The sequence below is a fragment of the Lissotriton helveticus genome, chromosome 11 (assembly GCF_964261635.1).
Source record: "Lissotriton helveticus chromosome 11, aLisHel1.1, whole genome shotgun sequence".
In the NCBI taxonomy this organism is placed as follows: Eukaryota; Metazoa; Chordata; class Amphibia; order Caudata; family Salamandridae; genus Lissotriton; species Lissotriton helveticus.
This window is the reverse complement of record NC_136072.1, coordinates 83,166,500-83,310,678: the sequence shown is the minus strand read 5'-3', so window position 1 is coordinate 83,310,678 and position 144,179 is coordinate 83,166,500. Positions and strand designations below refer to the sequence as shown.

The window sequence follows — 144,179 nt, the reverse complement described above, 5'->3', positions numbered from 1 at the left end:
GGTTCCATGGTCATCCTTATGTAAGGGAGATGTGTTGCAACTGAGTTATAGAAGTGGTATCTTCTGTCCACCCCTTTCCCTTTGGCCCCAGTTGGTATTCCCCAAGCGAAGCTGACAGTAGAATTACCTTTGTTCAAATGAATTGGAAATCATGTTTCTTGATGGGGCTTCCCAGAATGTCTGTAGTTCATGTTCTCTGAGATTGGAGCAGAGTTGTGTTTCCCAGTAGGTGTTGTTTTTTGGGTTTAGTTTGGATGTGCCTGGTCTGAGCAGCTTGTATAAGTGTGAGACCTGGTGTCCTATCTTGTTTAAGTTCTCCATGTATCTGAATATTGAGGGCTTGTGTTTGGATAGCATAGCTTTTGTTAAGGCTGTCTTGATGGCCAGGAAGTTGTACAGTTCTACCTCGGGGAGGTTGTGTCTGTTACTCATACTGTTGAAGGTTTGCGGCGATCCCTCCTCTTCCAGCTGAGCTGTGTTAGAGAGACCTACTTTTTTCCATGTGTGCATATCAAGGGTTGTGCCTCTATATTTGATTTTAGGGTTATTCCAGAGTGATTCCCATGGTGAATTTCTGATGCTGACTCCCATAACAAAATTCTGGCTCTAACACCAGGCTTTCTGGACACCTGCCTGACTTGCATCCATAGGCATCAAAGACAACGACAACTGCTGGAACTACGGTGAAGCAGGGGGAGACCGCGCTCACCTCATCTTCCAGTGCAGTAAAGTCACCAGATACTGGAAAAAGGTGCTGAGCTTTATCAGTAAAGCCCTAGGCTGCACGCTACAGCACACTTTTGCCACAACCATCACCGCACACATCACTACCGATCTGGCCACTCGACAAGACAGGTTCCTACTAGACTTCCTCCTGACAACAGCAGTCAAAATCGTACTAGCCAAGTGGAAAGATACCACCAAAGCCTCATTCAAAGGGTGGCTGAACTGGATCACATTCCTAAGGGGGGAGGACATTACTGCATTAAGGCAAACACCCTGGAAAAACCCCGCCCGGGCTATGTGGTCAACTCTTGACAAATATCTCGACACATACAAGCCACCGTAACTCAAACGCACACGGCAGATGAACTGCTAACTACCCACCGCAAGTAGTGTAACCTAACGACAAACAACAGCCACACCCATCTATGTGTTGTCCTTATATGTACCACACGAACGCACGCAATTACCTATATGTTCAATGTTAAGTGTTTTTGACCACTCGTTTGAATAGCGGGGCAGTCTCAAATATAAACCTTGTACCGCCACTGACATGCCCGGTTTAACTGTCTTTATGTTGAGTGTCACAGTGTTCCTTTTATATCTCTGTATTGTGAAGTTACCAATAAAAATATATTATAAAAAAAAAAGAAACTTTGTGGCACTTACCTTCTTGACTGCTGGAAACTTCTTAAATACTTTGGTGGGATAACTGTACCTATTCATCTGGCAAATTTGCAGGTTGCTAAACATTTAGGTCCAGATTTACTAAAAAGTCATGCAATGCAGCCTGCAAGGCAACTTGCTCCGCTGCATTGCATGAATGGAGACATGAGATATGCACCATATCTTCAAAGATATGACATATTTCTGCTGCTTCCTTCCACTGGGTTACTGTGTGCTGCCTAGTGCCAATGTTGGTATCCTGGCATCCTGGTGCAAGGGTGCCTGCGTTACGAGCAGGATCGTTTAGGCACAGCTAGTGACACCTTCCTGCACAAAAACAATCCTTAAAGGCATTTTTCCTTATCTGATTCACAAATAGAAAAAAGGGAGTAACAAGGAGAAATAAACATATTTCTCCTCGTTATATCTGGGTTTGAGAGGCGTAACAGTTTGATGCATTCCCATTACAACTCTTTGCAAATCAAGGAATGCACCAAAATCCTTTGGTTGATGCATGGCAACACCTACACTCCACCAATGGAATGCCTCCCTGCCATAAGGCAACGTAAAGCACTGAAATGCACTGCCTTGCATTACCTTGCATTTACTAAACCACACAGAGTTGCGGAATGTGACTTTGTGTGGCTTAGTAAACCTGACTTCAGGGCTTGTGTTGCCGTGTGTCACCTTGCGTGATGGAAGGGCAACACATGCCCTTAGTAAATCTGGGCCTTAGGATATTTTGATCAGGATGCTAGGCCATGAGGACTGAAGCCCCATGGCTGGAGCATCAAAGAAGCATAGGGCCAGAGATGTCAGCCTAGAAAGATACACTGTACCTCCTTAATAGTGTACCTTTATTCCCCATTTACGGTAATGAAATTTGCAGCATGTGTGCAACATTTTCCAAATGTACTACTTTCATAATATTTGAAACTCACAAAATTGTCTATAATTTGCTGCATTAAAATTTCACACGATTTTATTCCTCTGCTTCCAATAGAACATATCTTTTGAAAACAGAAAATAGCTCAAAGTACACATTTACTTCTTGAAACAGACCCCTTGCAGGCAATTCGTGTGACTTTTGAATATGATGATTGTCCTTAAGTTCATGTTTCATGTGAGATACCACAAAATTTAGTTCAATAAAACGTTGCAATATTTTTGTATCATTTTAATGACATTTTGCAAAATAAAAAAATCCCAATTTTGCACAGACCTAGGAAAACCCTGACAGCCCACAAACCTTTGTGACAACACAAGAATGCTTTCATAAAGAGTACCACTGGTCATAGGGCTCAATGCAAATGTAAAATCGAATGTTTAGCATACAAATTATAAGGTTTTCTATGTGTATAAACTGAAGTCCAGTATATTTTTTAGGTAATACTACATTCTGGACATTCTGGTTGTAGTTTCGTTTGCTGTGTCATGCTGTTCAATGTTTTCCCCCTACTGTATTCTTGCTACCACAGGACATTCAAGAGCCCTAATGGAGTAATCTCTGAGTACAAAAGTATTGGTGAACTTTACATACCTGTGTTAGATGACACTTCCTACTGTGGATACTACACAGTTATTTCTGACAGTCCCAGTACCTCCCAAAAAGGGCGACAAACAGAACACTGCAATATAATACAGGCTGTTTGGATAATAGATGCTCTAGACATTTCTTTCAAGGAATGAGATGGGGATAATGAATGGGACAGGAAGGAACCTCTTTTACAGATGAGAATAGTAAGAATGATTAAAAGAATATTACTGTACATATGTCTAGATCTTCTCATCGACAGTGAATTTCATAAATTGCCCAATTAGAGGCACACTATTTGTGCATGTTCTCAAATTCAGAATACATTTCTGAATGCAAGGCCTCTCTGTGACTATAGTATTGATATCATGATCTGAAAAGCTTGCAAATGTAAGCTCTATGCAGAACTGAATTCTCTTTAATGATGAGTTACAATGAGTTTGATGAGAAGTGCTCGAGAGTTTTGTTCTGCATGTGATGCTTCTTAAAGTGTCTCTGTATGTAATGGTTTTTAAAGTGTTTCCCGGTGAAGGGAAAGCGATTGTTGGCCACGTGTTTCTATAAAGATAGAAGAACTTAAAACCTTTCAGATTTGCATTCGTTCAACGTCTCATCTTAAGTTTTGATAGAAATTAGGCCTTTGGTAGTCAAACTCAGGCACAGGTGCAGGTTTCATTTGTCTATGCAAAGCATCCATGTTTGTAATACTCTGATGGGTGCAGCACTGCTGTTTCTGAAATCTTCCAGAGACTAGCACGAAGGACAGAACTCGAAAAGTACGTTCACATTGCTAATGTTGACTGCTGTTAGCCTTGGCATCTTTTGGTGTGGTCCCCTGTCTTTTTGTCTCTGGCCTGTTTTTATCCAGTGCTGACTTTCGTTTTTGATGGTTTTAGGACTCTGGACACTTTACCACTGCTGACCAGTGCTAAACTTCATGTACTAAGTGGCTAAAATATGAGGGTACTTGGTTTCTCCACGATTGGCATATTTGATTTTACTAATAAGTTCCTAGTACAGTGAATCACATGTGCCCGGGGCCTGTAAATCAAATGTTACTAGAGGACCTGCAGCGCTGATTGTGCCACCCACTCTGTAGCCTTTCAAAACCTGACTCGGGCATACCATTGCAGTGTCTGTGAGTGCCGGTTTAAACTGCCATTCCTACCTGGCCAGTGAGCCCACTCGCCAGGCCCAAATCTTCGCTTTTATTACATATACGTCACCCCCAAGGTAGGCTCAAGGCAGTCGCATGGGCACTGTGCAGTGTATTGAAAAGGTAGGACACATACTGGGGTATTTTACATGTCCTGATAGTGAAAAACTGCTGGATTCGTTTTTTACTACTGCAAAGCCTATCTCTCCCATTAGATAGGATGGGGCCTACCTTGAAAAGTCGTTCAAGTGTAAGTTCCCATTGGGAGCAGATACAAATTTAGAGTTTGATGTCTCTTGACTCACAATTAAAAAATGCATCTTTTAGTAATAGTGGTTTTTACATTGCAGGTCAGAAAATTCCACTTTTAGAAAGTGGTTATTTTCTTACTTAAATCATTCTGTGCCTCTGCCAGTCTCTGCATACACATATGGGTCAGGATGACAGTTGGGCTCCAGTGCATTCACTCTAGACAGTAATACCAAGGGAGGTGAGTTGTACCCCACATATCCTGATGGCCCATCACTAGGCTGATGGGTTTTCCTGAGCTAGAGTGGTGGGAGGAGTTGACACTGACACCTGGATAGGGCTGTGCTTGCCCTCAAACAAAGAAGTCTCCATCCCCCGTAGTGCGTCTGGAGCCAGGGCAAGGAATGGCAGGGTCTTGTGCACTTCAAAGACCTTTCTGAGAAGTCTCCCCACTTCAAAGGCCATTTGGGTATAAGTACTGGACCTATGACGCCATATACTCAGAACACTTCTGGATTGAGGACCTTCTGCCATGTAGAAGAGTTGTGTTGCTGTCAGGAGGGACTGCAGTTTTGCTGTTTGCTTTGCTGTGCTGGCCTGTTGATTCACTTGTTTGCTACTTCTGTTCTGGAAGTTAAAGGACTGGACTTGCTTTCTACATCCTGCTTTCTAAGGTTCTCCAAGGGCATGTTTTTTTGCTTGCCTCATGTACAAAATCCCAGGGCCATCAAAGACTTCGACTGCCAGCACCTGGGCTTCTCTGCTGGGAGCCCCAGTCTTGCTAAGTGGTGCAAAATCCAGTCACTGGGGTGGGGCCCTTGAAGTAAGTTCTGGTGAAACGTATCCACTCCAAGCCTCCTTCAGAGCGAGGTCCCCACTCAATGCAATGACTGCAACTTACAACCGAGGCCTGACTTTTTGCCCCACACCGCCAAAGAACAGCTGCTGCTTGAGTCTCACCATAACGGAAGTCCATGACACATTGCTCCAACTCTTGCGCAGCACCTGCCTCAATGCCGTGGAATCAGCCCAGCATGGCCTGACTTTTGACTCATCATCACTGCATCGTCCCTGAGCTCCGAGTTTATCATTGACACCGCACTACAGTAAGGAACCGAGGTACCTTGCCAGCAAATGATGCATCACCTCCCCTGCACCATGCAACTTCACAGGGCATTATAAGCTCAATGACTCTGCACAGCCTTAAGGAACCGATGCATCACTGTCCACAATGACGCATCACTTCCTCTGCGAAATACACTGTCGCGAGCACCAATGTGCCAATGACTTGCATCGCTGTAAGGAACCGACACATCACCTGCTTTGTCGGCGCCTTGCATCACCTAAGTCATGCATTGCCTTTGATTTTGGTGCACATCTAAGGTACTCTGTCCTGGTGTAGTGCAGCCATTGATTTCTAAGAACTATTACTCTAGTCAACTTTTAAGAAGTGATATTTTGGCTTGTGTATGTTGTCTTTTTGTCGTTTTGGTAATGTTTTAATCAGATAAATATTAGCTATTTCTCCAAATCAATGTGGAGTCCTTTTGTGGTGTTTTCACTGTGATACTGTGTGTAAAGATACTTTACATGTTTCCTCTGGGGAGAAGCCTGATTGCTCTATGCCAAGCTACTGAGGGGGTGAGCAGGGTTATACCAAGGGTGTGACCTCCTTACCCTGACTAGAGCGAGGGTCCCTACTTGGACAGTGTGTCTACCACTGTCCACTGAAGACCCCGTTTCTAACAACCACCATATTGAAAGTGAAAGTGATTGGCATACATGTCAGTTTGTTGATTGTTTCTGCTAGATTGGGGTAAAAGCAGAACATATGCAATCTCACTGTGTTCACCTTGGAGATCGTGTGCACTTGTTTTCAAAGTACTGTAGCAGGAAACATGGGTTTTCTTTGAAATGGTACAATATTCATCTAATTGATTGCTTGGTCCAAGTCCAACTGCAAGTATGTATTAATCTTTTTAATTCAATTCAATTTCATGTTTTTTTGTTCAATCAATCAGGGGTTTGTTGAAGCCCGACTACTCACCCATCAGGGTCTCAAGGCGCTAGGGGAGGGGGTGGGGGGAGCAGGTTTCATTCCATCAGGAGGGGGTCTGTCGAAGAGCCTGGTTTTGAGGTTTTTTTCTGAAGATGGGGAGTGATGTTGTCTGTCTGAGGTGGAGCAGAAGGGGGTTCCATGCTTTGGCTGTGAGGAATGAGAAGGAGCGGCCTCCCGATCTGGTATTTCTGGTGTGGGGAACTAGCGCGTAGGAGAGCTGGGCTGCTCGTAGGGTCCTTTGGGGTGCTTGGAATATGAGTCAGCTGTTCAGGTATGCTGGTCCGGTGCCTGGAGGGCCGTGTGTGTTTGGGTGAGTATCTTGAAAGTGATTCTCGCCTAGACGGGGAGCCAGTGGAGTGTGCGCAGGTGCTGGGAGATGTGGCAGTGTTTTGGCAGGTTGAGGACTAGTCTTGCGGCGGCGTTCTGGATGTTCTGTAGCTTGCGGATGAGGTTTTTGTTTATTCTGGCGTAGAGTGCGTTGCTGAAGTCGAGTCTGCTGGTGACCAGGGCATGAGTCAGTTTTTCGGTGTTCGAGGGGGAGCCATTTGAAGGTCTTATGGACAGGCCAAGGGTGTGGAAGCAGGAAGATGAGACAGAGTTGAATTGGTGGTCCATTTTGAGCTCGTAGTCCAGGATGATTCCCAGGTTGCGTGCATGGTTGTGGGGGATAGTGGGTTTCCGAGGGCGGGGGCCACCAGGTGTCGCTCCAGGCATCAGAGTTTGGGCCCATGATGAGTACTTCAGTTTTGTTGGTGTTTAGTTGTAGGCAGCTGTTTTTAATCCAATTGGCGACAGCTTCCATGCCTTCTCGAAAGTTGTGTCTGGCGGTGTTGGGCTCGTTGGATTGGGTGTCGTCTGCGTATTACACAATGTTGAGTCCGTAAGTTCTGACGATGGGGACGAGTGGAGCCATGTAGATGTTGAAAAGCGTCAGGCTGAGGGAGGAGCCCTGGGGGACTCTGCAGGTGGTACGTGTAGGGTCCGAGACGAAAGGGAGGAGTCTAACCCACTGCGTCCTGCCGGAAAGGAAGGAGCGGATCCATTCGAGGGCCTTGTCCTGGATTCCTGCATCGTAGAGTCTGCGTATTAGGGTGTGATGGGAGACTGTGTCAAATGCCGCTTAGAGGTCAAGTAGGATGAGGGCTACTGTCTCTCCTTTGTCCAGTAGGGTGCGGATGTCGTCTGTTGTGGCGAGGAGTGCGTTTTAAAAAAAATGTCATTCTTTCTGTAAGTATATAGGGGATGCAAGAGGTCTTTAGTCATAGTATGAGTAGGTGAACACCACTTCAGTTGTAGTTGGCCTGGTTTACTTTCTACTTCCAGGACGTTGGATGCTGTTTAGTACCCAGTACCTTGCTCCGCCCACCATCCTCATGATGAATTATGTCTGGCCGGGCAAGAAGAATGTCTGCAGCATAGGCGTTGATTCAGCAAAATACCAGAAGACTTTATTACTTAAAAGGTTTTCCTCAAAATGATCTTTAGCCAAAACGGTACTCCATGCTGATGATATTTTTGTTCTTACTGGTGTTTATTGTAGGGAATGGCCAAAGTATGACAGACTTACTAAGACGCACACAGACTTTTTAGGATGTAAGGTGAACCTGGCTAGTGGGCCAGTAAAAAGCTAAATTCAAAGCAGCGGGCAGGCCAGATACAGTTGAAGTAAATAGGTATTAGAAGACTGTCATGATTTAAAGACTGGGGAGCAGATTTAATTCGGAGTAATTACCATTGCTATGATGTAGTACTTTGCTTCTGCATGGGGAGGGTACTTAATCAGCCATATTTAGAGATGCTTGCTGCCCCTGAGGATATCTCTTGCATTTCCATGAACTGCAGTCACATTGGTTCCTGGAAACACATTGTAAATCAACATGACAGAGTCATACGCCAAACGTACTATTTTTTTTCCAAACCCCTCCCCCCATGTTTCAATGGCAGTGATGGGTAGTGACAACTTGCCATGTGTCCACCCATTCTAAATAGGGCAGATGACATGTGGCCAAAACTCTGACAGCTCTTACTCTGTCGAGCTGTCGGAGGTGTGTGTAGGCGGTAGGGACAGAGTTGTGAGGGAGTACCCTTTCTGCCAACATATAATTCAGGCCCTTACTTACGATAAATAATTGAATACATTAATAAACATTACGTTGCCTTAACTAAGTAATGAAAATAGAGTTTTTGTAATCAGAGTTTGTATAATAAAAAGGTTTCTGTGCCTAAAATCTAGAATCTTGTTCAGGCACTGCTGCTTTATGTTCACAAACTTTTTTTGCCTCCAATAAACTCAGTTTTGTTAGGTTTTATCCTAAGCTACCAATAATGCCTTGTAAAGCTTGGTGCCATATTAAATTGAGATGAACATAGGGTGCTGCCTAAAGGGAAACATTGTGAATGGGCAGCAGTGCCATGTAGATTGATGCTATATGTTCACCGTTTTTTTCTAACCACATATAACAGAAACTACATACATGGTATGATGTCCCCATAAGATTTAAACCATTAATCTTTTTGGTTTGCAATTCCCACTGTTGTTTAACATGCAAGCTTATGTCACTAGATATTAAAATGGATTAACTTTCTAGGATATGGACTCAACCCCTTTCCCCGCTTGTGACTAGCTAGAAGTTAGCTATATATGCTGAGTGTGGAATAAACCTGAATTGTCTGGAGCAGATTTATCAAGGGGTTATGTCGCCTTTGCATCACATAACATGGTGCAAAAGCTGCGCAACCCCCAAGATGCGTTTTATCAAGCCACACAAGGCCCCCTGCATGGCCCTGAGTGGCTTGAACAATCAGGAGTAACTCAACACAGCACAAATTGCTGTGTTGCATTACTCTCACCTAAGAAGGCATTCCATGGGCCCTGTGTGGGTGTTCCCATGCAACACATATGGATTTAGATGCAGTCACAGATTTACAATTACTGGTAGAGCTGGGAATGTGCCAACATGCTACTCCTTACCAGGTGAGGCATAACAGGAGAAATATCTTAATTTCTCCTTGTTACTTCCCCCCCAAAAAAAAAACAATCCATCTTGCAAGCTGGTACCCTTGCACCATGGTGCAAGGGAGCCTGCCTTGGTGCTAGGCAGCCCATTTTGAACCAGTGCTGAGAAAAGGCAGGAAGGCGGGGCATTCCTGTCATTTCCCTGTAAGACAGTGCAGCAAAGAGACTGCTGTGCTGCATTACTTTTTGAAAATTCAGCCCTTCTATGTTTTAATTTACATGAATCTTAAATTATCAAGGCTACACATTGCCAAAACAAATTACATGAATAAAGTTATTCTGCTAGAAACAAGTGAGTTTCTTTATTTCCCTTGATTACTTCTTGTTGTTGTCATAATATCAGACATTTTGTTCACATTACAGCCAAGTGTTTTACCCTGTAACGTAGGGAAGACCAGGAGCTTTTTCAGGGCTTACAGCAAAATCTTACCTGATGAGAAGGTCAATGTCTTTCAGGCTGGTTCTGGGATGGCTTATCATTTGATTAGCAGTTCTCTGTACTACGAATGATTGTAACACTGTTATTTATTGGCAAGGAGAGCCATCTGGTAAAGTGCGGACTTTAGAAGGTGCAGTAAGTCATATTGTGGTGTGTCTTGATGCTCACATAATTCTTCTATTTATGTGGCAATGTGTGTTGCTCATGTTGATTGTAGTGAACTCAGGGGAGTATCATATGTACAACTTGTCTTATCGGAGCTGTTATTGCAGGCAGGATAATTGTGGGATGGGAGGCTTCAAAATGTTGAGAAACTCCTACACTGAACACTTGAAAGGTAATGGGAGGAATGCGTGCACTAGGTCCAACCACTGGCATTTGCTTGGGGTAGCATTCCAACCCATAGTTCCTTTTCCCACTATGCCAACTCAGCTTGGACCCAGCCATTTGAAAATCAGTATTGACCCTGCTCCAAAAACAACAATCCACACCAAACTTCTTGTGTTCTTGTTCAGGCTGGGCTCAGATGGCATTGTTGGCAAAAGAGTGATGGGTTGGAATGCTACTCCGAGCAAGGTTTTATGTCATTACACGCAGTTTTTACAACGCAAGTCATTGCAACGACTTGCGTTGGGGGGCGCTGGATAGTGGAATAGTTTAATTTTCTATTCCAACTCCAGTCCCCGTGAATAGTATTGAAGGTGTTGGATAGAAAATTAAACTATTCCCTATCCTACAGCACCCTCCAGCGCAAGTTGTTGTAACGACTTTCGTTGTAGACACTGTGTGGTAACGGTACGGCGTGGTAATAGTTTTGTGGTAAAGGATGTTCCCCCCCCGAGCAATTGCGAGTAGTTAGATTATTGAAAGAATTCACCCCATCACCTGCTCGGCGTTTGACAAAAATCCTGGACTAGTCAAAGTTTCCCTAAGCTTCCATGATAGTCAACTCACACCCTCTCTGGATTTTCCCCTTAACCAAACCTATTAGTGTCCAGAAGTCTTCTGAGTCCTTGCTTAGCTGCACTTTGCTCCACCTTTCATACCAGATCTCCAACCACCAGACGCCCACTATGGGACTAAAGATTTTGTGTGGGGCACAAATTGTGTCTGAACAACTTGTCTGAGATCCACCTGTTCAAATTTGGGTCTTGAATTTCAGGATTGCTGGTCTTTTGGGACACTTTAATCAGAGTACTCATCCATGATATCTGGGCGTGTCTCTCAAGACGCAACGTCAAAGCAGCAGAGAGCCAGACTTATTACAAAATGTTAGATGCACTCTGTTTTGTCTTGCTCCTTAATTACAGCTAGTGTTAGAAGATACAAGTCTGACAATTATCAAAGCTTTGTGAGAGAACGCAAACACACAAAACCTAGAGCTTAGTGAATAAAAATAATGAACACAGGTGCAGTAAATTTCTCAAATCCTAGTTGACCTACCACTCTCCAATTTTTTTATGTGTATCCGCTTTAACAGCCTTATTTATTTATATTTGACTATAGTTCAGTTTACCTTTCACATATTAACCCTGAAAGCACATCTAGGGGCAGAGTTGCTAAGATTTTACATTGGATTACATCAATTTTGTGGTGCAGCACTACTCAAAATCATATTTGATTTTTACTAAGCAATGTAAAGCCACTTTGTAGGACTTGGTGTGGTTTAGTAAATACAAAGTAGCACAAGTCAGTGCATAGCACTGCCTTGAAGTACCTTGGGTTAGGAAGATGCTCCATGGACGGGGAATTGGAGTTTCCATGCATCCACCCACGGATTTTGGCACATTCCCAGATTTCTTAAAGCTAGGAAACTCTGGAATTCCTTCAACTGTTAGGCCCTTTCCAGTGAGGTGTAATGAGTAGAAATATCTTTTTTTTTTTTCTCTGTATTTCCTCTTTTCATGTGTGCTGCATTCTGCAGCATACATAGAAAGTGGAAAATGCCTTTAAGGATTGGTTTTGCGCAGGAAGGTGTCACTTCCTGCACAAAACCAGTGATTAATTTGAGCCACCATGGGCACCTATTTGTCAACACCAGCACGTTTGACAGCTGCTACATGGTGGCACTAGTTGTGTGAATTAGAGATCTTCAGAACAACAATTGTTTTATTAATTCAAAATACATTAAAAGCAACTAATACCTGCCACCCAAGCCATTCATGTAACTTTAAGGGCTTCGAACAGTCTGAATTGTCACACTTGTAGCAGTGTGATGAGTAGTAGTTGTGTAGGTACTGTGATGACAGCGCTGACAGGGGCAATGGGTGGTGCAAGGTGCGGTGGCCTCCTGATGAGGTCCCTGTCACGTCTTTTTTTATTGCAAAATAAGCACTGACAGAAACAATCCTGCCCGTAATTCAGGCACCCTTGCTCTTTGGTGCAAGGGTGCCTTTGCTGATGCTAGACATCGCACACACACACACAGAGCACCAGCACAAAGAGAGAGCAGAATGCTCCATATCTTTGTAAATATAGAGAATTTCTACTCACTCCATTGTATGCAATGCAGCACATCAGCTTTGCATGCTGCCCTGCATTGCGCGAACGTTTAGTAAATATGCCCCTTTGTTTATTGTGTGTTATTTATTGTATTATGCTTTATCTATCTGAGTTTCCAATCCTACTGTCTCCTACAATAAGTCTTGACTTCTAAACACTGCCTCTCAGGTAGCAATAAGATATAACAAGGTTATTCATTTGCATGACATTTTTTAGCGACCTTTGACCACCAGAGAATAACAGTGCTTCCTAGAGATATTGCACTTAAACTCCAGAACAAAAAGCATTGCATACAAAACTGTATTATAGTGATTGTCACAGAAATGAATTCTCTTCAAATGTTCCTTAGAGAATAAGGTTGCAAAGAAATGTTGAGGAACGTGGGGGGGGGGGGTGGTGAGGGGGGGCTAACTAATTTTCACCACTCCAATGAATTTCTGCCAAAGTTAGAGGTACGTTGCTGGACTAGTGAAAAGTCATTTTATTCAGAAGGTACAAGAACAATCTTTACAACATGGTCATATACTTATTTCAAATGTTAAAATTTGTATTTGTATTGTGCATTTATAGAGCGCGGCTATCGCTCCGAAAGGAGTATCCTGGCGCTAGAAAACAGTGAGTGATACAATTACAGGAGCTAGATAGTAGCCATTCCAAACTCGTTGGATAGGTTGAAAATCCAGGTCTTTTTGTTTCCTGAACAGGTTTTCCTGATCCAGGCATTTCAAGTCCTTGGGCATTACATTCCAAACTTTAGAGGACAGAAAGGATAGGGTCTTTCCCCCCTTAGTTTTGTAGTGAAACCTGGGAAGACTAATCACGTTACCACCTGATGATCTCAACAACCTAGAGGGAGTGTAGCGAGAGTATCGCCTAATGAGATACCTCGGGCCTGTGTTGTTAAATGCACGAAAGGCAATCACAAGAATTTTAAACAGGATCCTCTTGTGCAGTGGTAACCAATGTAAAGTCTTGAGAGCCGCCGATGCTGAGGATTTCCTCTGTAATTTTAATACCAATCTGGCCGCAGCATGTTGCACACTCTGGAGTTTTTTTAGCGTGGCCTTTTTAACCACGGCCATTAGGCCATTACAGTAATCGAGGCGGTAGAGTATTCAAATTCAACTAAGAGCACAATGTTATTCAATGGTGGGCTCTAAGTGTGTTTGAATCAAGTGTTATGTGTTTCATTAGGGGAATGTCCGGAACACCGCAGGCAGGGCCACGCGTGCGGGATCATCGCAAGTGTAACCACGCTTGCCTGAACAATGCATCTGCCTTAACCATGCATATACCATTTCTTTAGTCTGCAAATTAGAATCTTATAGTGTTTGCATGTAGAAAAGGTGATCTTATTCTGCATTCTTGTTCCACCAAGTGCTAAATGATTAGCCTGCTGTTTCTACAAAAATAACAGCACTTGAACCCTTTCAAATTTACATTCATCCAAAGTGAAATTCATATGTTATGATAACAACACCACCTATGGTAACTTAACTCAGGCAGAGCTGCTGGTTCCAGGCGTGTACCGAAAATGGTCATGACGTCTCCACTCACACGGAACCTCTGGTGAGTGCAACGCTCGTGTTTGTGAAGTCTTCAAGAGACCACTAAAAGTAGAGAGAAAAAGGAGTATGACTCTGCAGTTAGATAGGGAATACTGACCATCATCTTGATAATGAATGTAATTGGTATGCTTCATAGTGCTTTTATTGTGGTTGTGAGTCTCTCTGTCTGGGCTAAAGGCAGGAGCCTGAAAACTTGCAATCTCATCCTATCTGCTTTAGGGATTTCATGTGCTGCTTTTCAAATTTCTACAGTAGGGAAGAGGTGTGTTTTACTATTATTGCTGGATGGCCAGGTTGGGTATTGCTTGATTGCAGTTCTACGTTTCTCTGTTTCTTCTACTGTGTGAAGATTGTGGACTTCAAGCACTATCTATTCCTCTGGTTTAAGCTCAGGATCTCTAAGTTGATGCCATGGCTACTCCTAGGCTCCATGCTGGGATCCTTGGTCTTCACTCTGCCAAAATATTGGAATTTATACAGAGAATCCCCTCAGGACTAATAATGTTGCAGTTGACTCTATTCTCAGGAATGATCAACCTAAAATGAAACAATCTTACTTTATTATTGAAAGCGTGATTGACTACTGCTGCCCGCTTCTCATGGGCATCGGGTCCATTGCCCTCATACTCATATCTCTCTGCAGACACACCCGAAGGATGAAATTGAATTCATCAGCCTTCAATTCACCGCAGCTGGAGGCTCATTGGAGAGCCGTGAAAATGGTGAGGGCACTGCTTCTCTTGTACATCTTGCTTTTACCAGCAATGAGTCTCCCTCTATTGACAACTACACCTTGGGCGCACTATACTTCTTGGATTATCATGGCCTCCTCTGTATCAGCACAATCCATCATCTTCATTATGGGAAACACCAATCTGAAACAAGCACTCTGGAAGGTTCTTAAATATTGGAAAAAATGAAGAGTTGGACCACCAAAGGCACTCACTGAAGACACCTGTGCCATTAGGTTAGTAGATGTTCTTGATTTCCATCACAGGATAGTACTCCCCCTTCTGCATTAAATATGTATCCACTGTTTGTAAATGATTTGTATAGGGACTTGTGTAATGGGTGTGCTTTAAAGAATGTTCTTAGGTTAGCCACTTTTCTAGGCCTAACTTTAATTTTTCTTAAGTTCCGTTTCTCCTTTGCTTGCTCTCAAGTTAATTAGAATTTAAGTGTGTGTAGAAAGTTTCCTTTTGCCCTACTGCACATGCAGGAATTTCGACCTCGTTATTTTAGATTTAAGAAGATACATGGGAGGAGAGGAATGTCTTTGAAGAACTTGAACATAGAGAAGGGAGGACACCTTTTGTGCCTGGTGAAACCTGGGAACCAAGGTCGTTAGAGAGAGCTCAAATTATTCGGAGCTTGTGGAAAGTAACTCAAAGAACGTGTTCACAGAATAGCTTTCCATGTGACCTGTAAGGGGTGAAACTTTGTTTTCTTGTGTTAGGCACAGGGACAGATTTGCAGGACTGCTTTGGACTGAGGAAAGGGAGCATCTTAGAACGAGCTCCGTAGCTTTACGCTACTTAACCCATTTAACATGAGTGTACTTCTTAGGAAGTCAACACGTGCTAACACCTTTGAGGGGAATTTAACTGGGAATCTAGGTAGGGATGTCACTCTAGAAGTAGAGTAGGGACAGAATATTCGTTATTTCCTGAAATACAAATGAAAAAGGATTTGGACACAGCGTCTATACTCAGTTGTGTTCTGATATTGGAATTAATTGTTCTGTGTCTATTGTGCCGAATGAACTATATTCGTAAGCTTTGCCTCATCCAAATTAAGTGGTGCTAACACCTGTTATATTCAGGAGATAGAAGCGCTTTATAGAGTGATATTTAAAAAGCAAATTATCAATGTAAACCTTAATGATATTCCTCTTATTTTCAGATCTCCTGCAAATTATAGCAAAGTAATTGGTATCTATGTTCTCAGATGAAGCTGACTAAAAACAAAAGCTAGCACAAACAATCTTAGTGAAGCACATTTAATATAAAGATATCTGTCTCAATCAATAGGTTTATATTTAATATATTCCATTTAACTTACACTTTCAAAGGGTCCCTTTGTAATTTTACGTCTTAATATGGTAATCATGGGATGTATTCTGAATGGGAAACAACCTTTACAACGCAACTTTTACAACGGACTACCATTACAACAAATCTTTTATAACGCAACATCCATTACATCGCATGCCATTACAACGCAACCATTACAACGCATGTCATTACAACGCATACCATTACAACGCATAGTACCCTTACACTATCCAACACCTACCCTACTGTTGCACCCCCTGGAGTTAGAATAGTAATTTTTACCCCTACACTATCCAACACTTACCCTACTGTTGCACCCCACTGGAGTTAGAATAGTAATTTTTACCCCTACACTATCCAACACTTACCCTACTGTTGCATCCCCCTGGAGATAGAAAAGTAATTTGTACCCCTAAACTATCCAATACTTACCATACATGCAATGTAATGTTATGCGTTGTAATGGTATGCGTTGTAAAGGTAGTATGCGTTGTAATGGAATGCGTTGTAAAGGTAGTTTTAAAAAATTTGTTGTAATGGCATGCGTTGTAATGGAATGCGTTGTAATAGATGTTGCATTGTAAAAAATGCGTTGTAAAGGTATGCGTTGTAAAAGTATGCATTGTAACGTCATACATCCATTCTGAATGCCATGCATATGTTAATACTTATTTCAAACTGCATTTGAGCAAACAATACTCATAAGATTTTGTGAAGTGTTACAGTTGCAGCAAGTGTTGCTAATTTCATGTAATATTCATGATCACTTTTTGCTTTATCACACTTTCGTTCAAGTTGTTGCAAGTGTGAATGAGTCAACAACCTCATAGTTTTTGGATATGTATGTGTTCGTTGACCAAGAATATTAAACCTTACTCTGATCTCATAATTAGTGACGTGAGCTCTAGCTAGAGACAGCTTCACCTAGCTCTCACAGACAGTACTGTACATAACGTCACATAGAGTGGGTCTAGGGACAGCTCCTTCATCATGATTGGAAGGATATCTTGTCTGTCTCAATCCCCTGCTCTTTATTGAACGGCTTTCCCCTATATTCTATTGTTTATCACACCCCAAGAACATTTCTTCTGTATCCTTGCTTTCCATTGGTTGAGTTTGAGCCTTCCACGGCTAACACCTTGGAACAGTTTTTTTCTTTGTATTTGTTATTGTGTTCCTGCTTCTTCCTTTTCAATCACACATTCACGCTACTTCTTTGGTTTGTCTAACCCCTCCCTGTCTCAGGCGCTTCCCACCCTCATGCCTTGTTTAGTCCTTCCTACCTTTATTTGCTTCTCTGAGCACGCGCTTACTGTCTTTCACTCACTCCAGGCCCCCCAAACCCCAAGTATTTTCCCACCCCATGCATGTAACCTTGTTATCGTCTCTGGCATCGACAGAAATTAACAGCGCATTGAGACCCTCATGGGTAATTTGCCGCGCTTTACAACATTTTGATTGATTGACTGGCTTTGCTAAAAAATTATTATTGAAAACTGGCATGGTAAAATGCAAAAGTGGTCAGAGTGCTGAGTAAGTTGAGAGTCCCATAAAAATGTCTGTGTTTTACTTCCAGATCTGTTATTTGAAACTATGCAGTGACTATTGGTGATTTATGCATTCAATCTCAATCAATACTTTAGGCAGAAAAGACATGCTTTTGTGTGAGCAACCTCTGCAAATTGTAAATATTGTTATCATGTCAGCAAACTGTTTAAAAAAAAGACAAATGTAGCTTTTGAGTTTTGTTCATACCTTTTTCTTATACAATTGGTGCACTGCCAGTGGTGGCTCCTCCGCTGAGGCGCAGGAGCATCACCCCACTGCTCTCTGAGCAGCGGAAAAAATAAAAATAAAATGATATCACAATGTTATTATAACTTTATTTTTAGTACGGGCTACGGGGCCAGGTTAGGGCAGGTGGGACAGGAGTAACAGGGAGGGGGAGTGGTCTATGCACCATAAGAGCGTATGGCAGTTTGCTGTCCAATGCAGCATTAGCAGTGAATGAGTGTTATAGGACTACTAAGAGTTCTTTCTCTGCCTCCCCTCCACAGTGGCCTCTGGTAGGAAGTGTAGTCTCCTCTCTCCTAGGCAAGAAACATGCAAGGAAATGGTTTGGTGTCCAGCGTAATGGAAGCATTCAACCTACCTTCTGGCACATAGTTTACAGTTTTTGAAGCACACACATCCTTGTTTTAAATCAAAGTCTGATACATTTAAATAACATGAAAACAATAGTAAGGGCTTTGTTTCTTCTTTAATGATTCAAAGTCTTCCACTCCCTTTAGCCAACGCGTTTCGTCGTATCAGGGTAAACACCCTTTGACTTCCTCAGGGCTGGAAGTAATACAAATACCGTAGTTGTAATACAATAATAATACATGTTCTCTTAATATTCAATGCAAGCCCAAACATTACCCTGTGCAAAACGGGCTAATCAAAACAAGATTTGTGTGTGTTAATCTACATCCTATAGACCAGACGCCAATTCTGTGTCCTATACTTACTATTATTCGAACATATACTCTTTGTCATTGTTTGATTTAGAACAAGGACGCGTGTGCTTCAAAAAGTGTAAACTGTTTACTTCAATCTATGATTAATGTTTGGGGAATTGGGGTGTATTTCCTCTTTGAATGCACCGTAAGACACATATATTTGCTCTTAACGTACATGATCTATGATAAAATATAGAAAGACAAAATATCGACCTACAAAAATATCGGAGCACTAATATCGATGTCAACAATATCGATATCCTATCTACAAAAAGGTAAGTACAAAAACTTCGAAAAAAAATATTGATGTCAAAAATATCGTTTTTTTTTAAATATCGTTTTTTTAAATAAAAAAATATGTAAAATTAATACAAAAATACTTACAAATATAATAAACATAGTACAGCATATATTATATTATTTAAAATTCATAAGTAATATACATAATCTAATAAAAAATAATTAAACATATACATATATTATATAATATATATACTTAATAATCAGTTGTAATATTTATTGTAATAACTTATAAGTAATTAAAAATATTATATATTACAAATTCATCTATACACATAAAATAATAACATGAATAAAACATAAATAAATATGCAAAACAAACCAATTTCTTTTTATTTTTAATATTTTTTAAATTAATTATATACTACATTAACTAAAACAATACAAAAAATATTAAATAACAGAGAGAATAAAATACTATTCCAACTCCCAAAAAAACAACAGTAGGGAAAGTGTTGGATAGCGTAGGGGTAAATATTACTATTCCAACTTCAGTTAGTGGAACAGAAGGGAAAGTGTTGGATAGCGTAGGGGTAAAAATTACTATTCCAACTCCAGAGAGGGCAACAGTAGGGAAAGTGTTGGATAGCGTAGGGGAAAAATTACTATTCCCACTTACAGGGAGTGCAACAGTAGGGAAAGTGTTGGATAGCTTAGGGGTAAAAATTACTATTCCCACTCCAGAGAGTGCAACAGTAGGGAAGGTGTTGGATAGCGTAGGGGTAAAAATTACTATTCCCACTCCAGAGAGTGCAACAGTAGGGAAAGTGTTGGATAGCGTAGGGGTAAAAATTACTATTCCCACTCCAGAGAGTGCAACAGTACGGAAAGTGTTGGATAGCGTAGGGGTAAAAATTACTATTCCAACTCCAGAGAGTGCAACAGTAGGGAAAGTGTTGGATAGCGTAGGGGTAAAAACTTACTATTCCCACTCCAAAGAGTGCAACAGTAGGGAAAGTGTTGGATAGCGTAGGGGTAGAAATTACTATTCCCACTCCAGAGAGTGCAACTGTGGGGAAAGTGTTGGATAGCATAGGGGTAAAAATTAATATTCCAACTCCAGAGAGTGCAACAGTAGGGAAAGTATTGGATAGCGTAGAAGGTGAAAATAACATACTTATAAATAAATTGATAATTTAAAATAATACAAAAATTAATTATTAAATAAATATAAACTATTTACAAATACCAATACATAATTACTAAAAACATAATTAGCAATAAATGATTAAGTAAAAATGAATTAATAATAAATACCAATGAATAATAATAAATTACAAATTAATAATTAATTAACAATAATTTAATTTACAAAACAATGAATTAAAATAAATTATTACTTAATTACATTTAAATTACTTCCCACCCTTTTCCCCTATAAACCCATAACCTGCTACAAAACATAATCATCAAATAATCAATTATTTAAAATTATTTATAAATTAATTTAAATTAATTATCAATTAATAAAAATTAATTACCAATTAATTAAAATTAATTCATAATTCCTAATAATTAATAATTAATTTACTATAATTAAATTACTTCCCACCCTATTCCACTATAAACCCATAACCCGCTACAGAACATAATTATCAATTAATCATTTAATTAAAATTCATTACCAACTAATACAAATGAATTACCAATGAATTAAATTAATTTATAATTCCTAATAATTAGTAATTAATTTATTATAATTAAACTACTTCCCACCCTATTCCCCTATAAACCCATAACCCGCTACAGAACATAATTATTAATTAATCAATTAATTAAAATTAATTACCAATTAAAAAAATTAATTACCAATTAATTAAAATTTATTTATCATTCCTAATAATTAATAATTAATTTACTATAATTAAATGACTTCCCACCCAATTCCCCTATAAACCCAGAACCTGCTATGGTACTAAAATACAAAATGTACTTGAATTACATAAATAAAAAATAAATACATAATAAATACCTAATAATATACATAAAAATCATACAAAAATCATTATTAGTAACACCGAAATTAGTAACATCGATATTAGTAACATAGATATTACTAACATCGATATTAGTAACATAGATATTACTAACATCGATATTAAACATATCGATATAACTTACCTTCTATATTATGTTCCTTCGATATTTAAACATCGACATTATTGTATGTCGATATTTAAAACTCGATATTTTGTCTGACTACCGTTGAGAATACTATTTTAGCGCCTGGCTAGCCTTTTCACCCATTTCAGTGATACCTCCTGGCACATTGCTGGTGAGGAAGATCAATCATGGATAGACCTTTCCCTAAATTGTTGCATGAGAGCTTGTAATGGCTGCACCATCTATGATTTCATTAGGCTCCCGACCTTTCGCAGAAACACCTATCAGAGCCATATTTATTTATTTGTTTACATTTGTAATGCGCACAGCTACCCAACAAAGGGTTTCCCGGCGCGGCAGATCCCAATAGCAATGCGGTTACAGAAAACTAGATGTTAAAGAGCCATGTTTTTAGGGCTTTTCTGAATTTGATGTAATTCGACTCAGACCGCAATGTATGTGGCATTGAGTTCCAGAGAGAAGGTCCTAGGAATGAGAAGGACTTGCCACCCATGCGTGACAGCCTGGTCCTTGGAATTTCAAAATGATTTGCCGTGGAAGACCGAAGAGATCTGGAAGGACGATAGGGGCGCACCAGGTTTTGCAGATATTTAGGAGCGGTGTTGGTGAAAACCCTGTGCATAAAACATAGAGATTTGAATTTAACTCGGTTTTCAATTTTACAGAGTAGTCTGGCTGCTGCATTTTGCACTGATTGCAACCTGCGGACAGTAGCTTTATTCGCCCCCAGGTACAAAACGTTGCCATAATCTAGCCTACATGTTATTAGGGCATTGACAACTGTTTTCTTGGTGTTTTCAGGCAGCATCCAACAGATCTTTTTTAGCCATTTTAATATGGCAAAGCAGGTGGCTGAAGTCTTTACCGCTTGCTGATGTAAACTGAGTGAGTCGTCAATAATGACGCCCAGGTTGCGAGCATGAGTAACCGGGGTAGGGGGGGTGCCCATTTCAGTTGGCCAATGTTGGGGTCCCCAAAGTTCTTTATTTTTGCCCAACACGATTAACTCGGTTTTTTCGCCGTTAAGTTTTAGGAAGTTTTTTTGCATCCAGTCGGCGATTTTACAGAGTCCGAGTTGTAGGGTGGAGGAATTGTCAGAATCTGCAGCTGATAAAGAAAAAAGCAGCTGGGAATCATCAGCGTAAGAAAACATTAAAAGCCCTGTTTCCTCCACTATTTTGGCCAGGGGGCTCATATACACGTTGAAAAGCAACGGGCTAAGGATAGAGCCCTGTGGAACTCCGTGTTTGAATGTCATGGTATCGGAGCAGGCAGTTTGTGAGAAGACCTGGAACGTGCGGTTTTCCAATAATGATCTAATCCAGTTGAGAGCTGCCCCACGGATGCCCAGGGAGTGGAGTGTTTGGGCGAGGACCGCATGCGACACGGTGTCGAATGCCGCGCTGAGGTCGAGCAGCACAAGTGCCACTGTTTCGCCCTTGTCCACCATGCGGCGGATATTTTCGGTTACCCCCAGCAAGGTAGTTTCTGTGGGAAAGCCTGCACGAAATCCCGACTGGTGGGTTGGTAATAGGTCATGAGTGGTGATGAAATCAGTGAGGCAACGATGTACATGTTTCTCCAATATTTTTGCAAAGGTGGGCAGCAAGGATATTGGGCGGAAGTTAGCTGGCAAATTGGGGTCTGCGCCAGCTTTCTTCAGGAGCGGATGAATCATTGCATGCTTCCATTCACTGGGTACAAATTGTTCCAGTAACGAAGCATTGAGGAGATCAGTGATGGTAACCAAGACGTTGCTGTTAAGTTGCTTTAAGACTGAGCATGGCAATGGGTCCTTAGGCGAGCCAGATTTAATAGTTTTTAGCAGCCTTTGAACCATATCAGGGTTCAGCAAGGGCCAACTATCAAGTGTGACAGAAGATGCATTAACCGGAGTAGAGCAATCCGGAATGCCTGGGGTATTACCCGAGGTAGGTAATGCACATTGTGGGGTAGCTTCAGTGGTTAACTTATATTTATTAGAAGCTTGATTAATGTCTTGATGAATTTGGTCGACTTTATTGATGAAGAAGGCAGCTAGTAGGTCACATTGAGTTTTATTAAGTTCAGGTGGAAGTTGAGACGTATTAGAGCCAGCCAGCTCTTTTACTAGCTTAAAAAGTGTTTTGGAGTGGTCTAAGGCATTTGTGATTTTTGTGCAGATGAATTCTGCTTTAGCCTTGCTACACTGCTTTTGATACGCTGTTAACGGAATTTTGTATTTTTCCTTGATTACAGGTGAGTAACTCCTCCTCCATTGACGTTCAAGATTTTTACATCTAGTTTTTTCATTTTGTAAAATATCGTTGAACCAGGGCGCAGGAGAGCGGTGGGTATTAGGTTTAAGCTTTGTTTTGGGCAGGGTGGAGTCAATGGCTGCAAGAAGCCAGTTTTGTACTGTGGAGGAAAGCTGTTGAACAGAGGTCTTAGTGCAAGGCCTATGTTCTTCCAGGAGGGTATTGAGACTGTCAATGTCAAGTTGTTTCCACTTTCTTATAAACTGGGTGGGTAGGGGAGTAATATCTTTATTTATTGGGTCAACCTGAAGGGCAAATTTAACCAAATAGTGGTCGGACCAGGGCAGAAGCTGGGCAGAATGCGTCACAATATTATTAAGATTGGAAAAGATGGGATCCAGCAGGTGTCCAGCTCGATGTGTAGGCCCTGAGTTCTTTAAGGTTAGATTGAGAGCTGCTAAGTCATTTATGAAGTATTTAGCTAAAGAGCATTCCTCATCCTCTAGATGCAAGTTTATGTCGCCTAAGATTGTGAAATTGGCAGTTCTCATGGCTAACGGTCCGATAAGTGCAGACATATTTGTCACCCATTTGGACGCTGCCCCCGGAGGCCGATACACAAGGACTTCGGCTAAAGTGAAATAAGGGGCTAGCGTAAGTTTAAATGTCGCCGCTTGGCAGCCATCACATAGAAGAGGTTTAAATTCGCAATTAAAAATCTTTTTGAAGATGATGGCAATTCCTCCGCCAGGTATCTTTTCCCTGTCAAGTCTAGTGATAGCGTAGGAGTCCGGAAGTGCCATAGCTATGTCTGGACCCGAACTTTCTTTGAGCCAGGTTTCAGTAATAAACAATGCATTGGGTGCTTCATCTAAGAGTAGGTTACAAATTTCTAGTTTATGCATTGGTAAAGAGCGACAGTTGAGGCTAATAAAGGAAAAGGATTTTGTCTTTGATTTTGAGGAGTTCTTGAGGGAATCAGACAGCGTAGATTTGATCCCTACAGGGTCAATGTGTAATTGACAGGTTTGACAGGAATCCTTCTCCCACCCCAATTTTAACAACCTGCAGGAGGGTTTTGTTGCCGGTTGTAGAGCCTTCAAATCGACAGATGTATATTTGATGTAGGGGGATTCTATTGAATGTATTGCTACATCGGCTATAGGTACCTGTTGTAGGTTGGGGACTGAACCATATGGTGGTGCCATAGCCCTGAGACACGTCCGAGGCGCGGACGGGCGCAGACGGGCTGACTCTGGCGTGACTCAGGCGCTGAGGAGGCGCTTCTGCAAACGCGACCGCTAGCGCGGAGATAGACCGTTTCCTTAAATACCGGACACTAGAGCGCTCTCACCGCTCTCGCCCCCTCACTCAAGATGGCCGCCGTAAATGCTGTTGTCACTAGCCCTCGATCTACAGCCCTAAAATCGGCTGGGAATGTCAGGAACAAAGCGAAAATAGTGGCAAGTGAGTGCCAAGTATGCCAGGTATGCTGTATGCAAACAGTATGAAAATTCGAGCCATATCAACAATATATTTTTTTAGTTACATTCCTGGGACAATCATATGAATTTGGAAATTACCCAACAGTTTGAGAGCGACATTCACCCTTGTTTCTACAAGGTAACCCACATCATTCAGGTCTGCAGCCACGATTGCCTGGTGAGGATCTATCAGTTATGCATAATAAATGGAGAAATGTAAGATCAGAACATATTGCAACCAATGCGAATATTAATGCCCTTTTTTCCCATAGATTGGATTTCACCCTTCGTATGTTTGCTGACCCTAATTCTTCGCCTAATACTGTTATAGACTATCATGAGAAGTGGTTTGGGGTTTTGAAAAATTAAATCTTCACTAACACCTCCTCAAAAAGGAGTAAATCCCTGCCCACTAACACAGCATGGTATAATAAGGCTTGTAGGGCAGCCAAGTGTCTCTTAATCAAAGCCCTTAAAAGCAGCTCTCTGTATGTAACCCAGATCGCAGGATACAATTATAAAACTGCCCAAAAGAAGGCTAGGGCATGTTGGTATACTTCCATCTGGGAAGATATTTTAGCAGCTCTGGTAATCAGGTAGCCTTTTGGCACTTGATCAGTCACGGTGTAAAATCAAATATAACGAGACCAGAGAATAATACCCTCCACCAGGATTAGGTTAACCACTTCTAAACTCTTTACAACAATAATATTATCAGCCCTGCTACTCTCTTTGACTTGGAACCTAAAGAACAAGGTAATTGATCTTCTAGTGACTAATCCCTCACCCAGCAGGAGCTAGATAATGGTGTAGGTTCCTTCTTTCCAATAGCCAACACCAAGCATGTCATCTGTTTACAGACGACGGAAAGGCTCCTGGGCCAGATAATATCCCTGTGGAGCTTTTCAAATCAGAACTTGCTATCTGGGTCCCTCACTTAATTCAGGTCGCCATTACCATTATGACTGGTGCCCAAATCCCTGCTACCAGGAAAGGAGCAGAAATAATTTGAATATTCAAGGCAGGCCTATAATCCGACCCTGCAATTTACCACACAATAAGCCAGAGGTCTTCAAACTTTTGTAGGTTGAGCCCCCCAGCTGAATTTTTTAAGATGTTGGGCCCCCCTACCACCTGACAGAAATTTCTTGAATCTGGTACACTACATAATCGACTGCCACGTGCATATCACGGGCCATATTCGGCAAATAATGTTTAACACAATAAGAGTGCTTAGTAAACTGCAGGTTTGTGAATGGGTATGGTGAAATGACAGAGGCTTATTACACAGCTCAAAACATAATTTTCCAATAGAAAATACGCGCGCATTCTTTTTACTAGGATGCTTTGTTTTACACATGACCTAGATTAATAATAACACCACCAACATAAATGTGTGGACCCATTTTGATCTAAAATTGCATGAAACAAAAACATTTCTCTGCAAATAGTTATAGACTCTCTCACATCAATCACATTAAAAAGAAATTAAACAAAACAGTATTTACAAGAATCTGTTTAGGAATTATTCCATGCCATCAGGGCAAAAACAGAGCTGCCTCTATTAAGGGAACCAATGAAAGGCTGGATTGCAGTGCATGTAAATATGTCCTTTTGTAATTTAGGACGAAAACCTTGATGGGGCACGACATGCCCATACTTGTGTACAGGGGCGCAACAAGACCCGAACTTCGGGGGGGGGCTAACACTCCCATCCAGGGCTGGCCCTAGCACTGGTTGCACATAGTGAAACAGTCTGTTTTGGTGCCCCTCCCCCTATATTCTCCTTCTCCATGAATTTCCACACTACCACGCACCAACAATGCACCCCATCTCTCTATAGCACCTTTCTGGCAAACATTTCATTTTTTTTATAGCGCTACTCATAGTTTACCCACACTCTTTGATCTGCATGGTACACGTTCTTTGTAGTAGGCACATTAAACCTCTGTGCTGTGCGGGTGTCAGAAGTACCCATGTGAGTGCACGTTGAGCGATGCAACAGTGTGGGAGTAGGGTAAGAGGAGTGACTGCAGGGTGAGTGAGGTGACATATGAATTTGGGTGCGGATGTAAGTGCAGAGTGGGACAAATTAATGTATGGTTAGTGATGGTCTTATTTGAAGGAATATGCACATTGAGAAGTAAGGGGGACATGTGAGTGAAGTGTTTCATTGGTGCAGAGTGAGTAGTGTGCTCGTGTGATTGCAGGGTGAGGTACAGGGTGAACAGCACAAGTGCACTGTGAGTGTAGAGTGATCACTGTGGGTTCAGAGTGAGCGTGTGAATGGTGTGAGTGCATGGTGATCAGAGTCAGTGCATTATGATCATTGTGTGTGCATTGTGATCATTGTGAGTGCAGAGTGATCACTGTGAGTGCAGGGTGAGCAGGTGAATGGTGTGAGTGCATGGTGATCAGTGTGAGTGCATTGTGATCGCTGTGAGTGCAGGGTGAATGGTGTGAGTGCGTGGTGATCGCTGTGAGTGCATTGTGATCGCTGTGAGTGCAGGGTGAATGGTGTGAATGCATGGTGATCCGTGTGAGTGCAGGGTGAGAGGGTGAATGGTGTGAGTGCATGGTGATCAGTGTGAGTGCACTGTCATCACAGTGAGTGCAGGGTGAACATGAAAGTGAAAAGCGAGAATGAGGAGTGAGTTGTCTGAATGCAGGGTGCATTCCCAGACACTTGAAGTAACTCAGCAGGTTATTGACGGCAGCATAGGGTTTCAGATATGTTAAACTATTGCTATTATGGCATTAACCAGGGATCAAGGTGGAAGAAATAAATGTGCTGATCTTTCAACAAACTTCCAGTTTTATGGTTAGGGTTGCCAGCTCAATATTTTGATGGCCCAGTTGGTACAAAAATAAATTGTCACCTTAAGCTGTATTGTCAGCACTTGTCTGTGCATACTTTGAACAGCAAATATATATAGTAGCACTTTTAATTGTTTTTTAGGGCTCCCTGAGTGGTCCATGACTGATAATAAAATATAAAATGGAACAAAGACAGAAAAGTCACATTACAAATGTATACATACTTATTTCTTTTTAGGCATATTTGGTGTCAAGACAAGCAATTTGCAGGCTGTTTAAAAAACACATGGATGGCTGGCATTTTTCTTTTGGTAACTTGAAGCCCTGTGGGTGTTGCGGTGCCTGTCTGTGCACATTTAAAAGAAACTTTGCCTGCCTGTGCACATTGAAAAGAAACTTTGTCTCCTTTCTGCAAAGAGCTTCCTCACAGTACGGGGTTAAACTGGTAGATCTGAAATGCTTCAGCTGCTTTGGGAGGCAGGATGTCTCCTTTGCTAAAACTGAAAGCAAGTAAAGACTGTCCTTTCAGCTGCAGTAGGAAGCAAGGAGTCTCCTCTGTTTTGAAATCGAACACAAAGGAACAGGACTGTCTGCTTTCGTTTTTAGCAGAGGAGACCCTGCCTCCCACTGCAGCTGAAGCATCCCAGCTCTACCGATTAACCCCCCTCCTGGGAAGGCTGTTAGTTCTCTACATCACAAAAGCACAAGTCCGTGCCTTATCTATTTCACCTCCCTCCACCTCCCCCTCGAGCCCTCAGTTACCGGAGCTGGACAATAAACAGACTCCATTTGAAGGGGTGAAGACTTGCATGCCTCGGGACAGTAATAGGCTCTGAAAGGAAAGATCTTTGTGTGGAGTGCGCACCCCCCCCTGAGATGGTGTCGCGCCCCCCTGGTGGGGCGCGCCCACAGATTGAAGAACTCTGCAATAAGTCTTATTGACGCTTGTGGTGTATTAGAAGGCCCTAGGAAATAAGGCACAGCACAGGTGTGGTTCTGTTACTGTGGCCGGCTACTGCCTTGACGCTACGCCCAGAGCCCTGGGCTTTTATTAGCACCGCAGCGTGCCGCCCGTGCCCGCGGACGCAGGGTTGGCCCACTGCTTACACGCAGGAGGGGTGTGTGGCTAGAAACCCCCCACAAACAGTACCCGCTTGGGTTGCCCACTGCTGGGCTAAACACTACAACGCTGACCAGAAAATATTCTGTAATCAAATCCTAGACAGTCTTTTAAGGTAGATTGAGGATAAGAAAGTCCTCCCCAGTTTCAGACAGGGTTTTGCTCCAAGATGAGCGCAGTGGACCAAGTCTTAGATTGCAATTTATGAGATGGAAAGTGGTTAATATTGACAGGGGTGGCCTCTGCATGACTTTTGTTGACTTAAAAGCAGCATTTGACATGGTCCTTAAAGTTAGGCTGTGTGCACCCTCAAAGAACTAGGGCTGCCATCTCCCCTTCTGGATGTTATAGTGCATTTCCACACTGACAACTATGCAAAAATCAGATGGGGAGTTAATGGGGAAACTAAGGCCCAGATAAAGGTCGCTAAGGGGGTTGAGCAAGGATGCGTTCTTGTCCCTACCCTTTCCTTCTTTTATATGCAGCTGTGTAAATATCCGTTTAGATTGCAAAAAGGACTCCCCAGTCTAAGGTGGCATAAAAATGGCAGCTCTTTTGTATACGGATGACACCTTTCTAGTTTCTAAAACACTAAAAGAAAGTGAGACCTTAATAGCTAGGTTAAATTGTTTTGCACTTATCATGGTCTAGTTATTAACACCAGCAAAACTAAATTCATGGCTATTTACCTGCGTAGGTGCTTAATGGGGGTTTCAAGGTTGGAGGGTGTAGACCCCGAGAGAGTTTTGGATTTTGGCTACCTGGGAATTTGCCTATCCCGCAGTAATTCTTGGGATCACTGAAAGAATATCGACGGACAGAATATCGACCATCAAAAATATCGTTGAGAAAATATCGACAGTCAAAATATCGAGTTTCTATCTACAAACAGGTAAGTACAAAAATATCGAGTTAAAAATATCGTTTACAAAAATATAGTTGTAAAAAATATCGTATTTACTAAAAACAGTGTTAAATTAAATTAATATTAATAATTAATTACTAAAATATACTTAAAATTACTTAAATTAACTTATAATAATTAAATAATTAATGAAAGTTAAATAAATATTTTTTTATTTCATATTTATTAAACATATATATATAGTAATAAAATATAATAAAATAATACCCAAAAACTGAAAACTGAAAACTGACCCTAAAAATACCCCTTTACCCAAAAACTGAAAACTGACCCTGAACCCTAAAAATACCCCTTCACCCAAAAACTGAAAACTGACCCTGAACCCTAAAAATACCCCTTTACCCAAAAACTGAAAACTGACCCTGAACCCTAAAAATACCCCTTTGCCCAAAAACTGAAAACTGACCCTGAACCCTAAAAATGCCCCTTTGCCCAAAAACTGAAAACTGACCCTGAACCCTAAAATACCCCTTTACCCAAAAACCCAAAACTGACCCTGAACCCTAAAAATACCCCTTTACCCAAAAACCCCAAACTGACCCTGAACCCTAAAAATAAAAACGATATTACTTCACTTACCTTAAAAACGATATTACTTCACTTACCTTAAAAACGATATTTTGGCTGTCTATATTCTGTCCTGTCGATATTTTCTCCAAACGATATTTTGGAGTCGATATTATGTCCAAACGATATTTTGGAGTCGATATTATGTCTGTGCACCAATTCTTGGGCTAGCAAGATCACAATGAGCACACTCTTATTAAACCATAGGGTGGCTGCTACCCTGAGATTTGCAAAGAACACGTCCTTCACCCTGTTTCCCCTCTTTCAGAAATCCGGAGAGCCCAAGCAGTGGCGGACCCAATCTATAGGGCAGAACTCTGGGAACACAGCAGCATTGAGGCATTAGGGGTTGCTGAAAATAATTTATTGAGGGCAGTACAATTAGGCTGATTTTGGGTATTCAATCTATCATCCCCAAAGTAACACTTAAACCAATTTTGAATTGGAGGAGGATATGGTCGACCACTAAGCTGGTAACCTACAGGGTATATATGAGCGACATCTTGGATAAGCAAAAGGGAGTAGAGTTGTTACCATGGGTAAAATATATAGAGCAGGCTTTAACCTTCTTGTTCCTAGCTGAATTTTGGTTAATCCAGCCACCATCACATATCTGGATGGTGAGATCTCTCTACTGGGAGAATGAAGAAAGGAAACTGGCTACCTATAGCAAGAATGGCAATGCTCAAAGAATTTTGCATTGGTCACAGAGTCTCCAAGGAAAAGGACTTCTATACCTGAAAGCTAAATTCAAGCAATAAAAACAAATCTGGGCATTTCCCTCCCGGTTTAAACCACTTATCATCATACCACCTTAAAATAAGAAACCCATAGGAAGCACTGTTTTCTCAGAACAAGCTGCCAAGCTCTGGAACACGCCACCAGCCAGCATTCTGTGCACCAAGGAGCATATACACTTCAGAAGACAGTGAAAACATGGCTATTGCCAAGACAACTACACCACCACACATCCCCCAGTAACAGAACCTGGTCAGACAGATGCAACCCCACACTTAGGGCCTGATTTAGATCTTTGCAGACAGGTTACTCCATCACAATGGTGACGGATATCCCGTCCGCCAAAATATAAATCCCCTAGGATATAAAGAGGTTTATATTTCATCATCATTGTGATGGAGTAACCTGCCCACCAAGATGTAAATCAGGCCCTTAATTTTTAGCTTGCAATCCACTATTGGAAACAGCCATACTGTCAAATGACTTTCTTTTGATAAGCAGGTAAGTTAAGGAGGGCCTACTTATGTTTAGAATGTATATTACATAGTTTTATGAGTTCATACAGTACATTTTTGTTCTACACAGTAAAAATAATACTTAATTGGCAGCAGCTAACTGTAAATTACACCTCTTACAATCAATTAAGGCATACATGCTGCAAGGGATGGCCATCCCCAGTACCGTGCACCCAATAAACCAGTCATCACTAAATAAAAAAAACATGCAATAATTGAAGAGAGCTGTCACATACTTTGGGTCAACTGAAAGACTTTAATCTGGTCCATGAATGCAAATCTAAAAAATCTATACATTTTGGCCACTTCTTTATATCTCACAAGGCTTTCATATATCGTATGATAGTAACAATGCACATCCCAGCACATCTCTCCACTTCTTTCTCCCTTCAGTAATGCGAGCTGTGCACTTAGGGGCAAATTTACTATGATTTTGTGTTGGTGGCATGTCCCTTTTGTGTTGCAGCCCTGACGCTATATATTTTTTTGTATTTATTTTCATCAGAAGTCTCCCTTTTTTGACATCTTTCAGGAAAGCCCTCAAGACAGGGTTATTCAATAAATAGTGCTCTTGTTTCAGGACTGTTAGTGCCAAGACACCCCATGGAATTGGTATTCGTGTATACATTTTTATAACATAACATAACGTATATACTAAGTCATGCAAAGCCAGTTTGTGTCGCTTTGTGTGTTTTAGTAAAAACAAAGTAATATAATGCTGTGCATATAACTGCATTGCATTAGGAAGGCATTCCATGGGTGGAACATGGGTGTTCCCAAAAATCCACCAACGGAGTTTGGGCATTCCCCGATTTTCTGGATTAAGCTGTATAATTTTGTTTTTATTCCACATAATTTAGTCAGCAATGCCACATGATTTAGGCCTCCCTTGCAGTACACTTTCAGTGGCTCTCTGTACCACAGAGAGGTTGTCACTATGAACTTCATTTAGCAAGTGACACCCCTGTCTTGCCCCTTGCGGCCCCTGCCACTTCCTTTACGACCCCCAGCCTCAGTGGTGGCAAAATCAGGGCCAGGAACACAGGATCAGCTTTGGTTGGGGCTCAACTTCCTTGATTTACTTTTCTGTCAATTTTAATAACACTAATAGTGAATAACCTCATATTATTCACTATAGGTTTAGTGAAAATGGAACACAATTAGCTGGACTTAGGCCCTCCCTGGCCACTGAGGTAAGTGACAAATATTTTTAAATGTATGTTGTGAGCTTGCTTGTGAATGGGAGTGTGTTTATGTGAGAGACAGTGTGTGCATGTGTGAATGTGTTTGTATGGGTGAGTGTGTGTCTTTATACGTAAGCATGTGAATAAAATGAGAGGTTAAATGGCGTGTGATGTCCTTTCCTCTGACCTTGGCATTTTGGTGAATTAATGTCCATGGTTGTTACAAAGTTCACTTGGCAAAATCCCCTTTACTTTGCAGTCAAAGAAAGAAAATAACTTCTCCACCGTAAAAGGATATGCAGCAATTTGTCAGAAGACATAGCCTGACATTAAACCTGTCGTGGAACACGCAGAAAATGTAATAATATAAAACCAAAATGTGAAGGCATTTTTTTGCACATTCTTCTGTACTACTCCCTGTAGGGATCAAGACCACACAGGTTCAGGTGATTCAAAGAGGTTTCAGCCAGCATGCAGCTCAGCCCATTCAACTGTGACTTCTCTGACTGAATCATAACATTATAAACAGCATCATCAAAGTAACATTCCACTGGTGGTAAATAGCATTGCATTTACTAAAGTCAGGATATACCACTCCCCCACCTCTACTCTGTGCCATCTGCATCTATTATCTGGGTGGGTAAAAAATGATTTTACCCTGGCCCATCTCAAAATTCCAAACCCCCTATATTTATTTGTTATAGGGGGGCTCAGTGGCTGAGATAAGGCAGACACCTGTACAGTACGGGTTATGCATATGAGTGAAGATTGCATTGTTTGCTATGCATTGCTGCCTTTGCATCGTTTAATGAAATATTGAAGTGATGTCTGTGCCAGGCCCCCAATTCCATGTATGTTCTCAGGTGCAATGTTGGAGTGGAGAAGCGTGGCTCAGTGGTTAGAGGCGGCAGACCCGGATGCTGAGATTGGCCGTGGACCAGGGTTCGATTCCCCGCCTCGGCGGGTCTCGGGCTCAAAAAAATTCCACGGACTCGACAATTCTCGCTCCGGTGCCTACTCAACTCACGGGGTCACACTCTGCGACTCTGGGCAATAGCTTGCTTAATCTCCACTACAGCCCCTCGTGGCGGGATGCCTGGCTTTCACCTTGTGGATACCCTGCCGGGGTATCTCACAGGGGAATACCAGGACGGGTTCCCTAAGCAAGCGCCTTGATACCTTCGGGTGATACGTGCGCTATATAAGTCGCAATACATTTACATTTACAATACAATGTTAAAATAGCTTGGAGAGGAGCCTGATCTAATAGGGCTGTGGCACCTGCGCTTGAGGAGGAGGGGAATGGTGAAATATATAAGGAAGATGAGTGAGAAAAAAGAGAGATAGCAGCACAAGAGGGAATTAAAATGAAAACAATAGGTTGGAGGGAAGCCATAGAAGAGAAAGTAAAATAAAGAATGATAAGAAAAGATATGAATTAAAGGAGATGAAAGAGAAAAAGAATAAGGAGATAAGAGGGAGATTGAATTATATGGGAAAGTTGAGCAATTTTATAAGAAAGAAACAGAATGAGATAGAATAAAACAGCTGATGTAACATCCCAAAATAGAAATGACAGAGTAAAAGGGAAAGACACAAATACAAGCAAATGAGAAAAAAAAGAAAGAGAAGGGAATAGAAAGATCAAAGAAATGAAAGCTGTATAAAGGAAAAATATAGAAAGTCTCAGGAAACATGTAAATCGGAAGGAAGCAAAAAGGAAACAGGACAAAGAACATGGTATTCCACATAAAGGAACACCCACGACACCTCTGGTCTCTGTACTTCTAGAACACATTCAACAAAATGTATGCTAGATATCAAATGCGTTCTCTGAAGTCTCCTGCTGGATTAGCTTTACCGGAGAGCTATACTTGTAGGATAGGAGACAAATTGACCAGAGGATGCTATGCCAGGTGGTGGAGGCTTGAGGACAGACTGTGTGGCATAAGTAGCAAATGTGTCATAATCTTGACTGATATAGCATCAGTTAGGAGACTCAGTGCACGTAAAGTTGTCCATATGGGTATCAAACCTAGAGCTGAACTTGGCACAAAAGGTCTGCACAGATTTGTAAACTTTCGCGTACGATGCGCATGGGCCAGCAAAACACTAAAAGAGACTTAGGATCCACTTCGTTGAACAAGAGGCAGGTAAGGAAAATTGGTAAGTGACTCTGTTCAAGATAAGCAGAAACTTGACACACACTCTGGGCTTCTATCAGGGATATGCACTTACACAGTGATGGACTGACATGCTAACATAGTGGGTGTTCAGTTCAGTTCCAAGCACACAATCAGGTATCCGATACAAGCTCATGCACACTGCAAGTCACTCAGACATCCAGTCAAAAGTAGTCTTATTCATATCCCACAAACGCTCACAAAGCATTCCACAACACCGGACCAGCGTACCTCAACGAACGACTCACCTTCTACACCCCGAACTGCCACCTTCGCTCTCGCCACCGTCCCCCACATTTGATGAGCAATCGCCGGCGGCAGATCATTCTCACACCTCGCCGCAAAAACTTGGAACACCCTCCCCATCTGCCTGCGACAGACCCAAGACCTACTGGCCTTCAGGAGACTCCTAAAGACCTGGCTGTTCGAGCAGTAGCAGTACCCCCACTTCCCCCCAGTGCCTTGAGACCCTCACGGGTGAGTAGTGCGCTCTACAAATGGCTTGATTGATTGATTGATTGATATCCACACACACATTGGGGAATGGCATACATACGTAGAGGGTGTTCAATTCAGCCCTGAGCACACAGTAAGCATGTCACTGTGTTCCTCCTGCACAACTAACATTGGAGGCTGTGGCCTAACAGAGGATGTGGCCTAATGGCTAGATCGGTCAATCTCGAAGCTGGGGAACCGGGTTCGAGTCTTGGAAGGGACGCTCAACATTCTGTGAATCTGGGGAAATCACGTAATCTCCCCGTACCTAACAAAATTAATGTGTCCATCTGTAATGCAACTGGTGCTCATGTAAAGGGCGCTGATACCTGCACTATACAAAACTGCCAAAAATAATAGAAAAATAAGGGACACCAGTATACACTTAGACAAAACCCTAGGGGTTAAGGCACAAGGATAAGAACAGCCCCACAATACTTAGGATTTTGAACACACCAATGGAGGGAATGGCATACTTATCTAGTGGGTGTCTAATTCAGGTCCAAAAGCAAAATCATACAGCATTCACTCTATTAACAATCAGATAAAATAATGCTGATTTTGAAAGGTATATTATCACAAGTCAAAAATTACACGTTAATCCTTATTTTAAAGAAAAATCTGTTTTTGAAAAATCCACTGAAAAAAAGCACAGTTAAAAGTGATTCATGGCTCTGACCCAAATTCGTCAAACCAATTAAATTCACCAGTTATTATTCAGGGTGCAAACCATAAATATCACACCTCCCTTGCATTTCAAATGCATCACAGACAACATCGTTGATGACCTCATAACTAACAACATGTATTACATAACTCATGACAACTCTTTTGACCTGACTGTTTGAACCATACCCTGCACCATCCGCTTGAGCTACCCATGACATCACACTTGACATAATTATTCACATCATTAGTGACACCAGTGATGACATCATAAGGGAAATCAGTGATTACATCACTTATGACTTCAACAAAGACATCACTAACATCACTGATTATGTGACTGCTTCCTCTTACAATGTGTTTTGCTATATTTTTTAACGTTTGTTTTTATATTATGTGTTGCATTCAGCTCAGTTCTTAAGGGTGATGCAATATATTTAAATGTGTACACTACAGCTTACTCTGTAACTGTGCCAGCTTTTTTTAATTTATCAAAATATTATTCTGGGTCCAAAAATATAGAAAAGAGAGCGGTTAGAGACCAGTAAATGTTCCTAAACTTCTTGGGTAACTCGTCAACAACTAATGCTCCATTGTTACTGTTGCTGATTTTGACTTTTCTTTATTTCCAAGATAAGTAATGAGGAGGTGGCATATTTTGGCATCAAATTCACAATACTATATGAGACATTGGTTCTGAGTTTATTCCGCAAGGGGAAAGCAGGAAACTGCACTCTTCAAGCAAAAAGTCATCACCCCAATAAGGCTCAAAAGGAGCAACCCGTTGGGGAGCTCCTTAGAGATAAAAGAAATTGAAATAGTGCAGAAGGATTTGCAACAGTATCAGAGATCATGCAGAAAAGATTTGAAATGAGGGGAAATCCACAAATTGACTTCGAGAAGGCTAAAAAGAAAGAAGCAACCATAACTAGGAAGCAATGCTTGTTTACCATGTTACCCAAGGACAGTAAGGGAATGAAATTTGCACTTACAAAATAATATCCAAGCATTTGCAGGTGATGAAGGCAGACCTAGTCATAGGATTGAGCTAGGCCTGCACCCTACTATCACATGCAGCCAGCCAATCCAAACCTTTGAAAGACACTTTGGTTACAAGTTATTTAAGATGATCAATTAATGGTAATTGGTTGAGCCTCAGGAAGGGTTTCTACAGGTTTGTGAAATCTAAAGCCAGTAATAACTGTAAGAGTTATAACTTACCTTGCAGGAGGAGAACTAAGATTTTCTAAGTGCATAACATGTACCATGACTGCTATGTATGTATGCTGAAATGTGTGATTTGTTGTACGCGGGTAGTAAAATTTTCATATGCTCAAGTGTATTCTTGAACATCTAAGAACTATAAGAAAGGCAGATGTCACATACACAGTAGCCAGGCATTTTAAGAAATTATATAATCAAGATCCTGATCTCAGCAATTCTTTGGTTTTTGACAAGATCGTGCACAATGAGAGAGGTGGTAATTGAGAAAAAATATTGAGACTATTGTGGAGCAAGCATACTCTGGAGTTCAACTCAACTTTCCACATGGACACAATAATGATGAAGAACTTACATTTTTTCTGTAAATATCCCCCAACTGATCAATAATAATGTGATTTCCTGACCACAAATGTGATGCAGTGGGGTAAGTGAACATTAGCGTCCTATCCCACAGACCCAAAAATATTCTGTGCCATAATTATATGAGCCGTGTTCGTATTCACAATATTATACGCACACTGATCACTTTACTCACAAAATGTGTATCACGCCTCAAGAGTGCACCAAGTACTTTTTTCACTTGCACTTACTTCGCTGTTTTTATGTCTTTATTAAAACTACGATTTGTCTGCATGGGTTATTTTACAACAGTGGCACAATAGTGCTTTTGTGTTGCACAAGAGGGCCTTTATAATGCATATTATGAAGGTCCTGCCTTTTGTGTTGCATTGAGCCATATGAGTGCCAACTGATCAATTTAGAGGAAGTGGCCCGTATCCATTAAACAGCATCTTGTATTTGATTGCATTAATGATGGTGTATGGTGAGAGAGAGCAGCAACCAGATTTAGCCGCTGTGTAAGAGGTGGGTTAGATGGTCAAATGCTCAGCATTTAGGGGCGAACCCTAAAGTGGACATAACCTGGGCATAACAGAGATCTCTTCAAATACATATTTCTATAAATAGATTCGTCCTCTGCTTCTCTGAACAAAGAGGAACATAAAACCTGTCAGATTTGCATTGATCCAATGCCACACCCTTATGAGAAGAATGATTATTAGTGATGATGTACATTTGGCACTGCCTCAGGTTTCATGAATCCTTTTAAAGTTTCCCTATCCATGACTCTCATAAACTTCCTCTAGTGAGAGCTTCACTGAAGTCTGTGAAGGTGCCAAAGATCAAACAACCAAGGGCAGAAAATGGAGTATTCATTCACTACAGAAATGTTGATAATCTTGTTGACAGTAGGCATGATTGGAGTATTTACCGGTGCATTCATTGTGGCTGTCAATCTGTGGATTGGGCTAAAGACAGACAACTGAACAGTTCTGATCTTATTTGTATTGCTCTTGGGCTCTCCTGCTGTTGCTATCAATTTCTTATGTTAGGAAAAGCTTGTAATACTCTGATAAGCCCGGAAGAAGGTGGCATGGGTAAAGTTGCTCTAATTCTATATCAGATTCAAGTATGGGCTGGCAGCTGCAACTTGTGCCTTCTACTGTGTGAAGATTGTTGACTTCCACCACCACATCTTTTTTTGGTTAAATTAATAATCTCTAAGCTGCTGCCCTGGCTGCTCCTGGGGTCTGTGGTGTGGTCCTTGGTCCTCTGTTTCCCAGTGTTCTGGAGTTTATGTTGAAAATCAGTTACAAATTCAACAAGCACTAAGATCACAACTGGATCAACACTCATGAGTATTGAAGAGAACTTGAAGAGACCATACATTGTTGGTGGTACTGTACTTTGCTTCTGCTTACCACTTCTCTTTGGCATTGCTTCTATTTTTCTTCGTTTCTATCTCTTTATACTTCACACTGATAATATGGGCACTTTGTCTTTGAGAATATTGTAAGTCTAATTTTTAACTGCATGTAACTGTTATAAACTGTTGTTGTCTGATACTGACTCAAGGAAAGAAACCTCAGACTAGATCTGTTTGGGTATCTAGTACTGTAGTATATATTTTTGATCTATCCAAATGGGCATCTAAACTCTAGATTATAATCATATTTCCTTCTTGTTTAGTAACCACTGTGACAGAGTCCTGACGAAGGCCTAGCCGAAACACGTTGTTTGTAAACAAGCCGCCAGTCTCTGTGCATAAAGTTTAACGTGATTTATGGGTTTTAATATACACTTCTTTTGACTAAAGTTGAAAAAAGAGAAAAAAATGATGTGTGTACAAATGAATTGAAATTATGACAATCTCGCTCATTGAAACACAGATTCATGTTAGCATATGAAATGTACCAACTGTCAAAGGGAGAGAATACACATGGTTCATAATTTAGTATTAAGATTGTAAATATATTTATCTTTATCCATACATGATTTAAAAATTAAAAAATTCTAAAAAAATATGTTAGAATGTTAATAAGAAAACAGGAAACTGTTTATACTTATTCTGTATTAGTATGTGTGCTTTCACTGATTGAGTAATTAACGTAGTCTAGAGGTGACATGCCAGCCTAAAGTAAAACACATCGTGCCCGGTGTTTCCACTTTTCCAAGCAGTATTTTCCCTGTCTGGGTTCTTTCATCCTAATTGCAGGGGCCCTGTCCTATTTCCAAAAAATGGCATTGCTTCTATCACACTCATCCTCACATCCATCTTCAGACATACCCGGCAGATGAAATAGAATACATTGAGGTTCAGCAAACGACGGCTCGCAGCTCATTTTGGAGCAGTGGGAATGATGGGCTCCCTTCTTCTGATGGATGTTCTATATTTACTGGCAGAGTGTGTCTCACTCTTAGTGTCTCTCCCTTTAGTGAAGTTAGTTTTCCATATCCTCATGGTCTCCTCTCCACCTGCTCAATCCATCATTTTGATCCTTGGAAACTGGAAACTGAGGCAAGCACTCTGGAAGCTTCTCACACCTTGGAGGAAGCAACAAGCTGATAGAGACAACACATCTCTGAGAGGTTGATTTGATGTCTTGTGGTCGTGAACATATGTAAAAGTGTGCACAAACTAAGAGAGTGTGCGCCAGATTTTTGAAGAAATCACCTCCTTTCACACCAACCTCTGCACGGTGTTTCTATGCAGTACTTTCTGAAACATATGTTTTTCTGATCTTTGTATTTCAGTGTTTAAAGGATTATTCAACTCCTGAAAAGCACTGATACACTTAGTTGTCTTAGTTGCTTGAATGGTACCTTGATTGTAATTGCACTTCAGCTGCTGGTCTGCTTTTTTTCCTTTCAAACATCACCTTGCCTCTTCCTTTTGTGTCCCTGCACTCATGCCCATGATATTGCCTCCCCCTGCTTTTCCAGTTTCCTTTCTCTTTTGCAGTTTTTTATAGCCCAAACTTGATCCAAAGGTATTGGAGCGCTTTACCAGTTACATCACCGACACATTAATTTTTGGTAGGCATGGGGAGATTAAGGGGGAGATTTACAAATATTTTGCGCTGGGTTAGCACCACAAAAGTGACACTAACCAGCAGAAAAACATTTGGGGCTATTTACTTTCTAGCTTAAAACTTGTTTTGTACTGTAGAGTACCCCAAAAGTAGCACAAAGCAGCACGAAGCACTGCATTGCGTTCCTTAACGCTGAGGTAGCGTTACATGGGTGGTACATGGGCATTCTAATGCAACCACCCATGCCTTTTGATGCAAAACCATATTCACAAAGATTTTTATGCATGGTTTTGTGCCAAAAGTTAAAATCCCTTCAAAGGAGGCGCCACAAGGAAAAATGCTTTCATTTCTCCATGCTTTTCCGACTTTGCACATGTGCTGCACTGTGCAGTACACATACAAAGTGGAAAAAGCTTTGCATCGTGTCTAGGCATAGTAGTTTGTACAGGATGGGTACCCTTCCGATACAAACCTATGCTAGACTCATGCACACACCCTAGCGCTATGGCGCTAATTTGCGTGCGTGGTGCGCGGCAGCTGAAATCAATGCCAGTGCAAGGGAAAGGAGAGGAGAGAGACATATGTCTCTAGCTATAGTGCTCTCCTACTCCCTCCTTGTCGTGCAAGGCAGCGCAGACTCGCAGGGGCTGCGCTGCTTTTGGTGCTAAACCATGTCTACAAATCTATGTAAAAATGGGTGTGTGCATGGGAACGCCCATGAGCCACCCATGTAACGCCCCCTCAGCGTTAAGTAATGCAAAACTGTGCTTTGTGCTGCTTTGGACTACTTTGAGGGTGCTCTCTAAAGCAAAACAAATTTTGCGCTTGAAAGTAAATAGCAAAAAAATACATTTTCTGCTGGTTAACGTCACTTCTGTGGTGCTAACCCAGAGCAAAATGTTTGCAAATCTTCCCCAAGTCTTTATTGAAAGCTTTGTATAACATGGGCATTACCCTCAAGAGTATTTTTCATATACAAGAGTGTTCTATTAACAGAATTTATATTTTGACTGGTCAAGCATGGAATACTGTTTTTTCAGATAAGTCTAAGGGTACAGGACAAAGTAAAAGTGTATTTAAAGGTTTGCAACTACAGAGGTCCATTGTAAATTGGCCGCATTTTTTACGCCGCTGCTGCATCACAAAAGTGACGCAAAGGTGAAGCAAAAGCGCTCCTAGGGGCTTCTAAATACGCCCCTGAGTGTGAATGGATGGACTTCGAGTACCGTTTAAAAATATATATACATGCCAGAGAGGGGCTATGGAAAGGTGAGAGGAGCCGTTGGAGAGTGGTAGGGAGGAAGTTTGTGGAGATGGAAGTAAGGTGGGGGTGCCTGTGGCACCGGGCGCCACCAGCCCTAAAGTCATCCCTGCAATCCAGTCACTTGTAAAGTACCTATCACTTCAAGCAAAGGTAATTTCCAGGCAGTGTTTTATTGATGAAGTCAGATCCTTTTGAATGTTTGAAGTATTCATGCCCTTACATTTCAAGGAAAACCTATTTGTAAAATGATGATTCTTGGAACATCAAATTTCACTTTATTTTTCATTCTTCCATTTCTTACTTTTACTTTAAAAACACCTTTGAACAAAATTGACATTGAACATACACAATGCTGCAATTTACAAATGTCTCCTTTAGGTTATTTGTGAATGTAATACATGCAGGAAGCGAGACATCTATAACCTGTCTATCACAAATCCTTTTATAATAAAGACATCAACTTCAAGTTGAAGGTAATTTGCAATTCCTCAGAAAAATGCACAAATTAGCATTTTTCTAAATGAGATGTGGTGCACACACATGCCCTTGGGGCATGTGTGTGCACCTCATGTACACACATGCCAATTTTCGGGGTGCATCAAGGTGTTTTTTGGCCCCCAAGCACCCTTGTAATTACATTCGCAATTTGCGATTACCAATTTGGTAATCGCAAATTGTGAATGGTTTCCGATTCATTCCTATGGGCCTCTAGGCCCATGGAATGAATGGGAAGGCTTTCCCTATTAGCAAATCGCACTTTGTGATTCGCTAATAGGGAATGTGCATGAATCGCAATTTATTTAACGATTCCTACATGCATAAGGAATTGCGATTCCTAAATAGTGATTCCTTAAAAATAGCTATTAAGGAATCGCAATTCCTTATGTTGATCCCTGTGCCCCTAAATCCATTAGTAAAGTATATTGTTTCACTAATGAAACAAAGTGGAGTAAAAAAGAGCCAAATAACAACAATTGGTGTTGGAACAAGTTTTTTGGTAAATGGTATTTTAATTTTCCAGACACTTGGATAATTTTACATAGGTGTTATTTTTTTAATTACACTTTTTGAACTTCTGGTCTCTTTAAGTTAAAGTCACACTTTGCTTCCTTCCACTATAGCTTACAACATGCGCTATTAAAGTCCTCTTCAAGTGACAGGATGGTGGCACAATCTCTCCTTTCTTTCCGCTTTCACCCTTTAATGGTGTAAGTTTCACTTTTTCTTACTTTTAAACTTTGTGGGCCTAATTTATGAGGTATTGCTGTTCTGCCCTATGCCAATGTGAAAGGGCAGGAATGCACTGTACTTATGAATTACGGTGCATTCCTGTCATTTCCCCCTGCGATGGTGCACAATTTGTCTGCCTAGCGCCACATAGGTACAGTTGAACCATGGTGCAAGGGTGCCTCTATTGCAGGGGCACCTTCCTGCACAAAAACAATCCAGAGAGGCGTTTTCCTCTTTCTATGCATGATGCAGAATGCCTGCTCTGGGGAGGCTTGAGGATTTGGCGCAGCCGCAGGTTTGTGTGATTAAGTATATCTGGGGCAAAGTCAAAAATTCATTTGAAGCCACTGCAATGCCATTGGAATGCCTCCTTAACGCACAGTAAGGCAAGGCAGCAATTCGCCCTACTTTGTCTTACTCCATATCTATGAGGCCATGCAAAGCAATGCAGAGTGGATTTGGGCCGCATCATAAATATGATCGAGAGCCATACACCACCGCCGGAGCATCAAAAAAAGAGATGATCCAGCAGCTCAAGCCTCTCAAAATTAATTCCTTTAGGGGCTTATTCACAAGCCCCTCGTGCAGCCAGTGCGCCACTTTTAATACGGGAAAAAAGTGACGCACCAGCGGCGCAAGGGGCTTGTAAATAAGCCCCTTAGTGCATAATGTTTATTGAATAATAAAAATATTCAAAAGGCAGGTTCCCAAGGTGAGACCAATTGGCTTAACCAATTCCTTGTTTTGGTTTGGTCTCAAATGTAGGTGGAGAGTCAAAGGAACCACAAGAGGTAACAGAGAGATGGATCTCAAACATTTATGATCGGTCTCGAGCATCCTTGATGACTCTTCTTAGGGTTTTTAAAACAAAAGTCACTCAGTGCTCTGCCATTTGCATTGCTCTCTTGCCAAAGTATTTTAAAGCCTACTTGAGCCATGCAATTGTTTTGTAAAACAAATGATGTTTTCAAAATGTGACCTTTTAAAGAATAAACAATCATCCCAGTACTTAGGTCATTGAAGTCCTTGCACACAGCTGTATGCAAATTACTCATCTCAGGTTCAGATTCCAGCAGAGCGTACAGAAAGATTATTAATTCAGAGTAGTGTGGTATTGCAAGCAAAAAGTAAACTGAAACTCGGGCCATGCCTACTATTAGTATGTTTTTAGAACATGTGATATTTGCAGGTGTCCTGTAAGTGCATTCAATATTAGAGCATGGGCTGCATTGCTTAATTTGGTACATAGTATCAGGTGACCAGGGTTTAATTTCCCTTATCAGATATTGCCCCAGAGAAAGAGGGAGAAAGGAAGAACAGGGAGAAAGAATGAGAAGTAGAATATATAAAAACCGTGACAAAAGGCAAAAGCAGGGATGAAAAAGACCCTTCAAGAATGAGATAAAGAGACAGGAAGTTTAAGATGGTGGAAGAAAATGTCATAAATGAATCCAGTGTCAAAGTGAGCAAGGGACTCACGTCTGAGCATACCCTGCACCACTTATGGCGGCCAAAAGCGGTACAAAAGGGGGTGGGTGTTTGATTGGTTCTGATGCTCTGCCATCATCACCCCCCTTTTGTACCGCTTTGGCCAGCAAATGACAATATATTCCATAAAAAAATAAAAGGTCTTTTGCTCTAGAACTAATGGCATGAAAACTGCTTTCACATTTTCATTTTTAGCTCATAAGGATTAGGAACTGTAGCAGAATCTATTAGCAGCAGCAGAGAGGCACCATAGGTTCCTTTTGTATGCATGCAGTTAATAAAATACCTTCTGATCACAAAACATAGAAGTTGTGATGAAAATAGGTACATGTGCCAGGCTTTGGGGCATATTATCAAGGGGGGCACTTTTCGCCGGTTTAGTTATTATCAAGCTGTCGCTAACAGCCGTTAGCGACAGCTTGAAGGCGATAGCGAGCGGTTTGTGGCCTGCTTTGCATGTCAGCGATATTTATCGCTAATGACATGCAAAGTGGGCGTACCCAACCCGTTAGCGACTGAAAGCAGTCGATAACGTCGCTATCGCCTATTCACAAGGCTGACGCAGCAATGGAAATATTCCCGCTATCGCCAAAAAGTAACGCCTGCTCTGACCAGTTCTTAGGCATGTTATCCAATGGGAGGTGGATAACATGGCTAAGAGCATTTCGTCGCTAATGCGAGAATATTGCTATATTCTCAGTGATATTCTCGCATTACGCCGCTATCGCTGGATATTTTAGCGCTATGGAAAAAAACGTTGCTAATAGCATGATTTTCCCGCTAAAATATCCGGCGATGGGCAGCGATAAAAATAAAGTCGCTAAGCGCATTTAGCGATAAATTTCGCTAGTTGTTGGTAATATGCCCCTTTGTCCTCTGATTTCAATGCAAATTTCAGAGTAACCCCAGCAAGTCCTCAGTTTTCTCATTACATGGAGGACTCTGCACAGGGGTAACATGTCCAAAGTGGAGGAAATGTGCATGTTCAATTGTCACCATTTAACCCCCATTCCACCATGCATGGGAAATAGTGCAACAAGGATTTCTCCTTTGTGGTTTTACTGACCACAATTCCTAGCCACCTCAGAATAACTAGTTACATATTTGGTTTACAGATTATTTGACAACCCAACAACATAAACCAGTCAGATTTGCATCAGCACACATCAAAATAACTATTATGACAGCAATGACATCATTGGTAAGTTAATCCGGCAGCAGCTGCATGCTTAGGGACTATTTGGAAAGCATTTTTGCTCACAGCCAACACACACATCCTCTAGCGAGAGCAGCACTAGTGTTCGTGAGATCTTCTGGAGATTGTCAAGAAAAAAAGCAGAAAATGGATCCTTTGTATGCAAAAGAAATGATGATTTTCTTATTCATAGTGAATGTGATTGGAATACTTGCCAGTGGGTTCAATGTGACCATTCATGCAATTGCCTGGACTAGGGGCAAGAGCCTGAACAGCTGTGATCTCATCGTAGTGGCTCTGGGGATCTCCAGTACTTGCTTTCAGTGTACCCACATAGCGCACTCTTATGTTTCTTTCAAAATGCTGGATGTTGAAACCATAGCACTCCCTTTTGCAGTCACAAGTCAGCTCCTGACCTGGTCTGGCACTTGCAGTTTCTGGTTCTCCTCCTGCCTCTGTGTATTCTACAGCGTGAAGATTGTGGACTTCAACCACCCCCTCTTCTTCTACTTAAAACCCAGGATCCCCAAGATAGTGCCCTGGCTGCTCTTGGCATCTGTGGTGAGCTCCTTGGTGTTCAGTATTCCCTTATACTGGGAAGTAAACAAGAAATCCCCTCAAAATAGAAATGATACAATCAATAATTCTACTCGTATTCATAGGAAAGTCGTTTTTACTACTTTGTATGAAATTTTACTTAACATTTTTGGCTTCTGCCTGCCTCTTCTGCTTGATATTTCTGCCATTGCACTCATCCTCATATCCCTCGGCAAACATGTCAGTCGTATGAGACGGAATGCCAGAGGATTCAGTCAACCCCGGCTGGAAGCTCACTTTGGAGCAGCCCAAATAGTCGGATCCCTCCTTCTGGTCCATATTCTATTTTTTCTGGCAACGTTCGCCTCCATGTTCGAAATTTCGACTACATTTTGGTTAATTTGCAAGATAATCAATGCCTCCTATATGCCAGCACAATGCATTATTCTGATTCTGAAACATTTCAAACTGAAGCAAGTGCTCTGCAAGTTACTCGGACCCTGGAAATGAGGGATTCAGCTATCGTTGGAAGGCCTCACTGAGGTACCCGATCACATCCTTCTACTTCCAGCATCATCTGCTACAAGACAAACATTGCATTCTCTTTGATTCTCTTGTGTATTTTTTTTTAAAGAGTATCTTTTAATGAGCTGTACTGAAAATGTGTGCCTTATCTTCTCACACATATTTAGAATTGTGTATATTTTAGAAAAAGTTATGACTATAAAGTGTGCTGTTAATTCGATAGTTCATTTTGCTTATTTTATTCTTTCATATAATATTGATAAATTGGCGTATTTTATAATAGAAAATGAACCATGACTGTGGAAAAGTGAGTTTGTAGAACAACCTAGAATAACTATGCCCATATTATTACTTGTAATCCTTTGCATTTCATGCAAAATATAAAATTGATAAAAATACTTATAGCATTTTCCAAATGCATCTTCATTCTTGCCTGTTTTTCTTTCAAAATTGACATTTGGTAACATTGCATTTAGATTCAGATAACTTGCATATGTCATTTTGCGCTCTCGCTTCGATCGTTCCACTGTATGAGTGCATTGAAAATAAGTTATGGTTATATAAGCAATTTTGAATGACATGCAAAGTTCTCCGGGGTTATGGTTTTCATAAAATATCAGGATTGGACTGCAGTTCCTCCAAAATGGTATTTCCACTTCTGTCTCTGCGGGGAGTGGGGACAACTTCACCCATCCCACAGACCATGTGCCAGCTACACCCAGACAGAGAGGGCCTGGGGAGTTCAGCAAGGATTTCTACAGCTCTGATTTGCAACAGCCAGGGGCGTAGCTTCGGGGCAGGGGGGCAGTGCCCGGGGTGTGCCACCCCCCAGATAAATTAATTCTTGGCTTTGTAGTTTGATCCGGGGGGCAGAGTCGGGTCTCCTATGTCTTTGCCGGCTTTTCTCTCTTGCACCAAGAATAAAGACAAAACAGTGGCTAAGCCTGGGCGGAGTTCACAGAGTTCTGCTATGCGGAACTCTGCGAAACACCCAAAAACTCTGCTGCACTTAGCGGAGTTCTGAAAGCGGCAAAGTGCACTTGGACTTGCTTGTTTACGTTCCTTTTCAGTGCCGGGTGTTTGTCAGTGCTTGGAAATCAATGCGAATGGCACCATGCGAAGCGCAGGAGAGTGCAGCTTCTCTTCTGCCACTCAAGTAGATTTTGTACTGAAGCGGGAATTTATTTAACGCAAACAGAAGATTTCTTAACGCAAGCAATCGTGACCACCTGTGACTGCCCCCACTGAGAAATTCGATTGCCTACACTGAGAAATCTCGCCGAGAGGTGAATTTTTCTCACTCGCTAGCTTGACGTTGAGGAGTGGGAACAAGGAAAATCTCACCTGGACGTGGATTTTCCTCAACCGTGCTCCCCAACTTGTTGTTGGGGAGCAGAAGGACAAAAACTGTGCTCCGCGGAGTGCGAAAAACTCAATTGAAGAGGAGTTTACCACCCGGGCTTAACAGTGACCTTGGAAGTAGATAAGGAGAGAGAGAGAGACCAAGATATACATCTGGTGGCTGAATTTCAAAATGCGAAACCAGATAACCTGGAATCAATACGAGTTTCTCTGTTTGTCCAAATTGTATGATTCTAAGCAAACATGTTATTTCACAAAGCTTCCTTTTTCTTTATCATCACGTATTAGAGACCCTTTAAGTGCTTGAGTTTGGATTAACGCAGTACAAGCACATTTTCTGTTTGTTTTTATAGACTATAATGTTGCTCCATCTGTAATAAGAATCTAGTCAATATGTACAGTTTATATGACTACTAACTTGCTTCTTAGTTCACAAATGGTATTTTTGTTTGGGGACGATCCATTAACCTTTCTAAGTTCATGTTGAAAAACTATCACTTTTAATACATGATTTTATATGTAGAGATATCAACTGATGGACTACAGTGAAATCCTTCTGAATGTTAAATAAATACAATATTTTGGAGGGATGGTATCATATTTTTTCATTTTGTTTGTTGCACAATATGCATGCCAAACATTTTCACAGCTTGCTTTGTGCATTGTTTCTTATAGCCAATTCTGGCCCTTTTCATTTGCTGGTGTGCCCACCTCTATTTGCAACATATGCTTAATACATGAGGCCGTCAGTCACATTTGGCAAGTCTCCCATCAAGGCTTCCCATAGTAGAGATGCAGACGAGAGTGTGTACATATAAAATAAGATAAGTGATCCTGGGGCAAGGACTTCATGCTGTTTTATTCTACATGACGGTCAGGTGTGCCATGTCTGTGTCGTTTTTAACGTGTTCTTTTTTTAAACTTACAAGTATATAGTGACTGGTTTACCAAAAAAAATAGTAAATCTGCACAAAGAGTACTTATTTTATAGGTGGAAAGCCACTCATTTTCAGAATTTTACTACATTGGCCGTAGACGTCGAAAATCTGCATCAGGCTCAGGTTCTAGACATAATACTGAACTTAAACACCCAAAAGGTGATGAGACATATCGTTGCAAATAGTCTAACCTTTGGCATTAGTAGCAAGCCCACCCATTATTTTTACCCACTATACCATTTTAGACAGAGACCCCAAATCTCACTGTCTAAGCCCTGACAACGGCACTCATAGCGGGCGATTATGAGGAGTCTTTTGAAAATGAATTACGTTTGTATGTGGCTTTAATCAACCACATCTGTTTTTTAAGTACATTTGTGTGATTTTAGCACAATGTAATACAGAACTACAGTGACCACATGTCCGCTATTTACACAGACCATGAATTTGTGTGTCGCTAATACTGTAAAGCACTGTGTTTGTCTGTAATTTGCATGATGCTATCTGACAGACTTGGAGATGGCTGCATTGCAAGCAGCAGTACACCCCCAATCTGCTGATTGTGGCCTAATAGCTACTTTATAAGACTTATAGGTGATGTAAACCAGCGCAATATGGCGAACAACCTTTACAACGTGGTCGTTAGACCGCGATGCATTTACATTGTGGTCATTACAATGCAAGTCGTTACTACAACGAATAGTATGATTTAATATTCCAACACCTTGCCTACTGTTACGTAGGCTGGAGTTGGAATAGTAAATCATACTATTCCTAAGTTCAGCGCCCTCCAGCGCAAGTTGTTGTAACAACTTGCATTGTAATAACTGCGTTTTAACGTACCGCGATGTCAATCATCGCATTGTAACGTCACATATTCACGGAAAATGTTCATTTTGAATTTACCTGCCAGCGCATAACTTGTTTAGGCTGGAAAGTAGCAGAAATCAACATTTAGTACAGGTTTGCATTACTATGCTGGAGGGGGCATTCCATGCGTGGTACATAGGCAATCCTATGCAACCACCCATGGGTGTTGATGCACAGCCATATTAACTAACAATAGTTTGATAGATGGGTTTTTTCAGACTTTGTATGTGTACTGCACTTGTTGTAGACGAATCTAGGACTCTAGTTAAATATTCCCGATTCATGCCCTTATGTGGTTATATCAAATCATATCCTTATATAGGCATAAGAATCATACCCATATTAAGACATAGCCAATGCAGTCCAAATACGGCAAGGCTACTCACATAGACTCCTAGAAAGCACAACGTGTTCCTAAACAAGCCAAGCCTCCAGCAGCCCGGGAATTCCCCCTGCTTCTGTATTGATTTGTCCTAGAACTCCCGGAGTACTGAAAGAACAGCGAGTTCTTAGTGACGTCTTATGTCCAACCTTACGTCAAACTCGGCACCTTCCAGGTATAAATATACCAGCATCTGCCCTAGCAAAACACACAGTGGTTTGGAGCAGATCGACTATCTACTTGCCCGATGCCCTGCTGTAGCAAGTGCCAAAGGAAGCCGACCCTCCCGCGGACGCACTGAGAGAGACGCTGTCTTTTCTCCTGCCGAGAAATCCAGCTCCAGTGTTTCCCTGTCACCCTTGCGGGTTTCTGGGAGATCGAGTCCTGAGAGAGAGATACAAGACCTCCTTCATTCTATAACCAAGGTATGGAGCTGATTAGACCCTTAGAGAATTCTTGATTTAGATTCTTATCAGAAACTATCTTAAACTCAAACTACATCTCACTTACTCCTTCCCTGTACTAGGCTCAGGTTAGGTACACCGGGGTAGGTGTATCTTAGAAGCACCAGTTGAGTATGTTTAGTCATTATTTTATCATTGTATGTATTTTATCCATTTTAAACACTGTATGGCTTAGAAACCATACTATTCTTTTTACAGTACTATTTTATAATACTCCTTTTACTGTACGCACCGAGAGAGACGCTGTCTTTTCTCCTGCCGAGAAATCCAGCTCCAGTGTTTCCCTGTCACCCTTGCAGGTTGCTGAGAGATCGAGTCCTGAGAGAGAGATACAAGACCTCCTTCATTCTATAACCAACGTACGGAGCTGATTAGACCCTTAGAGAATTCTTGATTTAGATTCTTGGCATAAACTATCTTAAACTCAAACTACATTTCACTTACTCCTTCCCTGGACTAGGCTTAGGTTAGGTACACTGGGGTAGGCGTATCTTAGAAGCACCAGTTGAGTACGTTTAGTCATTATTTTATAATTTTATCATTGTATGTATTTTATCCATTTTATACACCGTATGGCTTAGAAACCATACTATGCTTTTACAGTACTATTTTATAATACTCCTTTTACTGTACACACTTTACTTTATGACAAGTATTGCGATTGTAGCAATTCACTTCTCTTGCATGAGAAAGAAGACTGTTCAATAAATAACCTCTTTTATTGAAAACACCCATCTCTCTGTTTCTCTGCACTTCTGGTGAAACTAAGCATGCACGATTGACTGAGTAAAATAGCTATCTATTGTTTCCGCGACTCTGGAGGTATACTCCTTATTCTTGAGGGAGCAAAGTTGTCATGTTTATGCGGTTATCAGAAACTAATCCCTTCTTGTGAATTCGAGAAAGTTTCTAGTGAGCTCTGAGCTAGCTGGCATTCATAATTAAGTCTAACATATTCAATAGATACCTAGTTGACCTAAGTCCTACGTCTAAACTATCGTTTATGTTATTCCAATGCGCAAAGCCTATTGGGAATATAGGAACTACACTACATGGCGCCCAACGTTTGGTAAGGCGATAATTTAACGCTAGATACTAGAGTAACTCAGTCGTGCTTTTCACACAGACCCCTTTTTCCCGTAAAAACTCCAATAGACGTCTGGAGTGGGTGAAGGGTTAATATCCGCCAAAACTTAGTAGGAGGAGAATCCTATGTATTAGTTTTTGGTTTAGTCAACGTTGAAGGATGCAGTTTTCCAAAATATTGTGCACCTAATCTTTGTTTCCTTGAAACTTGCTCTGTAAACTTTCTGTCAGAAAAATGTCGGAGAGTGACGACGAAAGGGACAGAGCTAGAATAGCAGCTCAAGCAGTCTTAGATGACACAGCCCTCCAAAATGACCCGAAGGCAATAAACATCCCGGTAAATGTAAGAAAGAGTGTAACTTACAAACTTATAAATAATGAAGTATCATCAAGAGGTGGTACGGTCATATTTGTGGTAGAGGCACACGAAGATCGGCAGACAGAGGTATTCTATTCATGGATACATTTTCCAGCAGCAAATGCTGTGACACACAAGTTCCACTACTACAAAGCAGAGGAACCTCCAGCGGAATACGTTCCTTTCGAGGACGTTGAAATTCCACCAACTTACCAAGAGCATCAGCTCTGGCTTAATGGTGCCCTAAAACATCAAAATCACATTACCAGGCTCGGTCCACTAGGTAGACCAGGAGCCACATGGCCGATTCTAGCCAGCTATACACCAGATCCTGACATTGAAGGAATGTCAGGCAGAGAACTTTTAGTTAAGCTAAAACAATTAATTAAAATACATAGACAATTGGTCCAATATGTCATGCGGACTTTAACAGTCCAACCAGCAGTAAAAATTCCATAGCACACCCCTCACCAGGGGAACACAAATAAAATAACACCAGAGACTATACAATCAGTCATTGGCAAATTACCCGCAAAACGGGAACAAATTCCGCTCTTGTTAGCTCAAAAAATTACTCAAATAGAGGCAGTATTTCCTAATACTACACCTCACGAAAAACACAGAATTCTGACAATCTGTCTACCAATGGGGATCGCACCACATATGGAGGACTGTGACACTTGGGGAACAGTCTTTGCTTCAATATACACAAAAACACATGGTGTTCCGTCTATGGCGATTATACCAGACGTACTAAGACAGATTCAAAATGAATACGGTCCAGAGCCTGCTTTAAATCTAGGTATGAAATTACTGAAAGACTTTAAGCAAGTCTCGGCTATACTACTAGCCAACATAAAAGGAGAAGCAGCATCTGTGGTGATCCGCCAAAAATTAAAAGAAACAGAAATTACAGACCAACCTTTTGAACTTGCCAGAATAATTGAAAAGTGCTATGAAGAATTAGGTAGAGATAGTTTGGGTGGGAGACCACTAAAACCACAACTAACTGAAAATCCTGAAAAAAACTTTATTAAGAATAATCTCATTACTCCAAAAAAGAAGTGGGAGGGTAATAAACAAACCACTCCCAGAGAAAAACAGTTTCAGTCCAGAGGAAGGTCTCCCCAACGGAGAAATAGATCTCTAGGACGAGGGGACAGGTCTCCACAACGGGAGTCTTCTGAAAAAAGATACAACCTTAGAAATAGGGACAATTTAAGAAAACCTGACAGATATCAAGATAATGATACACGTCCCTTTCGATCTTTTCAGACTTCCTCACAGAAATCGGAAAGAAGAGGACGGCCAGAACACAAAGAAGAGCACGTCAAGTCCAAAGACAAGGAACCTGCTCATCAAAGTAAAAAGTTACAATTTCCCAAAAAGAAGGTAGTTAGTATTAAAATAAAACATGCCGAGGATTCTGAGGGCACAACTCAAGAACGGAGAATGGGCCCAGACAATGCTAGACAGCGCAGCAGAAGTGACCATAGCTCGCAAGATCCTGATGAATCTTTCGGAGACAGTGGACACGAATGAATACATTCAGGTGGAAACTGCAGACACCAGAGTTAGTGTACCCCATAAATTATATGAAATAACATTACGTATAGAAGGGGACAAAGCTAGGAAAATAAGAGGTCTCTTTTGGGAGAATCTATCTAAAGGCTATGATATCCTTCTAGCAGAGAAAGACTGGCCACCAGAGTTTGTCAGGGAGTGCCCACTTGGTGAAGAAATGATTAAGCCTGCCTTCTCAAAACACATTCCAATTCATAAAAAATACACATATGCTAGAAAATGGGCAGTGGCCCAAGCCCCTGCATTATATAAAAATCATGTAGGATGGGATGAGGATTCTCCTCACCATAAAATTCAGTTAAACAATCAACCTACTGCACAGAGGCATATGGTCTGGGAAGCCCGCCACCCCTTCCACCATCAACCCCAATGGTAGGAGACAGACACTGTTTGAGCTTTTGGAAGGCAGGGGAGCCTCACGACTCCCCGGCCGTATTTATTAAAATATGAAACAAAATTTAAAACTTTAAATAAAACGTTTCATTTATCATGTACAAAATTCAATTTCCATTACACTTGATGAAGACAGGTATTGAGGCTAACCTTAACAAATCTCCAATACAAAGATTTCCTAGCCGAGTCTAACATCATGGCATTGTGCATTGCATACGAATTTTGTACATCCTATCGTTAAGGGCCAACGGCAAGGTCTTAACCGGTGTCAGATCCCTATCACCAAATCCGCCCTCCGTAGTGGCGCCTGTGCTGAGGGCTGTACCCTCGTAGCCAACCGTAACTTCCCTTGCATAGGGGCCCCCTTTTCCACTCGGCGCCATCTTAAGGTCGCCCGAGATCCCGTGCGGGGTAACCGTAAGAAGGACAGCGTAGACTCCCCCCCTTTCCCCGCACTCTCTTCCGCCGCAGCGGCTATCCGGGCCCCCGGGAAATTCCTGGGAGGGGCTTATAGCCGTCTCCCCCTGGGAGGGGCCTATGGCCGTCTCCCCCTGGGCGATCCCATCCGTATTGGGTGCCGCCCCCATGGGAGGGGCCAATGGCCGCCTCCCCCCGGGAGCTCCCGTCTGTACTGGGTAGCGCCCCCATTAGGGACCTTGAAAATTGCTCACCGATCATGACCTTACCGCCCGACCGAAGACTAATAAATACGACAGTTTTTTACAAGATCTATTTACTGGGGAAAATACATCATAAAAACAACACACAGTTAGGTGCATTTCTCCCCTTATCCCCGCCTCTGTTGAGCAGGGGTCCCCCTATCAACACTGTAAAAGAAAACAAGGAGTCACATGAAACTGTTACTACAAATCTACAAAGGAAAAAGAGGCCTATCAACAAGTCGTCCTTTGCGTCAACAAATTCGGATTCAATCTGGACACGACATTCTGTGCTCTACTCCATGTTGATCATTTCTTTGTTTCTTCCCAAACTTCTGCCTCAGGGGCTGGTGGGTGGGTCAAAAATTGCTGCTTGTTCCTTTGAGGGCTCACGAGCGACGAGTGGTGCAGCCTTCAGAGCGCGGGAACAAGAGGACGCCTGCTTGGGTCCTGCGCCTTTTAACCTATTCCAGGTAGGCGGGGCGGCATCCCCCTCCCGCCCGAAGTGCACGGACTTCCGGGCGGGGGAGTTTTAGGACAACCCCCATGCGGCGGGGTCGTGCTCCAGCTACATCACTATGGATATACCAGCCGGGGCACGCCCCCCGCCTGCAACAGGTTTCCCGGGCAGGCGGGGCACCCAGCCATACGTTTGGAGTGACCGAGTGGTCCCCCCTTTCCATATGGTCTGGGATGACCGCCACCCCTTCCACCATCAACCCCAATGGTAGGAGACAGACACTGTTTGAGCTTTTTGAAGGCAGGGGAGCCTCACGACTCCCCCGGCCGTATTTATTAAAATATGAAACAAAATTTAAAACTTTAAATAAAACGTTTCATTTATCATGTACAAAATTCAATTTCCATTACACTTGATGAAGACAGGTATTGAGGCTAACCTTAACAAATCTCTAATACAAAGATTTCCTAGCCGAATCTAACATCATGGCATTGTGCATTGCATAGGAATTTTGTACATCCTATCGTTAAGGGCCAACGGCAAGGTCTTAACCGGTGTCAGATCCCTATCACCAAATCCGCTCTCTCGTAGTGGCGCCTGTGCTGAGGGCTGTACCCTCGTAGCCAACCGTAACTTCCCTTGCATGGGGGCCCCCTTTTCCACTCGGCGCCATCTTAAGGTCGCCCGAGATCCCGCGCGGGGTAACCGTAAGAAGGACAGCGTAGACTCCCCCCTTTCCCCGCACTCTCTTCCGCCGCAGCGGCTATCCGGGCCCCCGGGAAATTCCTGGGAGGGGCTTATAGCCATCTCTCCCTGGGAGGGCCCTATGGCCGTCTCCCCTTGGGCGATCCCATCCGTATTGGGTGCCGCCCCCATGGGAGGGGCCAATGGCCGCCTCCCCCCGGGCGCTCCCGTCTGTACTGGGTAGCGCCCCTACTAGGGACCTTGAAAATTGCTCACCGATCATGACCTTACCGCCACAGGCCAGATAGTCGACCGACGATCTGGCCCCCCCACAACTCCTATAGGTCATATCTCCTCAATCCCACTAGCCAGGCTAGAAGATCCCCTATCAATATGTCATTCCCCACTTTGGACAGGTGTATGCCATCATGAGAATAACAGTGATCCCCCAAGATGCACCCGTGAGGTATACTGTGAAGGTGGGCAGACCGAAACAACTTCTCCATCTTATTGTTGACCATCTTTACCGAATGGTTCAATGCTGTTGTGGATCGCCCCCCCCCCCTCCATACCTTCCTCGGCACCATGTGCGACCAAGCTAGTGTGCACTCTGGGAGGGTCTTCGCCAACCAACTAACTGTTGTCAGTAACTGCTCGATTAAGGCCCGTCTGCCCAATCTCACCAAGTCATTGCCCCCAATGTGCACTATGACTACTGTGCCGCCCTAACAATTCTTTGACAAAACCTTGCAGCTGGGCAATGCCCAAATCGCCCCGTCCATAGAAGGACACCCGAAAACCGTATTCCCCAGATGTGTGAATCGCATCACCTGCCCTGAATACGTCCGCGGCCCGTCTCACGTATGAGTGGCCCACGACCCAGACCACCCGTTGTCCATTCCTCTCTCCAGACGTGGTGGATAGCTGATACTGGGCCAGTCCCAGTTCCCGCCCTTCGTCACAGGCCCGTGAAACTGTAATCCAAACAGAAGAGAAACAACGTGAGTGAACATCCTTAATGAATCACAACATATGCAACCGCACGTACCGTTTAAAACAGTCCGAAGACCATCGCCCCAACTGTTTAACCTTGTCTGCCTGCAGACCTCCGGCCGTTCCTTCTGTAGCGGCCCCAATTCTGATAGAATGAGTCCCAAAATTCCTCGGGTTCAAGCCCGCTTCCGCAATTGTTATTGCTAGCACCTTTTGGAACTGACATTTTGACAATGGGGTGCCATCCATATGCCGCAGCAAGGCCCCACCCCATGTCACCACCCTTTGCTGTAGGTAAGCCTCTACATGTGCCACCGGACAGCAAGGACTACCAGGAGCGCGCTGCAACACTATGCCCCTCCCTTGGGCCTCTTGGTCGGTCTTGGACCTGGCAATCGTGATGAATAGGGAATCCCCCTCACCTGCACATGGTCCCTCCGCAAACCCCCCTCGGTATCCTTCTTATTGGCAGCCACTAGTTCGCCTATTTGCAGGGCACCATAGAATGCCAGCGCAAACGCAGCCCGGAATAGGACAACTTAACTAGGTGAGGAGCATGTCGCCTCTAGCGTAGCCAGCAAGATGGTTAATCTGTCAAACCCTATTGGATGCCTAGTATCCTTCTCGCGCCCCTCTAAGCGCCGCCAGCCGCGCAGCGCCTTCCTGACCATGAAGGAATCTGTGGGGTCCCCGACCCCTCGGAGCTGGGCCATAAACGATACGGCGGCCTTATACCGACTGGCGGTTGCCGCTTACCGGCCTTCCTCATGAAGAGCCACTAAAAATTGGGCGAAGGCGCCCTCCTGACCCCATTTCTGCTCCCACGCGGGACCCAAAAAGGCGCAGTATGCACGGAACGCCCCTTCATAAGCTTTCCTTGTCCTGAGCCCTAGACTGGCTGCCACGAGGTCTTGTAATCCTGCACACCGATTAGCCACAATGCTTCAGGAAATGGCGCTGCCGCTAGCTCCGCTGCCGGTAAACACTCCCTGAATGCCTGCATTTTGAAACGAGAGAGTGCATCCGCCGCATTATTCAGTATACCCGGCACATGTTTTGCCCTGAATTGCACGTTCAGCTTTAAGCACTGTAACACAATTTCTTTCAGCAATCGCAATATCCATTTGCAGCGTGCTGCCTGTTGATTAATGCATTCTACCACAGTCATGTTATCAGACCAAAATATCACCGAGTTATTCCTGAGTTCCTCCGGCCATGCCAGTAATGCTACCCAGATCGGGAACAACTCCAGGAAACCAATGTTACTCGTCAGGCCACTTGACGCCCACCATGCTGGCCACCTCTGGGCCAACCAGCGATTTCCTAGAATGGCGCCAAAGCCTACGCTGCCCGCCGAGTCTGTCCAGAGACCCAGCTCTGCTGATGAGGCTGGTGCCTTGGCCCAGACTACCCGGCCATTGAAGTCCGCCAGGAATTCCAGCCAAATGAGCATGTCCTGGCGAACCTCGGCCGACAGCCTCGTGCGATGGTGGCCTTCCTTGAGGCCCACCATGGCGTGTGCAATGGACCGCGAGAAAGGGTGAGCCATCGGCATCACCCGCAGCACAAAATTCAGCTGTCCAACCGTTTGTTGTAACTGGTGTAGAGTCACTTTACTGCTTTTAAGACATTGCTGCAAGGAGGCCCTTAATTTGGCGACCTTTTCCAATGGCAACCGGAAACAGCCTTCCACAGAGTCTAGTTCGATGCCCAGAAGCTCCAGGGAGGTAGTCGGCCCCACCGTCTTACCTGATGCCAAAGGCACTCCGAAACCCCGCATGAGCAGGCAAAATTCCTGCAATGCCCTTGCACAGTCCCGAGAGCCAGCTGGGCCGAGGAACAGGAAATCATCCAGATAATGCATTACATGTTGATGCCCTGAGGCCCTTGAGAAAGCCCATTCCAAAAAAGAGCTAAACATTTCAAAATATGCACAGGAAATTGAACAACCCATTGGCATGCACATGTCCATGTAATATCTTGCCTGAAAGGAAAACCCCAACAAATGCTGATCCTCGGGATGAACCGGCAGTAGCCTAAATGCAGATTCAATGTCTGATTTTGCTAACAGTGCCCCCGGACCCAGGTCATTCAACATCGCCACTGCGTCATTGAACGATGAATACCTCACACTGCATACGCCCGGATCAATTGCCTCATTTAAGGAAGCCCCTCTTGGTGCAGACAGATTATGTATGAGTCTGAACTCGCCCGGCTCCTTCTTGGGCACAACCCCTAACGGGGAACATACAAAATTGGCCGTCGGTACCTCTTCAAATGGTCCCGCCCCAAGCGAACCTCCTTTGTAATCTTCGCAGCAACCACTGTCAGGTTGTGCGTAACAGATGCTTGGTTCCTGCACCATGGGGAGCCTCGAAAGTCACCCGCCGGGATCCTGAAGCCCGTTGCGAAGCCCTCCCGCAGAATCCCGGTGGACGCTCGGTCAGGGTATATGCTTAGCCAGGGGGTCATTGCCAAAATCGTCACGGGTGACTGGGTAGTCCTCCGTGACCCCGTGTCACTCCTGCTGAGTACCCCCTTTCCCTCCTGAGACATTGCCCTTGGATCGGCAGCTACTTTCGGGGTGGGAGGTATTGCCACAACTTGCGCAGGTATGCTTGAACCTGCATGTTCCCTGCGGCCTATTACATGTACCTTTGTTGAAACCCCAACATACCTTTCGCTTGCCTCCATTCCCACCCGGTCTCGACTGAAAGTCACCCCCGTGGTTTGGCCGAAAGGGATGCGGCTGCTTCTGTGGAACAGCCCTGAAACCATTCGTGCTCGACCCCGTGCCTATCGCCGGGCCTGGCGCGAACTGCCCATGCCAAGATACTGTATCCAAGCAATCCCAAGTCATTGATTCATTAAACTCCTTTGCTTTTCTAAAAGACACATCATACCCTTTCCATGCGTCCCCCCGTACTTCTCATGGTAGCCCACAATCCTGCTCTGGTAGCAATTCAGGGCTCCCAATAGTTCCGGTGTACGCTCATGTATTATTGCCCCAAACACATTGAAGGCCCTGATCCAAGTCGTCACAGTCTCCTCCACCCTGAATTCCGCCATTTTGGCCCTCCATTCGCTTGGGTGTAAGAAATCCTTCTGGGTCTTGGCATACTCAAATTCCCTATTGTCGGTCAACAACGAAAACATATTAATGTATTTGTCGGCCCACACCATTTCCTTTGTGGCCATCGGCACATGTTGTGCCAGGCTTTCCCGCCTTGACGGTATAGCACCCTCCCCCATGATTGGGAGCGATCTCTTACCATCTTCCGCCGGTACTCCGGTCTTGTCTGTCGCTTTATTCCGACTCTCTCCCGCAGCGGGGCTCGTCACCTGTAAGGGGATAGAAGGCAAATTCCCTGCCCCGGAGCTTCGTGCCCATCTGAGCTCCTCGATGATTTGCCTGGCCTCCGCAGCTGGATCTTCCCCAGCCGTGGCCTCCCCCGCTCCCTTTTTTAACCAAGGTAATACCGCTGCCAAGTGCATCGCCAGCTCGGGGGGTATCTGTTCTTTATCTATTAGTGTGATAATCACCGGGATTGGTAATCCCCCTACCATCATGAGAATAACAGTGATCCCCCAAGATGCACCCGTGAGGTATACTGTGAAGGTGGGCAGACCGAAACAACTTCTCCATCTTATTGTTGACCATCTTTACCGAATGGTTCAATGCTGTTGTGGATCGCCCCCCCCCCCTCCATACCTTCCTCGGCACCATGTGCGACCAAGCTAGTGTGCACTCTGGGAGGGTCTTCGCCAACCAACTAACTGTTGTCAGTAACTGCTCGATTAAGGCCCGTCTGCCCAATCTCACCAAGTCATTGCCCCCAATGTGCACTATGACTACTGTGCCGCCCTAACAATTCTTTGACAAAACCTTGCAGCTGGGCAATGCCCAAATCGCCCCGTCCATAGAAGGACACCCGAAAACCGTATTCCCCAGATGTGTGAATCGCATCACCTGCCCTGAATACGTCCGCGGCCCGTCTCACGTATGAGTGGCCCACGACCCAGACCACCCGTTGTCCATTCCTCTCTCCAGACGTGGTGGATAGCTGATACTGGGCCAGTCCCAGTTCCCGCCCTTCGTCACAGGCCCGTGAAACTGTAATCCAAACAGAAGAGAAACAACGTGAGTGAACATCCTTAATGAATCACAACATATGCAACCGCACGTACCGTTTAAAACAGTCCGAAGACCATCGCCCCAACTGTTTAACCTTGTCTGCCTGCAGACCTCCGGCCGTTCCTTCTGTAGCGGCCCCAATTCTGATAGAATGAGTCCCAAAATTCCTCGGGTTCAAGCCCGCTTCCGCAATTGTTATTGCTAGCACCTTTTGGAACTGAAATTTTGACAATGGGGTGCCATCCATATGCCGCAGCAAGGCCCCACCCCATGTCACCACCCTTTGCTGTAGGTAAGCCTCTACGTATGCCACCGGACAGCAAGGACTACCAGGAGCGCGCTGCAACACTATGCCCCTCCCTTGGGCCTCTTGGTCGGTCTTGGACCTGGCAATCGTGATGAATAGGGAATCCCCCTCACCTGCACATGGTCCCTCCGCAAACCCCCCTCGGTATCCTTCTTATTGGCAGCCACTAGTTCGCCTATTTGCAGGGCACCATAGAATGCCAGCGCAAACGCAGCCCGGAATAGGACAACTTAACTAGGTGAGGAGCATGTCGCCTCTAGCGTAGCCAGCAAGATGGTTAATCTGTCAAACCCTATTGGATGCCTAGTATCCTTCTCGCGCCCCTCTAAGCGCCGCCAGCCGCGCAGCGCCTTCCTGACCATGAAGGAATCTGTGGGGTCCCCGACCCCTCGGAGCTGGGCCATAAACGATACGGCGGCCTTATACCGACTGGCGGTTGCCGCTTACCGGCCTTCCTCATGAAGAGCCACTAAAAATTGGGCGAAGGCGCCCTCCTGACCCCATTTCTGCTCCCACGCGGGACCCAAAAAGGCGCAGTATGCACGGAACGCCCCTTCATAAGCTTTCCTTGTCCTGAGCCCTAGACTGGCTGCCACGAGGTCTTGTAATCCTGCACACCGATTAGCCACAATGCTTCAGGAAATGGCGCTGCCGCTAGCTCCGCTGCCGGTAAACACTCCCTGAATGCCTGCATTTTGAAACGAGAGAGTGCATCCGCCGCATTATTCAGTATACCCGGCACGTTTTGCCCTGAATTGCACGTTCAGCTTTAAGCACTGTAACACAATTTCTTTCAGCAATCGCAATATCCATTTGCAGCGTGCTGCCTGTTGATTAATGCATTCTACCACAGTCATGTTATCAGACCAAAATATCACCGAGTTATTCCTGAGTTCCTCCGGCCATGCCAGTAATGCTACCCAGATCGGGAACAACTCCAGGAAACCAATGTTACTCGTCAGGCCACTTGACGCCCACCATGCTGGCCACCTCTGGGCCAACCAGCGATTTCCTAGAATGGCGCCAAAGCCTACGCTGCCCGCCGAGTCTGTCCAGAGACCCAGCTCTGCTGATGAGGCTGGTGCCTTGGCCCAGACTACCCGGCCATTGAAGTCCGCCAGGAATTCCAGCCAAATGAGCATGTCCTGGCGAACCTCGGCCGACAGCCTCGTGCGATGGTGGCCTTCCTTGAGGCCCACCATGGCGTGTGCAATGGACCGCGAGAAAGGGTGAGCCATCGGCATCACCCGCAGCACAAAATTCAGCTGTCCAACCGTTTGTTGTAACTGGTGTAGAGTCACTTTACTGCTTTTAAGACATTGCTGCAAGGAGGCCCTGAATTTGGCAACCTTTTCCAATGGCAACCGGAAACAGCCTTCCACAGAGTCTAGTTCGATGCCCAGAAACTCCAGGGAGGTAGTCGGCCCCACCGTCTTACCTGATGCCAAAGGCACTCCGAAACCCCGCATGAGCAGGCAAAATTCCTGCAATGCCCTTGCACAGTCCCGAGAGCCAGCTGGGCCGAGGAACAGGAAATCATCCAGATAATGCATTACATGTTGATGCCCTGAGGCCCTTGAGAAAGCCCATTCCAAAAAAGAGCTAAACATTTCAAAATATGCACAGGAAATTGAACAACCCATTGGCATGCACATGTCCATGTAATATCTTGCCTGAAAGGAAAACCCCAACAAATGCTGATCCTCGGGATGAACCGGCAGTAGCCTAAATGCAGATTCAATGTCTGATTTTGCTAACAGTGCCCCCGGACCCAGGTCATTCAACATCGCCACTGCGTCATCGAACGATGAATACCTCACACTGCATACGCCCGGATCAATTGCCTCATTTAAAGAAGCCCCTCTTGGTGCAGACAGATTATGTATGAGTCTGAACTCGCCCGGCTCCTTCTTGGGCACAACCCCTAACGGGGAAGATACAAAATTGGCCGTCGGTACCTCTTCAAATGGTCCCGCCCCAAGCGAACCTCCTTTGTAATCTTCGCAGCAACCACTGTCAGGTTGTGCGTAACAGATGCTTGGTTCCTGCACCATGGGGAGCCTCGAAAGTCACCCGCCGGGATCCTGAAGCCCGTTGCGAAGCCCTCCCGCAGAATCCCGGTGGACGCTCGGTCAGGGTATATGCTTAGCCAGGGGGTCATTGCCAAAATCGTCACGGGTGACTGGGTAGTCCTCCGTGACCCCGTGTCACTCCTGCTGAGTACCCCCTTTCCCTCCTGAGACATTGCCATTGGATCGGCAGCTACTTTCGGGGTGGGAGGTATTGCCACAACTTGCGCAGGTATGCTTGAACCTGCATGTTCCCTGCGGCCTATTACATGTACCTTTGTTGAAACCCCAACATACCTTTCGCTTGCCTCCATTCCCACCCGGTCTCGACTGAAAGTCACCCCCGTGGTTTGGCCGAAAGGGCTGCGGCTGCTTCTGTGGAACAGCCCTGAAACCATTCGTGCTCGACCCCGTGCCTATCGCCGGGCCTGGCGCGAACTGCCCATGCCAAGATACAGTATCCAAGCAATCCCAAGTCATTGATTCATTAAACTCCTTTGCTTTTCTAAAAGACACATCATACCCTTTCCATGCGTCCCCCCGTACTTCTCATGGTAGCCCACAATCCTGCTCTGGTAGCAATTCAGGGCTCCCAATAGTTCCGGTGTACGCTCATGTATTATTGCCCCAAACACATTGAAGGCCCTGATCCAAGTCGTCACAGTCTCCTCCACCCTGAATTCCGCCATTTTGGCCCTCCATTCGCTTGGGTGTAAGAAATCCTTCTGGGTCTTGGCATACTCAAATTCCCTATTGTCGGTCAACAACAAAAACATATTAATGTATTTGTCGGCCCACACCATTTCCTTTGTGGCCATCGGCACATGTTGTGCCAGGCTTTCCCGCCTTGACGGTATAGCACCCTCCCCCATGATTGGGAGCGATCTCTTACCATCTTCCGCCGGTACTCCGGTCTTGTCTGTCGCTTTATTCCGACTCTCTCCCGCAGCGGGGCTCGTCACCTGTAAGGGGATAGAAGGCAAATTCCCTGCCCCGGAGCTTCGTGCCCATCTGAGCTCCTCGATGATTTGCCTGGCCTCCGCAGCTGGATCTTCCCCAGCCGTGGCCTCCCCCGCTCCCTTTTTTAACCAAGGTAATACCGCTGCCAAGTGCATCGCCAGCTCGGGGGGTATCTGTTCTTTATCTATTAGTGTGATAATCACCGGGATTGGTAATCCCCCTACCGGGGCGGACACCAGGTCAGCCGCCGGGGTCACAGGGACCGGGGCCTTGCTTGGGATCGCTTTCCCTTTCCTTAACTTACGCTTATTCGCCCCTGGGGTGCCATTCGGCAAACTAGACCCCTCAACCCTCTTACGCTTCCCTGCTGGCCCGCCCTGCGCTTCCACCTTTTTCTGAAGCGCCGCTAAGCTGCGATCCATTCGGTCCATTTTACCAAACTTCCTGTCCATCGCCGATATGCGGGTTACCAGTGTACGAAGCATCCGTTCCATCTCGGAGCTCTTTCCGTTCTTCTTTCCAGGCATATCCGCTGGTCTGCTTCTCCTTGCTCTTTGGACTTTTGAGCACGCCTGGACAACTGAAACAGAAAAGAACAACAATTACCACGTTCAAAAATTGCTGCTTGTTCCTTTGAGGGCTCATGAGTGACGAGTGGTGCAGCCTTCAGAGCGCGGGAACAAGAGGACGCCTGCTTGGGTCCCACGCCTTTTAACCTATTCCAGGCAGGCGGGGCGGCATCCCCCTCCCGCCCGAAGTGCACGGACTTCCGGGCGGGGGAGTTTTAGGACAACCCCCATGCTGCGGGGGCGTGCTCCAGCTACATCACTATGGATATAGCAGCCAGGGCACCCCCCCGCCTGCAACAGGTTTCCCAGGCGGGCGGGGCACCCAGCCATACGTTCGGAGTGACCGAGTGGTCCCCCCTTTCCAGTATCCTGTTAAGCAAGAAGCTAAAAACCAAGTCAGGGAGATCTTAGATCAACTTGAATACCAGGGGGTGATTGAAACATGCACCTGACAAATGAACAATCCTTTGTTTCCTGACTCCAAACCAGACGATTCATATTGTCTATTTTTGGATTAGAGACACCTAAACTCTTGTTGCAAAACATTTGCAGTACAAAACTCACACAGTGCAGCACCAATGAATAACATCGTGCACAAAAAATATAAAACGACATTAGATATTTCAAATGGCTTCTTCTGTCAAAACATTGCACCAGAAAGCAGGTATTTGACCGCTTTTTCCAGTATGGGGGCACAAGGGCAATTTTGTTGTCTCCCCAAGGGATTCAAGAACAGCCCAGGATTATTTTCAGCCAGGGTAACAGAATTACTACAAATGTATGATGATGAGGCATTATCTGATGTCGATGACATCTATCTTACAGACGATGACCTGGAAACACACTTGAAAAGAGTGAACACAATTATACTTGGGTTTGCATCTGAAGGGTACAAATTCAACTTTAAAAAACTCACAAATTACCCACCTCACTGTCCTATTTTTAGGATATGAGTTATCAAGTGAAGGCAAAAGCCTAGCAGACAACTTAGAGAAGTGTGCAGTACTCCAAGCTCCAAAAACGCTGAAAAACTTACAATCAATTCTAGGTTTCCTGAATTTCTGAAGATCTTACATTCTAAACTACGCAGAGAGGGTTAAACCCCTCTACGAATTAATAAAATCTGATTTCAAACCAATTTATTGGACACAGAAACACACAAACATTTTACGATCAATACAAACAGACATGTTAACTAAAACAAAACTGCAAACACGCGCAAACGAACGCAACCTTATAATCCGAGTCATCCCAGGAAGACGCGGATTTACGTAACTGACCTCTAATGAGGGAGAAACGGTACCAATAGCTTATAAATCACACTTGTACACACAAGCTGAAATGAAATTCAGTTCTACTCAAAAAATTCTGACTGCGGTCCAAACTGCTGTAGCAAAAGAAAGAGCCCTAGCCCAAGGGAAGAGCATATCTGTTTTAACAGCAGTATCAGCCCTTGAGGAAGTAACATGACCGAGCATTCCAAATGCTATGGCATTAGATCCAAAATGGATACAATGAGTTAATTCTCTTGCTGCAACAGACGTGATACACGCTTTTGATCCCAAAATGAAAAAACTAGAACATCTAGAATACGAACATGAATGTCCTCTGTCGATCGAAATACTGCCTCTCGAACAGTACACCTGTGTAATCTACACAGGCAGTTCTGCACAACACTATGTTGTGGATAAACAAGTTTACAATGCAGCATGCACGTTTGTTAAAGGTCGCTGGCGCATAGGTAAATTCAGACCAATGGTCACTAAAACTGAATCACTCAAAAACTGTACAGCTCAGCGAGCTGAACTACAAGCTTTAAAGATGGCGCTTGAAAATGCCGATTGCGAATTCCCTACACTAATAGTGGGCGACTCGCATTTCTGCATTCGGTCTTACAATGATTTCATGCAGAACTGGGTTCAAAACTGTTTCAAAAATGCGAAAAGTGTCACAATAAAGCAATAAAAAACTATGGGAACAAGTAGTTCTTTTACAGAAAGAACTACGAAAGACTCACGTGATACATACGCAGAGTCTTCGACATGATGGCGTTCACGTTGCAGGGAATTCATTGGCTAACAAAGCCACAACGGCAGCTGTTCAACCGGCTTCCGTAGCTACAAAAAAGCATTCTAAAAAACAAATAGATGGAGAAACCATGCTGGAAGTAAAAGCCTCATTAAAAGGCGACTATGCGGTATTACCTCTAAAATATCCACTCAATAATACATACATAATTGATGCGACCTCCGTTCCTTTTGCTCGAATCCCTGGAGTGGGGGACAGAGTAATTCCAAACACGAACCGGAGGGCTTACTTGATTCAAGAAGCAGACATGGGAATGGGTCTGAGGCACCAAGAGATCTTGAAATCCCTAATAGAATTGCAATCAAAATACTGGTGGCCGGGGATGAGCATGCATGTTTATAACTTTGCATTAGATTGTCAGGACTGCAACAGAGATCGCAGTTGTGAACCGGACAAGGTACCAGCCCAAACATCTCTATTACACAGCATTAGGCTATCTACACGCAGACGTCCACAGGGAAAGAAGCAATCCCATAAATATTAAGACGAGATTCATTTGGATGAGGCTCCAGCGCTCGGCTGACGCCAGAACTGTTATAAAAGATTTGCGAGTCTTTATCGGCACATACGCAATTGGCATGCTACATTCTGACCAAGGTCCTGCATTTAGCTCTCGAGCTTACAAGGAGGCCATGGCCAGCTTGGGCATTGCATTGCGGTACGCTAGTCCATTCCATCCTGAGGGAAATGCGGTAGTGAAGAGAAAAAAACGTGACATAAAGCAATCTATAACAGCGAGGGTATTAGGTTCGGGTGATGGATGGGTCAAACAAATAATAAGTGTCCAGCGTAGTCATAATAATCTGCCAAGACATTCTCTGGGTGGAATCACTCCGTATGAACTTTTGTTTGGTACAAGAATGATAATTGAAGACCTCGATAGTCAGACTTCAGTGGTGGAACAAAAAACCTTTGATATCAAAGATCGTTTGGCTGTTTTACAGGACTTAAATGAGACAAGAAGAAGTCTAAGTAACACAATGCTAAAGCCAACGGCCACTGAAGAAAAACCACCTGTCCCAGCAAGACCTGTCTGGATTCCAAAGATTGGGGATCTGGTCTGCTCACTTGGCCACTGGATTCAAGATAGCCTGGCTGATGAGGATTATGAATCCGAAACCGGTCCCAGGATGCTTGTTTCCGGTCCAGGGAAGATATGGCTTGGCAGTTCGGGCTGGACTGTTCCCATGAGGCACAGGGTCAGACTGATTTGCATATGGCCATGTCTGAACTGGGGTGGCTGAGTGGGCTAAAGAATGGTGATGGATTAAACCCAGATCAGTTGACTGGGGGTGAGTGTTTGATTTGCTCAAACGCTCCGTCCATAATCCCCTTTTGTATCGCTTTGTTCGCCCTAAGTGTGGCAGGGTATGCTCAGACGTGAGTCCCTTGCTCACTTGGCCACTGGATTCAAGATAGCCTGGCTGATGAGGATTATGAATCCGAAACCGGTCCCAGGATGCTTGTTTCCGGTCCAGGGAAGACATGGCTTGGCAGTTCGGGCTGGACTGTTCCCATGAGGCACAGGGTCAGACTGATTTGCATATGGCCATGTCTGAACTGGGGTGGCTGAGTGGGCTAAAGAATGGTGATGGATTAAACCCAGATCAGTTGACTGGGGGTGAGTGTTTGATTTGCTCAAACGCTCCGTCCATCATCCCCTTTTGTATCGCTTTGTTCGCCCTAAGTGTGGCAGGGTATGCTCAGACGTGAGTCCCTTGCTCACTTGGCCACTGGATTCAAGATAGACTGGCTGATGAGGATTATGAATCCGAAACCGGTCCCATGATGCTTGTTTCCGGTCCAGGGAAGACATGGCTTGCAGTTCGGGCTGGACTGTTCCCATGAGGCACAGGGTCAGACTGATTTGCATATGGCCATGTCTGAACTGGGGTGGCTGAGTGAGCTAAAGAATGGTGATGGATTAAACCCAGATCAGTTGACTGGGGGTGAGTGTTTGATTTGCTCAAACGCTCCGTCCATCATCCCCTTTTGTATCGCTTTGTTCGCCCTAAGTGTGGCAGGGTATGCTCAGACGTGAGTCCCTTGCTCACTTGGCCACTGGATTCAAGATAGCCTGGCTGATGAGGATTATGAATCCGAAACCGGTCCCAGGATGCTTGTTTCCGGTCTAGGGAAGACATGGCTCGGAAGTTCGGGCTGGACTGTTCCCATGAGGCACAGGGTCAGACTGATTTGCATATGGCCATGTCTGAACTGGGGTGGCTGAGTGGGCTAAAGAATGGTGATGGATTAAACCCAGATCAGTTGACTGGGGGTGAGTGTTTGATTTGCTCAAACGCTCCGTCCATAATCCCCTTTTGTATCGCTTTGTTCGCCCTAAGTGTGGCAGGGTATGCTCAGACGTGAGTCCCTTGCTCACTTGGCCACTGGATTCAAGATAGCCTGGCTGATGAGGATTATGAATCCGAAACCGGTCCCAGGATGCTTGTTTCCGGTCCAGGGAAGACATGGCTTGGCAGTTCGGGCTGGACTGTTCCCATGAGGCACAGGGTCAGACTGATTTGCATATGGCCATGTCTGAACTGGGGTGGCTGAGTGGGCTAAAGAATGGTGATGGATTAAACCCAGATCAGTTGACTGGGGGTGAGTGTTTGATTTGCTCAAACGCTCTGTCCATCATCCCCTTTTGTATCGCTTTGTTCGCCCTAAGTGTGGCAGGGTATGCTCAGACGTGAGTCCCTTGCTCACTTGGCCACTGGATTCAAGCTAGCCTGGCTGATGAGGATTATGAATCCAAAACCGGTCCCAGGATGCTTGTTTCCGGTCCAGGGAAGACAAGGCTTGGCAGTTCGGGCTGGACTGTTCCCATGAGGCACTGGGTCAGACTGATTTGCATATGGCTATGTCTGAACTGGGGTGGCTGAGTGGGCTAAAGAATGGTGATGGATTAAACCCAGATCAGTTGACTGGGGGTGAGTGTTTGATTTGCTCAAACGCTCCGTCCATCATCCCCTTTTGTATCGCGCTGGTCAGAGAAAAGATCGCGGTGAAGAAGGAATTTGGGCCTTCTTACAGGAAAGCAGTACCTGTCTCAGCAATCACCAATCTACATGAATGTCCCCTCAGGAATTATTTCTCCACTCATTTACCATTTGTAAGTAGTCACATAAAGTGAACACAGATTAAACAATACATGGGATATATCTCAATTCTTATTTATTCACAACAGGATTTAGTTACGGCAACAACACTACTGCTAACATTTCAAATTCTATTGTGAGCAGTATGTAACATCTTTTGCTTGTTTTGCATGGACAGATGATATACCATACAACATACAATTTCAATACACTATAAAGCTGTATTCAAAATGATACAAAAGTTCGCTTTTAAGCAAATCGATGTTTAGAAGCTTCGATGTTTCGGTCCACTATGCTGAAAACATTCCCCAGGACCATCCTCAGGACGAAAAAGTGTTGCACATTCCTAATACTTCCAGCCCGAAGTATATATTTAATCAACTGGACCTCTATGTCTAAAGAATTCAAAATTCGTGTCCACACTAGTAGAACGTGTTTAAGCCGTATATTTCACTTTATACGAGGCTCTGCGTCTTCACTGTACACTTGAATCAGGAAGCAATTACTGCCTTCTCCGACCAACCGTTGACACTCTCAGCAATCAGCGGAACAAGATCAGTGGTACTACCGCCCCTTGCTGGTAAAAAGAGAACAGAGTTGTATCAATCGACCTGGTAAAACCACAATCATGTGGCCAATATTAAGTAGTAGGCCCAGTGGACTCCCAAGATGTAGCAGAAGACCAAACCTTGCTACAATTCAAGCGGTTCAAACTGAGAGACTAATCACATTTGATAAACCTGCAGTGAATAAAGAAGGACTATGCAACAAAGCCATGGAACTTGTGCCTCTTGAAACCCAAATTGCAACAGTTCATCATGAAACACTTGTCTACAATGATGTAGCCTCCGACTATACTAATATGACAAAAGAAGAAGAAACTACAAAGATTAATAAGAATCCTGAAGCAATTCCAACAATTGACAGAACTGCATCTGGCTACTTCATCAATTTTCTGAAGATCCAAGTGAACATGAAGAAAAGCCAGCAAATAAAACTTTCAAAGAAAAAATAACTGAACTCTTTCATCAACTTGGAGAAACATATCTGATTTCACCATGGATTGAATTGTGGATTGTGTTAGGTGTACTTTTCTTCCTACTCTGGTTCATTTTGGTTTTAAGCTTGGGAAGAATGATTGATGGAAAATACAGTACAATGGACACAGCAAGTCAGAAAATCAACTTGGTTCTAAAGCCTGACAGATCTTCTCACATTGAAAAAAGAGAACTATCATCAGTAAACATCACAGCCATTCCTATACCTGGTGGTGTAGCATGGGACGCTACTGATTACGACATCTATGGCCCGGTTGAACTCTTGAAATATCTACATCAGTTCAAGGTTTCATTAAGTGACTTTGTATCACCTAGCACTTTCTCTGATGATTGGGAACTTTGAAAATCTTAATAATATGATGTCAGATTTAGAAATGTCAGCAAAATTTACAGAACATGATTATTTAGAAGGTTCATCAGATTATGAAGAAATGTATGGCTTTAATCATTATGGGCACCACTATTTGCATAAATCTGCTAATCCTAGAAGTGTTTTTACTTATAATCTATGGGAACATTGTCCAACACCGCCAAAACGCAGCTCGAAAACATTTTATGAGAAATTCCCAAACTTCTCAGGGTTTAATAACACTGATCCAGAAACGTTTTATTTTAAAATTATGAATAAGACAGGAATGAAAAGCATGTTGACGAATACTAAACTGATTTAATCTGCAAAATTTTATGAAAAATTGTCTACATTTGGTTTTGAATTTGGGAAAAACAACAAAAACTGTCTGGGGTACAAAAGACTGGCAGGTACAAGGTTTAGAATCATTATTCAGAGCCTGCATGATCCCAGAACAGATAATGTTCCTGAATGACACCATTTAACAAACAACCTGTCTTGGCCAAGCCAGGATAAAGGACTTAAACACACCGTCTATACCAAAGCCCATACCTGATAGTAATAGCACGACAGATGTGGAGATAGACGTATCCCATATTTTACACCAAAATAGAACTAATCCTGTTTGGAGAAAATGGTTGGTCTGGCCCACAGACACTAATAACTGTCAAGATAGATTCCTGAACAACAAACAGGGGTTCAAACATAACAGGCCAGACCCAAGATATTCCCAGAGACAACATCCAGGGATAATAACAACATACAGTGTAGGAAAACTATGCCTCGAATGGCTACACTACCTGAAATTAAGCAACACTTGACTTTACTTAAAGAAGGTGCTGACTTGCGAGATTTCTTATTTGGACCTCGCAAACAGCGTCAAAAACGTTTCATATACGCCGGTATATATGCTGCTTACAACGAAGCTTGGAAAGTAACGCAAATTGAAACTGCTGAAAAAATACGAGAAATGTATCGTATTAATTTAGGAAAAACACTGTCTGTAGTGGACAATGGGTTAATGACTCTGTCCTCCAGAATTTATTCACCGGACAGCATTGTATCATCTGCTATTGATATAATAGAACATGATATGCTAATGTTACAACATGGCCAGTCCCAATTACGTTCTATTGTACAGTTAGGCTGGATGTTACAAAATTTCCGTTCAGACTACGTGCCATGGCGTCTAATCAACACAACGTCATTGTTTTCTGTCTTTAACATTACAGATAAACAAATCTCTTTGGCACAAAGAGGAGCAGACTATACGGTGCTGAGCATTGAAAAACTAGAAAGATTACCATTGACAGTCTCTGAAAGACCTGTCATTGAATGGATAATACATGGCACCATTACAATTCCGATAACGACTTTTCAGTTTCAATATTGCCAAAAGCACGTACCAGCAGGCCTGTATGAAAGATTGGGTAGAGGGTACATCAAGTCAACCTGGAATTTACCTTACACACATAGATGTTAGAGTGGGGGAAAAAAGATGTATTTCTTAGTGGTAACAACTGTAAAAATTCACTGAGCGGTACACTTCTGTGTCAAGGAATTAACTTGCATGGAGCCTGCGAAGGTTCATCAAATAACCTTTCATGTCACCTGCACGGCACCCCTGCTACACAAATAGAGCCTTTTTTCAGACAACTTTCCAACGGCAGTTACGTTATGTTAAGTGGCCGCAGCTGTTGTGGCATGGTGCCAGGAACGGCCTATCTCGTCAGTGTTACATCCAGGGTCACTTGCTGTATGCAAGTATTGTATCCAAACAGCAAACCAGACAAGGAGGCAACGATATGGCCTTCTCTGAATATCTCTTCTATTCGAATTGATACTTTAAGCAGAATGAAGTCCATTCTTTTACAAACAACTGTGCCTTTAACCTTGTCTAAAGAAACGTATGATCTGCAAGTCGCAATGATATCGGCAGAGATACATGCATTATTATCAACAAATTGCCCCGTGCATTTCGTAGAAATGTTAAGTCAAATCTTAAACATGTCAGATACCAGTGGCATCGCACATGTATTTAAGACAATTTTTTCAGACTGTTAGCACCCTTTGAAGCAGTCCTGAGCATCTTCCCGAACTTCGTGCACTCTGTGTTCGGCGGCCTGCCTCTCATCTTGGGACTCGTAGCAGGAATCTTATTTTTGTTGCTTCTGCTCTGATATGGCAATTCCAGTCACAGACAAAACTCAGGCTACAATGGAAGAAACGCTCCTAGCAATGCGATACCGAGATAGGATTACTAAAGTCCTCGGCTTGGCTCGACTAAGAGATCTGAATACTGCCTGGTTTCTTTCATTCAGACCAATCTCGCAAGATTGCATCCTACCTGTTCTACGATCCCTGCTCTGTGGAGAAGGATGCGTGTTAGACGTCTGTCTCACACTCCCATCAGCAGTACCCATGGATATTGATACTTTGCTTGGTTCGGTAACGGATCATGCAACATGTTGTCCCCAGTGGCTACCTATTTTGATGACGGCATTCGTTGAGACCTCACCATTACGATTAGGTGGCGGTGAGGTACGAGATGAAAGCGGCACACAGGTACAACCTTCTGTGACCATTGCTGATCTAGACACCGATGACGGCAATGCATCTCACATATGCACTATTTCTACTTTTTCGGACATGGTCCAACTTTCACCTACTGTTGTAGACAAATTCTTTGCCAGCCTATCTGAGTTAATGTTCTCTCTTAACAACGAGAATGACTTTTGAAAACACGAGCACACAGCGTTCCCTGAACTCTGAATTCGGCCTTCAGTTTTGATGCACAAAACTTCTGAAAAACTATTGGAACTATTTTTTCCCTGAAAGTGAAATTATTTTTTCCCCGTTCCCAAAATATTTACCTTTTTTGGCACATGATACTCTGCTTAAAGTAGAACTATTCTTAGAGAACAAGATTTCTATTTTTGTAAACTCTAGAGACAATATTTTGACTTAGCGTCTAGCACATGCACTGTCTTGTATAAATATGTGATGAAATGGTCTCGAACCTCTCTTCTGTATTAAGAGCCATTTCATAAATGTAAATTTCGTGATTCATTCAGTCGCCATTTCAATGTACAATATATGCATTATCTGAATGATACCACTGCTTGAAAATTTATGTAAAATGTAAATGTATTTGAGCTTGTAAAGCGCACTGCTACCCGTCCGTAGGTTTCCTGGCGTTGTATAACTCTGGGGAACCCGTCCTGGCCCCTGCTGGGAGTCCCCAAGGTAGAGCCAGGCATCCCCGGAATTGATGGGGCCGTTGTGGATATTAGGCAAGCTAATGCCCAGAGTTGCCGAGTGGAACCCCTGATTAGAGTAAGCACCGAAGCGAGAATTATCGAGTCCGTTGACCCAAGTCCACGACCCTGCCGCGTCGGGAATTGAACCCTGGTCCCGGGCCGACTTCTGCTTCCGGGTCTGCCGCCTCTAACCAGTGAGCCACACTACTCCACTAAAACATACAGTATAATAATCATTTTTCGTGTATATACCATTTCAAATGCATTTTATGTATTTTGGGGTGGGATGGAAAACACATGCATAGATATGTTTAAAATTGCTTAGTATTTAGTAATGATGGACATTATACGTGGAGTGGGTGTTGTAGACGAATCTAGGACTCTAGTTAAATATTCCCGATTCATGCCCTTATGTGGTTATATCAAATCATATCCTTATATAGGCATAATAATCATGCCCATATTAAGACATAGCCAATGCAGTCCAAATACGGCAAGGCTACTCCCATAGACTCCTAGAAAGCACAACGTGTTCTTAAACAAACCAAGCCTCCAGCAGCCCGGGAATTCCCCCTGCTTCTGTATTGATTTGTCCTAGAACTCCCGGAGTCCTGAAAGAACTGCGAGTTCTTAGTGACGTCTTATGTCCAACCTTAAGTCAAACTCGGCACCTTCCAGGTATAAATATACCAGCATCTGCCCTAGCAAAACACACGGTGGTTTGGAGCAGATCGACTATCTACTTGCCCGACGCCCTGCTGTAGCAAGTGCCGAAGGAAGCCGACCCTCCCGCGGACGCATTGAGAGAGACGCTGTCTTTTCTCCTGCCGAGAAATCCAGCTCCAGTGTTTCCCTGTCACCCTTGCGGGTTTCTGGGAGATCGAGTTTTGAGAGAGAGATACAAGACCTCCTTCATTCTATAACCAAGGTACGGAGCTGATTAGACCCTTAGAGAATTCTTGATTTAGATTCTTGGCAGAAACTATCTTAAACTCAAACTACATCTCACTTACTCCTTCCCTGTACTAGGCTTAGGTTAGGTACACCGGGGTAGGCGTATCTTAGAAGCACCAGTTGAGTATGTTTAGTCATTATTTTATCATTGTATGTATTTTATCCCTTTTTAAACACCGTATGGCTTAGAAACCATACTATGCTTTTACAGTACTATTTTATAATACTCCTTTTACTGTACGCACTTTACTTTATGACAAGTATTGCGATTGTAGCAATTCACTTCTCTTGCATGAGAAAGAAGACTGTTCAATAAATAACCTCTTTTATTGAAAACGCCCGTCTCTCTCTGTTTCTCTGCACTTCTGGTGAAACTAAGCATGCACGATTGACTGAGTAAAATAGCTATCTATTGTTTCCGCGACCCTGGAGGTATACTCCTTATTCTTGAGGGAGCAAAGTTGTCATGTTTATGCGGTTGTCAGAAACTAATCCCTTCTTGTGATTTCGAGAAAGTTTCTAGTGACCTCTGAGCTAGCTGGCATTCATAATTAAGTCTAACATATTCAATAGAGACCCAGTCGACCTAAGTCCTACGTCTAAACTATCGTTTATGTTATTCCAATGTGCAGAGTCTATTGGAAATATAGGAACTACACTACACACTGTACAGCACACTACAAAGTGGGAATAGTTTTGAAGTTTGTCTATGCATAGCTTTTTATACTGTGTGTAACTTCTCAGCACACACCATTCTACTAGGGTGTAAAAGAGTATGTGTGGTTCTAGGCAGTCTAATTGTGTGCCCAGACCAAGGAAAGAGCAGTACTGTACCCCCCATACATATCCCTGCACCATGTGGCAGGCGCAGCATGGTACCTGCTTCATAGTGCAAGGATATGTGCAATGTGTTTACTTTGTCCTGCTGTAAAAACACCTCCTGGCACACTATTGGTTGGGGGTTGAATTACCCTTGGATGCTGAGGATCATTGGGGACAAAGAACCCCTCATTTTACCACCAGTGAGTCCCACTCAGCAGCATTGCTGAGAGCTGGTCGGAGGCCCTGCCCCCTTTCTCCACCACTCTGCAAATGCAACTCCTGGCGCAATACTGGTTGGGGGATGAAGTCTCCCTGGATGTTTGGTGCCAAGAAACCCTCCTGTTGCCACTAATAAGTCCAACACAGTGGTGTTATTGAGAGCCCACCAGAGGCCCTGCCCCTTTTACCCACCCACTGTAAAGACCCATATAGCCACTCTCACACCCACTCACAGACCCATAAAGCCGCTCACAAACCCACTCACACAGCTATGCACACACCCACTGACAGACCCATAAAGCCACTCATACACCCACTCACAAAAACCTTACAGCCCCTCACAAACCCACTCACACAATCCACACAGTTACTCAACACCCACTCAGACACCCACATAACCACTCACACATCCAGTCACAGACCAATACAGCAACTCACACACCCATTCGCCAACCTATACAGCTTCTCACATACCCATCCACTCTGAAAGGATAGAGTTTACAGTTAGGAAATAAAATTAAAAAACCTTCCAAATTCACAAATAGAACAAAGGTTACAGGGACATTATACTTAGGAAATTGAATTAAAAAACAACCGATAGTTACTGAAAAAATCCAAAGGTTACAGGGATGTTATAGTTAGGCACAGATTTCACTAGTACAAAACCATTGAAATTCAGCAGTTAAAGTTAACTGAGCTAATTATAACTTATGCCCCGCGATGTACTGCTTATAACCTCACATAATACATTACTCATGACTGTGAATCTTACTGTTGGGTACCTTGTGCTCCAGCGAATCCTCCTACCGGGCATTGCTTCCTGAAGCCTCATACGCCACCCTGCAACATTTTCCTGGGGGGACCGTTCCGCTGGTGGTCATGCGGACGGTCTCGAACTACAGTTCCCAGCATTCCTGTGGGGCGCAGCTGATCGGCATCATCTCCAAGCGCCAGGAGGGGCTTAAAAACACGCCGAGCTCTGATGGCGCAGGTCTGTGAATCTTACTGTTGGCTACCTTGTGCTCCAGCGAATCCTCCTACCAGGCATTGCTTCCTGAAGCCTCATACCCCGCCCTGCAACATTTTCTGGGGGGACCGTTCCGCTGGTGGTGACGCGGATGGTCTCGAACTACAGTTCCCTGCATTCCCAGCATTCCTGTGGGGGGCAGCTGATCAGCATCATCTCCAAATGCCAGGAGGGGTTTAAAATCACGCTGTGCCTCCCGCGGCACGGGACAGGCGCGGGGTGCCCGGGCGCTGCACGGCGAAGCCCGGGCAAAGGGCGGGCCCGTCAGACACCAGATGAGACAGGACAGGGCCATCTCCCTTTCATCTGGTAATCACTGATCATAACTCCTGCAAGGTGAGCTAAGGACAGTTGTTTGTATCCAACAGACTTGTGTGTCACAAAGTGATTATGGGGAAGCGTGTGGGACAACTGGGATTCAGACCTGCCACAACAAGTATTGATAGCATGTTAGAAAGAGCAGTCAGTATTGTTAGCAATGAAATTTAACTGACTGAGTGGCTTTTTTTTCTTGGCCTTGGGACATCATTCCAACCTCTGATCCCGATAAATGAAACCACTAACGTAATTGCGAGTGACCCTGAGAATCCAACTTCTGTTTGTGAGCTATCTAGATGTTCTATTGTCCCTGCATCAGATACTGTTGCAACTACCGCAGCATCTACTGGGTCAAAATGTAAGTGGAAATCAGCAAAGACAGTAAGTTCCAAGAGGAAGCAACCAATTCGCCCCTGTTCTACTCGCACAACACTGAACTCTTGGATTTGTCCACCCTCCAATCTTACAACAGTTGAGGCTCAGGTGCTCAACTTTATACTGTTAGTAATGGCAGTAGCAGTAGCGTAGTGGATATGAGTTATATCATGGATACCATTACTGATCGTGTCAAGCATGCCCTTGATAGCTTTCTTGTTTCTCTGAGGGATAGTTTAACCGCTGTGTCTTCTGTTTTGCCTGTGCCCCAACTCACGATCCCTAATATTGTCCCCCGAATAGATCTTAATGCGCCTGAATCTATTGATGTAGGAAAGTAAACTGTGTTAAACCTGCCTTCTAATAACACTTGCACCCGTCAACAAACCCCAAAAGAGCCAAATAATCGGAATTCAGGCGCTAACGATAACGATTGTGTTATGTGCAACAACGTTCGCTTGTGCTTTGAAATTGGGGGCATTAGAGGGACAAATAGGAATACAATGCGGGATGACATAAACACAACCACTGATGGAAACCCATTAAACACTACATTTTCTACTAGTAATCCCCCTGCTGCCTCACTTACCCCATTGCCGCGGGGCTAATTGCCCCGCGGTGCGGCGGGAGGGGGGCGGCGTGTGGCGCAACAGTGCTGATGACGAGCTCGGCTCGTCATGCAGCACGTTGACACTAAGCTGATGACCAGCTGCCCTGGTCATGGCCCCACCCGCTCAATGGAACGCCCAGCACAGCGGAGTAATTATCCCCACGTGGGCATTCCACGGAGGCCAAGACGAGCTCAGCTTGTCATCAGCACAGCGCCACCGTGCTCCATGACGAGGTGAGCTCGTCATCAGCACCGAAAAGGTTAATAGTAATGGTATAGGTGAAAGACCATGAGATGGTGCTACCGATCCCACTTGTTTGTCATACTCTGGGGGTAATAGGGAGGTGCTAAACCTACCCCCTGAGGTATGTCCCTATGTTGTAGTCTTAGCAGGTGTACCCTCTCTAAGACCTGATCAGACAGAATCATGGGAACAATTACGCTGTAAAAGTGTGGATTGGCTGTCTAAACACAAAAGATTTAGGCCATCTCTGATTAAGAACATCATTATGGTACGCAGAGTGGGATGGCTGGGCATATCCCCAAAATCCATCAAGGGGGACTGTATAGTCATCAATTTCTGCAGGCCGTCTGTGGCAAAAGCCATATTATCGCCACAGATGGAGCGGGCTGACCTCAGCACTAGTATTTGGGCCCTGCCACTGGGTTACTTTTATAAACCTACATTAGAGCATCCCTGCCCTAACACGCTTTATCCCCTCCCAACCCTTAATAGATTTGCACCCTTATCAGGATTGGATTGCCAGGACTGACTGCCTATTTTACAGATAAAGCAAATATTAACTGAGGTAGCAGAACTACTACCCCCCCAAAATTGTTCCCACTCTAGTAAATCTGATATCCTGACCACAAGGAATGTAGATAGGTCACTTAAAATACTGAGCTGGAATGTCGCGGGTTTGGCATCCAAATTAAATTTACCAGACTGGCAGGAGTTAATTAAAAGTCAAGATATTGTAATGCTCCAAGAGCCCTGGGCAACCGGGGAGTTGTTTATGGAGGGGTTTGAATGTTTTAATATTCTATCACCTATCCCGGAATCAGGAAGGCCTGCCGGCGGCCTCTCAACATGGATTAATATCAGGGCTGGTGGTCGTGCTAGAGCTTTGTGTACTAATAGTAATACATTTCAGGCCACTATTTATACACGGGGGACCCCACTTTATTTGATTCATTTTTACAATGATGATTTTAAAACTGCTGTATTATGAACTTTATTTAGTTGTTTAAATTGATTTCAAAATTACTAATTGTTAATTGCGATACCAAACCTATGGGTATATGTCTAGGTGGTGACTTTAATGTTAAAATTCCAAAGGGTATCTACTCAGCCACCCAATCTATTAATATGGGTCTGTTGAGTCAGAGAGGAGACCAGCTAGTGAATCTCCTTAGTTCTAATCATTTTTTTAATGTTATGGAGATCGCAGCCGTGCCCTCTAGGGATGGCAGCATAGAACCGACCTACAGAGGAAGAGGCTCAGCCTCAACCATTGATTATATCTTCCTAAATGCCCCTTTAGAAAATTATGTGTTAAAGGCAGAGGTAATCCCCACAGTCCAGGGGGACCATAATCCGATTAATATGACCCTGACCTTTACGCACAGACCAATTTATGACCTCGCGCATGGTGCCAGTGATTTAACACCTACTACTGACAATCTTCGACTGGTGTGACGTGGTGTTGATAATAGAGTAGTATTTGAAAAGATGGCAAGATCTTAACCTGACTTGATCGACACTTGTCTGACATTCAGAGAGCGCAACCTGGAGGTAGTTGGTGCCTTTTCAGAGCTTTGCACTAGTATTAAATATCTATTTTCTAAGCCCAACAAGAAATTTAATTCAGACCCAGGTTGGTTGAATGATGATTGCACTGCAGCTAATAGAGCCCTTCGGAGGGCACTTGCAAGCAAACCCAGAGATAGCTCCCTAGTCACGTCGCTTAGGACGAGTTACAAGAGAGTTATCACAGCCAGAAAGGAGGAGATTATCAAAGACCACTGGGACAATCTCGTTCGGGCAAATACTCTAAAAAATAGCAAGGCTTTTTGGCAGGCAGTTAAATGAGATCTCTGGGAAGCCAAGAGTCGTCGATTAGCTGTAATGTCTCTAGTGAGTCCTGGGAGGCTCACTTTAGCAAGATCTATGCTGCCCCGGCCCTATGTCTCATCATTGAGGAGAATACTCCAATCACTGGGATCCGGATTGAATTATCTGAAGTTGAGGAGGCAATTACTCAGAGTCTAGGGTGCAAAGCCCCCAGGTCTGATGGACTCCCCATTGATCTTATTAAAAGTTACCCCGACTTTTGGGCGCCATTACTTTTAAATGTTTTTAACAACCTAACTAATTTCCCCACACCCCAAACTTGGTCCTCCAGTATCATAGTACCAATTTTTAAGAAGGGGGACCGGTCGAATCCGAGCTGTTACAGGCCGATCTCCCCGATCGATAATGCTTTGAAAATTTTAGGTAGGGTACTTTATAATAGGATTAAGTCATGGGCTGAAGAAGGCCAGGTTTTACATTCGTGTCAATTGGGGTTTAGGAGCAACTGTGGAACTGTGGAACAATGCCTTAACCTCAATTTGATCATTAGTAAACATAATGTAGTCAAGAAAACACCTGTATACCTGGCATTTATGGATCTCACGTCGGCCTTCGACTTTGTTAATAGATCTCGGCTGTGGTCAACCCTTCTAATTTATGGACTTGAGGAGTCATTGGTATCTTTTTTAGCTTATTTACATAAAGATCTATAAGCAGGGTACGCATCAGCAGGGACAGCGAGGTCTCCAAAGCCATTGAAGATGGCAGGGGGGTCAGGCAGGGTTGTGTCCTGTCCCCCCTCCTATTTCTTTTATATATCAATGATTTAAATAAGTCTCTAGTGACTCTAACCCAGAATGTCCCACTTATTAATGGTAACAAAATCCCTGCATTGTTATATGCTGACGATGCAGTACTGATGCGGCGTACTCCAAAAGCTTTACGAGTCCTGGTTCATGGCTTTGTAGAGTTTATGGCAGCCTTAGACTTATGTACTAATTAAAAAAAATATTTTTTAATGGCGTGTGGGTCTAAAAAGTGTTTTAACTCTTCAATAGTTTTAAACTCAAATCAATTATTAAGCACTCGCACTTTCCCATACCTCGGTATGGTATTCTCATCCAATGGACTGTGGAATGACCATGTGGCCTATTGTAGGAGGAAGTTCACTAATTCTATTAATACCATACTTGGGCTTCCAAAACCAGGGATTGCTGAGGTGGTGCCCTCTACTGTTAAGATCTATAGACTTCAATGTATACCAGTCGCAACCTATGGTGCGGAAGTCTGGGGCACACTACCAGTGGCTGCATCCAGGGTGAAGAGAACAGATTTTGTCGTAAAATCCTGGGTGCACCCATCTCCTCATCCAAGTATGCTACCCATAGTGAACTTAATCTCCCATATATAGAAGATTATGTTAAGGCTTGTGATGTATTCCTATAGGTTCTGTATCGATCCCCCTATTCCTGACCCTGTTCTGGTTAACAAGTTAACTAGCAGCCATCCCATGATGCAGAAACCGTTATCTGATTAAGCCACACCACGGCACAGGAACGCGTTATCTGATTAGGTCATAACGCTTGCCATCTAATTAGGCAAGCAATATTCCTCCAGCCCCTGATAAGGCATACGGAGTTCTCAAAACAAATCAAACCTATGACAACCTGGGAAAAACCCTGCGGCCATTGTTTTGATTTCACCGAGAACTTCAGCAAAAGAATGTGCTAACGACCAGTTCGTATGACATCCTTATTGACGTATCTATGTCCATCCTTACGTCAATCTCGGCACCTTACAGGTATAAATATTACCGATATTGCCTTAAGCAAACACACGCGGTGGTGACGAGATCGGAGAAGCCAGACTTGCCGAAGCCCAACACAGAGCGGACACCGCTGGCGCAGCCCCGCCTTCCTGACGCGCTGAGAACGAGACGCTGCTTTCTCCTGCCGAGAAATCCAGCTCCGGCGCTTCCAAGCAGCCCTTGCAGGCAGCCTGGAATATCGAGACCAAAGACGAGAGATACCATCCCTCAACCATCCTAGATTCAAGGTACAGAACTGAATAACCCCTTACAGAGAATTCTTGAGTCAGTCACTTGGCAAAACAAACTTAACTTAAACTGCTACTTTCTATTCCCGCCCACGTATTAGGCTTAGGTCAGGTACACTGGGGTAGGCGTAGTTAGAAGCACCAGTTGAGTACGATTAGTCAAATGTTTATATGTATGTATCTATTTTATCCATTTTAAACCACCATATGGCTTAGAAACCATATAAATGTTTTTACAGTATTATTTTATACTTCTGCTTTTATTGTATGCACTTTACTTAATCATAAGTATTGCGATAATATCGATCCATTTCTCTTGTACGAGAAAAGAGACTGATCAATAAATAACATCTTTTATTGAACACGCCCGTCTCTTCCTTTTCTCTACTATCTGGTGAAACTAAGAATGCACGTACTGACTGAGTAAAATAAGTTGTCTTTTGTTTTCACACGACTCTAGAGATACACTCTTGATTAGGGGAGAGCAAAGTTGTCATGTTCTATGGTTGTCAGAAACTAAATCCCTTCTTGTCTATCCAGGGAGGTTCAACTCCTCCTTGCCTATTCGAGAAAGTTTCTAGTGAACTCTGAGCTAGCTGGCAAACCCAAAACTTTAAGTCTAATATCGACAATAGAAGACCTAGTTAACGTCTGGTCTAGGCCTATACTATTGGAGGTATTATTCCAATGCGCAGAGCCTATTGGGATAATAGGAACTACACTACATGGCGCCCAAACGTTTGGAAAGGCGATAAAACTAACGCAAGACATTAGAGTAACTCAGTCGTGCTTTTTCACTCAGACCCCTTTTTTCCCATAATACTCCAAAGACGTCTGGAGTGGGTGAAAGGTAATATCCGCCAAACCTCGCAGGAGGAAACTCCTATGTATGGTTCTTGGTTCAATCAACGTTGAAGGATACACTGTTCCAAAATATTGTGCATCTAATCTTTGTTTCCATAAGAAACCTGATCTGCAAACAAACGGTAAAACCTTCCTGTCGGTAAAATGGTAGACAGTGAAGAAGAAAGAGAGACAGCTAGAATAGCAGCTGAACTCGTAGCAGCTGATAATACTATGCAAGATGCAGACCCGGAGATAATACTCATCCCGGTCAATATAAGAAAATCTGTAACTTTAAAACTTATAGAAAATGGACTGACACCTAGAGGTGGCACAGTCATATTCGTAATAGAGGCACACGAATATCGGCAGACAGAGGTGTTCTATTCATGGATACACTTTCCAGCAGCAAACGCTGTAACAAAGCACTTCCACTATTACAAAACAGAGGAACCTCCTAATGAGTACACTCCTTTCGAGGAGGTGGAAGTACCACTTAAATTCCAAGAGCACCTGCTCTTGTTTAATGGCGCCCTAAAACATAATAATCACATCACCAGGCTCGGTCCATTAGGTAGACCAGGAGCAACATGGCCGGTCCTAGCCGGATACACACCACATCCAGACATCGAAGGAATGTCTGCAGCAGATCTTTTAATACAACTAAAACAATTAATAAAAGTACATAGACAATTAGTCCAATATATAATGCGGACTTCAACAATCCAACCAGCAATTAAAATTTAACAGCTGACCCCTCATCAGGGGAACACAAATAAAATTACACCACAGAACATACAGTCCTGCCTAGGTAAAGTACCAGCTAAACGGGAACAAATACCATTCTGGTTAGCACAAAAAATCACCCAAATAGAGGCGGTGTTTCAAGACACCACCCCGTTAGAAAAACACAGGATTCTGACTATCTGTCTTCCAATGGGAATCGCACCACACGTGGAGGACTGTGACACTTGGGGTACAGTCTTTGCTTCCATTTACACAAAAACGCATGGTGTTCCATCCATCTCGGTAATACCAGATGTGCTAAAACAAATTCAAGATGAATACGGTCCAGAACCCGCTTTAACTCTTGGTATGAAATTACTGAAAGACTTCAAGCAGGTCTCTGCTATATTACTAGCCAATATAAAGGGAGAAGCAGCAAACGTGGCGACCCGCCAAAGGTTAAAAGAAACAGATATAGCAGACCAACCAGCTGAAATTGCCAGAATTATAGAAAAATCCTATGAGGAACTAGGTAGAGATAGTTTAGGTGGAATACCAGTAAAACCCCAACTGATTGAAAGTCCTGAAAAAGTTTTTTTTTAAAATAATTTAACAACACAAAAAAAGAGCTGGGATGGAAACAAACAATCCAATCCTAAAGAAAAGAAATTCCAGTCCAGAGGAAGGTCTCCTCGGCGGAGAGAAAGATCTCCGAACCAAGGACGCAGGTCTCCCCAAAGTGAGCCCTCTGGGAAAAAATACAATCTTAGAAATAGGGATAATATAAAGAAGCCTGATAGATATCAAGAAATTGATACACGTCCCTCTCAATCTTTTCAGACTTCCTCGCAGAAATCGGAAAGAAGAGGACGATCAGAACACAGGGAAGAGCACGTCAAGTCCAAAGACAAGGAACCTGGGGCCACATGTATCAAGCTAATTAGCATTCGCAAAGGCCGAAATTCTGCGAATTTCGGCCTTTGCGAATGCTAATTAGACAAATGGTATGTATCAAACATGTTTGATGCAAAATAAGGAATAGCAACATTTGCTATTCCTTATTTTGCGATTGCACTTAAGGAATCGCAAATTTTGCGATTCCTTAAATGCAATGTATCAAACAAAAAATATGCAAAAAATGCCATTAAGTATTCGCAAATTACCACCAACTTCTAGTTGGTGGTAATTTGTGAATTCTTTTCAAAAAGCTTTTTTCTAAAAAACAAAAGGTGCCATATGACGCCCATACATGCCCTTAGGGTATGTATGCGCGCCATATGCCCCCAAATGTCTTTTTCAGGGGTGCAGCAGGGTGTTCTTGAGACACCCCTGCACCCTTGGAAAATTTCCTAATTTGCGATTAGCAAATTGCTAATCGCAAATTGCACTTTCATTCCTATGGGCCTCCTGGCCTATGGAAATGAATGGGTAATTTGCGATTAGCAATTTGCTAATCGCAAATTAGGAATGCTAAGGAATCGCTATTGAAAAGGGATTTTGTACATACATACCGTTTTGCATTTCCTAAATAGCGATTCCTTAAAATTCGCTATTTAGGAAATGCAAAATAGTTTGATGATACATATGGCCCCTGCTCATCTAAATAGGAAATTACAATTTCCAAAAAAGAAGGTAGCCAGTATTTTAGTAATCAACAATGCCGAGAATACTGAGGACACAACTGAAAAACGGAGAATGGGCTCAGACAATGCTAGACAGCGCAGCAGAAGTGAGCATAGCTTGCAAAGTCCTTATGATTCATCTGGAGACAGTGGACACGAATGAATACCTTCAAGTGGAAACTGCAGACACCAGAGTTAGCAAACCTCACAAAATATATGAAATAACTTTACGTATAGAAGGGGATAAGACAAGAAAAATAAGGGGCCTATTTTGGGATAATCTCTCCAAGGGCTATGACATCCTTCTAGCTGAACAAGACTGGCCACCCGAGTTTGTCAGGGAGTGCCCTCATGGCGAAGAAATAATTATGCCTGCCTTCTCAAATCATATTCCAATTCATAAAAAATACACACTTGCTAGGAAGTGGGCAGTAGCTCAAGCTCCTGCTTTATATAAAAATCATGTAGGATGGGATGAGGACTCTGCTCCTCACAAAATCCAGTTAAAATCACAACCTACTGCACAGAGACAGTACCCAATTAAGCAAGAAGCTAAAAAACAGGTAAAAGAGATCCTAGATCAACTTGAATACCAGGGGGTGATTGAAACTTGCACCTCACAAATGAACAACCCTTTGTTTCCTGTCTCCAAACCAGACAACTCATATCGTCTAGTTTTGGATTACAGACACCTTAACTCATGTTGCAAAACTTTTGCAGTACAAAACTCGCATAGTGCAGCACTAATGAATAACATAGTGCGCAAAAAATACAAAACAACATTAGACATCTCTAATGGATTCTTTTGTCAGAATATAGCACCAGAGAGCAGATACTTGTCCGCGTTCTCAATAAATGGCGCTCACAAACAATTCTGTCGGTTACCCCAGGGGTACAAGAACAGCCCAGGATTATTCTCAGCGAGAGTAACAGAGTTACTACAAACATATGATGACGAAGCATTATCTTATGTCGACGACATATACCTAACAGATGATGACTTGGATACTCACTTGAAGAGAGTGAACACCATAATACTTGGGTTCGCTGCAGAGGGTTACAAATTCAACTTTAAAAAATCTAGAATTGCCCATCTAACTGTCCTGTTCTTAGGATATGAATTATCAAGTGAAGGCAAAAGCCTGGCTGACAATTTCCTAGAGAAATGTACTGTACTCCAAGCTCCTAGAACACTAAAAAACCTACAGTCAATTCTAGGCTTCCTAAATTTCGGAAGAACATACATTGCAAATTACGCAGAAAGGGTCAAACCCCTTTATGATCTAATAAAACCAGATTTTAAAAGAACCAATTGGACTCAGATACACACAGAAATTCTGAGATCCTTACAAACAGACATGTTAATTAAAACAAAATTAGAAACACGTGATAACACACGCAATCTTGTGATTCGAGTCATCCCAGGAAGATGCGGATTCACATACCTGACCTCCAATGAGGGAGAAAAGGTACCGATTGCATTCAAAACACACTTGTACACAGAAGCTGAAAAGAAGTTCAGCATTAAAGAAAACATTGTTCATGCAGTTCAAACAGCAATAACTAGAGAAAAAGATAAAGCTGACGGTAGACGTATCACAGTCAGAACAGCAGAATCAGCTTTTGAGGCATTAACAACACCGTGTAATTTACCAACAACAGCATTGAATCCGGAATGGATACAATGGGTGAATTCAATTACAACGGACAGAGTAAAATACTACTTTGATCCAGAACTAAAGGAATTAAAAAATCTAGAATATGAAAGAACATTCCCTCTGCCAATCGACATTCTGCCATTACGACAGTACGCCTGTATAATCTATACAGACGGTCATGCTCAACCTCCAGGGTGGGGAGAACAAGCATATAACCCCACATGTGAAATCACAAAAGAAGTGTGGCACGGAGGGAAACTGAGACCTCTGCTAATAAAAACTCACTCAGTAGAAACTAATTCAGAAGAACAAACTGAAATAATAGCATTGAAAATGGCGCTAGATAATGCAGATCGCGAATTCCCGACACTTATAGTGTCCGATTCATATTACTGCGTCAAATCATATAACAATGATTTGCAGAAATGGATTCAAAACGGTTACAAAGATGACACAGGTGCAACAATACAGCAAAAACTGCTTTGGAAACAAATAGTTCTGTTAAAGAAAGAACTACCAAAGACTCACGTGATACACTCACTGAGTCATCAGCGTGATGGCGTTCACGTTGCAGGGAATTCATTGGCTGAGACAGCCACAGCGGTAGCAACTAAATCGGCTTCCGTAGCTAGAAAAAAGCGTACAGTGAAATAATTGACGGTGAGACAGTGCTGGCGGTGAAAACGTCATCAAAAGGCGACTGCTCAGCGTTACCGATCAATTACCCACTCAAATATACATACATAATCGATGCAAACTCCGTTCCTTTTGCTCGAATCCCTGGAGTGGGGGATAGAGTAATTCCAAACATGGACAGGAGAACTTTGTTAATTGTAGACGCACATATAGGTGAGGGTCTTAGTCATCTCAAACTAAAAGATTCTCTGGAAGAACTACAATCAGTGTACTGGTGGCCAGGCATGAGCCTGCAGCATCACATTTTTGTAAAAAAATGCCCGGGCTGCAACAGAGATCGCAGCGGCGAGAGGGACGGGGTAATACCATGGCGTTTCACTCAATAAGGGCTAAACAATAATCAGTAAAACCAGTGTAAATAATGCGTCCCATTAACAAACAAAGACTAGTTTCCACTTATAATGTAGACCCCAGCACTCGGCTGACGTCGGGACTGTTATACAAAGATTTGCGAGTCTAAATGGCATATACGCTAGGAGCATGCTACGTTTGACCAATGTTTTCACTTAGCCCTCAAGCTTGTGGGGAAGCATGGCCAAATGAGCATAGCGAAGCGGGATTCTTCTCACTTCCTTCCTGAGGGATACAGGATGGTGTAAAGAAAAAACCAAGGCATAAAGCTATCTATAACAGAAAGGATATTAGGTTCGGGAGCTGGGTGGGTCAAACATCTAATAAGTGTCCAACGTAGTCTAAACAACCTGCCAAGAAATTCTCTGAAGGGATTCAGTCCGTACGAATTGTTGTTTGGGACTAGGATGATGGTCTTAGATCTTGACAGTCAGACTTCAGTGGTGAAAGAAAAATGCTTTGATATCAAAGATCGTTTGGCTATTTTGCAGGACTTAAACGAAACAAGAAAAGACCTGAGCAACATAAAGTTGAAACAGCAGCCAACAACCACTGAAGAAACACCACCTGTCCCAGCAAGACCTGTCTGGATTCCAAAAGTCGGGGATCTAGTCAGAGAAAAGATCGCGGTAAAGAATGAATTTGGGCCTTCTTACAGGAAAGCAGTTCCTGTCTTGTCTATCAACGGGACAAGATCAGTTGTACTGCCGCCACTTGCTGGTAAAAAGGAGAACCGAGTTGTATCCAATGACCTGGTAAAACCACAATCATGTGGCCGATAACAAACAGTAGGCCAAGTGGACTCCCGATAAGTAGTAGAACACCAAGGTTTGCTACAAATACAGAGGTCCAAACTAAGAGGCTAATCACATTCAAAACGCCTACAGAACAACAACAAGGATTATGCAACAATGCATTGGAACTCAGACCTCTAAAAACCCAAATAAAAACATTTAGTAGAGACACACCAACCTACAATGAAGTAACAAATGAATATGCTGAAGCTGCAAGAAACAGTAATCCTGAAGCAATTGGAACAATTGACAGAACAGCGTCCGGCTACTTCATAAACTTCGATGATTCCTCTGAAGACCTCAGTGAATCAAAGACACAGCCATCAACAAAAACTTTTAATGATAAAGCTAAGGAACTTTTGAAAGAAACCTATCTGATTTCTCCATGGATTGAATTTTGGGTGGCCTTTGGTGCATTTATCTTCATACTTTGGCTCATCATGATACTATGCTTGGGACGCTTCATTGAGGGAAAATATGCTAAAATGGACACAGCAAGCCAGAAAATCAACTTGATCCTCAAGCCACACACGTCTTCACACGTCGAGAAAAGAGAACTTTCTTCAGTCAACTTCACAGCCAATCCTATACCGGGTGGGGTAGCATGGGACAACACTGACTATGAAATTTATGGTCCGGTTGAAATCCTGAAATATCCACACCAAATCAAGATCTCGTTGAGTGACTTTGTAAAACCAAGCTCATTTGCTGATGATTGGGACTTTGAAAGTATTAATGATATGATGTCTGACCTAGTGATGTCTGCTAAATTTACCAAACATGATTATTTGCAGGGTTCGTCTAATTATGATAGTATGTACTGTTACAACCACTATGGTAACCATTTTTTACATAAATCGGCACAACCTAGAAATGTTTTAAATTATAATCAATGGGAACATTGTGCAACCCCTCCAAAAGGAAGCTCAAGAACCTTTTATGACAAATATTCATACTTTTCAGGGTTCAACACAAGTAATGCTGAAACATTTTATTTCAAATTGTCAAATAAGACAGGAACAAAACCATGCTTACAAACACGAAATTGATATATTCTGACTCGTTTTTTGAACAAATGAATACATTTGGTTTTGATTATTGGGACAAAAATGTTGAAGTAAAAAGTGTTTGGGGTACAAAAGAATGGCAAGTACAAGGTATAGAATCATTGTTTAGAGCCTGCATGATCCCAGAACAAATTATATTTTTGAATGACACTGTTCAACAAACTACCTGTCTTGGCCTAGCCAAAATCAAAGACTTAAATAAACCGTCTATTCCAAAGCCAACTATGAACAGCAATAGCTCTACAGATGAAGAGATACACGTAAACTATATATTAAACCAAAACACAACACATCCTGATTGGAAACAATGGTTGATCTGGCCCACAGATACTAATAACTGTCAAGACAGATTCCTGAACAAAATACAGGGGTTCACATTGACCAGGCCAGACCCTAGATATTCCCAAAGACAACACCCAGGGATCATTACCACCTACAGTGTGGGCAAACTCTGCCTCCAATGGCTACAAACTTCCACACTGACAGAAATTAAGCAACACCTAACTTTACTTACTGATGGTGCTGACTTGCGTGATTTCATTATGGGACCGCGCAAACAGCGTCAAAAACGCTTCATAGCAGCCTCTGTATATGCAGCTTACAACGAGGCCTGGAAGATAACTCAAATTGAGACAGCAGAAAGTATACGGGAAATTGACCGTATTAATTTGGAAAAATCACTTTCTGTAGTGGACAATGGGTTAATGACTCTGTCCTCCAGAATCTTTTCATTGGACAGCATTGTGTCTTCAGCAATCGACATAATATCGCAAGACTTACTGTTGTTACAACACGGTCAGTCTCAATTGCGTTCTATTGTACAGCTTGGCTGGACGTTACAAAATCTGCGTTCAGGCTATGTGCCTTGGCGTTTAATTAACACAACGTCACTATTCAATATCTTTAACCTTACTGATAAACAAATCAGTATGGCACAGAAGGGTGCTGATTATACAATCCTGAGCATTGAGAAACTCGAGAGATTACCATTGACAATGTCAGAACGACCTGTCATTGAATGGATAATACATGGGATAATTAATATTCCAATATCTACTTTCAGGTTTCAATACTGCCAAAAATATATACAGGCTGGCATGTACGAAAAATTGGGAAAAGGGTACATTAAGTCAACATGGAACTTGCCCTATTCACATGCATGTGTCAGTAATAAAGGACAGAAAGTGTTTCTTAGTGGCAATAATTGTGCGATGTCACTAAGCGGTACACTTCTGTGTGATGGAATTAGTTTGCATGGAGCCTGTGAAGGGAACTCAAATAACCTTTCATGTCACCAGCTAGGCGCACCTGCAACAGAGATAGAACCATTCTTTAAAAGACTCTATAACGGGAGTTACATTCTACTTGTGGATCGCAGATGTTGTAGTCTTCTGCCCGGGATTCCTTATCTCATAACTACGACTGCGAAGGTCATGTGCTGTGGACGCTTATTGTTCCCCAGCTCCTTTCCAGACAGGGAGGCAAGGTCATGGCCTAACTTGAAAATTACTTCTATTCGAATTAATACTTTAAGCAGAATGAAAACAGTGCTTCTTCAGACGCCGACCAGGCTCACGTCATCAAAAGAAACGTATGATCTCCTAGTCGCAAGGACGACTGCAGAGATTCACTCATTGCTATCAACTAATTCCCCCATACATTTCGCAGAAATCCTGAATGAAATCTTAAATATTTCTGATACCAGTGGAGTCTCAAATGTATTTAAGACAGTATTTTCGATGGCATTAACACCATTCAAAGCCATACTGGGTATTTTTCCAGACTTCGTCCATTCGATTTTTGGCGGACTTCCCCTCATTTTGGGACTAATTGCAGGAATCCTATTCTTGGTCCTTATATTTCGTTATGGCAAACCATGTCACAGACAAAACACCTGCGACAAGGGAAGAAACAATCCGAGCCATTGGATACCGGGACCGGATATCAAAAGTCCTGGGACTTTCCCGGCTTAGAGACCTAAACATGACTTGGTTTCTTTCATTTCGACCAATTTGGCATCGTTGTCTTTTACCTGTATTAAGGTGCTTGCTGTGCGGAGAAGAATGCGTGTTGGACACCTGTCTGACGCTACAATCAGATGCGCCAATGGATGCAGAAACATTGTTGGGTCCGGTAACAGCTCATGCATTGTGCTGCCCTCAACGGCTGCCAATCCTGATGACGGCATTCGTGGAAACTTCACCACTACGATTGAGGGGTAGTGAAGTTCAAGATGAAAGCAGCATCGATCAGGTACGACCTTCTGTCAGCAATACTAATCAAAACGTCAATGGAGACAATCATGCACACGAATGCATGGTTACATCTTTTCCCGAGTTAGTGGAACTTTCACAGGAAGCTGTTGACAGCTTTTTCGACAGTCTCAATGATATGATGTTCTCACCAGAGCAGAAATAACGACTTTTGAGCAAGCTAGCACACGGCGTTCCAACACTCTGAATTTGGCCTTCAACTTTAATGATAAAGTAGCATGAACAATTTTCCCTCCAGTTCACGGACAGCAATTTTTTCAGCAGCCCCAAAATATTCTTACGATTTTTCGGGACACTTATCTTCTGCTTAAAGTAAGAACTATTCTTAGAGAACTAAATTTCTATTTTTTAGAAACTTTATAGGCATTAGCTGCCCGCTGGTATGTTCATAATTAATTTTATTCTGTGATGAAGTGGTCTCGAACCTTTTTTCTGTATTAAGAGCCATTTCATGTGTAATTCTCATATACGAATTAGTAATAATGTATACATATGCGTGATTACTTTAGCATTATTCTACAGCTTGAGTGCATATAGTACATGTGACTTTTTTTTGTTATTATTACATAATTTCGAAATGCATTATATGTATTTTGGGGTGGTAAGGTATACAAGATACTCTACAGTATGTTTTACTATGCCTAGATTCGTAAATATGGCCATAGTTAGCGTGGAGTGGGTGTGATGTATTCCTATAGGTTCTGTATCGATCCCCCTATTCCTGACCCTGTTCTGGTTAACAAGTTAACTAGCAGCCATCCCATGATGCAGAAACCGTTATCTGATTAAGCCACACCACAGCACAGGAACGCGTTATCTGATTAGGTCATAACGCTTGCCATCTAATTAGGCAAGCAATATTCCTCCAGCCCCTGATAAGGCATACGGAGTTCTCAAAACAAATCAAACCTATGACAACCTGGGAAAAACCCTGCGGCCATTGTTTTGATTTCACCGAGAACTTCAGCAAAAGAATGTGCTAACGACCAGTTCGTATGACATCCTTATTGACGTATCTATGTCCATCCTTACGTCAATCTCGGCACCTTACAGGTATAAATATTACCGATATTGCCTTAAGCAAACACACGCGGTGGTGACGAGATCGGAGCAGCCAGACTTGCCGAAGCCCAACACAGAGCGGACCCCGCTGGCGCAGCCCCGCCTTCCTGACGCGCTGAGAACGAGACGCTGCTTTCTCCTGCCGAGAAATCCAGCTCCGGCGCTTCCAAGCAGCCCTTGCAGGCAGCCTGGAATATCGAGACCAAAGACGAGAGATACCATCCCTCAACCATCCTAGATTCAAGGTACAGAACTGAATAACCCCTTGCAGAGAATTCTTGAGTCAGTCACTTGGCAAAACAAACTTAATTTAAACTGCTACTTTCTATTCCCGCCCACGTATTAGGCTTAGGTCAGGTACACTGGGGTAGGCGTAGTTAGAAGCACCAGTTGAGTACGATTAGTCAAATGTTTATATGTATGTATCTATTTTATCCATTTTAAACCACCATATGGCTTAGAAACCATATAAATGTTTTACAGTATTATTTTATACTTCTGCTTTTATTGTATGCACTTTACTTAATCATAAGTATTGCGATAATATCGATCCATTTCTCTTGTACGAGAAAAGAGACTGATCAATAAATAACATCTTTTATTGAACACGCCCGTCTCTTCCTTTTCTCTACAATCTGGTGAAACTAAGAATGCACGTACTGACTGAGTAAAATAAGTTGTCTTTTGTTTTCACACGACTCTAGAGATACACTCTTGATTAGGGGAGAGCAAAGTTGTCATGTTCTATGGTTGTCAGAAACTAAATCCCTTCTTGTCTATCCAGGGAGGTTCAACTCCTCCTTGCCTATTCGAGAAAGTTTCTAGTGAACTCTGAGCTAGCTGGCAAACCCAAAACTTTAAGTCTAATATCGACAATAGAAGAACTAGTTAACGTCTGGTCTAGGCCTATACTATTGAAGGTATTATTCCAATGCGCAGAGCCTATTGGGATAATAGGAACTACACTACAGGCTCGTCCAACCTTATTTTGGTTGAGAATCTGGAAAAATCCTGCAGCATCGTTGACAAGACAGATAATCCTAGATTGTTTGAAATGTGACATGGGGATGGACATACCATGGTTGGCCGCAGTTCACAAAAGTTTAGCTAGTGTGAACTTGGAACGCGTATTTTTAAATCCTTCAGACCTTAGCTTTATGAGTAGAAAATCCCTTCAAAAGACCCTATATGCATTGTATTAAAAAGTAAGACTAGCTACTGAATGCAAAAAAAACTCAGTGGCCAGATACATGCAAATTGAGAATGCAACCCCGGCGGTACCTAGATATTTGTTCAAAACAAATGACTGCTGGGAAATGGGCTTACTTTTCCGGCTAAGGACTGACACTATGAAATATTTGTTATCATTTCCTGTGGGTTTTACTACCAACCTCTATAGCCTACCCTGTCCCTGTAATAACCAACATAAACAATCAATGCTGCACTTTTTATTTTTTTGTTCTTATTACCTACTTCTCACCAAAAGATTCTTGATTCCTTACTTTAAAGTTCTACATGCTATTGACTATAAGGCAGCCTACGGGATGGTGCTAGCTCTAAACGATGATGATCTAACCTTTCGAGTTGGATCTTTTTTTTAAAGCAGCGGTGCGTACTCATAACTCTATGCACCCCTGCTAAATCATATGCACTTTATCTTATGCCTAAGTTCAATGTCTTTTATTGATTATCTAATTATGAATTACGTACTGTATTACTGGAGACCTATAATAATTTTTTCATGAATGTTTTTTAACCTGTACTTTTATGGATATGTTGTTTTTATCCGAATAAAGGTAATATTGATTGATTGATTGATTGATTACTCATGACATGGTCAGTGGCATCATTGATGACATCTCAAATGACATCACTATATATACAATATATATATATATTGTATTTACATTAAAATATACTTACTTTGTGGTGTAAAGGCATGTGTGGAAAAGGTATATGCGCTGTAAAGATATTTCATTGTAAAGTATTGCATGGCAAATGATGCATGATAAATGCATGCATTGCTCCATCATACATCCGTTGAAAAAGGCTACTTAAGTGATAGCACAGTAAGTGCTGTAGGCCCACTAGAAGCATTCAATTTGTAGGCCCTAGGTAGAAGTATTTTCACTTTACTTGGGACTTATAAATACATTAAATGTGTCAGGTGGGTGTAAGCCAACAGCACCATGTTTTAGTGTGAGAGCACCAGCACTTTAGCACTGGTTGTAAGAATTGATAAAGTGCACAGAGTCCTAAAGTCAATAAAAACAAATTCAGCAAAACAGAAGGGGTGAAGGCAAAAAGTTTGGTGATGATCCTACAGAGAGGTACAGCTCCAACAAATTCTTGTATTGCTTTCTGCACAAACAGGGTACTTTGTGTCCTCTTTTGATATATCGTGGAACATGTTATATTTAACTCCTAGAGGACAGATGTAATAAGATTCAATTTTCAAAAAGTGGTTGCAAAATGTGCTCCTTCTCTTAGTGCTCCCATTCAGATTTTGAGAACAGACCTTATACACAAAGAGGACGGTTTGCAAAATAAGGATTCATAGTGGGCTACAATTCAACCTACCTCAATATTATTGATCAGGTAGGGCAGAAATTGCAACTCATTATGATTGGCCACATTCACAGGGATGGTGGCCCTCAAGGGTCAGCATATGACCATGTCTGTGATTGTATTTAAAAAAACTTGAGTCAGGCACTCACAATTCACCAAACACTGCCCATCCCCGACTTTCCACCAATTACAAACAGGAAACTTTTTTTTTTTTTCCAAATTGCTCATTGATTTTCTATTTTTAGTGCACACAACAGTAAATCACATGCCACAAATCGCAAGGTACTTGGAGATGATACTCAACAAAGCTGTAAACTAAGCCCAATATTTCCTGTATTATTAGATTATTTTAGTATGTTAGTCAGACCCCCTTTTGCCACCATATACCACTTTTTCTACTCAAACATTTACGATGGTGTTTTTTATTTTGTCCTCTTTGTATTGATGTGTGTACATTTCACATCTGCCATTATATTTAAGAACTGTAAAACTCTGTGATATTAAAGTATTTTTTTATTGAGAATGATTAAAAAGTCTGCAATACACAAAGAAACATGTATATCCCTAAAACAATAAATGCAGGAAAATAAGAAAGTACTCCTTAAGATCATTATTTCTCCACTTACTGCATTAATTAAAAATAAGCTACAACACACACTTGGGAGTCTCCGTCACAAGATGAAAAGTAGGCTGATCTTCATGTCTTCCAGATCTGGGAGGCAACAGGACAACATGCACTCCTGATAATAGATGGTCATAGGTATCTTCGAGAAGGTACTCCTATGTTAATTATAAATACAAAGAGAGGGAATAACTATGGATGTAGATGGTTTCATCAGAAAATGCCAATATATTCCATAAAAAAGAAGGTCTTTTTGCTATAGAATTTATGGCATGAAAGCTGCTTTCACATTTTCATGTTGAGCTCATATGGATTAGGAAGCTGTAGCAGAATCTATCATAAGCAGCAGAGAGGTGCAATAGGTTCCTTTTGTATGCAAGCAGTAAATGAAATAGCTTTTTATCTCAAAATGTGGAAGTTGCGATGGAAATAGGTATCTGCGCCAGACTCTGTCCCCTGATTTCAATGTAAATTCCAGAGTAACCCCAACAAGTTCTCAGTTTTCTCATTACATGGAGGATTCTGCACAGAGGAAACATGTCCAAAGTGGAGGAAATGTGAATATTCACTTGTTATCATTTAACCCCCATTCCACCATGCATGGGAAATAGTGCATCAAGGATTTCTCCTTTGTGGTTTTACTGGCCACAATTCCTGCCCACCTCAGAATGACCAGTTACATACTTGGCTTACAGATTATTTAAGAACACAACAACATAAATCAGTCTTATCCTATAAATACTTTATTTCGGCCAAAGGCCATAAAAGATTTCATTGTAAAACATTGATCATAAAATAAAAATTGTTTCAGCCAAATGTTACATGATTTCAATAAAATTGCAATTGCAGTAAACCAGTTTCATTTAGTAAAACCTTTTTAAAATATACATGGAGTAATGTCTAATTATTCATACAGTCCAAGCTAAGTTTCAAGGTAGTAGATATCTTGGTCATTTGTACATCACAATTTTAGCCCCATTCTCTTCCTTATTAGACCCACTATGAATAAATATCTTGATAGCGCAAATATGACGTGTGGTAGGGTACTTGTTGTCAGTACCCTCAGAGCCTCTTGATGTTTTCCGAATCCCAACGAATTACATAGTGGTCGAATCCATTTGCTCCTTGCCCGATCATACGCCGGGCAAACAAACTAAATATGTGCAATGTTTTTGAAGTTGTTTGTAGGCCCTAAAGTGCGTTTAGTGCATAGAGAACAGGCAAGATCCTCCTTCCCCCCCATTTTACAGTATAGCTCTTGATCTGTAATGTGTTATATCTTAACTTTAGATACAGAGTTCTTGCTAGGACCGGTTGTATATGGTCAAGGAAATCCTCACGATTCGAACTTAACTTAATAGAAAGGAATTCACTTGTTAACCTTCCTAATCTTGGGTCAGAGTGGAGTGCCTTCAATATATACCCATACTAATATAATAAAGAGAGAGCCCAAACCTTTGAGGCGGGTAATCTCAGGAACCACAGCACCAATCACAACACCCAATACAGTGTTGGAAAGGGCAGTTGCAGCAGAAGGACATAGGCTATGCAGACGCCCACCATATACATTTAAAAGGTAAAAGAACCATGCCAGCAAAGCAGTCCCTTGTGGGCATGTCTGCATTGTGCTGTGGGCGTGTGCTGGGGGCCCTTCATGTATGTCTCATATCGTGTGCTAATCCCACCCTGCTCCCTTTAAAAATACCCCTGCACCCCATAATCATAACCCACCCTTACTCCATAAAATACCCCAACACCATTAAACACTAACCCATCTTAACCCTATAAATATACCCTTCACTCCAAAACCCAAACCTATCCCTAAACCCCAAAAATACCCCTGTACCCCAAAACCCAAACCTAGCCCTGAACCCTATAACTACCCCTGTACCTCAAAACCCAAACCTACCCCTGAACCCTAAAAATACCCCTGTACCCCAAAACCCAAACCTAGCCCTGAACCCTTAAAATACCCCTGTACCCCAAAACCAAACCTACCCTGAACCCTAAAAATACCCCTACACCCCAAACCCAAACCTAGCCCTGAACCCTAAAAATACCCCTGTACCCCACAACCCAAACCTAGCCCTGAACCCTTAAAATACCCCTGTACCCCAAAACCAAACCTACCCTGAACCCTAAAAATACCCCTACACCCCAAACCCAAACCTAGCCCTGAACCCTAAAAATACCCCTGTACCCCAAAACCCATACCTAGCCCTAAACCCTAAAACTACCCCTGTACCCCATAACCCAAAACTATATCTGAACCCTTAAATTACCCAAACACCCCAAAACATATACCGCAGTACCCCAAAACATATACCCCTATACCCATACTTACCTTAACCAAACATTAAAAAAAAAACATGCTTTTACCATTAATGCATTTACAACGAATTTTGTTGTAAATGTATGCGTGGTAAAAGCATATAAAATGTAATGCCTTGAGTTATAATGGCATTGCGGAGTCATAGTACTTTCGTAAAGTATGCGGAGTGATGGTATGCGGAAAGAAAGTTGCGGAATAATGGGTGTTTATTCTCCCCCGGTAAGTACATTGGTGGCACGGCGGCCGACATCTCCAGCAACATACTCATATTTTTTTCACCACCCATTTGAAAAATGCACAGGTCTCTCTCATTGTTGACCAGCACCGACATACACTTTTAGACAAACCTCCTGCCACAAGTTCTAGAATTTCGAACTTTAGAGCTGGCGAGCTACGTTCGAATTTCGCCATCAGCTCAACATCCTGTGATTCCAGGCAAATCGCTTTGTCTCCCCGTGCCTACCACAAATGAATGTGTTCTTCTGTAGTGTAAATTGTGCTCATGCCATGTTGTCGAGTTCGCGCTATACAATATTCCAAGGAAAAATAAAGTAAGGAAACTCGAGTTCACACACTACTGAACGCGCACTCTTAAGTGCATCAGCAGTGCACTGTGAATCGGAGCGTTTCACAGGCCTGTCACAGATAAGAAATGCTATCGAAACGCAATCCTACAAAAAACAATATACTACTGCAATTCATACCCGGACAACGTCGGGAGAGGCTGCTAGTTGCCAATAAATACGCTTTAGTTTGCCTTTGCAACTTGGCATTAAACTATGTGGTCTAGTCCAGTATGATTCAAACCCTAACTCAATCAGCCATTTCCGGACAAATCTTAACCACGGGAAGGTAAGACATGTATCATTATCCAGTAATTCGCATGCACCTTCTCTATATGCTAATAACTAGCAGCCTGTCCCGACGTTGTCCGGGGATGAAAACTAAAGTGTGTAATGTTGTTACAGATGAAGTATGTCATTATTGTAAGATTTCGCGGTAAACTACATTTTTAGTTTCATTTGAATGAGGATGTAGAATAAATTGATTTTGCACATTCCCGGTGCGAGAGAGAGCAACATATAACTGGCCATGAGTGAAGCACTCTTCTCGTAAGTCGATGCCTATAACTTTATATGTTTGACCTTGCGATTTGTTAATGGTAGAAGCAAAGGCAATGTTAATCGGGACTTGCAAACGTTTACATTGAAATGGTAGATCTGTAGGTATCATGGGAATGCGTGGAATGTGAGCTAACTGGCCTGCAGCAGGGTCAGATAGAATAGTTGCTTTAATGACATAAGGTAAAAGACTTTTAAATTGTAGTCGGGTTTCATTGCATAGATTTGGCGGATGTAGGTTTCGCAATAAGATTAATGGAATGCCAACTTTTATTTGGAGTACATGAGGTGGAAGTCCCGAAGGGTTAAGTGAGTTTAGGAATTCTTGAGGATAATGTACAGCGTCTCCAGTATCTAATACTGTGTCAATGGATTTATATACTTTTGTTTCCCCTGGGATTTGAAGTAGTATGTGTTCATTGATGTGGTTGACACTTGTGTTTCTGGGCGCAACTATAGCTCTTTCACAAATCCATTGGTAGTCTTTGTTTATAATATTGTGAACGTCTGGGTATACATGTTGTATGAGTTCCTGTAAGTTCGAGACAGCCGTCCCTAAATTTTCAATATTAATTTTATCATTTGTGGTGAGTAAATCTCCATTACCAACTTGTAGTAAAAGATCAGCAAAGAGATTATCTACACCTCCTAAATGTGTTCTCCTGTTAGTGCGTAAGGTAAGAGTTATTACGAAGTCCCATAGGTGTGATGCTTTTAAGCATGCTTTTAGTATATCAGCACGTGTTCCTCTTGGTACAACAGGAAGAGTCTGACGGAAGTCACCTGCAAAGACAAAAGTGACCCCACCCATGATTGTAGGACAATTTCTAATGCCTTGTAGAGTTCTGTGTACGGCGTCTATATATGCGCGGTGTGTCATAGTACATTCGTCCCACATATTAAGAGACACTTTTTGAAGCAGGGTGCCTAAGGGTCCGTTTTTGCGTACTGAGCAAGTGGATTCATTTTCAATGGAAACAGTTAAAGGTAGTTTAACGTGGAGTGTGCTGTTTTACCTCCAGTTAGTAAAGTGGCAGCTATTCCAGAAGATGCAACTGCCAGAGCCAATAGTCCTAAAGAGCGTATTTTTGCAAGTATTAGGTTGATTAAGTAAGTTTTCCCAGTCCCTCCTAGTGCGTCTAAGAAGAATATTTTTCCATCTTTTGTTTCCACACTTTCAACAATGGTGTTGTATGCTATTGTTTGATCGGGTACTAAGTTTGGTAAATGTTGTGCAACGTATTGCAGTAGGTTCTCTGTCTAGATTTCAAAATCAGTATGGTTGTACGGTGTATGTATAGTTCTATTTGTTTGCGGCAGTTTGAAATCTTTTAAAGTTTTTTCACTTAGTACATACACCGAGTCTTCAATTAGTATGAGACCCTGGTTAAATATGTCATTACTCATTGGTATTGATTCATCATTTGTTTCTTAACGCCTATTGTGTAGTATATCTTCACACAAATCTTTGTATTGGTCCCATAAAGTAAGAGGATCAGATGGGTTACAAAACAGCAGAATAGTAACAAACAATTCACGTAGTTTAGATGGGGAATGTGAAAGTGCAGCATCACCTAATATATGTTTCCAGTGTTGCTCGTCTACAATGAGTCCAAGTTCTTTACACGCTGCTTGATAGGTAGGCATTAGTTGTCCGCTAACCATTTAAAAGAGTGCTCAAAGCCTGTAGGTCCGCGAACATGTTGTAAAAGAATGCGTAAGTGGAAACACTCCGATTGGTTTGGGTGAATAGTGTACATTCTACCAAGAGCTGAGTCTTTTTTTACACCAGGGTGTCCTAATACTTGCTGTCCACGTTTTCGCCGTTTAAAACTTGATTTTGACCATGTATAGTATTGTGGTACTTCTTGGCATAGCAATGTTTTTGCAAAATTGTCGGTGGCACACAATTGGAAGAAGGCAGTAAGCATTGTGTGCGTTGGGTTCTGTGCTACATGTAGAATGTTCTTGTCATTGAAATAGAATCTTTGACCATTTTCAAGATGCACAGCTAGATGTGTGACAGTGGGATGGCGTTCATGAATGTGAAACTCTAGAATGCGCCACACTGCTTCAGAAGTGCTAATATACCGTCCATTTAGATATGTGTCTATTTCATTGTGTTTGTTTTCAATAGCAGCAGTTGCTTGATCAGAGCCTTTGTTAATATATTTGCAAATATATTTGATGGCTTTAACAGGTTGGCAGTATTCAATATTAATGTGAGCATTGAAAGTGCGACAGAGTAGTGGTGAATATGGAACAACCCACTGATTATTGACAGTGACTTCCTGTCCTCTAACCGTCATTGTGACAGTATTTCCACCATGTTCGGTGTTCCTCCTACGATAAATGGGGTAGCCGTTAACCCCAGTTTCTGTCTCAATAATGAGAGGGCGTGGGTATTTTTTGGTGCAAATCCCATTTTTCATACATGGTGAAAGAATGTTGTGTTCACCACAAGGACCATGTATCATGTTTTTCCTGACAATAAGAAATAGTTTTGGATCCTTAATAAGATCGGGCAGCTCTGCGGAGATAATGAGATCAACGTCATCTGCATTAATTTTTGGTTCAAGCCATAATAGTATGTGTACAGAAGGTAGTCCTCTCTTTTCCCATTCAATAGTAAATACGTAAGCTTTAGCAGATCCAAAGATACCCTGTTGTGTTAACAGTTTCATTAGTATTTTAACTTTTAAATTGAAGACCCATGCAACTATGTCATGTCTATCGCATGGTTTTTGTTTTGGGAACAGTTGATCTTTAATTTCTTGCCAGTCTGGATTGCATGTGAAAGTAATCAATAAATCTGGTCTGCCGTAGTGCCTGACGTATGTCATAGCATCTTGGGTTTTTTCGTGCATGTACCTTGGTGATCCAGTGAAGGTAGCTGGTAAAATAACGTGCTGTCCAATGTCTTGAGCTTGTACGTTGTGATCTTGATTGACAGCATCTTTTAAATTGATGTAGATGTCTGAGCGTAGTTGTTTTTGATTGTGCCTGATAAAGTCGAGTCTTTCTGTGATCATTTTGGCCATCATATCTAAAATGTATTGATTGAAGAGATTGCGGAACCAATGCAAGGTATTGAAAGTTGTATTTCTAACCATAAGAGTATAGGCATAGTACTGCATGCATGGAACAGTTGTGTTTGTTGCAGAGTTTCTTTGTGGTATATTGAGACAATAACCATCTTCACCTTTAGGGAATAGGATGGGGTATTGTAAAGGATCATAGGATCTATGTAATTCAGATACTTTGCGTAATACTCCCTCTCGGGTATGTAATACAATGTCGCGTGGTCCCTTGTCCTTATTGACTAAAAGAACTGCAACTTCATCGGTAGTTGGTGCATTATATCTTCCTGCATGTGTATTTGTTGGCCGTTTATCAGCATGTATAATAATGCGCAAATGTTCCTCTTGTAAATTCATTTCATAGTTGTACTTTAGTGAACGAATGTATGTGTTATGATGGTGCAATGTGTCTTCTAGTAGTTGTATAAGGTCTGTGTTCAAATTTGGCACCATGTGTGAGGGTGTGTCTATTTGTTGCTGTTGAGATAGGAAATATATTTGTAGGAACTGTGGTGCTTTCCCTTCCATTGGCAGCATACTTCCAATCAAGTGGTATAACTGTCCCTGTATTTTAAATGTCGGCATGAAATTTCCTTCCCTAACTTCATTTGCACCAAATGATGTCATTTGGAATAGAGTATTATAACGGCGTGTGTTTGTTAAGAAATCAGTAGAAAGTGTGTGAGTGCCATCCAGTAGTTGTCTAATGAGTGGCGGTGGATCTTCAATGTTGTTAAGAATTACTTTTCCTGATGATCAACAAAGGCCTTTAGGCTCTGCCTTCCATTTAATTGTGTTGCAGTGAGTACAGATATTGTCCATGTGTCCAATTTGTAAATGTGGATTGTTGCTGTAGTCATGAAGTGGGTTGTAGTTGAATGCAGATCTGAGAGTGTGTTGGTGTTGTACTCTATGTTCTTCTTGATGTGATTGCATAGTTTGAGTTGTGAAACTTTGGTGTTTTTGTATGTTGTGTGTCTGCAGTGTTTGATTGGGAATGAATGTGTCAGTGTCGTCTTTGTTGGTGTTGTTAGTGTTGTTAGTGTGTGTGGTATTAGAGGTTGTTGGCTGTGGAATACTGTTATGATGCTGTTGTGAATGTTTTGTATTTATTTTTTTGTGAAAGATAGAAGGTTAATGGTGCATCAATGTTATGTAATGTTTCCTCATTATTTGTCTGTGTCAGTCTTATGCGCTTGTTTGTTTTTGCGCGTTTTTTGTATGTAGTCCGTGAAAGATGTGTTTTCCTCTTCACCATATTGAAATGTATGTGTTTTAAATATTTACAAAAGAGAGAGTAATGTAGTTACGTTGATGTTCACTGTTCCTTTCCCTAATTGTTTTTGCGTAGTAATGTCACAATTGTCACTTTTCCCTCATGTATCTTAACGTCTGCTTTTGTAATCTGTTCATGTGTAATGTGCTCCTTATGTTTCTTGTAACCTGCACACTTGACACTGTTTCCTCCTGGCAGTTTTTGCTACCTCATGTATATTTTTTGTTCACAATTGTCACTTTTCCCTCATGTATCTTAACATCTGCTTTTGTAATCTCTTTACGTGTAATGTGCTCCTTATGTTTATTGTACCCTGCACACTTGTCATGGTTTACTCCTGGCAGTTTTTGGTACCTGATGTATTTTTTTGGTCACAATTGTCACTTTTCCCTCATGTATCGTAAGGTCTGCTTTTGTAATCTGTTCACATGTAATGTGCTTCTTATTTTTCAATTATCCTTGTACTTGTGTTTAGTACCTGTTTGTAAGTTGCACACACCACTTTTCCCTTGTAACACACAGTATGCTACCTCTCACATTTTGTATGCTGTTGATACTTGCACAAGTGCCACCATTGCCTGAGTAACGTTTATTCTTGTGCCTGAGTGTGCCTTTTGTGATGCGCTCTGACGGCCTCGGGTAAGCGCGGCGCTATATAAAGACGCCTTCGGCTTTAATTGAGTGCTATTGAAGTACGAGTCTGCGCTACATAAACACAGCTTTTTTAAATTGCCGCGCTATGTGAAACACGCATATGCTCTTTAAATACGGGTCCGCGCTATGTGAAAATATATGCTCTTTAAATACGGGTCCGCACTATGTGAAAACGGCTTTGGGGAATGTCCGCGCTCTGTAAACACGCATAAATCAATCCTCACGTTTGTCCGTGAACAAATGGAGCCTTGTTTACTTCCTGACCCCTTTATGACGTGTTTGGCTAATGGTTACAGAGTACTTATTTATTTTATCATAAGTCGTGTGTGTGTTTTATTTGCAGTGTTGTGATTGGTGTACAATGTTATTAACCCTGCCCCCTGTGTGACGTCATTATGGAAGGCACTCCCGCTTTTGCCTTCGAGTCTAATTCATTACAATTTAAATATGGGTTCGCGCTACATGAAGACGGCAATTAAAATATGGGTCAGCTCTACATGAAGATGTCTTTCGGTAATTTCCGCGCTACTTTAAAACGCATAATTCAATCCTCAGTAGCGGTTTTTGTCTTAGCAAATGTTTGTTTGAATTGTGTCAAATCCGGTGAAAGCGCATTTCCGCTCTCGTTCTGACTATAATGATTTGTAAATTCGGTGAAAGCGCATTTGCGCTCTAAGAGTGCAATGTAAGGGGCGCTCTATGTGTGCAATGTAAGGAGCGCTCTATGTGTGCAATGTAAGCTTGCCCTCTTTACAGTTGGCATGTCCCTGTGAGCGCCCACATATTTTGTTTGAGATGCCCACAGCCACGTTCTTACACGCGACCATGCCCCCAAGGGACTACTTTTACACTTTGGGTTTTTTTGCTTTTTTAATATATATGGTGTACACATCTATAGCCTATGTCCTTCTGCTATATCTCCCCTTTCAAATGGTGTATTGGGTGTAGTGATTGGTGCATTACTTTTGTAGTTTAGCTGGCTCAAAGGTTTGTGTTCTCTCTTTATAATAGTAGTATAGATTCCGGCGTAGTCCATATCTGTATCCAATAGAGCAGTGGACGTAGGGTTGCAAGATTACCTATTTGCTTCAAATTTAGATTGTGGAACATTGGGACAAGTGCTGTTGATTGGGGTAATCCTAATAATCTCCTTGCAAACTTGTTTTCTCCAGCTGTTAGATGTCGGGTGTCACTTGTGCCCAGGGGCGGCTGGTAACATTTGAAAGTGGTGAGGTGTAAAACAATTGTCGTAATTCACTATGGCGAGCGAGCGAGCTGAAATACCTACGGGGGTGTTCCGTAGGTACTCCCCCGAGAAATGTTTGTAAAAAGAGTGGGTAAATGGAGCATTTTCAAGCAAACCAGAAGGTGTGAAGAACAGCACTGGAATGCTTTCTACCCAGAACTCAGGATCCTTCCCACCTGGCAGTGCCAAAGGAAAAAATGAAAACCTGCCTCTTCAAGGAGGCTTTTCTAGCCCTCTACAAAACTCACAGGATGCCTCGCATCCCAAGCAAGGAAAAAGTCTCTGAAAAAAATGCCGCAGAGGAGCTCTTTGAACTGAGTAAAGAACAAAAGACCTGAGCCTGTCATATTTTGCTCATCCTGTGCGTATGTAGGGGTTTGGTTACACATGAAATACACCTAGACTCAGTATCCAAAACAGCATTACAAAGTTGCCACCAGCTAAAAGTCAGCGCACAAAAATTCAATTAAATACATAAATAAATGAAGTGAGAGAGATCCCGCTTAAGCGCAGCGACTGATGTAAGGATAAGATCATCACTCTGATCATCTGCCCTCAGTACCCCTCTTCCATATAGTCCCTCTGTACCCATCTTCCATCCCACCAGTTTTCAAATCTTGGGATTTAATTTAAGAAATAGGTGCGTTCTGGAAAGGAGAAGATAGTTCTATTGGCTTAATGGAGTCAAACCTAACACCTGATTAAATTAATTACGGATTAAAGGGCAGCAGAAGATTAAAACACGTGAAATGAAGCCATATGTACATTCTAATTGGAGGAATGCAAAAACATAGAAGGGTCTTCGTCTCAGCTCACTTTCTATTCGGTATGTGTCAAACGTGTACTATGTTATCAACAAGTGCACAGCTCTTTTTATTAACTTTATTGTGAGTGTATATTCAGCAAGCTGTGCTGCAGAGCCTTCAGCGAATCAAGCAGATTCAAGTCTATATTTAAAACAGCTGCACGCTGTGTGTACGGGATGGAATAAAGAAGCGATATGTGTAATAAATGGCATGAAATCCATAATATGGCTGCACGTGAGCAACGTACATAGAGTCCTCACTTACTAGGAAAGAGCAGAGAAGATTCACGGAGTAGCATAAAAAACAGGAAACGGCATAGCTGAAAACAGAAGTTTGAAAATGCGCCCCTGGAAATCGAAAGAGTTCTTACTTTCCACTCCTCACAGATCACTCACAACTCACCCAGCAGCAGGACCCTTCCAGGAGTTATGTAACAGTGCACACAGAAGCCTGCCACTAAACCCGAAGGCTACAGGGAAGACAATACATAAAGGCACGGATAGGCGCATTTATCTTAAGCCCAACACGTTTAAAGCGCCCAGCTCCTAGGACTAATTGGGATACAGCACTTTATGGAGACCTTCACTTATGTCTTAACGGCGCTTCTGTGAAACAAGAACTCTTGTCACTTTAAAGCGCCTATGGCTGCACAGATTGTTAATTAAACCATTCCCAGCCAGTCTGGGCTCTTAGCAATTAAAATGTTTAATTAAGCACTGCCTCTTCATTCTGCCGTCTCTCTTGCTGCTGTCTGCCAGGGAGGCATGCCGAAAAGCGCCTCTCCTGCCGAACTCTAAAGGCACAAATCCACAAAAACTTAAACTTCTCTATCTCCAATAACAGACACCCCCAGCCCCCTCTATCTCCAGTAATATACACCCCGCCCGCCTCTCTGTCTCCAGTATCAGAAACCCCTTGCCTCTGCCTCCAGTAACAGACACTTACCGCCTCTCTCTACCTCCAGTAACAGTCTCGAGTAACAGACACCCCGTGCTGAGTTTTTGATCTGAGTGCATATTATAGCCTGTAAGGGCATGGACTGTGAAGGTGTCATGCATGAGTGCCAGTGAGCCTGGGTTCTGACCTCTGCCTGCCTCTCTGTCTTCCCTGACTCTGACTACACACATGTGTGACCAGCAGGCAGAGGCGCTTGGCTCGGCCAAGGGGCCCTCTCGGCCTCTCGGCCCCTCCGAGCGACAAGTTCAGTGCTGCCTGAAGTGGGACTTGTGCGGCGAGAAGTTTTAATTACGGGGCTAGAATTCAGTCGCGGCTCGCGGGGTGGGGGGGTGTTCCGCAGGGTGGGGTGGGGTGGTTGAGGGGTATTAAAATACATTAAAAAAATCCTACCTGAGGTCCTCCTGAGCAGGTCCGCGCTGCCCCGAGTCCATTGGCGCCTACAGCCCCTCTCATCCAATCCTGGCGCTGCCAGCAGCACCAGGATCGGCTTAGGGCACGGCTATTCTTCTGATTATACACAAATCACAAACAACTGTTGACGTGACAAATAAGAGAGGGGTGGCAGCTACATTAACCAATTGCACCACGTGATATAATGACAGCACATTCACGTGAGGCACATACTCAAGGTGAGAATTTTCCCATCAGTTGTCTAACTGTTCCGCCACTTTTACATCATTTGGGTTCTCCTTACCCAGGAGTCAGTGCAATCACAGTCACACAAAACGGAATAGAGGACTGTGAGAGTAAGAAGACCCACCGTTCTTGTCTGGTGAGCGGAAACAGTGTGATAGGACAACTGAAAAAGCAGTGCAAGTGAGTGATTAGTGAGAATATAAAATTAGGTGAGACTGAGTAGAGGAAAGACTTTTAATGTTTTCTCTCAGCTCCCTAACTCTAAAAGCAAAGGTGTAGAAGCAGATTTAACAAAATATCTGCTCAGCGAGTGGTCAACATGTTTCTGCATCTAAGGAAGTACCTATGCATTCATCAGGACCTAGTTGGTGCTACTGCTGTAAAATTAGTGACAAAAGTAAAAAGGAATCATATCACCTGATTGTCAGGTTCAGATGCTCCACCACAATCTACAAAATAAGATCACATCAACAGGAGGGGGAAGTGAAAAGAAACACATAGCATTATAAGTTTTATAAAAACAATACACTCAAAAGTAGTGTTATTGAAGACTTGTCAACACATATTTCATGACATATTCACACTCACCCAATTAGTGTGGGGATCGCGCCTCACCTCACCTGGCTGCAGCTCAGGTAAATGAGGAGCAGCGCTCTGTTTAGAAAAACACATATACACATAAGCATTCACTGTTAATCCCGTCAGGTACGAAAATTACAACACTGACCAGAGTTGCTATCAAAAGTCTCTTATTATGCCACGTGATAGCATAAACAACTCTGGACACTCTGTACACTGACCTTTGTTTCAAGTTACAGATGATCTATGTATTACGTGCGCACAAGACTGTTGATGGTAATCAGTTATTGTGCCACATGCTTGTATCGACAGATTTAAAATCTTTATTCTCTATCCCTGACTTGATGTTACACGCGATCTTTATATCGCGTCCCCTCGAAGAGGCCAGTGATGTTGAGATACTCGCATTAAGGAGTCAAGTACACCCTGCCCGGGCGTCTCGCTAGCACGGGGGTCGGTGCACATGAACGCCGCCTCACACAATGGCTCAGAGGGAGGCTGGGAGATGTTCTATGCGTCACAACCAGATGTACAGACATGACACGATGAGGCACTCTATCTTTGCTCAAATGTGGACGAACTCAGTACGCCGTGAGTATTTAGCTGAATACGGCGAAGCACTCCACATTATCTTCAGTATGGCCCGTATTCGTACGCCACGAAAACAATTAACAACATTCAGTCAAACTTCGCGTGTGAGCTATTCTTCACCCGCAGCATGCCCATTAGGACCCTGAAGGGCTCCTAATGGGCATGTGCGAAGAAGTCAAAACACAACTGCGCATGAGTGGGCACGGTGCGAAAATTCGCCCTCCGTCCCCACTCATGTGCACTTGTGTTGTGCTGCTGCCTGTTGCCCCCCACTGGTCTGGCAATCATGTCAGTCAACATGATACCAGACCGGCCACCCCTTCAGACTCCGACATCATGCTGACTGACATGATTGTCAGTTCACCCTCGGCGTCTTTGAACTTTAGTAAACCGAATCAGTTTACTTAAGTTCAAAGACGCCGAGGGAGCTGCGGGCGGGGAGCTACGCCCCACGCCCCAATGGACGCACCGCGCCTGCTTGTGCCCCATAATTCTGATCCATACAATGCTGCAGCCTGGACTGTACATTTATATATTTCGAGTGCTGGTGTCACAGCTTTGCTTGTAGTTGAGCTGTACTTCTTAAGGATTGCCCCTGACCCTTGGGCTAACCTTAAGGCTGAGTTATTTACTTGCTGGTTCCAGGCAAGTTTTGTGTCTAGTAGTATGCCCAAATAAGTAAAATTGGTGGCATATTCAATTTTCTCATTACTGAGCACGAGATTCTTTTTAAGAGTCTTCTGTGGGTTTATGGCCATGTACTTGATTTTATTTTCATTTTTGTCTAAGCCCTTTTATGTATAGTATCTATTAAAACCATTCAACATATTTTGTAACCCTTCATGGTCTGTGATATCAGGATGGTGTCGTCTTCAAAGAGCAGCGCCGGCACCAATTTCCCGTTTAGACTTGGAGGATTGTTTGCTTGGTCGTGTAGGTGATCCACCACATCATTAATATTAAGTGAGAACAGGGTGGGAGCACGTACACAACTCTGTCTCACTCCTCTCTCTATTGGGATTGGCTTTGTTAGTTCCCCATTCATACCCCAGCGGACTCTAGCATAGTTCCCGTTATATATCCTTTTTATCTGCATAACCAAATGAAGGGGGGCACTTTATTTCTCAAGTGACTCCCATAGTAAGCATCTGAGTACGAGGTCAAACGATGCCCTCAGGTCAACGAATGCCACATAAATGTGCCCCTTTCTGATTTTGACAAATTTCCAGGTAATACGCAGGAGTCTGAAGACTTGATCTACTGCACTAGTACTGGATCTAAACCCTGCCCGATACGAGGACAGTATGCTATTCGTCTCTATCCAGTCATCAAGCCTGTTCAGTACCTGCCTGGCATAATTTTTTTGAAGTATGTCTATCAGGCTAATTGGTGTATAGTTCTCGGTTTCTGGTTGCTGCCCTTTTTGTGGAAGTAGACAATTTCAGCCCCTTTCCACGTTCCTGGTATTGGGGCACCAGCAGATATTGCATTGCTCAGAGATTAACGTATGGGACCCATACTTTTTTATCATGTATGAATAAGTCACCGGGAAGTCTATCAAGTGCCGGTGCTTTTCCCTGTGTAATGGTGTCTATAGCATACTCAGTTTCTTGCAGTTAGAAGACAATCACCTCGCTGTCTCCCTCTATATGTGGAGGCCGTATTTCTCTGTTTGGCGCTGCGATGGGCCTTAAGCTTGAGTAAAAATCAGTGAAGTGGTCGGTCCAAGTCACCGAGTCCACATAAACCAGTCAAATTTACATCTGTGCACAGCAAAATAACTATTATGACAATGATGAAATCATTGGTAAATTAATCCGGGAGCAGCTGCATGCTTAGGGACTCTTTGGAAAGCATACCTGCCCACAACAAACACACACGTCCTCTAGTGAGAGCAGCACTAGGTTTGTGAGATCATCCGGGGATCGTCAAGAAAAAAAGCAGAAAATGGATCCTTTGCTTGAAAAAGAATTACTGATTTTCACATTCATAGTGAATGTGATTGGAATACTTGCCAGTAGGTTCAATGTGACTAATAAAGTAATTGCCTGGACGCGGAGCAAGAGCCTGAACAGCTGTGATCACATCTTAGTGGCTCTGGGGATCTCCAGTACTTGCTTTCAGTGTGCCTATATAGCGTACACTTATATTTCTTTCAAAATGCTGGATGTTGAAACTATAGAATACCCTGTTGTAGTCACATATCAGCTCCTAATCTGGTCTGGGACTTGCAGTTTCTGGTTCACCTCCTGCCTCTATGTCTTCTACAGCGTGAACATTATGGACGTCAACCATCCCTTTTCTTCAACTTAAAATCCAGAATCCCTAAAATGGTGGCTTGGATGCTCTTGGCATCTGTAATGAGCTCATTGGTGCTCAGTGTTTTCTCATACAGGGAAGTATACAAGAAACCCCCTCAAAATAGAAATCATACACTCAATAATTCTATTCTTAGTCACGAGGAAGCCGTTTTTGATACTTCGTATGAAATGTTACTTAATATTTTTGGCTACTGCCTGCCTGTTCGGCTTGATATTTCTTCCATCACACTTAACCTCATATCCCTCGGCAGACACGTCCATCGGATTAAAGAGAATGCCGGGGGATTCAGTCGGTACAAAAGTCAGCACCGGCTGGAGGCTCACTTAGGAGCAGCCAGAATAGTCGGATCCCTCCTTCTGGACTATATCTTATTTTTTCTGGCAACGTTTGCCTTAATGTTTGCAATTTCAACTTTGTTTCCGTTAATTTGCCTGATAATCATTGCCTCCTGTATGCCAACACAATGCATTATTCTGATTCTGAAACATATCAAACTGAAGCAAGAGCTGTGCAAGTTACTCCCACCCTGGAAGTGAGGCATTCATCCACAATGGGAAGGCTTCACTGAGGTACCCAATGACATCCTTCTACTGCCAGCATCACCTGCGACAAGACAAACATTACATTCTCTTTGATTCTCCTATGTATTTTTTTGAATAGCAACTTTTAATGAGCTATAATGAAAGTGTGTGCCTTATCTTTTCATACTTATTTAGAATTGTGCATATTTTTGACCTACTTATGACTATAAAGTAACAGTTGTGTTGTCAATTTGATTTTCTAGTGTATTTTACTTATTTTATTTCGCTTATACAATATTAATTAATTTGTGCTATTGTATCATAGAAAATAAACCAAGACTGTGGAAATTTGAGTTAGTAGAATAACTGATAATAAATAATGACATTTTATAACTTTTAATCACTTGTATTTCTTGCAAAATATAAAATCGAAAAAAATACTTACAGCATTTTGCAAACACATCTTCATTCTTGCCTGTTTTTACTTTCAAAATTGACATTTGGTAATGTTGCTTTTAGATTCAGATAAATTGCATATGTAATTTAGCGCTCTAGCTTCTTTCGTCCCTCTGTATGATGAGTGCATTGAAAATAAAGTTATGGTTGTATAAGCAATTGTGAATTACATGAAAAGATCTCCGGGGTTAAGATTTTCATAGAATATCAGGATTGGACTGCAATGCCTCCAAAAATGGTATTTCCACTTCTGTCACTAACGGGATTAGGGACAACTTCACCCATCCCCTCAGACCATGAGCCAGCTATGCCTAGACTGAGAGGGTCTGGGGAATCCATTGCTGCTGACCCCACTTCAGCACACCTTCCCCCCGCTCTGATTTACAACAGCCAGGAGCATATCTTTGGGGGTGGGGGAGACGGTGGTTTCGGGTGTGCCACCCACAAAATAAATTAATGCTTGGCATAGTAGTTGGGCCGTGGGGGCAGAGTCAGGTCTCCTACGTCTTTGTACGTTTTTCTGGTCGTTTACAAAGAATAAAGACAAAACAGTGACTTTTGATGGTTGTTTCCGCTGTGCCAGCCCCAAATGCATTCTTGGATTGGTTGTTGGTTTTGCTTTTCATTCTCATTTTGCTAAGAGCTTTTAACTTGTTCTTTAGGAAGTGGAATATTACATGTATATAGTGACTGGTTTTCCAAAAAATAGTACATCTGCACACAAAGAAGCATCATTTTAACCCCTTGTATGCTTTTGACGGAACCGTTCCGTCACAAGCTTCGGGTGAGCTGTGCTTGTGACGGAACGGTTCCGTCACGGCCCGCTCGCCGCACCTGCGCGGTGTGAATTTCGCTCCTGCGCTGAGCGTTCTATTGGCTGGGCGGGGCAGTGATGGAACTGTTCCGTCACAAGCACAGCTCACCCGAGGCTCGTGACGGAGCGGTTCCGTCACGAGCATGGGAGCGCCGCGCGGCCGCCCCGCCCCCTTAGCACTGCGGCGGAATAGCTGCCGCAGTGAAGGGGTTAATGGGTGGAAACTCACTACTTTTTGAAGTGTACATTCATTGGCAGTAGAAGTTGGAAAGCTGCACCAATCTCAGGTTTGTAGGCATCCTACTGGAAATCAAACGCCCAAAAGGTGATGGGACAAATGGTGCAAATAGTCTAAACAATGGCATTCGCTTGAAGTAGCAATCCCACCCATCATTGTTTACCCACTGTGCCACTCTAGACAGAGGCCCAGCTAATGCATAACAGCTGATCCCAAACCTTTGTCATCTCAAGCCTCCACCCTGCCGCTCACTTTTTTTTAGTTAGAAAAATTGAGAATGACCCCCCCCCAAAAAAAAAAAATGATTAAGCTAAGCCCCTGTCAACAGCTCTATGAGGAGTCTAAACATTTTGAGAAATGGTTTTATTTCTGTAAACTTGTCCCAACTTTGAATGTGTACAACACTGCACTGCACACTCCACAGTGGTGATAGCTTTAAAGTTTGTCTAGTCTTAGTATTTTAAACTGTAATTGTACAGTTCCAGCAACATACTTATGCTAGATATCACACACACACACCCTTGTACTATGGGGCAAAGGAGTATGCATGGTTCTAGGCAGTCTAATTCTGTTCCCGCACAAGGGAGAGAGCAGAAATTAGCCCTATCTTAGTGCATAGAGCACTTTCCTGCTCTCTTTATCTCATGCAATCTAGATCAGCACCACTCTTTACTGCACTATATTGCCTGCGTTTTAAGTAACTCTACTCCTTAGTTTACTCATGCAGTTTCTATCGACAAATGTCTAGGTTTGCCCAATGGAAGAATACCCATTTTCACATTACATCAATATGCCTAAAATTTTATTTGTTTTTAGGAGAAATTTATCATTAGGAAAAACAATTTATATTGATAAGCAACATTTTAATTGGCACTCTGCCTGGAAATAGGGGAGAGGATGCAGCCTAATGGCTAGAGCGGTCTACCTCAAAGCTGCGGTTGACCTCAAAGCTGGGGAACAAGGTTTGTGTCTTGGTGGGGACACTCAGCATCCTGTGAAATTGGGCTAATCACTTGAGGCCAGATGTAGGTAAAGTACATTTACCGATTCTAAAATACCGAATTTTATCGATTTGGTATTTTAGAATCGGTAAATGCTATGTAGGTAATTACTCGGTAAGTATTACCGAATCGGTACATTTCGGTTTTTACCAAATCAGTAAATACCGAATTGGTAATTCCCATTCATTCCTATGGGCCTGTAGGCCCATAGGAATGAATGGGAATTACCGAATCGTTATTTACTGATTTGGTAAAAGGGGGGCAACATTCAAGGGTGGCAGGGTGGCACTTTGACACCCTGTTGCACCCCTGAATTGTGCATGGGTTATTAAATGCAAAAAATTGCATTTTTTAGGGTTTTCGTAATTTACCACCAACTTGTAGTTGGTGGCAAATAACGAATCAATATAGGTGTAAAGCACTCACTTGAGTGCTTCCTACATTTCAGATTCGGTAATTTACCGAATCGGTATTTACGAATTCGGTCATTTACCGAATTCTTAAATACCGATTCGGTAAATTACCGAATCTGAAATGTAACCACCTACATCCCAAATGCCTAATACCGGTCGGTAACGGCCGATATTCGGTAATTTTGGCCGTTACCGACTGGTATTAGGGTTCCTACATCTGGCCCTAAATCTCCCCGTGCCTACCAAAATGAATGTGTCCACCTGTAACACAATTGGTGCTAATGTAAAGTGCTCTAATACCTTCAGGTCGAGTTTGCGCTCTATAAAATTCCACGCAAAAAGATATCTATTTTTGATATACACAAAGACCAGACCAACTCTTCTCTCTCTACAAAGCCAGTTGCTGATTTTTGATGATAATTACATCCATCTATCACCCTCTTTGTTCTGTTGGTAAGCATCTGTGATCTGAGTTGCACTTACTCCCTCTAATGACAATTTAACTTTTAATTTGACTTTGAGCTTATCTACTGCACAGGTACAAACATTTGCTGGTGAAAAATGTCACCTTGGGGTGTCAGTGCTCCGTATGCTCCGGGCCAATGGAATTCGCACTTTGATGTTTCTGTGCTTATTATACCACATGCCACTTGAATTTGAGAGTTCTTCCTTGATATTACACAGGATCATGAATTTGCCACACTTGGTATATAATTCACATTGTGCTGCTTCAGGTGTTGATTTTAACAAAAAAGTGTCACACTTGAATAGGTGAATAGTTACATGTTTTCAGTGCGATCAGTTCCTGCATAGTGGCAAACACTGTGCAAGGTTGACAAGTCATAGTTGCTGATTGCTCTATCCATGGGCCTGATTTATGAAGGTCTTGCGCCGCCGGTGCGTCACTTTTAAAATGGGAAAAAGTGACGCACCGGTAGCGCAAGGCCTTCATAAATAAGGCCCCCGATATTGAACTGGTACTAATGAAGTCAGAACTTACCCAAGCCATACTAGATAGTAGTGTGTGTAATTTGCGTAATTTGCTTTCAAGTAATTACGTGAAGTTCCTAGATTTTAACAAATTTACATGCAATTATGTGAAATGTGAATCTATCATTTAGTACTTCACTTTACCTTGAAACACGTCCTTGGATCGGTTTGATATGAAGTAAATGCTTGTTTGTTTGATGCAGAATTCTTCATATTCTTCGGCATAGAAACGCTCTTGGGTGGTCTTTTGGTAAGCTCTCCATCAACATAGGAAAAGGCAGAAAGACCTTTGCCTACTTCTAAGGAGGTAGATGTAGAGCATAATGGTTGGAGTTTGCAAGTGATTTTTTGCATTTGCATACTCATAGTATTTAAAGGGAGAACCATGCGCTCTTCTGTCACCAGAAGATGACAATCAATCAATCAATCAATACATTTATAGAGCGTGCTACTCACCCGTGAGGGTCTCAAGGCGCTGAAGGGGGCGGGGGTGTCACTACTGCTCGAATAGCTAGATCTTGAGGTGTTTTCTGAAGGTGAGATGGTCCTGGGTCAGTCGTAGGTAGGAGAAGGATCTTCCTCCGGTGGTGGTTCTGCAAATTCGTGGGATGGTGGCGAGGGCGAGGCTGGCGGAGCGGAGCTGGTGGGTGGGGGTGTCGAACGAGAGGCGGTTGTTGAGGCATTCGGGGCCCTTGTCATGTAGTGCTTTATGTGCGTGGGTGTGGAGCCTGAATGTGATCCTCTTGCAGATGGGGAGCCAGTGCAGGTCTCTCAGGTGGTGGATATGTGGCTGTGGAGAGGGATGTCGAGTATGAGTCGTGCGGAGGCGTTCTGTATGCGTTGGAGTCAAGTCTGAAGTTTGGCTGTGGTTCCTGCATATAGGGCGTTTCCGTAGTCCAGTCGGCTGGTGACGAGGGCCTGGGTGACGTTTTTTCTGGTTTCCGTGGGAATCCATCGGAATATTTTTCGGAGCATATAAATGTAAATGTAAATGTCATGTATTTATAGAGCGCACTGTCACCAGACGGTCACCTTGTGGTGTCGCCTTTTTGGCTTCCTGGCGCTGATACTCATACCGCTGTGGAACCCCTCCTGGCTTTCCCTGTGAAGTGTCCACTCCTGGGCACCCCCAGGGTGAAGCCAGGCATCCTTAGCGCTGTTGGGGCCGGTGTGGAGGCTGAGCAAGCTATTGCCCAGAGTTGCAGCGTGGGGCCCGTGATTAGAATAGGCACCGAGGCGAGAATTAACAGGTCCGAGGAAATTGAGCCCAAGACCCCACCGAGGCGGGAATCGAACCCTGGTCCCTGGCCAGAACTCTGCATCAGGGTCTGCCGCTCTAACCATGCTCAGGGTGTTGAAGCAAGATGACGAGATGGCGTTGACTTGCTTGGTCATCGTGAGGGAGGACTCCAGGATGAATGCCAGTTTGCGTGCGTGGTCCATGGGTGTTGGCATGGAGCCCAGTGCTGTGGGCCACCAGGAGTCATCCCAGGCGGATGGGGATTGTCTGAGGATGAGGACTTCCGTTTTGTCTAAGTTCAGCTTTAGGCGACTTAGCTTCATCCATTCTGCGACGTGTTTCATTCCTTCCTGGAGGTTGGTTTTGGCGGTGTCTGGGTCTTTGGTGAGGGAGAGTATCAGTTGGGTTTCGTCGGCGTAGGAGATGATGTTGATGTTTTGTTTGCGTGCAATGGTGGCGAGGGGGCTCATGTAGATATTGAAGAGGGTAGGGCTGAGCGAGGAGCCTTGGGGTACTCCGCAGATGATCTTGGTGGCTGCTGAGCGGAACGGAGGGAGGCGGACTCTCTGGGTTCTGTCGGAGAGGAACAAGGTGCTCCAGTCCAGGGACTTTCCTTGGATCCCAGTGTTGAGGAGGCGGATTGTTAGGGTACGGTGGCATACGGTGTCAAAGGCTGCCGAGAGGTCTAGGAGGATGAGGGCGGTTGTTTCTCAGTTGTCCATCTTGATACTGATGTCGTCGGTGGCTGCGATGAGGGCGGTCTCGGTGCTGTGGTTGGCTCGAAATCCAGATTGGAACGGGTCGAGCGAGTTGTTCGCCTCGAGGAAAGCAGTTAGCTGTTCGTTGACGGTCTTCTCGATGACTTTGGCCAGGAAGGGAAGGAGAGAGATGGGGCGAAAGTTCTTGAGGTCTTTGGGGTCCCCTGTGGGTTTCTTCAGAAAGGCGCTGATTTATGCGTGCTTCCAGCTCTCAGGGAAGGTGGCTGATGTGAGGGAGTAGTTTATGACATTCCGGAGGTGGGGTGCGATGCTGACGTTGGCCTTGTTGTAGATATGATGGGGGCAAGGGTCAGAGGGGGAGCCAGAGTGGATGGTGTTCATGACGTGGATGGTGTCTTCCGTGCTGATGGGGGTCCAGGCGCTGAGGGTGGTGGTGGGGGTTGATGCTTCGGTGGCTGGAGGCTGGGTCTGGGGTCCGAAGCTGTCTTGTTGGTCTGCGATCTTGCAGTGGAAGAACGTGGCGAGGGAGTTGCAGAGGTCTTGCGATGGGGTGATGTCGTTGTTGCTGGCGCTGTGGTTGGAGAGCTCTTTGACGATGCTGAAGAGTTCCTTGCTGTGTGGGTGTTGTTGTCTATCCGCTCTTTGAACGATGCCCTTTTGGTGGTGCGGATCAGCTGATGGTGGTCGCGGGTGGCGTTCTTGATGGCTGTCAGGTTTTCGGTTGTCCGTTTGTGGCACCAGGTTTTTTCGAAGGTTCGGCAGGATTTCTTTGAGTCTTTGAAGGCGTCTGTGAACCAGGAGGTTTTCTTGTTGCCGGTCTTGCCTGGGGGGGTTCTTCAGTGGGGCGAGGTCATTGGCGCTGTTGGTAATCCACTGTGTGAGGTTGTGGGCTGCGTCATTGGTGTCAGCGGTGTCAGCAGGTGGGTTCTCACTTAGTGATGAGAGGAGCTGTCCTGTGGTGATTTTGCTCCAGCATCTACGGAGTATTTGTTGCATGCGGTGGTGTGATGTATTCTTTTTGAAGGTGGTCTGTCCAGTGTAGTCCGGTGGAGTGGCTGAAGGAGACGTGGTTGCTGATGGAGAAGATGGGGTTGAGCATTTGGTCAGCGAGGTGGGTCAGGGTGTTCACCAGTTGTTTGAGTACGAGGTTGGCGAGGTTGGCGAGCAGGGTGGTGGTGTTGTTGTCGTTATTTTTCTCCAGGTGAAAGTTCAGGTCCCCTAGGAGGATGTATTCTGGTGAGGCCAGGGCGTGTGGGCTGATGAAGTCGGCGATGATTTCGCTGATTTGTGTGCGCGGGCCCGGGGGTCTGTAGATGAGTGTTCCTCTGAGGGTGGTCTTGGAGTCGGTGTGAATCTGGAAGTGTATGTGTTCGGCGATGGAGAGTGTGTCTTCGGCGTTGGTCGTGATGTTGATGGTGTCCCTGTAGATGATGGCGATTCCTCCTCCGGTTTGACAAGAAAGAACCCATTCATATCAGGCCCTACCAGTTGTGCTCCGATAGATAAACAATGCATTCAACTCAATTTCAGATCGTTTAAATGTGAATTTGCAGAGAAAATACACTTGCCATGTCTTTGCCAGGCTGAAGAAGTTGAGATCAATTTATCCTTTGCAGAAGTGAAGCTTCAAATTGGGCACCTTCCATGTTTATATTTGTAAGGGTTTCCTGTTGAGGTTTAATTTCAGTGAAATGAGCATCAGGGCCAGAACTGAACCACACCTGCACGTTACCCATCAGGAGCCCACAGTGTTGAACAAAATATCTACCCAATTGCAGTACTCTCTGCTTGTTAATAGTAATTGGGGGGCGTAAGGATTTTATGTGATACTGTAAATCTGGGGCAGAGTCAAAATTCATGAGCACTGTATGGGAAAGCACAACGCAACACAATTGGAAAGACTCTATAATGCAGAGTAAGGCAGGGCAGCAACTTGCCCTGCTTTTTCTTACTTTATGTCTATGAGGCCATGCAAAGCCATGCACCTCATATATATGATTTAGAGCCTCATGCTGCCGAAGTGTAAAAAAAACAATGCCACTCCGGCGACGCAAGCTTCTCATAAATAAGCCCCTTAATGCCTAATATTTATGTTCGCTGAAAAATAAAAATATAAAAAATGCAGGTTTGCAAAGTCAAACCTGTTGGCTTAATCAAATGCCTGTTTTAGTTTCATCTCAGATGATGGGTGCACAATCAAAGAAATCACGAGAGGTATCAGAGAGATGTATTCCAAACATTTGTGATCAGTCTCTGTCTCTTTAATTATCAGCCCTAACCAGAAGAGTCCATCTTCACCTTCCATCACCAGGCCGAAGGATCCTTTTAGATTCAGCCAACCATCCTCCTGCTTGTACAATGATGCAGAGTATACAATGCAATCCCAGTAAAGTAATAGGAAGCTTTTGATCCCTACTGCCCGAGAAGCAAACGCTCAGGGTCATATTAGTACTCAACATTGTCATAGAAAGGTTTCCAATTGATTTCATGTGTATTATTTTCTTATTTTATATATTCTGTTGAGAGTCTACAAAATTCTTTGTCTTGATAAAGATGGTGATATAGGAGTCAATTGAAACGGGTCGACGCTTTACTGAAAATTACACAATCTGTCAAGTAGCTAGACCAAAGAGTATCTTACAAATTGGACGATACCTGGCACTAGCCCTGCAAAGTCTTCTCTTAAGGATGTGTACGCCACTGGTGACATAGGGTAGTGTGTCTTGTGATATGTACTCTCTCTCCTTTTTATTTTATTTTTATTATTGTTTTTTATAAGATGTAATTAGCCCTGTCTTAATATTTTGTCACAGTTGTATGTTAGATATAGATGATTTGATGCATAATCGTCTTTTAGACTATATGTATATTTTAACTAATTTTAATCAATAAATTGATTTTGTACTTTTCTACATCTGATGTTGTCAGGATTATCTAGTAAGAATATATGGTCTTACTTCCAATGAATGCGGATGGTATGAGTGATTAAGAATGAGTGGAACAGATTGATTTAATAGGTTACATTTTCTCCAAAGGATACAACTTTTTGTGATACCTTGCTTAATTTGTCGACATAGTTTCAGGTGACTAGGACTTAATTTCCATGATCAAATATTGCCCCAGAGAAAAAGGGAGAGAGGAAAAAAGAGTAGAAAGAATGAGAAGAGCAACATATAAAAACTGTGGCAAAAGGCAAAAACAAGGATGAAAAAAGCCTTCACGAATGAGATAAATAGATAGGAAGTTTAACCCTTTCGCTACAGGGGTAATTCCCCCACGGCAGGGGCAGGAGAGGGGGGAGCCGTGGCGCCGCAGTGCTCGTGACGAGCCCAGCTTGTCATGAGACACAGTAGAGCTTTGCTCATGACGACCTGGGCTCGTCATGACTCCCCCCACTGATTAATTCTCCCGCACAGACGGGGCATCAACCACGCTTGGGCAGACCGCGGCCGTTATGACGAGCCCAGCTCGTCATGAGCACAGCTCTACTGTGACTCATGACGTGCTGGGCTCGTCATGAGCATGGATGAGGTTAAGATGGTGTAAGAAAATGTCATGAAGAGGATCAAAAGTAATCATCCCTGGAATTTGGCAAACCTGGCTTTTTCCAACTCCTAAAAATCCTCTAGCCCTCACACACACACACACACATATATTCTTGATACATGCTCTCAAAAGTACTGAAACACACTGTGAAACCTTCCTTACACTGATAGTGTTTGTCTGGTTCAGTCAGGGTTCACCCATGTAACACACACGCAAAAACACACTCACTCTTGGGAGATTTTAAAATAATTTAAAAACTAAAAAAAGCTTTGCAATTCACCACCTATAGTTTACTGAGCTAACTATAACTTACACCTGCAGTACTTAAAACCATACATATTACATCACTTATAACATGCAAAATTACTTCATTGCTGAGATCACTGATGAGTTCTCAAATGACATCCAGGCTGGTTTTAGGGCAGTGCGACTGGAGCAGCCACACTGGGCGCTGACCTGTGGAGGGAGCGCTGACCTCTGAGGGGGGGTGCTGTGTTTAGCAATAACCTCTGATTGGGGAGATGAGGGGCACTTATGCCCTGTAGCTTGAGAGAATCCGAGGAGGCAGTCATGGGGTCTGGGGGCACCAAAAATTATTGTCGCACTGGGCGCCACCAGCACTACAGCCGGCCCTGAATTACATTCTTGACTATATATATATATATATTCACTGAAAAAACCATAGGTTATAGACCATATATAGTTAGGAATTAGCATTTACAAAACCTTATTTTACTCACACAAAACCATTGAAATTCGCATATATAGTTAGTTGCACTAACTATATATCGCGCACCCGCAATCCACTGCTGATCATGTCACATATTACATCATTCATGACATGGTCAGTGACATCACTGATGACATCTCAAATGACATCACTGATGACATCACTGATGACAACATCCAGTGACTGTATGTTTCTGTAAAGTTAAAATATGTCTTGCATATTGAAGAATGAGTGGATGTATAAGTGTCTGGATGAAGGATTTAGTAGGTGCATGACTGACTGTATGAGTGAGTGATTAAATGTGTCTCACTGAGTGCATGGGTTAGTGACTAAACTGTCTCAATTTGTGCATCATTATGTCTGTTGTTCTGCAAACTGCTGCATGTGTTGATCATTAGCTATATGATTAACTATATGGGTTATTGATTGGTTGCCCAAGTATTTGTATGGGAGACTGAGAGTGTGTATGGGTGGCTGGGAGGTGTATGACTCTGTGCATAGATGTGTGAGCAGTTGATTCCCTAGATGTATGGGTTCAAAAGTGCATGTGGAAACAACTGTATGGGCGGTTGACTGTGTGCATGAGTGTCTTGGTGAGTGAATGGATATCTCAGTGCTACATGTCAAAGTAAGTACATATGTAAAACACAGTACATGTGAGAGTTGACATATATAAATAACTGTGCATAAGAGCCAGTGAATGTGTGAGTGGCTGTATGGATCATTGTGAACTTGTATCAGGGATTGTATAAGAGAGTAAATATGTGTTAGTATATGTTTGAATAAGTAAGGTGTGTATAACTGTATAGTTGAGGAAATGGAGGTGTGATTGATTCTTTGCATGACTGACTAGGTGTGTGAGTAACTCCATGGATGAGTGACAGTCTGTGAGTGTATGTTTACACTGAGTGTATCTAAGGTTATATTAGAGTCTGAAGAGGTTCATCGTATTATCACATGAATGATGTCATCAGTGATGTGATCAGTAATGTCAAATGAGATGTCATCATTGATGTCATCAGTGATGTCATTTGAGATGTCATCAGTGATGTCATCAGTGATGTCATTTGAGATGTCATCAGTGATGTCATCAGTGATGTCACTGACCATGTCATGAATGATGTAATATGTGACATGATCAGCAGTGGATTGCGGGTGCGCGATATATAGTTAGTGCAACTAACTATATATGCGAATTTCAATGGTTTTGTGTGAGTAAAATAAGGTTTTGTAAATGCTAATTCCTAACTATATATGGTCTATAACCTATGGTTTTTTCAGTGAATTTTCAAGGTTTTGTAAATGCTAATTCCTAACTATATATGGTCTATAACCTATGGTTTTTTCAGTGAATATATATATATATATATAACATTTCTATGGCAAAATGAAACCCCTCATTTTGTTCCTTTGCAAATTAAATGTTTTAAGTGTTAACACTTTATTCCAATCAAGATGACTGCAGGTGTGCCATACTTTTGTCATAAGTAAGACTGTTAACGCTCTAGTTGTTCTTTAGAACACTCTGGGACATTCTGTCACTGGGCTATAGTTGGGCTACATCTGGCTGATATTTGGGCTACATTTGGGCTCTTTTGTCTCTGGTGGCCATCTTTGGGCTACATTGGGCTACATTGGGCTACATTGGGCACCAACATATATATAGCCCAATGTAGCCCAATATATATTTTTCAAAGTTAATTTTCGTAAAAACCACTGGAGCATATATCTTGAGACATAGCAAAGGCACATCAAGCTACCAGTCCCTACAATTTTGCCAAGTTTTGTGGAAATCCATTCAGCCGTTCGAGCTAAAAGTGAGTCCAACCGCCCTATGGAAAACTCAATGTTAAAAACATGTTTTGGGACCCCCCTTTTTTCTCGGCCCCCGCTTGACGAAACCCCCCCAAATGTTCAGGGGCTGCTCGGAAACTAAATGTGCCATTTTCCTGAAAATTTCAGCCAATTCCGTCTACAAACGCCAATGTTATTAGACATAGAATTTTCAGAAATCCCATAGAGAAAAAATCCTAACTATATATACCTACTGGCTATCGCCAGTAGGTAATATATATATATATATATATATATATATATATATATATATATATATATATATATATATACAAAATTTCTATGGCAAAGTGAAACCCCTAATTTTGTTCCTTTGCAAATTAAATGTTTTAAGTGTTAACACTTTATTCCAATCAAGATGACTTCAGGTGTGCCATACTTTTGTCATAAGTAAGACTGTTTGCGGTCTAGTTGTTCTTTAGAACACTCTGGGACATACTTTCACTGGGCTATAGTTGGGCTACATCTGGCTGTTATTTGGGCTACATTTGGGCTCTTTTGTCTCTGGTGGCCATCTTTGGGCTACATTGGGCTACATTGGGCTACTTTGGGCTACATTGGGCTCCAACATATATATAGCCCAATGTAGCCCAATATATATTTTTCAAAGTTAATTTTCGTAAAAACCACTGGAGCATATATCTTGAGACATAGCAAAGGCACATCGGGCTACCAGTCCCTACAATTTTGCCAAGTTTTGTGGAAATCCATTCAGCCGTTCGAGCTAAAAGTGAGTCCAACCGCCCTATGGAAAACTCAATGTTAAAAACACGTTTTGGGACCCCCCTTTTTTCTCGGCCCCCGCTTGACGAAACCCCCCCAAATTTTCAGGGGCTGCTCGGAAACTAAATGTGCCATTTTCCTGAACATTTCAGCCAATTCCGTCTACAAACGCCAATGTTATTAGACATAGAATTTTCAGAAATCCCATAGAGAAAAAATCCTAACTATATATACCTACTGGCTATCGCCAGTAGGTAATATATATATATATATATATATATATATATATATATATATATATATATATATATATATATATATATATATATATATATATATATATATATATATACAAAATTTCTATGGCAAAATGAAACCCCTCATTTTGTTCCTTTGCAAATTAAATGTTTTAAGTGTTAACACTTTATTCCAATCAAGATGACTTCAGGTGTGCCATACTTTTGTCATAAGTAAGACTGTTAGCGGTCTAGTTGTTCTTTAGAACACTCTGGGACATACTTTCACTGGGCTATAGTTGGGCTACATCTGGCTGTTATTTGGGCTACATTTGGGCTCTTTTGTCTCTGGTGGCCATCTTTGGGCTACATTGGGCTACATTGGGCTACTTTGGGCTACATTGGGCTCCAACATATATATAGCCCAATGTAGCCCAATATATATTTTTCAAAGTTAATTTTCGTAAAAACCACTGGAGCATATATCTTGAGACATAGCAAAGGCACATCGGGCTACCAGTCCCTACAATTTTGCCAAGTTTTGTGGAAATCCATTCAGCCGTTCGAGCTAAAAGTGAGTCCAACCGCCCTATGGAAAACTCAATGTTAAAAACACGTTTTGGGACCCCCCTTTTTTCTCGGCCCCCGCTTGACGAAACCCCCTCAAATTTTCAGGGGCTGCTCAGAAACTAAATGTGCCATTTTCCTGAAAATTTCAGCCAATTCCGTCCACAAACGCCAATGTTATTAGACATAGAATTTTCAGAAATCCCATAGAGAAAAAATCCTAACTATATATACCTACTGGCTATCGCCAGTAGGTAATAACGCTGCCTTTTGCTTTATATAAGTTTTCAAATTGTATGAAATATATACCAATAGGTCGTTATGAACCTTTAGGTAGTGGTTTTCTTCATGAGGTCTGGTCGCTTCCATACACATACAGATTTTCAAAGATGATCAAGAAGTTTATCTGAATGGAGAGGAATGCACTAAGACGCCAGATCATTCACTAATGTGTAGGCACATACAGTTACACGGTTCATGCAACAAACACCGACCAAATATGGCTTGCGTGTTGCAAGGCACGCCAGTTCCTGCTATCATCCCCACGTTCAAGTTGTTGGAAAATGGTAGTTATTTGATGCTCAATAATGAAGATTGTTCTGGGTTAATTAAAAGTATTCCTTTTATCGTAACAGTAAGTGAACGGGTTATTTGCTGCAGAAATGTTCTATTTCCTCCCACACATGAACATAGGGAGTTTTCAATCTGGCCACAAATACCAACCTTGGGAGCAGATTTCAACGGCATGGCAAGAATAAGAGCTCTTTTGTCTCAGAGAGAGGTGGCCTTGAGTTCGGCCCGTGAAACTTTCGTGCTTCACATAGCGAACACCCGTACAGAGGTGCAGACCCTTTTAAATACTGATTCGCCTTTGCATTTCAGCGACATGGTTCGGACTATCTTTAACGCGTCCTCCACAAAGGGCCTGGCCCACTTTTTTAAAGTTGTTACCAGTGGTCTCGTGACTTCATTTGAGAAAATCTTTGGAGTCATCCCTGCTTTCTTTCATTCTATTTTTTCCACTGTGCTTGGTGGATTCCCATTTTTACTTGCATTACCAGCGGACGCTCTTGTGCTTTTTTACATTTTTAAATATGGATGTCCCTCCTGTGCAAGCTCCCGCCCTGCAGCTGCTGACCCTGTTCCGCAATCGCATGCTTGAATATTATGGCACAATGCCGTTGGCGATATTAAGCACGGCATATGGATTATCTTTTCGATTCTCCTACTTCACCTGTGTCCAGCCTGTATTTCACTGCCTGACCTGTGATTTCGATTGGGCCATTGATTTGTGTCTCTGCGGACCGGTTTCTCCTGACGTCGACTTTAATCAGCTGATGAGTCCTATCATTACTCACGAGTTGGTTTGTCCTGGCGAAAGGATTATGGCTGTGGCATTGATGCATGGACTAATTGGTCCCTGGAATTTACTGGCGGCAACACAGTCTTTCTTGGAACAGAGCTTTCTTGAAAACCCACCGAGCTGTCCTCTGATGGTGATAGAGGATCCGGTGCTGGGAGAGCACGTATGTTCTTTTCCGCTTTTAAATTGGATGGCTGAACTCTTTTCGGATGAAGACGGTGACTTCCTATTAGAGGCTGTTGCAGCTTATTTTGCATACACAGTTATGTCATAGACCTTTTTCATGTTTGATATGCTGAGTACTAGCATTTCATTGACAATTCATTGACTTATTTGTCAAGTTTTTATTATTTAGCTTGCCTATTGGCTTAAGCCTCGATAAAGTAGTTGGCTGTTTTATTTTTCTTTAGCATAAAATTTTCCTAGTTTTTAATGTTTTACCTTGCGGACCGTCCACATATAAAGTTGCAATCTGCTCTCATGAGATGGCACTTCTATTATCTTATTCAGTTCGTTTCCGGATCATGGGGAGGTGTCATCTAGATCCTGGATATCTTTACACCGTGTTAAGTTAGCATGGGCTCATTACCGGTTTAAATGCCATTTTTCCTTTTTTGCAACTTCTGCACACGACACTTAGTTGTTGCTTTAGCTTTCAACCTAATAGTTCATCGTGATTTACATGAGAATAATATGTTATTGCTCTACTATCTGCTTTACTTGTTAAACTATATCTGTACAGCGAGTGCTGACGTTTCAAGAACAACACGATACAGAATTGTTATGAGGTCTGATCTCCACGACTTCATACTCATAACATAAGTGCAGCTTCTGCCAATTCTGGGCATGAGGCGGGTTTTATATTGCTTTGCCGAACACACATACACAACACTTGATGCGGTTCACATGAAGAGAGAGCTGGTGTATGCTGATGTGATTCCTTCAAATCTAAGACACTAAAGTATGGGCACGCCCTAAACCAACACAAAGAGACCTTCTTAGCAAATAATATAATATGTGTATTAGGGAGGGTGAGATATAAGCAGCCGCGGGCTGTGGAGGGAGTTACGGTGGGGCAGGGAGGCGGGGAGGGGGAGGGGCAGGGTGGAGCCCTCTCCACCCTGCCCCTCCCCCTCCCCGCCTCCCTGCCCCACCGTAACTCCCTCCACGGCCCGCGGCTGCTTATAAGTGTTGCTAACTCTTATTCATTTACAGCATGTTAACATACTTTCACCATTCGCTTTTTATGTACTAGTAACTATGCTGGTAATTTTGCTACTGATAATATGTGTACTTGTATTATCTAAGATACTACGCCTGAGAAGACGGCATTAGTAAATAAACATTTCAAATACACATGTGTTCTTCTTAACTCCATGTTCTGGTTTCTAAGAAATATATAACGACCGAGTGTTCATGAGTTCCACGTATCCTGAGGTACTATAAATTCATATTCTGGATTGTCTAAACATTGAGAGTTTGTTATATCCAATGTGACACTGTACCTAGCTTGCTAAGGGGTTTTTGATTACTAAGGTGAGTTTTGGGGCACCCTAATTCGCCGAGGTTCCAATCCTCTGTCCACAGTTCTGTGTGAGAACAGAAACCCTGCGACAGGGGCACCCCTGAGCCTTGCTGGAGCTTCATCACACTTGCGATACAACTCCAGCATGGCGCCACCTTTACGGCACAGATACGTCACGCATCTGTGCTGTTTTTGCCCCATGATGCGCCGCATTGTAAATGCAGCACACCATAGGTGGCGGAACAGCGGCACAGAATGACTAACACATCCCTGGTGATGCGCCAGTCATCATAAATCTATCCCTATGCTTCTTATCTTGTTAGAGATGAACCGCCATATGTATCATCAAAGTTTTTTGCATTTCCTAAATAGCGAACTTTAAGGAATAAATAGCGATTCTTTACCATTCCTAGTTTGCGATGAGCTATTTGCTAATTACAAATTACCCATTCATTTCCATGCAGCAGGAGGCCCATAGGAATGAAGGTGCAATTTGCGATTAGCAATTACCTCATCGCAAATTACGAATTTTTCCGAGGGTGCAGGGGTGTCTCAAGAACACCCTGCTGCACCCCTGAAAAAGAAATTTGGGGGCATATGGCGCACATACATTTTGAAAACATTCCTTTACCTCAAAAACGATTTTCAACTCATAATTTGAAAACACTGCACATGGGGAAATGACTTAAAATGTCCTTAAGACACATAAAAGCGTTTTTTGATTGCCTTTGCAGCATGTTTCGGTCACCTTTAACATGCCTATGTAACGCAAACATTCAAAATCTAAATTTGCCATGCACAGGTGGGAGCATATTTACAAGCAATTTGCTCCACAGACAAACTTCTTACATTGAAATGGGAAAAATAACATCAGAGACTCTCAATTACCTTATAAAGAAGCAGACACCATTATGTCCTTGTCATCAATATTAAAACCATTGCTTTTCCTCAAAAACGATTTACAAGTCATAATTTGAAAACACTCCACAGCTCCTATGCACATAAAAACCCTGTCAGTACTAATACTTCACATTTTCTCCAATTACAATTTCTCAAAGAAACAAAATCTATTTGTAAAACACTTGAGACAAACCAACATTTGAAAAACACAACTTTCTTCATAATTTTCTCCTTAAAGCACACTATTTTCTATCTAAATTAAAGAAATCTTTTCTCACCTTAGCAAATACTTTGAGTTTCAAAACAGTCTCAGAAACACACCAATTTGTCTTCAGCAGAGCAAAAGGTATGCACTCCAGAGTCTGCAGCTATCAAAAGCACAGAAATGCTGTAATTCTTCACACATATCTCTCATGTCACCCAATCAAAACTCTTCCCTCACTTTTTTTCAAATCAAAACCCTTCCCCCCTCTGCCCCCTCTCTGCTTTTTCTGCATAGCAACCACCTCTTGCAAGACCTCTTGTGTTTCCAAGTTCACACAACAATGTTGCAATTGAACTCTGAACTCTCAGTGCACCTACATATCCAGTGCAATCTTTCATTTAATGATTTTTTCTTCGCCACTCAAAATACATCTTTCAACGAACTCATCCATGCACCCTAACTTTCTGTTTTCAGCAATCAAAATCCACCAATCACTCTTACTGCTTCATTAACACAGAAACTCCTCAGTTTATTTCATTTTACACTCTCATTTTTTCAACTGCCATTTCATTGCCACACTTCATCTGACTGCAGGAGAACCTTCTCTCGCCATGTTTTCTGTCTGGATTGTTGGACATAGTTACATCTATTGGGCTCAGAGGTACGCTGAAAACAGGAATTTACCTAACCTCAATTTACAAGATGTGGAAATTAAGTGGTTTGGCCACAGAGGATTAAAATGTCACCAATTGATACCATTGGTGAAAACCTTTATGCATTTGCCAAAACCTGACCTGTTAATTGTGCACTGTGGAGGTAATGATTTGGGCACTTTGACTGGGGTAGGTCTGGAAATGCTTTTAAAGGACACCTTTGAGCAATTGATGGCACTTTTTCCTCAGACTGCCTTGGTATATTCAAATATATGCCAAAGACAAAAATGGAGGTGGTCGAACCAATTTTGTCCACAAATTGAGAAATCGAGGAAGCATGTAAACAAATCTGTTTCAGCTTACATGAGAGACCATGGAATGGGCTCCCTGTACAACAATAACTTGCGTTACTACATGCAAGATATCTACAGAGGAGATGGAGTTCACTTCTCAGATGAGGGCAACAGAATTTTCACTCTGAATTTAAGACTGTGCATTGGTACCTACTTATAAGTACCTAAATGTACCATAAACCCAAAAGCTCTTCTCAGAGCTACCCTACATCTGATCACTCACAATTATTATTTTACTCTAACTTTTTTCACTAATTTTCAAGAAAGTACGCTCCCCAGAACGCTTCCAGGTTCGCGAACCGGGCGCACTCCACGCAAAAAAACTAAAAAAACGATATTTTTTTTTTTTGCCCTGCGAGACCCTTTTAAAGCCTCCACATCAAACCTAGGGGGTCAGGGAGGATCTACTATGCCCCCTTATGGTCATTTGCCCCTTCGCTTTGGCCTCCTCTTGTCTCTCGATCCTACCGAGAGACAAGATGGCGGCCGCTACGGACTGTTTGGAATGTTTACAGACGCCGAAGAACCAATCAGCTTCGCAAAGCTCCGTAACGCGAAAAGTACGCGAAGCGGAGCGCTGTTACAGATATATATCTTTTTTTGAACATTAATTTCTCAAAATCCACTGGAGCACATATATTGAGTCCTAGCAAAGGCACATCGGGCTACCAGTCCCTACAATTTTGCCAATTTCGTGCAAATCCATTCAGCCGTTCCTTTATTATTATTTTTATTTTTTTTGCCCCGCGGGGCCCTTTTAAAACCTCCACATCAAACCTAGAGGGTCAGGGAGGATCTACTATGCCCCCTTATGGTCATTTGCCCCTTCGGTTTGGCCTCCGCTTGTCTCTCGATCCTACCGAGAGACAAGATGGTGGCCGCTACGGACTGTTTGGAATGTTTACAGACGCCGGAGAACCAATCAGCTTCGCTTCACAAAGCTCCGTACCGCGTAAAGTCCGCGAACCGGAGCGCTGCCCGGTCCGCTGTTACAGATATATATCTTTTTTTGAACGTTAATTTCTCAAAATCCACTGAAGCACATGTATTGAGACCTACAAAAGGCACATCGGGCTACCAGTCCCTACAATTTTGCCAAGTTTCATGCAAATCCATTCAGCCGTTCGGGCTAAAAGTGAGGCCAACCGCCCTATGGAAAACTCAATGTTAAAAACACGTTTTGGGACCCCCCTTTTTTCTCGGCCCCCCCTTGACGAACCCCCCCAAATTTTCAGGGGCTGCTCAGAAACAAAATGTGCCATTTTCCTGAAAATTTCAGCCAATTCCGTCCACAAACGCCAAAGTTATTAGACATAGAATTTTCAAAAATCCCATAGAGAAAAAATCCTAACTATATATACCTACTGGCGACCGCCAGTAGGTAATATATATATATATTCACTGAAAAAACCATAGGTTATAGACCATATATAGTTAGGAATTAGCATTTAAAAAAACTTATTTTACTCACACAAAACCATTGAAATTCCATATATAGTTAGTTGTACTAACTATATATCGCGCACCCGCAATCCACTGCTGATCATGTCACATATTACATCATTCATGACATGGTCAGTGACATCACTGATGACATCACTGATGACATCTCAAATGACATCACTGATGACATCACTTATGACATCTCAAATGACATCACTGATGACATCACTGATGACATCTCAAATGACATCACTGATGACATCACTGATGACAACATCCAGTGACTGTATTTTTCTGTAAAGTTAAAATATGTCTTGAGTGGATGTATAAGTGTCTGGATGAAGGATTTAGTAGGGGCATGACTGACTGTATGAGTGACTGATTAAATGTGTCTCACTGAGTGCATGGGTTAGTGACTAAACTGTCTTAATTTGTGCATCATTATGTCTGTTGTTCTGTAAACTGCTGCATGTGTTGATCAGTAGCTATATGATTAACTATATGGGTTATTGATTGGTTGCCCAAGCATTTGTATGGGAGACTGAGTGTGTGTGTGGGTGGCTGGGAGGTGTATGACTCTCTGCATAGATGTGTGAGCAGTTGATTGACTAGATGTATGGGTTCAAAAGTGCATGTGGAAACAGCTCTATGGGCAGTTGACTGTGTGCATGAGTGTATTGGTGAGTGAATGGATATCTCAGTGCTACATGTTAAAGTAAGTACATATGTAAAATACAGTACATGTGAGAGTTGACATATATAAATAACTGTGCATAAGAGCCAGTGAATGTGTGAGTGGCTGTATGGATCATTGTGAACTTGTATCCAGGATTGTATAAGTGAGTAAATATGTTTTAGTATATGTTTGAATAAGTAAGGTGTGTATAACTGTATAGTTGAGGAAATGGAGGTGTGATTGATTCTTTGTATGACTGACTAAGTGTCTGAGTAACTCCATGGATGAGTGACAGTCTATGAGTGTCTGTTTACACTGATTGTATCTAAGGTTATATTAGAGTCTGAAGAGGTTCATCGTATTATCACATGAATGATGTCATCAGTGATGTGATCAGTAATGTCAAATGAGATGTCATCAGTGATGTCATCAGTGATGTCATTTGAGATGTCATCAGTGATGTCATTTGAGATGTCATCAGTGATGTCATCAGTGATGTCATTTGAGATGTCATCAGTGATGTCATCAGTGATGTCATTTGAGATGTCATCAGTGATGTCATCAGTGATGTCACTGACCATGTCATGAATGATGTAATATGTGACATGATCAGCAGTGGATTGCGGGTGCGCGATATATAGTTAGTACAACTAACTATATATGGAATTTCAATGGTTTTGTGTGAGTAAAATAAGGTTTTTTAAATGCTAATTCCTAACTATATATGGTCTATAACCTATGGTTTTTTCAGTGAATTTTCAAGGTTTTGTAAATGCTAATTCCTAACTATATATGGTCTATAACCTATGGTTTTTTCAGTGAATTGAATTGGTTTTTTAAAAGCTAATATCTATAGCTGTAAAATGTATTCTTCTTTAAATCCAAAAATATATTTTATATGTTTATTAATAATTTTTTTAAAATATTTTTTTTGTTTCGCTCCCGGTCCGCGAACCGGGAAGCTTCCCGTTAGCTCAATTTAATTCCGCGACCCGGTCCGCGAACCGGTAAGAAATCAACATAGTGACGGTATCGCGTTGCCGCGTAATGCGTCTTATGACGTACTGCGTTAGCGCACCCGGAAGTGCCCCGGGGCGCGGACCGAGGCGCGAAACGCAGCTCCCCGGAAGCGATCCGCGGCGCGAAAGCGCGACGTATCGCGTTGCCGCGAAATGCGTCTTGTGACGTATCGCGTTAGCGCACCCGGAAGTGTCCCGGGGCGCGGACCGGGGCGCGAAGCTTAGCGACCCGGAAGCTAACCGGGGAGCGTTCCGCAGCGCGTAACATGAGCGTGAGAGGTCATGTGACTTGTTAATAAAACTTTTCATTGGTTCATTTCACTTTTGGTTTCATAATGATGGAAGGCTAGGTCAGGTGACTTAAAAATAACACTTTTCATTGGTTGAGAAGTATTGTTTTTTCCCAAATGATGAAAACCCCTCCTTCTTTCCTCACTCTGACTTTCATCATTGTGAGAGGAAGACCTATTTTGCTTGTTGGAAAATGGCTTCATTGGTAGCTTCAGCTGGTGGACCCCCACCACCACCACCACCTCCTCATGGGAAGAGAGGACCACCTCCCCAGGTCCTGACCAACACTGAGGAGGAAGAGGAAGAAATGGATGAGGAGGGAGAAGAACCACAATTTTTAGAAGAGTTGCCCCGGGTTTCCAGAAAGAAAGCCAGTTTCATCTGGCAGTTTTTTTCAATACCTCGTGGGCAAAAAAAAGTCAACGCGAGGTATGTCACCTGCCTGATATGCAAGGAACAATTGTCCAGAGGGACGGACAAAAAATATAGCTTTGGAAATCATACAATGCACAGGCACATGACGAGGAAACATCCCCTAAATTACAGCCGGGCGGAATTAAGGGATATGCACGACAATCCAAGACCAACTCCTGTGGCCAGACCAACAATACCGGTTTCTTTAACACCAGAAGAGGCACGGGAAACTGTGCCAAATATTCAAGAAAATTTTGGGCACATGATTCACTTATGTATGCACTGTCGTGCATTATTAGCTTGTGGCAACATGAGCATCAATGCTATAAACCTGGCGTATGAACACCATGATTGCCCTAACCGCCCCCAGTAATTTTTTTTGCTCCTGTTGAGCCCTTTTCAACGCCTGTTTTTTGTTGTTCCCCCCCCCCAAAAAAAACCAAAAAAAATATAAAATCGTTCAAAAAATACAAAAAATAAATAAATAAAAAAAAAATATAAAACAACAAAAATATTAAAAAAAAAGTTCTTTTCAGAACTACCTTCCCTTTGCAAAAAAATAGCTAGAATGTTTAGCACTCTGGCAAGCTCTATTTCTTTTGGTTCGCTTCCGGGTTAGCTTCCCGGTACGCGGACCGGGAGCTAACCAAAAAAATAAAAAAAAGTGTAAGTATAAGGAAAGGAAACAGAGAGTGATGTTAAAAGAAAGACAGCTATAGGGAGTAAAGAAGAGATACTGTTTAATAGATCTATTTACCGAAGAAAAGACAGAAGAGGGTATAATTGTGAAAAACAAAATAGATAACGAAGTGAAAGAAAAAAAAGAGAGTATAACATTAACAAAGAAGAGTTTCTTGGAGAATGTGAGTGAATGTTCAAAATAAGATTAAAACATGAGGAATAACAGAGAGAAAAAATAGAAAACAGAAAACAAAAAATAACAGAAAAAGATTAATTGAAACAGCAAAGAAATGTAAGTAACATAGAGCCATATCATCAACATAGGCAATACAAGTTTTGCAGCTTTTATTGGCAGAAATGTGTCGCTAAAGCTGCTTTTGTGGCAGAAAACTGCCGCTAAAACCACTTTTGCCCCAGTTTTCTGCCAATAAAAAGAGCAATAATTTTATTGGCTGTGTTCATAATATTCCCCTTAGTGTGCTTCAACTACACAGAGAAAGCATTATGAACAAGTAGTGATAGAGTGATCAGTCAAAGACACTAAGAGTAATAGAGACGGAGTGAGTGAACAAAAGTGAGGAACTATGAGAAGAGAGGGACTGAGGAAAAGAGTGGAAGGAGTTGAGTAAGTAGGTAATAGAGAAAGGAATGAGGAAAGTAGCAAAGGCAGGAAACTGAGGGTTAAAGAAATGAAGCTGTGGAACTAATAGTAGGTGAATGTGATAGAAATGTAACGAAAAGAGTACAAAACATTTACCTTATAATTGTCATTAACTTACTCACTTTTTGTTTTTATACTTTCAATCTGTGAAAGAGAGAACAAACATTTGAAAAATATTAAAACATGTATTTAAAAATTAGAAAAGACAAGGGAAAAGATTGAAGGACAAACAGTTTTTCAACAACTTTGACACTTACAGAAGCTTCTGCTTCTCCAGGCCCCCTACACAGTCCTAAAGATATACATTTTAAACTAACAGTATCTTGATGCAGATGAAGTGAGGCCTATCTTAAAACATGGTGCATCTTTTGCATTGCTGTTGTTTCAGAAAAGTGTCGCAAGACACTCAAATTTTAAATAATTGCTTCAGGATGCCAATAAGATGTCTACTATCCAGAGGTTTGTTTCAGGTGAGGCCTACTCAGGGTTGCAGATGAGATTTACACTTGTTGAAGAGTACAGAGGAGATAATACATGTGAAGGTCTACCAATGAAGTGAGTCATGTCCACTGCACTCTTCAACAAAGTTCAAACCTCCTATGTTTCCCTGGACAGACCTAAACTTGATCTGCACAATGTGATTCGTAATGATAGGAAACACAGGTGATGTAAATGAAATACGTGCAATTTATTTTGCTCATTTCACAATCACATCACTTGTGTTTCCTTTGCTTAGGTATCTCATTGTGCAGATGTAGTCTATCATATGAAAGAGTACGCAGAAGTGCAGCACTGCATGCAACAACTTTGACACTTACAGAAGCCTCAGCTTCTCCATGCCTCCTACACAGTTCTACATATACATCATAAATGCAAACAGTACAGAATTAATTATACATGTTAAATGGTTTATTTTTGCTGTTCTCAGAATGTATCAAAATTCACTAAAAACAGTGACTTGAAGGTATTCATCATATAACAGCGGGGGAAAAAAACCACAATCAAAATGATTGTGTTTAAAAAACCCATACAACATAAGAAATGAAAATTCAGAACTCCTTAAAGTTAACTTACTTTCCATGACGTCCAAGGATGTCCTATGAACAGCTTACACTCTTTTGTGCTGTTATTACTTTCAGCCCGCCACTTTCTGAAAGAAAATCTCCATCGTTTTTAAAAACACGTTACATGCAATAAATGACTTCTTGCTCTCTACCACAAGTTTCCACAAGGCCAAATCTGGTCAGAGCCATTTATAACTCTTGGATTTCTTGTAAGCCAATCCCGTCATTTGGCATTTCCGCAACTTTCAGAATTAAAATGTTGAAGATCATTTTCACAATCCTGGAATAGTAATATCTTCCCCTTCTTGCTCAGTCATGTTCTACATTTCCTATGACACTGATACTGCTTACTATGAAGCAGACTTACACTACCTCTATGACTACTACAATTATTTAATTCTCTACATCACTTTTAATCACAAAGCAATGTAAAACAGTAGACAGCATTGCAGACTTACATTCCCTCTACTCCATGTTTTGATTGGCTGCTTCAATTAGCTTATAAAAAGAAACAGTTTTTCTGAACTCATTCAAAGTGCACATATTTCTCCATGACGTCCAGTCCTATGGTTAGAAGTTATGTCTCTGAAATACACTTATCCTCAAGGCCAAATTGTGTAGGAGCCATTAGAACTTCTTGAAATTCCACAGAGCACATCCCGAGATTATTTCCCTAAAATTTTGGTTTTAAAAACACCAGGTAAGAGTTTTTAAGGTCATACGGCAATTTTTTTTTGAAAATTAAAACAGAATCATTGCAGAATGACCAGCCATTTCTAGACTTTAAATAAGCTGTGTAATGTCCTGATGTTATTGAAGGGCCATCATGATATATAATTGCTGCAGTTACAAAAGTCCTTCCTGATATTGACAACTGCGAAGCTACAAAATTTTTAATTAAAGTTGTCAATTTTGTTCCATCAGGCCTACATCGTTGGAACATTAAAATGACATACTGGCCATATGTTCGTATAAATAATGTGGACATCATTTCAGATTTACATTGGCTACACTCCATGTTGTGATCAGCTGCTTTTACTAGCTTATTAAAGGAAACTGATTTACTGTCTGGCAAAGTTAAATATATAAATCTTTCTGAGTCTACACTAGTAGTACTTGATACCATACAGTTCTCGCAGTCATGCTGCCATTGATAAGAAAGCCCAAACAGCTGATCTACATCTACACCTTCAGCATGTAATACATCAAGCATATACATTAAAAACTCCTGACAATCTTGCTGAATATTTTGAGAGAATTGTGTTTGGCCTGAACATCTGTCTAACAGATTTCGAATTTCAGACACACTTTCTATGTTTCTTCTATCAGTGGTACATTTCTCTAACACAGAATTTAACAAACTGCAAAATCTTTGATCAGAATTGACCACAATCTCTTCTTTTACATTTTTTAGAGAAAACAAAACATTAACCACTACATTAGCATAGCAGTTGACACCAGAACTGTTTTCAAACTGAAAACCAACAACATCTTCAACAGAATCCTTTTTGTTTCTGCTTGTAATTTTAGGTTCATTGACTTTTTGTCTTTTTGCTACAACCTCCCCAGTATTGTTCTAATTTCTTCGTTTCCGGCCTACCACACGTTTCTCAAACAAAGGATACTGAGGCAAATGTGGCGCATACTCTCTTCTTAACCTATTGTATTCCTTAACACAATCTAGATCCGCACAAATGTTTGTGACATCACACTCAATCAAGTACAATCCCGATAAAGTTCTAACTCGTGACAATGCCACATATGCCATACCCTCCTTGAACACAGAACTGCCAATATTCACCAATGCACTGTCTACACTTAAACCTTGCGATTTATGAATTGTCACCGCATATGCCAAGCAAACAGGAAACTGCTTACGGCGAACATATAAGTCTTTTACAAGCAAAAATCTAGCAGAACAACGAGCAATTAGCTGTACTTCCTCAATGCCATCAAATTTAATTTTTAAAAATTCAATTCCATCTCTATTTCTGTATTTCACAAAATCAACAACATTACCCATTGATCCATTTACCAGACCTCTTTCAAAATGTAAATTCCTTCTTAAAATTATACGGCAGTTCAAGCACACATTCAGAGTCTTTTCAAAACCTGCAGTTTTAGATATACTCTTCTCTAATGAATCCAATTTTGTTTTCAGATTCTCAGACAAAATAATTGTTGATCCCATATGCTCTACTCTATCAATAGCTTCCAGTTTCACAATCTCTTGCTTTTCTAAATGCAACATTTTGTTGTTAAATTTGGCACATTCTGCAAGAGTTGGCATCAAACATATTCCAGATTTCTTCTCAGTAATTTTCTGAAAAATATTCTCAGGCACAACATCTTGTTCTGGATATAAATTTGACAGTAATCGTGCATGTAAAGCTTCTTTCCCATGCTCGGTCACTTTTCCAATTCTAACATCTTGTAGAATAGTCTTGTAAACTTCATCCTTCGCCTGACGCATATTTTCATGCAGTTCAGCATAATTGAAGTTTAACCATATATTGACGTTGCCAATGCTGCCTAGGCACTTCCTGGTATCTTCATGCGTGAGCATTTTGAACACAGGTTGCCCTTTCACTGGTGTCAGCTGCAGAAGATCTCCGAAAACAATGATGTGTTTGCCACCAAATAACACATCATACTCTGTTTTGAGAACTTCTTGCATCCTCAAATGCACAAAGGCAAGCATGACATTGGAAACCATGCTTACTTCGTCAATGATAAGAAGTTTCATTTTCCTCAAGATTCTTGAAACTTCAAAACAAGCATCTCCAGATAGCTTGTGATATTGTAATTTGTTGTCATGCTCCACTGGCAGCATCAGTAAACGATGTAAAGTAATCCCTTTAATATTATGTGCTACCAGTCCAGTTGGAGCAGTGACAACACAAGACAGCGATGACTCTGTCCTTTCCTGCAAATAGCATGAAATTGCTTTAATGAGGAAACTTTTTCCAGTTCCCGCTTCTCCACTCACGTACAGTCGGACAGGCTTCAACGACGTACATGAGCACTCTTTCTTATCATTACTTAATCCATGATCAATTTGCATGGTAACTTCGTCATATATTTTCCTCTGCTCAACGTTGAGTTGTCTTTCCAACTCTTCTAAGTTAACCGCATCCTCTTGAGCATGTGCCATGGCTCTTTCCACTTCATTCATAGCAGTGGCAGCTTCATTTTCAATAACAGGTCCTCCTAGTGGATCCTGACTCAATGAAGCAGAACTCTGACTGTCCTGAGAACTGTCTCTGGCAATCTCGGCTGCAATCGTTGCTTCCTGCTCAATTTCCGCATTTAACATTTCTACATATTTGGGAAAAGCAGGACATTCTATGGTCTCCTTGGCGGCATTGAAAGAGTCTTCGTAACAGAGGAAATCTCCAAGCAGTTCCTCTTCTGCACGCCAAGGCTTGAAAAGTTGCAAAAGTGCTAAATAGAAAAACTCCTTTTTTTCAGGAGATTCGCCACTCAATTTTCGATGGTTTACCAAGTGGCATTTTCTTTGCTTGACCAGACATCCCTCACTTCCTATTACAGCATACACTCTTTTCTCAGTATCTTCTTTGATGTTCCTCTTGAATATGTAATTTTGCAGAACCTCATACAGACAAACATTCTCGAGGTGACTGCTTCGATTTGGATAATATGTATCCAACATGTTTGTCTTCAAAATGTCGGTACTGTTTGGCTCCTTTTCCGCCAAATACTCAATTTCCCGCACAGGTTTGAGAACTCGATTACGCGTTGCTGCAAGACCAAGACTCGCCCAAACGATACTCCTGGACTTGGCATAGAGACTTGCTGAAGACAACCGGTCAGAACATTCGTACGCTCCGATTTCTCGATGCGACAACATCTTCAGACTGAAACTGTACAACTTCTTGCTGAGGCTCTTTTCATGGGAAATGTCCTCCCACATATCCTTCAATTCTGTCTTCTCTTTTTTGGTGATGTAAGACGTCACATACCGAGCCACAGCCATACAGTTATCAGCCACAAACTGTATATCCATGTTAGCATTCCACATGGACAAAATCACCGGGTTGTAGTCGTTGATGTACTTGGACTCTTCGTTCCTCTTCAAATTGTAAGTGTTTTTAGGTGATTTCTTCATGACATTGTGTCGCAGCGAAGACATCAAACTGTTTACTCTTCCTTTAGAAATCACCGGTCGTGGAAAGCCGAAACGACATTTAGTGTAGAACTTGTCCTTGTTTCGGAATTTACGACGGCAGTACTTTCCACATCGATGGCTTTGGAAACGCAGAACTTTTTCTCTTAGGCTTTTCTTCTCCTTTGCGTTTGGAACAGCACACGTAGAATACTGTTGGATGAAACTCATCACTGAGTCTTCTGGATCCGTTCCAAATTTAGGTGCATCCTTGATCCACAGCAACATATGTATATGAGGAGCACCTCTTGCTTGGTACTCCTTTCTCCAGAAGAAATCCAACACCTCTCCAAGAGGTGGATTCTTCTTATTCATGATGAAAGACATCATAGCTTCAAATCTATGATTGAAGTACCTACATACATTGACTGGATCCAAAGAGCACAGTTCTCCGGGTGTCTTGAATTCGATGTTATCTACGTTAGCATTTGCCTCTCGTAGAAATTCAAGTAAGTCTTCCCAGCCATACTCGGCATAGCTCAGAGTGAGGAACCATGTGGGAGTACCTAAGTTCCTCAACATACATTTTAAATCACCATGACGACGGTACCAGTACTCATTAGTACCACGCTGACACGCCATGAGATTAATCAGGTGAGAATCCAAAATACTGTCTTGGACATTGACTTTATCCATAAAGTCACTTGCCGAGATGTTTTGCATGTGTATACCACTTTTCAAGATGTGGTTCACTGCATATGACAGTCCAGACAGATCGCTTTCAAACAGGAGATGAAACAAATAGGGAATGCATTGTCGAAACCTAGCATCTCCTGCATACAATCGCAAAGTCCGGTATTCAGAAGCAGGAATTTGATGAGGTCGCTCATCATATCTTCCTCCCTGACCTGTTGGAAAAAGCTGTGGGAAACACCGAGCTTCCAAACTTTCCTCCCAAACACTAATGGGACTCCCTTTGGCTTGTTTCATTTGAAACAACTCAATAGCATTCCCCATGACTTCCTTGGAATGCAAAGGATGAACACTATAATGTTCATATATTTCTTCACTAGTAGAGGGTTCTACTTTCTCAATTTGACCAGCACACAAATCACTATCCTCTTCCTCACTTACTTCCTCTTCTGCAACATATACATTCTTATAGTATTTATTATTTTTTTTCAAATACAATGTTGCCTTTTTAACTTTCCTAACATCTACTAAATCTTGCCATATTTTCTTATTCTTTGTCGGAACCCCATTAACTAAGATAACCAGAGGTTCCTCTTCCACTTTTTCTACTCCAATTGTGTTAATGTTTTTCTTCAAATCTAGAGGCAAATAAACAACTCTTCCCTTTAATCCTCTCTGTAAATCTGATGGAGGCAATTTCCCTGTCTTTGGCTCCATTCTTACAATAGCCTGAAAGGGATGGATACTTTGAATCAAAATAGATTCATAAGTATTTAAATCCTTCAATTCAGAAGGAATCTCAATCAATTCCAGATTATTATGAACTGCTCTAGCAGGCATCTGGTTTTGATTTAATTTGTTACAACAATAAGTACACACACGTTGATCCAATCCCAAATCAAAACAATTTTCTACCATCAAGTATGTTGCGAAATCCTTC

General features: G+C 42.5%; 1 protein-coding gene across 1 annotated transcript; it reads right to left on the bottom strand.

Annotated features, from left to right (window-relative positions):
* Nucleotides 1-45,777: 45,777 nt before the first annotated feature.
* LOC144790727 (uncharacterized) lies at nt 45,778-104,018 on the bottom strand. Its single transcript, XM_078665442.1, has 3 exons — nt 102,736-104,018; nt 64,831-64,940; nt 45,778-46,058 (listed from the first exon to the last, which is right to left on the bottom strand). The coding sequence occupies exons 1-3, from the start codon at nt 104,016-104,018 to the stop codon at nt 45,778-45,780; spliced, it is 1,674 nt and encodes a 557-aa protein (XP_078521568.1).
* Between the last annotated feature and the right edge of the window lie 40,161 nt (nt 104,019-144,179).

Excerpts from the sequence above, each read along its gene's own strand:
- LOC144790727 (XM_078665442.1), bottom strand. The coding sequence starts at position 104,018 with ATGGCCAAAATGATCACAGAAAGACTCGACTTTATCAGGCACAATCAA. Across the intron at positions 64,941-102,735 it reads GACTCAGCTCTTGGTAGAAT|TTGTCCAGGCGTGCTCAAAA; the intron begins GTACACTATTCA and ends TTTCTGTTTCAG. Across the intron at positions 46,059-64,830 it reads AACGGATGCTTCGTACACTG|AATACACAGAGGCAGGAGGA; the intron begins GTAACCCGCATA and ends TTCACGCTGTAG.